The sequence below is a fragment of the Alosa sapidissima genome, chromosome 10 (assembly GCF_018492685.1).
Source record: "Alosa sapidissima isolate fAloSap1 chromosome 10, fAloSap1.pri, whole genome shotgun sequence".
Taxonomy (NCBI): domain Eukaryota; kingdom Metazoa; phylum Chordata; class Actinopteri; order Clupeiformes; family Clupeidae; genus Alosa; species Alosa sapidissima.
Genome location: NC_055966.1, coordinates 19,866,498 through 20,010,676, shown reverse-complemented (window position 1 = coordinate 20,010,676; position 144,179 = coordinate 19,866,498). Strand labels below are relative to the sequence as shown.

At 42.8% G+C, this 144,179-nt stretch overlaps 4 protein-coding genes and 3 long non-coding RNA genes across 17 annotated transcripts in view; 6 read left to right on the top strand and 1 right to left on the bottom strand.

Moving 5' to 3' along the window:
• The first annotated feature begins 31,748 nt into the window (after positions 1-31,748).
• ubxn11 (UBX domain protein 11) lies at positions 31,749-38,950 on the top strand. Of its 2 annotated transcripts, XM_042105774.1 has the most exons (15): positions 31,749-32,235; positions 32,366-32,443; positions 32,530-32,567; positions 32,725-32,838; positions 33,696-33,796; positions 34,376-34,430; positions 34,639-34,706; positions 35,012-35,132; positions 35,619-35,836; positions 36,513-36,590; positions 36,867-37,008; positions 37,113-37,216; positions 37,308-37,381; positions 38,064-38,213; positions 38,436-38,950. In XM_042105774.1, the coding sequence occupies exons 2-15, from the start codon at positions 32,376-32,378 to the stop codon at positions 38,560-38,562; spliced, it is 1,458 nt and encodes a 485-aa protein (XP_041961708.1). In that variant the 5' UTR covers positions 31,749-32,235; positions 32,366-32,375; the 3' UTR covers positions 38,563-38,950. The 2 variants fall into 2 exon arrangements, with proteins under 2 accessions (XP_041961708.1, XP_041961709.1); XM_042105775.1 differs by lacking the exons at positions 31,749-32,235; positions 32,530-32,567 and having other exon boundaries at positions 32,363-32,443.
• Positions 38,722-67,176, bottom strand: cep85 (centrosomal protein 85). 6 transcript variants are annotated; one of them, XM_042105753.1, is made up of 14 exons: positions 67,154-67,176; positions 61,371-61,441; positions 61,050-61,181; positions 54,294-55,003; positions 53,444-53,577; positions 52,410-52,527; positions 49,233-49,418; positions 48,086-48,238; positions 45,099-45,253; positions 44,758-44,875; positions 44,231-44,281; positions 44,006-44,113; positions 42,027-42,282; positions 38,722-41,256 (listed from the first exon to the last, which is right to left on the bottom strand). In XM_042105753.1, exons 2-14 carry the CDS (start codon positions 61,408-61,410, stop codon positions 41,093-41,095), a joined length of 2,325 nt encoding a protein of 774 aa, XP_041961687.1. In that variant the 5' UTR covers positions 61,411-61,441; positions 67,154-67,176; the 3' UTR covers positions 38,722-41,092. The 6 variants fall into 6 exon arrangements, with proteins under 6 accessions (XP_041961687.1, XP_041961686.1, XP_041961685.1 ...); XM_042105752.1 differs by lacking the exon at positions 67,154-67,176 and adding an exon at positions 62,971-63,150; XM_042105751.1 differs by lacking the exon at positions 67,154-67,176 and adding an exon at positions 62,391-62,929.
• Positions 50,755-51,578, top strand: LOC121720000. 3 transcript variants are annotated; one of them, XR_006034427.1, is made up of 3 exons: positions 50,755-50,783; positions 50,969-51,160; positions 51,369-51,421. It is a non-coding gene; the product is annotated as an uncharacterized LOC121720000 (long non-coding RNA). The 3 variants fall into 3 exon arrangements; XR_006034426.1 differs by lacking the exons at positions 50,755-50,783; positions 51,369-51,421 and adding an exon at positions 51,423-51,578 and having other exon boundaries at positions 50,958-50,999; positions 51,053-51,160; XR_006034425.1 differs by lacking the exon at positions 50,755-50,783 and having other exon boundaries at positions 50,958-50,999; positions 51,053-51,160.
• On the top strand, positions 58,837-84,239 carry dhdds (dehydrodolichyl diphosphate synthase). Of its 3 annotated transcripts, XM_042105804.1 has the most exons (10): positions 58,837-58,846; positions 64,107-64,112; positions 75,081-75,149; positions 75,348-75,464; positions 75,561-75,703; positions 77,425-77,541; positions 77,916-78,017; positions 78,201-78,315; positions 82,688-82,795; positions 83,727-84,239. In XM_042105804.1, exons 3-10 carry the CDS (start codon positions 75,087-75,089, stop codon positions 83,967-83,969), a joined length of 1,008 nt encoding a protein of 335 aa, XP_041961738.1. In that variant the 5' UTR covers positions 58,837-58,846; positions 64,107-64,112; positions 75,081-75,086; the 3' UTR covers positions 83,970-84,239. The 3 variants fall into 3 exon arrangements, with proteins under 3 accessions (XP_041961738.1, XP_041961736.1, XP_041961737.1); XM_042105802.1 differs by lacking the exons at positions 58,837-58,846; positions 64,107-64,112 and adding an exon at positions 73,850-74,278 and having other exon boundaries at positions 75,077-75,149; XM_042105803.1 differs by lacking the exons at positions 58,837-58,846; positions 64,107-64,112 and adding an exon at positions 74,667-74,684 and having other exon boundaries at positions 75,077-75,149.
• A 946-nt stretch (positions 84,240-85,185) lies between these two features.
• Positions 85,186-90,888, top strand: LOC121719999. The gene is made up of 6 exons (XR_006034424.1): positions 85,186-85,339; positions 87,166-87,189; positions 87,316-87,345; positions 87,438-87,491; positions 87,934-87,984; positions 90,207-90,888. It is a non-coding gene; the product is annotated as an uncharacterized LOC121719999 (long non-coding RNA).
• Positions 90,889-103,696: 12,808 nt separating this feature from the next.
• Positions 103,697-112,281, top strand: LOC121721258. The gene is made up of 3 exons (XR_006034773.1): positions 103,697-103,823; positions 109,395-109,518; positions 111,054-112,281. It is a non-coding gene; the product is annotated as an uncharacterized LOC121721258 (long non-coding RNA).
• Positions 112,282-139,335: 27,054 nt separating this feature from the next.
• Positions 139,336-144,179, top strand: part of LOC121721032 (uncharacterized protein C1orf232) — a 6,890-nt gene continuing 2,046 nt past the window's right edge. The window contains exons 1-4 of the mRNA XM_042107582.1: positions 139,336-139,416; positions 141,208-141,282; positions 141,967-142,100; positions 142,713-143,115. Coding sequence (XP_041963516.1) covers positions 139,336-139,416; positions 141,208-141,282; positions 141,967-142,100; positions 142,713-143,085 — 663 coding nt within the window. The 3' untranslated portion in view covers positions 143,086-143,115. The remainder of the gene's footprint in view (positions 139,417-141,207; positions 141,283-141,966; positions 142,101-142,712; positions 143,116-144,179) is intronic.

Below are 144,179 nucleotides of genomic sequence, written 5' to 3'. Positions count from 1 at the left end.
ATTTTCTTAAGATACAACTGATGCCAATTTTAAGCATCAGTTGTAAGCCATTTAAGATTGTCGTGGTCCTATATTTTACAATATGTATAATTAAATCAAGATGTTTACCTGAATTTCCAGGCAGTCTACGAAATATCTGACAATGCTGGAACACTTGTCAATCGTCATTGAAGTATGGGTCACTTCTTTCACAGAAGGGTCAAAGGTTATTTCGTCTTTGGTTATAATAGCCACTGTCGCGTTCTAGGAAAAAAATGGTACAGTAGCCTATTGTAAATGGCATGTTCTGGGCTAAGCATGTAGGGGGGAAAACAAGAGAGATCTAGTCTAGTCTCACTAATCAGTATAGGAAATGTAAAATCTTCGACAGTGTATTTGAAGGAAACACCCCCAGAACAATTAGAACCAGTTTCACTCACGTCCACATCCCACTGTGCATCACAGGAGGGATGGCCAACCGCGGCGTGGATAGAATGCGGCAGGGTGAACTTGAGCGCTCCGTCTCGTTGGGGGATTCCTGCAAACTGATAATCCAGGGTGGCTAGGAGATCGGTAAGGAACAATTGCAGCAAGGACGCTGTGCGGAAGTCAGAAAGTCGACACATGTTAGGGCCACTTTGACAGACCTAAGTTATGGTATTTTGACAAAGGTGTCCAACGTTATTCACATTAGCCTTAAATAAAGCCTATTTGCTTCACCCTTTGCCCTAAATGTGGGCAATGTTAATAATGTTGACTAACACAAGAGTTAGGCTACAGTATGCGTTATAGACGCATATCACAGTGGTCTGGGCTAACTCAACCTTGAACAGTTATGTCGTCGGATTCGCGTCTGTCAATTCGGCATCATTATCTATGTTTTCCTAAAAGCTTACCTAATGCAATTGCCTGTTCTCTTCCCATTTCACTGTCCTCCGCGAACAACTGAGTGAGTCCGTCCAGCAGTACGAACCAGCAGTTATAGCCTAAGCAAAGGGCGGGCACTAGTGGGAGGCGTGGCTGTTAGCCTATTACGCGCAAGTCATATAAATCAATGTTTTTCAACCTTTTTTTGTGCCACGGCACACTTTTGACACTTAAAATGTCCCACGGCACACTAACATCCTGTGTGAAGAAAAAATAAACACCGTAGCCTAAGACTTCAAACAATACACAGATATGGCCTTATTATGGCTTCTATGCCAGACCTGCTCAATAAAACAAGCGCCCTCTGTTTCATTTGTAGGTGACTATATCTAATTTAATTGTTGTTATGAACTGGATATGTACGGAGCCCTAGAGGGGTCATCGCAAAATGTTTTGCATGTTGAGAGAATGTGCGCTCGTTTTACTACATTGTGCGCTCGTTTTTACTAAATTGTGCTCTTGTTTAACTAAATTGTGCCCTCGTTTAACTATATTGTGCACTCGTTTTACTAAATCGTACGCTCGTTTTACTAAATTGTGCGCTCGGTTTACTAAATACAATTTACTATATTGTGCTCTCGTTTTACTATAGTGTGAGCTCATTTTACTAAATTGAGGTCTCATTGTAAGCATAGTAAAACGAGGGCACAATTTATTAAACGAGTGCACTATTTACTAAAACGAGCGCACGATTTACTAAAACGAGGGCACGATTTATTAAAACGAGAGCACAATTTGTGAACATGGTTATAGAACATTGTGTGCACGATCTACTTAAACGTGGCCACAATTTGTAAAACGTGCACTCAATATTGTCTTGACACATGTAAACATGAGCACGTTATAGTATATTCGAGATCTCGATCTACTAAAACGCACCCACGAATAATTAAAACGTGGGCTCGAAGAAATTAAATCGTGTGCACAAAAACATAGTGTGGCGTCAAGGGGTATCCCCGGGAATGACGTCGGGAGGTGTGTCGCTTGTAGTGACGTAGAGGGAATCTCATTGATTGCAGTGCACCTGGTTATAGCCCCGTTAGGTAGGCTGTAGGTGGGAGAGCAGATGATTGTGTGTGTTTGTACAGGCCCCTCGCCAACATCGTCCAGCTGAATGTTTGGCGAAGTTTTGAGTGTTTGTTGAGGTCCAAGTGTATGCAGAGCTGTGGTGTTTATCGCGAACGGTGTGAGCTGGGCTACATAGCCTGAGAAGCTGAGCATCGTGAACGACACTGTTTATGTCTCTCGTTTCATAGTCCGTATCAAAGCTTACCTCGTTGTGTGCATCATTGGTGTGCGCGTGGGTTTTATGGTGAGGCCCATCGGGCGCTAGAGGGAACCTTATTGTATTGGGTGGGTATTAGGCGATACTACTAATACGCAGTAGCCTATTTGTACCAACAGTAGGTCTACGTGTTGTAATTGTTTGGGAGCTTGTCGCTGTGATGTGCTTCGATTGACTTCTAGACCTCACAGTTAAGTCAACAATCCAGGAGATAGTGGAAACCGGTCATTAGGCTACAACAGAGCCCGCGAGTAGCCTTTGTAGCCTAGTAGAATCTCCCCATTATGGGTCTCCATAGCTGGCGGTTGACACCACAGTGCCCCTGCTACAAAGAGTAGAAGTCCGCTATAAAACATGACCACCTAAAGTCTTTAATTAGCTGCTTACGGTTATCATCACATTACCAATATGAACTGTTACAGACAGCTGTAGGCCTAGTCCATGTCAAGGTAACATGAAGTTGCCACCACAGCACAGCGAGCAGTGAGAAAATGTCGGGAATTACTAAATGTGAGCACGAAATACATATTTCGAGAGCTCAATTTAGGCTACAACGGGGTCACGTTGTATTAATTCGAGGGCTTATTTAAAGGAAAACGTGCTCACAAATTATCACGACCAGAAAAAATATCACTTAAAGTGAGCTCTCCCGGGCTCCGTAGATATGTGATGTCAATGTCAATGTCAATTTTATTTATATAGCGCATTTACAGACGGCTTAACACCAAAGTGCTTCACAATAAAGTGCAATGAATAAAAACAGGAAGGCACAAAAGCAAAAAGGGCTATAGATAAATAAAATTAAATAAATAAAATAAATTAAGAAATGCAGAAAAAAGAACATTTAAAACTAAACACAGGTGCATAAAGGGAGACACTAGCCAAAGACAAGTGAAAAGAGGTGGGTCATTAAAAGGGACTTAAAAACATTTAGAGACTGAGCTGAACGGATGTGGAGGGGGAGGCAATTCCAGAGTCTAGGGGCTTCCACTGAAAAAGCTCTGTCCCCCCTAGTTTTCAGCCTAGCTCTGGGTTCTTCCAGCCGCAGTTGGTCTGCTGACCGTAGTGCTCTGGAAGGGGAATGGTGGTGGAGAAGGTAGGTGGGGGCCAGACCATGGAGAGATTGGTATACAGTCAAGAGGAGTTTGAAATTGATGCGGTAGCGGATGGGGAGCCAGTGGAGTGAAGCCAGAACTGGGGTGATATGTTCACGTTTTGATTCTGTGAATACTGGATATGGGGCCCCCGTTGTACAATGCCTGCATACCACAAATAGTGCAATCATACAATCAATGAGAGCCTGTGGTTATAAATTATTTGATGCAACAGTTGGTTTTCTGGACCAGTGAGTGACATTTGGGTAATTTTCTGTGGCACACTTGATGATCTCTCACGGCACACTAGTGTGCCCCGGCACAGTGGTTGAAAAACACTGATATAAATTCTACATTTGAACCGAGTTGGAATCATGTATTGTCTAAAATAGGTTAGAATAGGCTATGAGATATCATACCTGTGAGAGTGAGAATCTGCGTCATTTGTTTGCCCACTGTATTCATTTATTGAATAAATACTATTTATGAAGTCATTGAGGACAATTTGTTTCTGTTCTTGACATATTAAGAAAGTGACTAGAAAGCATGGCACACACACTCAGGGTAAGCACATACATCAACAAGAGGATCAACACATGATGAGGCATAACCAAAAGAACATTAGGCTACACGTTAGCAGGTAGGCTAGGCACAACATGGAAAACAGGAATAGCCTACAATTACTACAAAACTTCCATTCACACTCATTCTCCGCGGGACAGGAAAATTCACCCATCAGCAAACACTCAGAGCCTTAGATAGGGCTCTACAGACACTCAATTAACCCAATGGACGTAACAATAGCTTATAACAAAATAGCTAATATCTTAAATTGAACATCTAATAAATACAAACCCAATGTTATCCATATAATGCTTTAGTTATCTGTCAAATGTGTCTTACAGGTAATAAAACTTTCACACAGCACAACCAAACATAGCAGACACTATTTATTTATTATTAACTCGGCCTTTATCTGGGGCCTGTACTACGAAGCGGGGTTTCTGGCTTATCTGGGTAACTTCGAGAGTAACTTGATCACGTGTGGCGTAACTTCCCGATTAACCCGTACTACGAAAGGTGGATAGGTTTTAACCGAGGTATTGTGGTCAAAATTAATCCAAGACAACTGGTGTGAGACTGCAGCTTTATTCACGACGCCGGGAGAATGTTACCCACATGAAATGTCAAAGTAACAAGCCCACACATCTGTGGGTGAAGCCAACTCTTATACCCTTACCCCACACCCATGGAAAATCACAAGTTGTCACCCTCCAGTGATCACTTAACCATCTGGTATTTTAACAGAGATAAGAAATGTTTACGACCCCCCATCCTGAGGGTTACCCACAGTTCGGTGACACAGGGGTTAATTTAACTAAACATTCCAACATTGGAGTTTCAGAAAAACACAAGGGTCAGAGTAAGGAGATGACAATTAGATTTCACTACATGTATGTAAGGTATACTAAACATTCAATGAGAGACATATAAAATTTATCCCACAGTATGCTGCCATGGCAATTTACGCTGCATCTCAAACCTGCTCCGACCAGGTTATGTTCTTGGTTAACCCGAGGTTTCCGTTAACCACACCCTTTATAAGTACCACCCCTCCACTAACAATTTCTCCCGAGACATGTCGGCGTACCTGGATGATCCATACGACATTGGAGCGCAAATCGTGAGGGACTCTCTTCGCAGGGCGAGGGGTTTTAGAGACCGCCAGAAAATATATATAGCCTACCCGGACGATATTCTCTATGAAGATATAGATTGTCAGTGTTTCTGTGTTTTTGTGTTTCATTTTCACCTGCTGCCATGTGCGTTTGGCAATGGTGTTGCATCTGAAATGTTCACAGGATTAGGCACACTAAATCAGTCAATGGGGTCTACTTAAACATTAAATTATCCTATTAGCCTACTGTAATCTATATGCCCACTTCTGAATTGGGTTGCATCTGTAGGCCTTTCTATGAACTCAAATTAGGCTATTTAATTATTTTAACTCATTTCAGACATTCCGCAAGCTACTAATCCTCCGTAACACATATTTGAAGAACATGTGGGAATAAAACTTTACTTTTAGGCATTTAGGCTACCCGATCTGTAATACGTTGCCAACAGCCTTGCTTTGCTCACTGCCGACGTATTTGATTTTTGTCGCAGAGTGGGTTTTAATTCCTCATAACTTGTCATAATAATTGTGCATTCCTCATCCGTAAAATAAGGTGATCGCGTCATCATTGAAAGTGGTGAGTTGCGCTGCAACCCGCCCCTTTTATGTGAATGCGCACAGGTTAACCCCGGCTCAACAAATCAACTTCATAATCAGCGTCGTAGTACCGATTAACACCACTTAAGATAACCAGGTTTTGTCAACCCTGGTTTAACAAAGTAACCCTGGGTTACATCTGGGTAGGTTAAGCTTCCTTCGTAGTACAGGCTCCTGTTGGTCAATGTGGGTGAGTGAGAGAGAGTTTGTCCATATGCCTTATATGGCCAACTCTAACACCTGCGCTGTTAGAGTTGGCCATATAAGGCATATGGACTAACTTCCTCATTCTCCCTGTAGCGACTTGAATCCAAAGCAAAGCAGTCGCTGAGAGGCTAAGGTATGGGTGTAGCTGATTGTATGACGCGCTGTACCAAACGAAATATCAGCCGAGATCCAAATGCGTTTGACGGGTTTATTGAAAAAGGTAGTCCAACTTAATCCGGTAATCATAACGTGCTCAAAATAAAAGAAAATATAGGCTAACAGCGTTCACCAGCAGAGCAACGTAACAGCGGTCAACAAGAAATACGGCCTCCCAGTAACTCACCCTCTCTTTAGCCTACTTACTTCCGCCCGTGCCTGTGCACCTGCCATTAAATTAGTTAAATGCTACCGCCCCCAATTACGGTGATATGAAAATGAAACAAAAACTAACGAAATATAATAACCCGAGTGTAGCAGAATGAAGTGGTGCAGTGCCCACTTTTCATTCAAGCACAGGTGTACGGTGTTCATTTTAGGACATCCTCAGACTCAGGTGTCAGACTCAGAAAAACATCGGTCATCTTCAGACAAAACAGCCTCAGCGTCAGAAAAACCAGACTCAGGTGTCAGACTCAGAAAAACATCGGTCATCTTCAGACAAAACTGCATCAGCGTCAGAAAGACTTCTGTCATCTTCAGACAAAACTGCCTCAGCGTCAGAAAAACCAGACTCAGGTGTCAGACTCAGAAAAACATCTGTCATTTTCAGACAAAACTCCCTCAGCTTCAGAAAAACTTCTGTCATCTTCAGACAAAACTGCCTCAGCGTAAGAAAAACCTCTGTCATCCTTAGATAAAACTGCTTCAAACCAAACTGCCTCAGAAAAAGTGGAGTCAGGTCTCAGAAAAAACGCTGTCAGAAAAAGTGGAGTCAGATCTCAGAAAATCAGGTCTCAGAAAAAACGCTGTCAGAAAAAACAGAGTCAGACGAAAAAGTCTCAAATGAAAAGTTATTGTGGGGACAGAAGAAGACGACGGATACAGAACGGTGAGTTTAATATTATGCTTAATACGTTATTCTGTCACTGGCAGGGTAGGAATTTCACGGCGGCCACGACGGCCGTGGTAGCCCCTTGCGTTGGCCGTGAAGCCCCTTTGAAAATCATAGGTTTACAGGCCATGGTGGCCTTGGTGCCCCCTTCTTTCAATATTCTGCTTTGTGTCCTACTAATAGCGATTTTTATTTAGCCTGCGGCCTGTCAAAATAATCTTAGCATTCACAGTGCAAATTAATTTAGTATTTTACGCCGTGGAGAAAGTGACATCGCAAGAAAGTGCGTCCAAATTCACCCATTCTTCTCAGTTGAACTACTCGCGAAGTAGCCTTTTCATCACACAGACATCACAAGTGATGTCACATGAAAGAGCTTTTTCTCAGCTTTTAAACGATGTTAGCCGATAATTGCTATGTTGAACGGTTCGCGAGAAAAGTAAATAATATAATTCAATTTAATCATACATTCTACTGAAGGTTTTGCGTCCATGATCTCCCTACCCATTCATCTCGGTGGAATACTTTACGAACCCTTCTTTTAACACATGACAAACCACATATCAGAATAAACAGCAGACCTTACCGAACATAAAGGTGTAAAGCAGTCCCCTGTACAGTTAGCCGTTCCAGAGTAATCCAGTTTTGAATTTGCAGTAAATTTCGACATGCATTGATGTCTCCAAATTTGGGCTTTAAGTTTTACAATGTGTTTAAATTGTTCCACACGATTTCATAACGGGCCAAATACAAAATAAATGTTACAAATATCGCCTAGATATTGGTAAATCAGAGGACAGCTGACTAAGAGTTTATGAAAGTAGCCTGATCACAAACTGCTAAGCATGCATCTAGGCTATTTGAGTTTCTTAAAGATGAGCTGTGCTTAAATTTAAATTGTTCAATACATGATTTCATAGCAGGCCAAATATAAAATAAATGTTATATATAGCCTAGATATCTGTTTTTATTAGATGATCAGATGATTTACAGTTATATGTAATATGTCATGTTTCATGTTTTTGTTATGTTTCATACAATGATGCAGGTCTACTGCAGTGAATAGGCTAAATACAACTTTGATCATTTTTATAGCCTACTACTGTATAGTTAACTTTGACCTTGGTGCCCATGTGGCCTTTGTGCCCCCCACCAAATATGCCCAACTGAAGGCCAAGTGGCCTTGCCCCCAGAATGGTGAAATTCCAAGCCTGGCCACTGGCATGTTATATTTGGTGCTTGGTTAGATGTAGAAATTATAAGTAAAGGTAGAAAGTGATCCAATGGTATACACATTGTAAGAAATCCATGGATGTAACTTAGCTAACCTCACTTCGCTAGTAACATTAGCAGCTGCTGTAAGGCACATTCCGGAGTAAGCTACGTACTACATACAGCAAAATAATTTGTTTTTCGTAGGCTTACGGTACATTCAATGAGCTAGGGAAAAGTGGGTTAAACATTTTTCCACCACGAAAGTCCAGAACGACACCTGGACCATTATTTCTTACTTTTGCTAACCGTTTCCCAGTTGTACACTACCTACCAGTAAGAAACCTGCATCATTATCATCACATCATTATTCCCAAACCCCCATAAAGACAAATGTGCTATGTCATGATGTAATACCATATAATACCATTATGATAATACATGAAATAGCAGGTACCAACAACAAGGCACATTTCTCTAAATAAGTTAAGATAACATCTCATATCAAATGAATTCAACAACGCTGCAGTTATTGTCCCCTGGGGATTACATTTCAAGTACCTGTCTATCTTTATGTCTGTCTATTATTGTTGTGCAATGACAATGACAACTGCTAACGTTTTATAATGGTATTATATGGTATTACATCATGGCATAGCACATTTGTCTTTATTTAATACTTAATACTTTTCTGAGACCTGATTTTCTGAGACCTGACTCCACTTTTTCTGACAGCGTTTTTTCTGAGACCTGACTCCTTAGAGATGTTTTTCTGAGGCAGTTTGGTTTGAAGCAGTTTTATCTGAGGATGACAGAGGTTTTTCTTACGCTGAGGCAGTTTTGTCTGAAGATGACAGAAGTTTTTCTGAAGCTGAGGCAGTTTTGTCTGAAAATGACAGATGTTTTTCTGAGTCTGACACCTGAGTCTGGTTTTTCTGACGCTGAGGCAGTTTTGTCTGAAGATGACAGAGGTTTTTCTGACGCTGAGGCAGTTTTGTCTGAAGATGACCGATGTTTTTCTGAGTCTGACACCTGAGTCTGAGGATGTCCTAAAATGAACACCGTACAGGTGGCTGCATCGTGAGTGGCTCTCGGTAGCCAGATATGGGCCAATCAGTACAACAGTGCCTCTATTTAAATTCAAGGACCCTCATTGTGTTATGCCAGACGTCAAAGGCCCGCCCCTTTTTACCGCCCTGACAATTGCCATCGCCGCAGAGTCTCCCCCTCCCTGTGCGGCATTGGCCTCCCGCTGGCTGGATGTGCGTCCAGTGCAGTCCTCGGGTATGTTATATCCATTTGTACGAAGTGAAGTACTCAAGTAGGCTAGTTCCCGTTTTAACACCACTGGTCCCGCGGTTAACGTGGCCTGCAGCTAGCTTGTCGTAGCCTACGCTAGTGGGACTACGCATAGAGGCCTTGGACTAGAAAGCCGCTGGAACTCATTCGGGTGCTATAGCGCTCGTTAGGAAGGAATGGGTGCTTGACGAACGGACCCCATTTTATTGATTGTGTTTCTCTGTTCTGCGTTGCATCCTGTTATTGTCTGTGTTGTTTGTAGCCTACGTTTGTCTGTCTGTTTCTTTGTTTCTTATACACTTGACTGGAGGCCGTTTCCCCTAGTGCTGTTGATCGCCAAAGTGTTGACCTTTGTTTTGTGATTTGTCTTTCTGTTTGCACTAATCTTTGTTAATTTGTTTTGTCCTCACTAAGGGGAGGCTGTGAAGCTGCGGATCCTTAGTGTGACCTGTTTGTTTCATTGGATGTTGTTTGATTTACTTTGTTACACTTTATGTGAGCTGTCTGTAATCCTTGTCCGTCCCCTCTGTTTAGGTGCTGAGAGCCGAAAGTGGGAGCAGTTCCTGGTGGTGATGGGTTCCCATCTTTGTGTGCTGTGACATTTGTCTCTCTCACTGAGTATCATTGCCGCGTGTGTGTGTGTGTGTGTGTGTGTGTGTGTGACCAAGCACGTGTGATTGGGTGCCTCCTTCGGATACTCATTATTATCCACTGCCCTCCCACCGGTAAGCCTCAGCCCTCTTCCTGTTTTATGTGTATGTGAATTTACAGTGTAAAAATAAATAATAGTTTTTATGGAACCATGTCTCTGTCAGTTCTACGAACCTGAGTGCCTTACTGGGTTAAGGATATTAATCTCTGAATTATATCTTTGGGTGAAAGTCCCATCGTGGTGTAGTCAGCTATTGTGTAAAATCTCTACCACTTGCCACAGAAGTAACCCAAATATAAACCATTAAATTATATTACTTTACATAATAATCAGATTGTATATAATAATAATAATAATAATAATAATAATACACACACACACAGACACAAACTGACTACTGTACATGTGTTGTGTGCAGGGCTGTAGTGGAGGCTAAACACAAATAAACAATTTCAATTTAATTTCACTTATAGAGCGCCAAAACATTACACAAGTCTCATGGCGCTTTACAGAGTGTTAAAACATTCAGAGAGAGCCCATGAGTGACAGGGGCGAGGAAAAACTCCCTAGAATTGGAGATACATATAGGAAGAAACCTCGAGCAGATCCACAACTCAAGGGCCTGACCCATCTGCCTAGGGTCAGTTACATGGCAGTAAGGTCTGTATACATGATAAGTGAGAGGTTAGTTAGGTGTAGAGAATAGAACTTGGTGTCTAAAGCCACCTGAGGTATTACAAAGAGGTATATGGTTACATATCCAGTATGATAATGCATAAATTGTATTTAGTGTCAGAAAGTTAAAATAGTCTAGTGTAAGGACTGAATTGTCCATAGGGATTCGGAGTTGTCTTAGGGCAAGTAGTGGGTCACTAGGCTGCGGGGCCAGGAGTCCGGGTAAGGGGACAGCAACAGGCGATGGTAGCTACCATAGGGCAGTCAGGGATGGGACTCCAGGTGCAATGAGGGCCAAACGCAAGGATGGCTGATGATGGTTAGTATTAATAAGCATATCAATGGTACTGTATATAGTGTTAAAGTAAAGAGAGAAAAGGCAAAGGCCGGGAGAGAAGAGGGGTTGTACGACATGACACATGAAAAGTCCATGACAGCGCTATAAATAGCAGCATAACTAAGGCATGGTGATGGGTAGTCAGCACCAGCGCAGCTATGGTCAGTGACCACCATTGCACGCATGACTGGGGTGCCAACCACACGAAGACACAGCAGGATGGTCCATTCCAAAAAAAACCTGAGGTGGTTGAAGTTCCACACTGCAGCATACCTATCTATGGGAAGCACTAAAGAGGTGAGTTGTAAGTCTAGACTTAAAAATAGGGAGGTAATCGAATTGAGGGAGGGAGATTATTCCAGAGGAGAGGTGTGCGGTAGCAGAAAGCAAGAAATCCAGTATCTGCGATCGTAAGTGTCTAGGTGGGTTATAAGGGACCAGGAGATCTTTAATATATTCAGGTGCCCAGCCATTTATGGCTTTGTATGTAAGAAGTAATATTTTGAAGTCAATGCGACTTTTAACAGGTAGCCAGTGTAAAGAAGCTAGGAAGGGGGAAATCATATTTTTTGGTCTTGGTGAGTGTGCGAGCGGCTGCATTTTCTATAAGATGTAAGCTCTTTAGACAGGTATTATTGCAGCCAGCGTATAGAGCATTGCAATAGTCCTTGAGCATTGCAATATCCTTGAAGTGACAAAAGCGTGGATTAATTTTTCAGCGTCTGGTAAGGACAAGGACTTCTTTACCTTTAAAATGTTCCTTAAGTGGAAAAATTAAGTTTTGGTGATCTGTTTTACGTGATTATTTAGTGATAGGTCCTAGTCAATTTTCCTCCTAGAACTCCTAGATTTTTAACACTTGTGGAGGAGGTCCCGCTTGAAACACAGTTTATCCACCTCTGAAATTTCAGAAATAGAGTTTTTCCACCTCTAATTAGAGTTTATCCATCTCTCAAAATAGTTTATGCACCAATTGCAACTTTTAACCATTAAAAATCCCTGTATTATCTACATTCACAATATGTACACTCATCAACATTGTAGGAACCATTTAATACCACAGATATTGTTACAAATGTTGGACAACAACCTCCACCATCATCAAGCATGTTTTGAATCCCTTTTTTTATAATTCGATACCGCATGGCACAGTCCACCATACCGTGATCACAGAATTTCTATTTACCCACCACTTATTTTACCACTTCACCCCTGGTTGTGTGTTTGTATGTGTGTGTGTGTGTGTGTGTGGCAAATCCCTTGATAATGGGACATAAATGGTCATCTGGCACACAGGAACAAATCCCAGTAGGCCACAGCTTTTGCCCCAGGCTAGATTTGCTAGATTTTGCCCCAGGCTAGATTTTGTCCCATGCTAGATTTCTTTCCCAGTAGTCCTACTACACCCCTTGTCCCTGCTCTGCCTCCCATCACCCAGGCAACAAGTGCATGCACATGCACACAGACACACATGAGTGAGTGGATACTTAAAGTAACACCAAAGAGTTTTTTGCACCTTAAAAAAATGTTTCCAAAATTGTTTCCGTGGTTCATCAACTCGTAACAGGGTGAACGGCACTTCTGCATTCGCTTCGCGGCCCTCTATCGGCTATAACCGTTTGCCAGATCGGGTAGCGGATTTGTAGTTCGATGGAATGAGACATAAGAAACTACAAATGTGACTTGCATGATGTCGCAATACCTACATCATAGCCTACTTTCATAAAATCATGCAACAAATTCTACCTTGTGTATGGACATCGTTATTTACAAAGCCGCTGGATAAACAAAGCGTGCGTGCGACAGAGGAAAAGTTCTTTGGTGCTGCTTTAAATTCTTTCTTATTGTAATAATACCATTGACTGTATATAACTGCCGCTAGTGAATAATATGTGTGTGGTACTGTATATCCAATGTCACAATCTACACCAGTGTGCCTTCCTGACCACAGTCCTTATCACCCGCCTTAACACAAGGCATGAGCAAACATTTTTCATTCATTCATTCCATCCATCCCACAGCCCTTTCCTCTCTTTCTTTCTACCTCCTCTATCTCTCTCACTGCAATCCCCCCCCCCTCTCTCTGGAAGCTGGAAGAGTTGGTCATGTCTACAAGGCACTCGATGTGCTGACTCCACTAACTCCCTCTCTCTGAACACTTCCTCTGCAGGGATGACTCACCCCTTCCCCATCTGGGCACGTGTGAGCGGTGCAGAGAGAGAGAGAGTGTGTGTGTGAGAGAGAGAGAAAGCGAGAGAGGGAGCAGTTGGACATTTCAGGGCAATGTTTATGGCTGGGAGACTAACTCAACTTTCCAATACCACTTCCTCTCTCCATCCTGAACAAGCACCCTGGCTTTTGATCTTTTTTTTATTTTGGTCACTCCTTGTCTTGCACTTTGTACACACAATTGTCTTATTTCCCTCTGTCTAAATTTATGAAACTTGAGGATGCAGCCGGACTGGTTTGACTTTAATTTGCCTTCTGCCAACTTGTTGTTTGCTCAGGTGCTCACACTGTAATTTCCCTTTGGGGATGAATAAAGTACCAGGGGTGCAAATAGCCTCACTCATAAAGTATATCTATCTATTCATTATGGGTCACTTACCCTTCAGTCTCTCAACACACTGCTCTCTTTTTCTCACTCACTAAATCTCCTACTCACACACACTCAAAGGATGATAGATACGCATTGTGTGTACAGACTCTCTCTCTCTCTCTATTTCTCTCTCTCTTTCACACACACTCACACACACACACACACACACACACACAGAATGTATGAATATGCCTCAGGCACTTTCCCTCGGCACTGAATAAAATAGTTTTGGGTAATCTGTACATCCGGGGCTAGGTTGGTTGGGTTGGGTTGGTTGGTTGTTGCGGTTGATCCGGGGCCTTTCTGTTTAGGGAATTGGACATGTGACCGAAGGGTGGCCGGTTCAGTCCCTGATTGGTAGGAAAAATATGGGTAGGGGGAATGACTAAAACAGCTCTCCCACATCCACGGATGAGGTGCCCTTGAGCAAGGCACCTTACTCCCAACTGCTCCCCGGGTACCGGATTAAGGGCTGCCCACTTAGCCGGGTGGGTAGGTGTGCTCTAGTGTGTGGGGGCTCCCATCTCACTGCTCCAGATGTGTGAATGAATGGCTGAATCCCAAAGTGAGCCCTAAGGACTAAAGACTCACAGACTTCATTGATCTCAGGTGCTAAGTGAGTGAGGCCACATGGGCTTAGATAGGTATAAATGAGATTGGGACAGCACTTCATGAGATCACATGTTAACTTGGCGACGTTTAATAACAAAAATGTTGCTGACACTTGCACCATGCACGCGTGTCGAGCTGTTGTTTACCTTTGTAATTTACGGATGTGTTTATTCTCTCTCTCTCTCTCTTCAAATGAAATCATTAGAGGATATTTCACAGCTGACAGATTTGACAGCGCTGTAATAACTGCCTTGTTTGGTCATGGAGTCCCCTGTATTCATGGTGTGTGGTTTGTCCACTGTATTTATGCACACTATGCGTTCCTGGAGAGCCAAAGCATGTTAACATGCAGACAAACCTTTTAGCTGTGGGTACGTTCAAACTAAGCGTCTTTTTCTCAGCTGCCGGCGTCCGTTTTACATTTATAACCCTATGGAGTAGACCGTTTTTTCAAAAAAGTCGTCGGCTTCTTTTAAAACGCGACTACGTCATGCTGTCTTTTTTACGGATGACCAATCACAAGCAGGAAATGCAGGCTAGAGTGGGAACAAAAGGGGGCACTTCCAGACCTCTCAGAGTGACCTTGTGATGGTAGCTCATCTCTCTGTCTGCACCATAACCACATGGCTTAGTCACCATACGCTTTTCTTTTCCTACTGGACTGACAAACAGAGGTGCATGGGAAGGGGCATATCCCTCTCCCTCCCTCTCAGTTCTCTCGGAGTCCCAGGAGCCTTTGAGACCATCATAGATGATAGACATAGATACACATTAACTTGCTGCTCTACTGTCTGGACTCACCATGGAGGTTAAATCTGTAGCAGGCCTAACCTGCCGCTTATAAATATAACTACTCCACCGTTCATCAGGAACAGGCAACAAACTCCAAGCCCAAGAAAGCGGAACAGGAGGCAGTCAGAGGTTACAAGCCCATGCCTAGCACTTTGCTCTCTCTTTAACTCGTAGACTCTAATGTGGATCGTTTAGTGGTGCACCCGTTTTTAATGAGGAGACACAGCAGTCAAATAATCTCCCATAGAAATGTATGGGGTTAATTTGTAACACAAACATAGCAGTCGTCTACACATATTCTGCCCCTTCTGCCACCAAAACTTGACATGTGAATACATTGTGCCAATCATCTGGTAGGTTGTGAAAAGTACCCAAAATGCATTGCAATATGGCTGGCAAGTGGAGGGACTTGCCTAATAAGACTTTGGTGGTGGTCTCAAAGGCCCTCGGGGGACTGATGGTCATAGGCCTGTGGGGAGGCAGTAAAGGATATTTCAGAGTTGGTAGTGCTGTAATGACTTCTTTACTTTGTCATTGTGTGTAAGTATGTGTGTGTGTGTGTGCATGTCCTGTATTTACACTTAGGGCCCAAGCAGCGAAGGTTCCGCCATTACGCTTCCGCGATGGTAGTCTATGGCAGGGCTGGTAAAAAGTTGTGAAATTTGGCACACGGATGCGGGACAGTCCCATGATAAATTTCACCATGTTTCATGTCGGCACCTCGAACGCTCTAGTGCTACGAACTGGTCAAAGTTGGATGTGCATTCACCTGTTTGCTCGATTCAAAGTTGAGGTATCGTTGGAATCCTTGGACCAAGGAATTTGATTATGGGAGGCAGATGAGGCCTGCTACAGGAGTAGCAGTTTAATAGGAAGTTTGTTAGAAGTCTCTTATCTGGATGAATGGTTATACACCTCAACTATTTAGCTATGACATCATCTGTTGGCTGCTGGCTTGGGTTGTGGATTTAATCAGCTCCTGCCATGATTTATTTTACATAGACTTGAAAGGATGACCGGATGAGTCAACCCAATCGTACCTGTTCTCGATTCAACTACCAGTGGATATTTGAAGTGGTAACACAAATGAGTAAGGGACCTCGCACATAGGCACTGACATGAGTGCACCGACACTTTTGCCGTGTGCAGTCACTTGCCCACTCACACCAGTGCCGAAATATTGAGCTGTCAAGCATTCAATAAACAATAGATTTTTTTGAGCAGCACCGTCAAAAATACACACTGGCAACATCAAAATCACTCTTTATGTCACTCATTTCCCACACATGCATTCCATTAATACGTTTCCTTTATCTCTCACACTTTACAGCTGTAACTCCTTTCTGCTTACAAAAAGCTTTTGTGGTGCTCTGTGGTATGTGTGTGATGATGACACATGTGTTCAGCTGGCAGATCATGGTTACCACTGTGGTTTTGGGATGGGTGATGTTACACTGTGTGATTTGGCCTGCTGCCATGCTCTCTCTCTCTCTCTCTCTCTCTCTTTGCAAAGATACAGTATGAGGCATGTGTTGTGTTATGAGGTTGTGGAGTTTGGGGCAAATCATCATTTTCATTGCGTATGGGCACTGTGGTAAGGCAGCACTTTTGCCCGACGGTCATGTGTTTTCCTTTGTGTCTTTGTCCGCTGACAGATGTAAATGCAAAATTAATCTGTACACCAAAATGATTTCATCTTGACAATTGGTTGATGGTCTTTAGGGACAGGTCATTTGATTATCGCATGCCAAAGCAATCCGGTAGGAAAAGAGAAAAGAAGGAGAGAAAAAACGCTGCCAGGCAACAACATATGTGGGTGGTTTGGAGAGGGTGGGGGGGGGGGGGGATCGGGGGTTTCCCAGGGTAGGACACAAGCTAGGACTATCATTGCTCATAACCTTTGTCTTCCCCTTGTCTTCGCCTTTTTTCCCCTCAACACCACTCCCTCACCCCCCCTCACTCTCTCTCTTTCCCTTGCCCCTCCAAGGGAGAGAGACTTGCACTAGTTCCGAAAGCAGCATATTTGAGGAATGGTGACTTTTTTGTCGATCCAGTCCTGATAATAGAATCCCTTCATGGGCAAAGAGTGCATGCATGCACACATGCACACAGAGACACATGAGTAAGTGCAGAGCTACATGTTTTCTCAGAACTTATAGGACTAGTTGTTACCTTATTTCACAATGACTCACCAACTTTCCAGACCACAGTCTGGCTGTGGTACAAACTGACTCCTAACATGAGCAGAAAAGCTTTTTTTTCTTCTCTGTAGTTTTAACAGCTGATTAAAGAGAGAGTAAATAAACTCTTCCACTGTTGGTCTCTCAGGCACAGCCTGATTACCCAATCACATTCAGGGGAATTTTCCTTGGGCCTTTCTCAGCCTCTTTTTGTCTTTGTTCTCCCTGATGTCAAAGCTGCTTTATCTAAATGTGTAATATACAGCTGTCATATACAGAAGGACTATTTGCACATTTATCTTTACTTTACTTAGTTTTACTTTTACAGGTCAATAACTCTGGACGTACTTATGCTGTCAGGTAATGTTTACTCCTGATGAATCCTATATCTGGCTCTGTTGTCCCATGGTTACAACACTCAGGCTCTCATTTGTGGGTACTTGCCTAGTGCCCTCCATGACAAATGACAAAAGAGATTATATAGTTTAGTTTTTTAATCCTTTACTTTGTTATTTTGTCTCACTACACCTCCTTCTCTATCTCTTCCTCTTTTTCATTTCTTGCCCAACAGACTGTCATCTAAAATGGAGGCCAAGTGTGTCTGCCCCCATGGTAAAAGGGGAGGACTCAAAAGATTACCTGAAACAACATAGATCACAGGGGTTGATGCCATGAGTAGGCAGAAGCTTACTTCTGCTTAGAGTTTAAAGAGCACCGTATACACAAACACACAAAGCAAGCACCAAATAAATGTTGTAGGCCTATGTAGTTTACACATAGTCCTCACCAAGAGACAGTGTGAGATTAGAAACTCTGAAATCATTTAAAAGTACTCTGGTTGCTGGAATGTTACAGTGGTTTTGAGTGTAATAAGAATGAGTCATACTCTTTCCTGTTGTTTTGTGTAAATTATTCAACAGAGTCAGCAGACTTAAAGACATCTAGGTGGAAGTCTTTAGGCTTGTGCAAGGGTGAGTGGACCTCTTTGTATGTGTGCATGTCTGTTTGAGGGCGAGTGTGAGTGACTGAGGACTTAATTATTGGAATTAATAATTATTGGAATTAATAATTAATTATTGGAATTAATAGCAGATTGGTAAATGAGTGCCCTGATGAGTTTTAGTGCATATGCACGTGACTCAGCGGTTCTCAATGGAAACTGTGACGGGTTCTCAGATGTTGCTCTCTACACTTGCACGGGTTACACGTGAATGCAGAGGGCTCTGCGGGGCTGCATGTGCGCGTGTGTGCGTGCATGCGTGTGTGTGTGTGTGTGTGCGTGTGTGTGTGTGCGTGCGTGCAAGAGACAGAAACAGAGCAGGACCATGTGCGTGAGAATGAGATAGAAAGAGAGAGAGAGAGAACGTTCTTGTGAGAAAGAAAGAGTGGATACGTGTTTGTTCGTGCTTTCTCTATGGCAGTCTGCATTCCAAAACATGAAAGCAACACACACACACACATCTATGTGGTCTACAGTTGTCTTGGTTTGTGTGATTATGAATTATCTTTCTCTCTCTCACTCACACACACACACACACACACAGACACAAAGACACACACAAAACATTTGTCCTCAGAAGTGCCTCTCTTTCCCCATGCCCATCCTCTCACCAGAGACAGAGATCAACACAAAGTAACACAAATTAGTGCTGTCATATGTTACAGTGTGAGAAAGAGAGTTAAAGATGTTAAAGCGTCCATTAATGTCAACCTGCTACACCCATGAGACCTCAGCTGCTCAGCACACATTCCACCCCCCCGTTCAGCAGGTTATCTTGTGATCCCAACTCACCGCTCACTCAAACGTTTCCCCTCGGAGATCCGGTAGGAAGTGGAAGGGTGGGGGGGGGGCAATCTGTGGTGAGGTGAGGCATTCTTCTACTGCTGAGGAAACACACAGACTCAAAGAAAAGTTGTGACCTTCATAATTCAGTTTCTCAACAAAAATCAGTATTAAAACTTCATTATTTATTTGTCCATGAATTTTTAATACTATAATAGTTAATGAAGCTCTCTCTATGCAGTATAGTTATTTGGTTAAGAACCATGTGGTAACAAACTATTTGGAAAAAGGCACCATTGTCTGGGGAGAGCGTATATAGAGGATCTGTGTCTGACTCTCTCAAGCCTAAACACTAAAGAGCTACTTGGTTCAAGCCTAACCACTAAAGAGCTACTTGGTTCAAGTGGTAAAACACAACAAAGCTCATAGGCCTACTCCTGAGGCCTGAATTACTCATCTAACATTAGTCATGTCATGTGTAGTTAATAGTTTGTGGATGTTTTGTCAAGTAGCAGATGATCATTGTCAGCAGATAAAACCACAGCTTATCTGTGGTAGTATACAGCATAAACTTCTAGGAATTCACCTGGACGTATCCACATACATATATGGATTTGATGTTGGGAGGTTTTTCTATAAGCCTCAGATGAGGAGTGAAATTGTTGGGTAAGAATGATTCATTGAGTCAAAGCTTGCTTCATTGTCATCTGAACTCATTCTAACTAAATGACTAAATGAAGCTAAATATTACTGCTTCTCTTTCTCTTCCCATTCATCCTCCCTGAACGCTGGTTTCTCTGTCCTTCTCTCCATCTCTCTCACACTGCATACCAACCTCATGCTCCCTACACTCTCAAGTAAGGAATCAGGCAACCACACCCACACTGCCAGTAAGCTCAATGAACAGAAATGTTTACACACACTCACACACACACACACACACACACAGAGGCGGTCAGAGTACACAGCTTCATTACTTGAGTAAAAGTACAGATACCCTTTGCTAAATTTTACTCAAGTACAAGTAAAAGTACAACAGTCAGATGTCTACTTAAGTAAAAGTACTGAAGTACTTGTTTTTAAAAGTACTTGAGTATCAAGAGTACAAGAGTAGCCTACATTTTCTAAATATTGCATTACTACTGCAACAGTGCTTATATTTATGTACAGAAACGTCCTACATGGAGTTAAAAATGGCAAATGGAAAAAAAAGTGAGCACATGGTCAGTTCACAGTTTCTCCACAGATTTTAATAGCACACCATGCCTCCACAGGACCATGTGGATGGAAAAGCCGAGTCACTGTCATGACCTGACCCCCTCCTTTCAGTAATGACTTGATACTCAACAAATCAAAACACTCTTGCCATTTGTTTATATAGACACTAAAGGACAGATTATGTTAACAGCCAGACAAGTGTTAGATATCTATCCATTGTCTCCGCCTCACATGGAGTGGTTTTGAAAAAGTGCAGTAAGTGGGGAAAAAACAGAACGTTTAAATGGCAATGACATGCCAGAGGAGACAGATGTCAGTTCCTTCATTCCTGCCATTCTCATACAGTAATTGTTTCAGACTAATATCAACATCACAGTTTCAGTGCCAGAAATATTTATTTTACTGTAAGCACCTCCTGCCTCACAATCACAATTCAAACTCATTTGCAACCAAAGGCTTTCCCACATTTACACACACACACTTAACTAAGCCAAAAACTAGCTGCCATGTTAGTACTTCAGGGTAACCAGAGTTTGATTTTTCTACAAAGAAAGGAATGTGTGAGGGATGAAAAAAATCCCTTTACCTCCCATCCTGTCCTACGCCAGGTTCAGGCTACATGATTTTAACCTGATTTTGCCAACACATTTGGAGGACAGATTTTGTGACATTCCCAAGAAAAACGACCAGCAATTTGTTGGCTATGATGCCCCACAACATGCCAGGGAAAAATGTAGAAAGTCAGAATGTTTTGGGAATCTCCTGTGGCATATTCCAAAGTTCACACCGCACAGGGGGAATGTGTGTGTGTGTCTGTGTGTGGGGGGGCGGGGGGGCAGGAATGGGTTACTGAATGGGCCTCACTCAGGCTCACACACAAGAATGTGTCACAGAATGTGACTGTCGCATGATGATTCTCAGTCCTCATTCAATACCAGACACTTTCTCTCTGCCTTCTCCCACACGTGTCATCATCACAAACATACCACAGAGCACCACATAAGCATTTTGTAAGCAGAGAAACCTGATGTCGTGAATGGGATTTGCATTCATGCACAGGAGGAAGAGGGAAGGGGAGGGAGGGAGGGAGGGAGCGAGAGAGAGAGCGCAACCAAGAAGAACAGGAAGAACAATTTCAGTGGCAAATATCTTGCTTTCTCTCTCTCCCACTCTCTCCCCTTCCCTCCCCCTCCTCTAGTGGTGGTTTACACATCATAGAAACCATTTAATACAACTATGTGTAGGACAGCCGTTGCATTTTTAAAATCATCCCCCCAGAGTGTAGCACTGTAGGCTAGCTGCCTGGCTACTCTAGCTGTTGGCTGCAGTAAGTCGAACTAGGAAGCACCCCACCCCCAACGACAGTACTGAGAAACAGAGATCTATGTGAACATTTTCTGGAGTTTTCCTTTAAGCACGCAACTTAAAAATGTGCCAAAAATGTGCAAATCCCATTTTGTTTTGACATCAGGTTTTTTTCTGCTTAGTTACCACACGCTTTTGTGGTGCTATGTGATATGTTTTTGTGATGGCCGGGAGAGAGTGGGCGAGAAAGTATCGAATGAGGACTGAGAATAACCTAAGTGAGTCACACTAAGTGAGTGTTTGTGGGTTCTCTCAGGAAGGAAGCGCTACAATCCACGACAGTCACACATTCAGGTGTCAGCCTAAGCGTAGCTCTCCTCTCCCCACAAGGTGATGACAAGTTCAGAACTTGTATTCCTCTGTTTATATAAATAAAGGAAGAGGTCATAATTAAATAAAGGAAAAGGTCATAATTTGTTGTGTGTGCTTGCTGCTGAGAAGGCCTAACATACAGAAGTTGATAAGGGAAAAGAGGAGGGGGCAGCCGGGGGATTTTCCTCTGGACCATGACTGGAGTAGAGGAGCGGGGATAGCTCCCCAATTAGTAGGCTAAAGTACGTCACACTAAAAAAGCCTCCAAAAAAGCACATTTTATTCATGGAATTGTGTATACAGGGCTATAGTTTCACATAGGCTACATGTTATTTTTCTGGATTGTGTGAAATATAAAAAATGATGGTTGTTATACAGGGTGTTATACAAACTAGGACCGCCACTGCTCATTTCCTTTCTCTTCCCATTGTCTTCGCCTTTTTTCTCAACACAGCCCCCCCCCCCCCCCACGCTCTCTCTTTCCCTTAATCCCATCTCTCTTTCCCTGGCCCCTCCAAGGGAGAGAGAGAGAGACTTGCACTAGTCCCAAAAGAGCTACATGTTGAAAACTTGCCTTTTTGTAGTGCATATAAAAACCTATTCCTATCTACGAGTTCAAATACTAGGCAAGTGCAGGTGCGTATATACTCAACTTGTCACACACACACACGTTTTGTCAAAGCTAGCTTTAGTGGAATCCTGCTGCTGCTTACACAGTCACACATGCAAGCAGATTCCTTCTGCAGAGATGCAGTCACTTTACCCCTAAATACCAACATGCTGGTTGATTTTGTACTCCTTGCACTTAATGGGAATAGCAGATTTTTTTTCATGGATGTTATGCCCATAACACACCCATATAAGAACACACAGACATATAAGAACGACCCTTGCCTTGTATACCATGTGTCTGGCATCTGATCTCTTAATCCGCTGTCAAACTAGCAAAAGTGATCTGGACACGCCCTAAACCACTTCAGATCATGCATTTAATTCGTCATAATAGGGTCCCCTGTGTCCCCCCTGAAGAATTAATTTCCAAAGTAAGATGATAAGATGACAAGTCTCGTGACAAGACTGATTTTATTTGTGCTGAAGGAGAAAGCATAATCAAAAGCAGAGTACAAGTACAAAAACAGAACCAGGCCTAATGCCATGCGGTCAGACCCATAGAAGAATACAGCACTACAATAGAAGAATAAAGCATGAACTTTGCATTAAAATATAACCCAGCATGCTATTTCCTATTTTTATGACTTCATTATATTTTATGTCAAATGTATGATGCAAATTAGGATATAAACTATTTTTTTCATTCAAACAAGTTCCAGTCTTTGTGTTTTTTTAAATCATAATCATGATCCCTTCAGATGTATGACATACAAAGATATAGAAATCTATATAGAACATATAATGATTTGCATATTTAGCTAATCAACATGAATATTCATGTTAATTAATATTCTTTAAAAAAACATATCTTGAACATACACCATACTGCACACACAGTGTATGCCATTTAATTTTCAGTGCTACAATCTAAAATGCTATACGGAAAAAGTTCATTACAGCAAACCAAAATATACTTCAGTTGTCAACACATAAATTTTAGGACATTTATAGTGCATTTGTATAGAGCATTTGTTTCAAATAGAAAGGTTTTACAGCCTATGTAGGAGTACAGAAAAGCAAAGTTGACATTGTTCACATGATTCTTTTAAAAATATATCATACCCAGCCTCCTATTTGGGTTTCGTCACTGCAACTCAACATCACTTCCATTGTCCACCTTTGGAAATGTGTGTGTCTTATTTTAAAGGACACTGTTCATAGAATGCTCTTTGTGTTTTAGAATGTGTACTATGTGTATGAGTTGTGTGAAAGATTTTGTGTGTTAGCAGTAAAAAAAATGTACAAATACTACTATACATCATTATAAACGTATGAGATTATATATATATAATATGAAATATATATATAATATATAATATGAAAATGCACCAATGAATAAAAACATGGTAAATTACATGCAGAAAATGAAAAAGATAAAAATGCTATTTTGTCCAATCAGCTCAATGAAGAACAGAGGTCAGTCTTGCCATCGTAGATGATGATGGTTTCCCCCAGTTCTCCTGTTAGTAGAGTACGAGTTAGAATGAAGAATATCCTGTATCCTATAATATAATATGGTAACACACACAAAGAAAGGGGGAACACAGGAAAGCAACTCATAGAGACAGGAACAATATCTCAATATTACTCTTCCGAACCTACCACATGTTTCATATTTCTGGGAGAAGAGATACTATGGCTTCCATAGCATTATGTGTGGGTGATGGTATTCATGAGGAGGTTGGCTTTTGACATTCACTGCTGCAAGCATTATACTCACTTGATATATATCATCCCTTAATATGGAAGACCAACATATCTCAACATATCTCCCTAGACTGGCCATTTGGAAAGCACCTGACAAAAAACAAGAGAAAACAATTGATGAAATAAAACAATACTATTGATTAAATAAAACAATACTATTGATGATGTTATTAAGATATCATGCAGCCATAAGAGTATAAGTAGACTCCAAGAAACAAATGCTGTATTATATCTGAGCTAGGGACTCATAGATATAATAATACCAATCTAAAGAGATTGGGAACGTCTTTTTGTGACTAGCCTACTTGACTGCGAGATTGGCTCCTTGAATTGAATCTTCAAACCATTGGCTATTTGGGGTCTCCCTTACAATTTACAGTACAGTAACTTACATTACAGTACAGTGAAGGAATACATTTAACCAGTGTGTGTGTGTGTGTGTGTGTGTGTGTATATAGGGGAAAGGCCTGGGGTGATACATAACATACCTGTTATGCATGTAACTGGATTTCCACAGAATGAAGAGCCCAATCACCACAATGACCACAATGACCACAATGCCCGCAATCACAGAAACTATGCACGGCACTACACATGGGTCATGCAAAAGAAAACATGGAAAGTGACCAGGATGAGATGAATAAAAAGACCTAATGTCAGAATCACATTCACTTGCAGTTACATTATGGATGTATTAGTCTCAGCTAATAATGCACGTGCCAGATGACTGGTGTTTCTAACTTTCAGTGTTCAGAGTGTACGGAAGGGTGTACAGAAGAAATTGGCTATTCGGTAGCCTAAAAGGTATGGCTCATGAGTGCAATACCACTGGATGGATTATCAAAGAATGTGTTAAGATAGCAATTAGGCAGTTCAGCTTTACCTAACAATGAAAGCTCAGTGCCAATTACCAATACCAGTGCAGAATTTGTGTATATGTATGAAGTGAGTGACATGGTTAGAAATGCAGATAACTTTGACATGAGTAATACGATTTAAGCGTAGGACAATATTAAAATGGGTCAATATTTACCTTCACATGTTTCACTTCCTTTGTTGTCTCCACTACTGTCTGAGTAATTGTGAGCTAAAAGAGAAACAGATGTGGAAAACTGTAACTAGAGGTAAATTGTTTTTTACTAAAACATCCACTGAAAATATGGAAAATATACAACCAAGTAAAAATGCCTCTGTTTACTAGACTCTGTCAGCAACAGTGCTGTAGAAACAGTGAATACCCAAGGATCTCTATACAGAACCAGTGGCTGTGATGACCATGAAAACATTATTCACAGCCAATTAAAATGAGAGAGAAGGGGAAAGACTTAAAAATGCACTCTGAAATTTCACAGTAAAACTGTGCAGTTTACAACTGAACCTTAATTGGTCATAGTTGTACTACCTTTAGTTTACAGTTTGACCATGAACACGTCATAACTGAACTGTGAACTCTCGTGTTTCTATGAAGATCATGGTCACTTCTTCTGATGTTAAATAATGCTGACTGCAAAATTCACAGTTTAACACAAATATTAGACAATTGTCTTCTTTCTTACTCATGATGTTTACTGAAGTGTACAGTTTAGTTTGTTCACAGACATTTACAGTTGCATCTCACTTTTTATCTCAAAATGCTGTCTTTTTATTTAAAGAATTTGACATCTCAAAATGCTGACTTATATCAAAATGTTCACTTATCTCAAAAAGCTGACTTAGTTTGAAGCTGATTTTCCCCCAAGTGGGCTTACATAAAATAGCTTACCCCAGCCAAAATGCATTGTGAAATATTACAGTAAAATTGCAAGGTATACAGTTGAATCTTAATTATTCACAATGAACTCCCCTGTTCATGGTTACCTCTTCAGGTGTTTCATGACTGTGAAGATTACAGATCAAACATGATATGGATAAACTGTGAAATGTTCACAGTAAGTCAACATTTTACACTGAACTTTCGCAGTGAATTTCACAGTATAATTGTAACATACTTGACAGTTGAACTGTAAAGCATTCAGAGAGTAAGTTGACATTGTACAAACTTTCATTGAATTTTGAAATACTTGAACTTCAAGTATTTTTTGAAAAATTCATAAATTGTCAGTTTTACGATGAACTTCCACAGTGAATTTCACAGTAGAGCCATCAAGCTGGCAAATTTGCATAAAATAATGAAAAGGATGCACTGAGGTGCTGGCAAGGGAAAATAAACTATACAACTATTTTATAGTTTATAAATTAGCATAAACTACCATAAACTTTCATAACTTCATGGTTGAACTGTGAAATGTTCACTGTAAGTTGACATTTTTACTGTGAACTTGAATTTCATTATATATCTGTGAAATATGTTAACTGTGAAGCATTCACAATAGGTTGACATATGTACTGTGAACTTTCACAGAGTTTCACTATAGAACAGTGAAATACTTCATGGATGAACTGTGAAACGTTCACAGAGTTGACAGAGGACAGGCGGCTTTAACTGCATACCGCTGTTTGACGCTGAAGTAGACCCCAGTGCAGGTTGGATCTCATCCACAGAGCAGTTGCCTGTGTAACAAATGAATGATCAAAATAAAAAAATACACAAATCTGTTCCTTGTTTTTGTTTGAACTAACAGAAACATTATTCATCTCATGATGAAAATTCCTTGACATACCTGAGCACTCTACCTTATAGTACTTCTATTTGGATAGAGCAAAGAATCATATATGTTATGTCCATTTGGAATGATTTCACAATGATCATACAAAAAAAACAGGAGACAAATCAAGTGACTACTTACAAGATTATTATCCTTTTCACACTCCACTGAACATTTGACAGTGGTCATGCACTTCTTGAGGGAGATCTTTCCTTGAATAATCACCCTCACCAGATTTTTGTCGTATTTGTTGCTACTACCAAGTTGGCAGTCCTAACAACATATTCAAGTTAGAAATTAGCTTATTTTGGAATTGGATGACAGTGTGTTTAGCAGAGAAATAAGACATGTATATGCTCTATAATTACTTCTCCATTGCTCCAGTAAGGCATACAGTGGGGACCAGGAATAGGAAACAGCTGGAATGTGGGCACACCATTTTCAGAACTGAACTTGCAGACGGTGTCTGTAGAAACTGCTGTCTGCAGCATTAAGAGGCCTGAAAAAAAAAATCAAGAGACACGCACACACACGGGCGCGCGCAAAGTAAAAAGGACAGCTCACTGTTCCAGCGAGAAATATAAATGTTCATGCTCAAAGCCAAGGTTAGTGTGAATTCAAGCACTTTCAAGGTTCATTTTCAAGTTTGTAGGCCTAGGCCTATTTATTATACGAATACATAAATTCCCAGATCGCAAAATCAGATTGGCAGATAGCAGACCGCTGGTGGTAACCTATGGCGCCGATGGCGTACCACTTGTGGTCCGCCGTTGGACCACCATCTCTTTAAATTTAACTTGTCATGAATATTAAGACAAGTTAATAAATTGATACATAGAGTATAACTGAACAAATGAAAAAGATTTTAGACCAATAGTGGCTAAATAGGCTATTGGGCAATTTGTCTGCAACCCGCCAGCGGACCGCCAGAGAACCGATGAGCCAAATGCCAGCGGACCGCAATGGACCGACAGTGGTCTGCCAGCCTCTTGCTATCTGGGATGCCATAAATAATCAAAATTGTGCTTCGTAATTAAGCAAAAAGAACTTAAAAGAAAACAAATAAGCTTCTTCCCACCTTTCAGTTACCGCTAGATCTTTCAGGGGTTAGTGGTTCACTGACAAGTTAACGACTGTATTGACAGGTTGAATAGCAGCAGCCAAATCAACGGTGCTTTAGACTGCATCACATTGGGCTATTATTTCTTAAACACGGAAATAATTCTTGGAATACAGCCTACAACCAAGGCATGATTTATTCCAAAACGCTGGTCGTCGACAGCACTTTTTGACATACAATGTTGGCAACATTAATGGCATAGCCTATCTACAGTGCTGGTTAACTCCTGCGAAAAAGATCAACACGCGCGTTCTGCAGCACATACCGCTATAAGAAAAAAACTGTTTAGTGTAATGTTCATCGGTATTAAGTGTTTACGATGCTATGATTGACGCCTTATCGCCTAGGCCTATGTTAACAACAACTCACCGACTCATTTTAATGACTCCTTTGGTCACGCAATAGGCGGTTTCCGAAAACAGATGCAATTTACCAAAGACATTTGCCGCCTTCATCTTCATTGGTCTGGCTCCGGTTAACTGAGCTAGCAGATGCCGGCGCATTGCTTATAAACCGGGGCGTTTCCAAACTATAGTGTGGGCGGTTTTACCGGTTGGACCGCCGGAGAACCGATGAGCGAAATGCCAGCGGACCGCCAGTGGCCCCCAATGGACCGACAGTGGTCCGCCAGCCTCTTGCTGAGTCTTGGGAAAAATGAAACAAACAAATGAAGAACTCTTTCTTCTTTCATTTTCTGTCTTTCCCTGTCTTAATTTCTTTCACACGCTCTGAGCGTGTCTCTCTCTCGGGTCTAGGCCTACTCACAACTTCACCCCGGCACGTGCACACAAAAGGGGTTTGAGCCCCTGCCCTTTTTCTTAAAGGAGAGAAAGTGACCTTTTTTCTGGAATGCTTTTTTAAAGTGACTATTAGGCTACACATTTTAGGTTCACGTTAAAAACATGAGAGAGACTGTACAATGTTATGGCCATGTTAATAAAGCTCCTTTTGAATTTGAGTGAAAGAGAGAGAGAGAGAGAGAGAGAGCAAAGAGTGACCCCCCCCCCCCCCCCCCCCGCTTCAATTGCCTACCTGAGAGGAGGTGTGGCGCCACCTAGTGGCCACAAAAGGCACAACCAACATCTTTTTCCGACCACTGTCGATTCTTACTGCTCCTTTGGTCACTTTGGGAAAGTCCCCCCGCCATTCTCTCTCTCTCTCTCTCTCTCTCTTCTTTTCCTGCCCTATTTTAAGAGCCATTTTCTCTCCCTCTAACTCTCACAATATAATCTACCTTTCTTTTTCTATCCAGTCTTGCCTAATTCCTTTTGAAATAAGTCAGTTAGACCATTGGTGTTATTTGATATGTCTAAAAGGCTATTTTAGGTTCACGTTAAAAACATGAGAGAGACTGTACAATGTTATGGTCATGTTAATAAAGCTCCTTTTGAATTTGAGTGAGAGAGAGAGAGAGAGAGAGAGAGAGAGAGATGGTGGGCAAAGAGTGAATCCCCCCCCCCCTTCAATTGCGTTGCCTTGGTCAGGGAGCCGCTATCAATATGCGGGAGACTCCCGGAACTTCCGGGAGACTTGGGATGTCTGTGAATGGCTCACTCCTCACATGCCTTTGGGTCAGCTAAACCACAGTAACTCCCTGACTTACTGGATGACTTGCACAATAGGCCTACATGTCAACCACAGGAAAGAGTTTTATTATGTGCCAATGTGGTTTTACTCTCTTTAATGTGGTTTTATGAGGGCCATTGAGAATTCACTTGTGCACTCACATTAGTACAGAAGTTTACGAACTGTAACACGGCCAAAGGTAATGTAACCACTGAAGCCCTGTCAGTCAGTACTTTCCCTACCGTGTGACCTAACCTATTCTACGAGTATTTGCATCTGATGAATGATAAAAGGTCTCTCAATTTGTGTGATCTTCTAGTGAAATCTGATTTGCCTAAGCAACCTACAAATCTTTTATCCCTATTAGCGGAAATGTTCCATATGCAATACGCGATGATAAAGGGAAATATGTTTATGCATCCAAATAATAAAAAAAAAACAATTGAGGGGCAGAATCACATGTAATACAAAGTATGTCGTTTATCTGATAAAATGCCCTTGTAACTTGTATTATGTTGGTAAAACCAAATGAGAGACAAAAACTAGAATATGCGAACATAAATGTTCCATTCGCATTGCAATCATGACAAAAAAAGCATCAGAAGCGAGATACTTTAATAGCCTTTTCCACAACACTAGGACATTACAATACATGGAGTTTGACGTATAAATGCCATGCAGGGGTGGTGAAAGAGGCTCTCATTCCCATTGGTATGAATGGAGAAATCATTTTGAGTTGTACTGAAATGTTTGGAATGCTCATTGTTTTTTCCTGGTGAATATTGTGATTCTTTGAGATGTAGATAATAAATTGCAGCCTATTGTGTGTAATACAGTGTGTTAAAGTGTAAGGGAATCCTCCTGTTGGGTAACACTTGCTGTGTGTGTGGTCAAGAGGTGAACATTTATTATAGTGTGCCTATAATACATGCCTAGTGTCAAAGGTGAAATCGCCATGATCACACTGAAGAAGGGAGTGTAGCCTGAAACGTCCATGGGATGGGGTGATTCAATAAAATAATTGTGAGTGCTATCCTTTATTCATAAAGTATATTCAGAACAAATTTTCTAATTCACAAAAAGTCCAATAATCATCACACATATTTGGGTCAAATTCAGACTCTGACCACATGTCTTCATTTAAGACCTGTTGTGGTGAGTTCACATGCCCAGGCGAACTGCTCGACCTTTATGCATGACACCACTTCCCTGGTTGAGATCATTCAATCACTCCCATAGATTTGCCTATCACTGCTAGATGATACTCAACTACAGCTCTGGAAAAATTAAGAGACCACTGCATATTTTTCTGATGTCATCCTTAGGTTGAGTGACATTCGAATGAGTTATATTCAAATGTGCAGTGGTCTCCTAATTTTGAATATGACCCTCAACTCAACACGACAAAAAATCTGTTCTCTGCTCTGTTAAATGGAGCTTTGGGTGTTTCCAGATAATACAGCTATCCCCCAACAGATTATCATCTAGCTTGGCTCATCTTCACTGACCCCAACTAAACTGACATAGCCTGGCCCTATACTATTAGCTGGGAGATTCCAGACCCTGGTAATCTAGAAAGATTAAGGGTCTGGCCACCAATAATATAATGGCCCAACTCGAGGGGCAGCACCAAGCGTGCATTTGAAAATCTCACTGCACACAACTGGATAACCCAATACAATTAACGTTTACTGACTGATTCCGGACTTTGACGCAATTGGATAACACTACGAATGTTATCTGTTTTGCTCGTCTCTGGCCCGCCTATATCAGATACACCGATGTGATTTGCTCCCTGATACAAGTGGCAAAAGTTACGTGCATCATTGCCAGAGTGTCTCGCAGAGGCCATTCAAATTCCAGGGTACTATACTATGCATCCTGATAAAGTCCCCTTTGGAATTAAAATAGCCCCACATTATTACATACCCTTCACCATACCTAGAGATTGGCATGGTTTTATTCCAGTTAGCCTAGTAGCTGGTTTGATTTGCATTGAGAAATGATATTATGGAAAGTACCCCATGTAAATCTCTGATAAGTTGATAAGAAAAAATGATAAGTTTCCAAAAGATGATTTTTTTTATTTCTATTTTTTTGTCAACTTTAGCATGGGTAAGCAAAGCATTTTGGATTTTGGAGGGAAAATGTAGGAAATCCTTTGAAGAAGGAGCATGTATGTTACTGATGGAGTAGTCAGAGCAGGGGTGGGATGTTGGTTGGTGGGTAGTAGGATCTGAAGATAAAACCAATCAGGCCTTCTGAGGTCAATTCAGTGGGACTTTATTGTATTTACCAATCATCATAATTAGCCTAACTTGCAAAAACAAAATGGTCTTTTGTCGCCATCTAGCGGAGGAAAAGCGTAGACGTTGGCAGATAGTCTTGGTAGCACAAGTTGGTTTTAATAACCTAGGCTATGCGCATTTGTACATTTATATGAGTGCATTTTATATTTTGCACGTAGCCTAAACTAATTTACACACATTTATAATATGTAGCCTAGTATGCCTACGCCACTACAAAACAGAACAGGCCAGGGTGGCTCCGGCCTCACGTACCCACGGTAACCAATTCCAAACAAAGTCACCTGGAACGTCAGCGTTCCATTGCATTTTCTTGAGCTTGATGCTCAGAATGTTGCAAACGATAATCAAGTAGCTTTGGCCAGGTAAGTTGAACTTTTAACTTTCCGCACACAGCAATGGCAGTAAACAATGTTGCAAATTTGCAGGTAAACTGTTTTTAATTTAGGATTCGTCGTGCCCTGATCCACGTTTTTTTTACCGCTTTGCTTTCAGTTTGTTTAAAATGAGCTCACCTTTATCTCTGTTGGGGAAAACCCGTAGAGCACCCTTGCCTGGATCTCTGGATGAAGGGTAAATTAAAGCGAGATTTATGCACAAATATTTTCCAGTTCACTTTTGGTGGCAAATGCAATAGCATAACAATGTATTGTGTACAGGAGAAAAAGAGTGCCCTTGAAGCAAAGTTCATCCATTGGTAAGGTTTTTTTTAGGCCATAGTGCAGTTGATTTTGTTGTCCATTAGCCTATGTGCTGTGATGTAACTATCTGTAGCCTATGTTCTGTATGTGTTTTGGTGTGTTTGGGCTGGGGTAGGAGGGATTTATGTTGTGTTGGTTTGAATTTCTCTTCAGAAAATGAGTTGGGTGTGTTGAAAGACATCCTCTCCAGAAGGTGTCACTCAAACCGTTCAAACGCTGATGGTGCCACTTCCTCAAAGATGTCACAGAGGGGGAGAGCAGCTGACTGTAAGTTCTGTTCACTCCCTCCTTTGCTTAGAAGTGTATCCTGCCATCCTCTGCTGCTGCAGATTGCTGGAGTATACCAGCAAACATGTATCCACATCCTGTCTCCTTGCAGTGCAGCACATGAAGCTTCTCTTTTTTGCTCAGCTTAACATTGCCCTGATGAGGTTCATTACACTCACTTTACTCAAACGTATGGGGATTGGAATAGAGGGGGAGGCTAAACGGATAACCTTGGTCTGACTCCCCCCTCCTCTGCATTGAAGTGCCCTTGACATACTGAACCCACACCTGTTCCTGACTAATAGGCTTGCTGCCCTGTAACTGTTTTTTTGCCATAAGTAGGACATGAGAGGCGCTAACAGTAGAATGCTCTGAGTGCAGCAGGCCATTTAGTTTCACATCAGCTTTCACACAGTTTGAAGGTGATTTGTAGTTTCCAGTTAGGCCACACATTGTGAAACTGTACTACCTACATTATATCTTAACCTATAACTTAGGGCAGCCGTGGCCCACTGGTTAGCACTCTGGACTTGTAACTCCCGACCAGTGGGCCGTGGCTGAAGTCCCCTTGAGCAAGGCACCTAACCCCTCGCTGCTCCCTGAGCGCCGCCGTTGTAGCAGGCAGCTCACTGCGCCGGGATTAGTGTGTGCTTCACCTCACTGTGTGTACACTGTGTGCTGTTTGTGTTTCACTAATTCACCGATTGGGTTAAATGCAGAGACCAAATTTTCCTCACGGGATCATCAGTGTTGAGGGAGGATACACTGACTTACCAGTGTACTTTGCTAAGTTGGTGTACATTGTCAGTCTTGGTTGTAGTTCCTACATAACATGTGCTTACTGTATCTGTCACCAGACCCCCCTCCTACAGATTTTGAGCTGATGTCCACTATGATGCAGAAGCTGGCCCAGCTAGAGATCAAAGTGAAGGCACAAGCTTTGGACATTCAAAGGAAGGCAAGAGGCCACACACACATTAAGAGAGTTAGCCTAACTGTCCATAAGTAGAACAATATCCACACCACTGCAACCACCTCTTCCATGTTCTGTTTTAACATCCAATCAGAAACATGCGTCAGAAACCATATAGGCACAAGCTGCTGTACACAATACACAGAAGGCCTACAGCAGAGGTTCTCAACCTTTTTGTGGCTAAGGCACATCAAAGGTCAAACTAAAATGCTGAGGCACTCCCAATTTAGTTACTTATTATGAAGTATCATACACATTATCAATTTTCTATACAGAGTGTTAATGAGTTGAGACTACAGCGATGGGTACATGCTCACATGTTGACTGAGCTGTGTAACAGATCTGTATATTAGGCTACTTAATAACAACAACTTTAAATGACTACCCAAAACCGTTTTAATTAAGAAGCTGTGTCATTGATGCATTTAAAAATAGCCCTCTAGTCTATTTCGCGAATCTGTATGAAAGCGCATTAGGTTCCTCAAAATTCCACAGCACACCCCACTTAACCTCACGACATACCGGTTGAGAACCACTTTAACTCCCTTCTCTTCTCACCTAAAGGAAAAGACAATAGCTGTTTTGGAAGAGAAGTTGAAGTTTCAGAAGAAGTCTAAAGGTATTTTTTCACACTTTCACACTGTTTATCCAAAGGAGAATCTGATAATTTTCATTGCACAAATAGTGTTGTCATTAACTTCCTCTTTAATGTGAAGGTAAATAACGCCTCTACAGAACTGTCAATTTCCCCCAAACTTCACAGTTTATAAATAGTGGCATCAAATGAGTAGTTATGTCCTGCTATGATATCTGTCTGTGTTGTTCAGAACAAAACTGCGAAGAGGAACTGGTTGAGAAATGTCACAACCTGCAGAAGCAAGTGTGGGAAATGGAGGTGAATCATTTAACAGACAAGTTTACTATTTTCATTTACTATGAATATCAAATTCTAGCAAATAAATGGATTATTTCATTTCACACACACACTTGGATTTCAGTCCCATACCTTTACAAAAAAAAAAAAATTAAAAAAAAAAAAAATATATATATATATATATATATATATATATATATATATAAAAACAACGGCAAAAAACACACCATTCACTTCCCTCTTTTGTTGCAAGGGTTGAAGCAGATGATATGAAAATGTTCATTAGCATATAAAGAAATGACAGACATGAAATGTCTTCCCCACAGCAATTCCTGGCTGATTATGGCATGATCTGGATAGGAAACAATTGTGACAGGCGTGCTGATGAACCCAGCTCCGACATGGATGATGCAGACAAACACACAAAGCAAAGCCTATGGGAGCCAGGTACCAGAGACACTGGTATTACACAGTGCGACAGATGTACTATTGAAGTTGGACTCAAAAGCACACTATCAACAAAACGTCATATAGTTGTGTGTGTTCGATTCATTTCATTGAAACCTTGTCAGTTTTGTGGATTGCACCACTCATTATCGTAGGCTGCTGTCATCATGGATTTGCCCATCACTGCTATGCAGATGATACTCAACTACAGCTCTGGAAAAAATGAAGACTACTGCACATTTTTCTGATGTCATCCTACGGTTGAGTGACATTCGAATGAGTTGAGGGTCATATTCAAAATTAAGAGACCACTGCAAATTTGAATATGACCATCAACTCATTCGAATGTCACTCAGCAAAACTTCATATAGTTGTGTGTGTTCGATTGATTTCATTGAAACCTTGTCAGTTTTGTGGATTTCATGGATTTCATCACTCATTATCGTAGGCCGCTGTCATCAGTCCTGTTGGATCCTGTCTTTGCAGCCACCTCCAGGGCAGGAGAGTTCAGGATGAACTTTGACCTCGTGCTGGCGAACATCCGGGAGCTGAATGTGCTGGCGGGCGAGGGGGAGTCCTACGTGAAGGCCGTGCCTGGTGGCGCCCAGCTGGCCCAGCGGACGCCCATTCCCTTACAGCTGTACAGCAACGGCATTGTGATGTTCAGCGGGCCCTTCCGCTCCTACGACGAGCCCAGCACCCAGGTAGCCCTCAGGAGACCACCTGGACATCAGATCATCTGGTCCATGCCAATGCAGGGCCAGTTAGGGTCAGGGTTAGAGTCAGCTCACAATAGGGAAGCAAGTGTCACAGCCAACAGAAGCTGTCTCGAGAGTGTATCACAACCATTTTTTGCATCCCATTGTGTTGTTTGGGTTTCTTGCCAGATTTAGGGCTTCTGTTTAAAGCAAGGCATCATTTGAACAGAATGTTAGCTGCAGTTGTTTGCCTTCCTTGTGAAGGCAGGAGTCTAAAGTGATGTGATTTATCAGAAGAGGCACATGAGGCCAACTGTGACGAGAGCACTTGGCACTGAAGAGAACCAAAGAATGGAGACAACTGGAGCAGGTTGCACCAACTAGTCTTTGGTTGGCGTCTTTGCTACGCCGGCCATAAGTGCTAAGTTAGTCTTTGTTAAGACTGGTCTTAGGCCCATATCTAACGCCTGTTGCACCAACAGAAATCAGCGTGGTGCAACAGGCGCAACATAATTTTAGACATAGAACGTTGAGTTACGCCAGTCTTAGTTTAAGACTGGTCCTAAGTCCTGTTGGTGCAGCCCGCTCCTGAAGCTTTTTAAGACTAGACGTTCTTCATGGTTCCTGAAGCTTTTTAAGACTAGACGTTCATGGTTCCCTGCCTGTGCTTGTGCCTTCACAGCAGTGCATGCAGGACCTGATGGATGGCTATTTCCCCTCAGAGCTGCAGGAGCGGTTTCCTGATGGGGTTCCCTTCCAGGTGAGCGTGCATGGCGATGTCTACATACATCTGTGTGTCAGCTATACTGTTTGTGAAAAAAATATATAATGTCCGCAACACTGCTTAAACTCCCATATTTAATTAATGTACATTATATGTATATGTACATTATATATTTTTTTTTCACTGGAGTAAGTTTTTTTGTCCTGCACCTGCCAGAAGGTGGGATGTACACTCATTAACTCTTTTTGAATGTCAGCTATACTGTTGCCATATTCTTTCTGCTTCTTTACGGTTTGCGCTGTGCGCTCATAGGTACAGGACAGGCGAGAGGAGGTATACAAAGACCGGCGAGAGCAAAAGGACTTTCCTGGCAAGGGTCAGCTGGTGTGTGAAGCGTCCAGTGAGACCTCAGCTCAAAGCCTGGACACAACTCAGGGCACCAGCTGTGCATCAGGTCTGAGAGTACCGCACCTCCTGTGGAGACCTCACTTGGTTTATGCATTAAGGAGACCCTGTATGTCTTAAACCATGCCATGTGATTATTTGTTGGTTTTCTAGGCAAGGCGGTGTCCACAGAGCAGTTCTTGAGGAAGCTACCAAAGACAGTCATCAAAGCTGGAAAGGTGATCGACATTCGTGACTCGTTAAGAAACCATTTAAAGGTAAGCAGGGATGGGATTTGTAATTATTCTGCAAGGCTTCAAAATAACTTTTTTTTTGTTTGGTGAGTGTCTCTTTCTCTATGTGGTGTAGGGTTCTGCTGTGGAAGAGCAGCACCCTTCTGTGATCATTGTAGACACCCCGGCACTACAGACCTTACATGAGAGGTAATCGGGCTACAACTCACTCCCAATGCAGACGTGTCAAATACTATACTGCACACATGTCAAATACTACAGTATACTGCACACTCCCAATGCACACGTCAAATACTATACTGCACACACCCAATGCACATGTCAAATACTATACTGCACACACCCAATGCACACGTCAAATACTATACTGCACACTCCCAATGCACATGTCATATACTATACTGCACACTCCCAATGCAGACATGTCAAATACTATACTGCACACGTCAAATATTATACTGCACACTCCCAATGCACACGTGTCAAATACTATACCGCACACATGTCAATATTATACTGCACACTCCCAATGCAGATGTGTCAAATACTATACTGCACATTCCCAATGCACACGTCAAATACTATACTGCACACTCCCAATGCAGACGTGTCAAATACTATACTGGACACTCCCAATGCAGATGTGTCAAATACTATCCTGCACACTGCCAGGATAAATAAGCAAGTAAGGCGTTACTATTTAACTGCAATTCATGGAACTGTGGGTGGGGTTTAAGGAATCGTGAGGAAAAGGAGGAGGAAGAACAGCAGTAGTTGTAATTGTTAGTAACATCCGACATCTTTCTCCCACCATGAGGTTTGCTAGCTAGTTTTGGACTCCTTGGTGTTCAGGTGTCTCCCTGTCTGTAAGGTTGGATGAGCCGGACAGGACTACATGTGATCCCGACGGGGACATCAGCACCCTGAGAGTGAAGTCCGAGAATGGGGAGAAGACTTTCGTTCTAAAGATGCACGTCACTCAGACAGTAGGAGACCTGCGGCAGTACCTGGACAAACACAGGTGAGTTTATAGCAGAAACCATAAATAATCTGCCAAAACTGGTTATCTACGAGCCTTATTCTTATAATATAATCATGCTCTCGTTAAGATGTCTTTGAGGTATGCTTTTAAAAGAAGCTATTTTTTCAAATAGTGTTAGCAACTAATAAAATAGTGTGAAGTTTTGAATGATAATTTGCAACAGACCCAACTAACAGATTTGTATTTGGCTTCAATCACTAGATGCTCAGGTTCCTCTCCATACAACATCATCAGTGTGTTTCCACGACGACGCTATGACGATGACACCCAAACACTTGCAGCTTGCGGCCTCACACCCAGTGCTGCTCTGCTGCTTCAACCTTACTGATGGGCACATACAGATACAAGCACACACACAGAAATCTGTGGACACAAGAGCATGGACACAAAAACACTCCTCACAGATATCCTGTTTACATCGATGACACCCAAGTGTTTTGCAGTGCTTAATTTTAATGCAGGTAAAGGAACACAAACAACTGCAAAGTTATTGAAAACAAACTTTATTTGTAAAATACGTGAAATTTAAGACAAAAATAGATATCTTTTAGTGTTGCAAAAACAGCTGGCTTAACTGGTTGCTTTAGCTGGTTTCTTCTTAGTCACTCACACACACGCTCACACACTAACATTCTCTGTGCAGTCTGGTCATGACCACGGACTATGTGCAGTACTTGCCCAACATCATTTCATTAATAAATTATTTCCAGACATTTGAATAGGACTTCTGGCATGTTATTCAAGTCTTCACAGAGGAAACACAAAACAGGTAAAATACTTTGTCACTGTAGTGTCAGTTTTTATAGTATTTAAAAGGCAAGGATGTGGATCAGTCCAAAAAAATTCTCCTCCCTTTAGACTAGAAGTTGGAGATAGGCATCATCTTTTACCACAGAGCACGATACTGTGTGCAGAGTATTCGGCGCAGTAGAGGAGTTCAGCAGTTACGAAACAAATACTTGCATGAAAATGCAGCTGCATGACTAAGTGAAAGACAAGCACACAGAGGTGTGAAAAGACCATCAAATAACAGTCTTTCTCAGCTTCATAACAGAGGTTGCAAGGTTCCAATTCAGCTTAATTCCAAGAAACGATGCCCCCGCCCCGCCGCACACGTTTAACTTCCTCCCATTCTCCCCTGTGCAAAAGTACCCTCTATGCACACAGAAAGGCTTTGTTTAGTGTTAAGAGGAGACATTAATACAAGCAGACTACCAGCTTTCAGGTGTTTGCATGTGTTAACAGCTTAACACCCTTGTCCCTTTTTGGCACTGTAAAACAACTGCTGAGCAGACGGTGGCCCGACACACCACACACTGCGCACGAGAGCCACAACGCTCCAGATCAAGAAGGAATTATTTAGGCCGCCCATCTAAGGTGCAGCAATGGGTCATGTGTCTGTGTCAATGCCGCTCTAAATTGGCGCCCACAGGATATGGTAGTTGACGTTAGGTACATGGATAACACCACAGTGGTTGCTATGGTATTGCAGGCAGAATGAAACTGTGTGGAGAAGACGTCAGACAACCCCTCCGTCTCAACAGGAAGCCAAACACAGGAAGTGCACAAGTCTATGAATACTACTCTAATACAGCAACACAACAGAACACAACACAACACGTCAAATAACACATTCAGTACATCTGTGTAAAGGGAATGTGGAGGTCAGTTAGCTGGCGTGTAATGCCCCACCCCACCCACCCCCCAGACTCAATAGAGAGGCCAGTCTATTCCAACAGGAGCATCTGAAATGCTGTGCAAATAACCTTGGTGCACATGATTGTTTCAGTCATTGCTTTGCTACAGAGGGTTGCGCAACAGTCTGGGCGATCATGTTGAGTACGAGGACACTTTAGTCAGAGGAAGGCACTTTTCTGAGCAAGACCACTGCGTCTGTTGAGATGGCCATGCAACCAACAGGCTGTGCTGGTTAAGCACCAATGGATGAAAGAAGGAAAAGAAAGAACAAGGGAGAGAGAAAGAGAGCAGGGTCCCTGATGGCTCGACAAAACACCACTCCCTTGACAGTCATGGTTCAATAACAATCCAATGAAAGTCCGCTAAACCATCTCACTTTCTTCCGGAATACAAAGCTAAATGATACATTTGAAATAACAGTGACTAAAGCTGATGATACATAGGGCAACTTTTTGAGCAATGCTGCTGGGCAATGGCCCTCATTGTTAGGGTTCTGGCATGTTCCCATTGATATTTGGCAACAATTGATTTTCTGGAGAACTTCAATCATCTGTAGGCAAATCATCAGGTTGCCCAGCATTATTGCTCAAAACGCTGCCCCACGCATCATCAGCTTAAGGGATACTTGCACTGCCATGGTTCAGCAAGAGAGACATTTTCAGTTGATTGTCAACCGCATCTAAAGATATTCTTTTTCCTCAAAGAGGAAGACACATCTTAAATAAATATAGTGTTGATGACACCACAAAAAACAGACTGAACAGGGCAGAAACTAAAAGTAGAGAATCTAAAGTATTCCACACATATACAAAAAGCAGGCTATTAGTGTTCTGGCAATACTGGAAGTGTTCTGATGGCAAAGCACAAGTGAACACACAGTGCCCACGCCCTCCTCAGAAGAGGCCCACTCACACCACAGGTCTGGAAGTCTGCTGAGGTGAGGCAGTGGCTGTCTGGGTCCTGGGGTTGATGCAGAGGTGATTACTCTGCGTGTGTGTGTGTGTGTGTGTGTGTGTGTGTGTGTGTGTGTGTGTGTGTGTGTGTGTGTGTGTAAGTAATACAGTTGTGCGAATGGCATGTAGTGATGATTGTGGCTAGGACTGAACACCACTGGGTGACACGCTTGTATACTGCCCCTATATATGCCCCTGAGCGCCAGCTCACTGGGTGATGCAGTTCTCGCCCATGTCCTGCGCGTAGCGATCAGAGATGGTGGTCCTGAGCTGCTCCACGTCACGGCGGAGCTGCTGGGCCTCGGCCAGCTTCCTCTGCAGCACCTCCGAGCTCAGCCAGTCCTCACAGGGGTCAGCCAGCGGCGGTGGGGCTGATGAGGTGAGAGAACACACATAAAGTTTATATAGACACAAACAGACATAATGCTATGTACACACACATACATATAGTACATACACCATATGCACAGTTACGAGCACCACAAATCTTGCAGGAATGCTTTGAGAGTTCAGATGTAAGCATTCTGACTATATAAATACCAAAGCATTGTGAACCGCATGAGAGAGAGAGACAGAGAGCATGCAAGAGAGGCCGAGAAACAGACGGAGAGCCTAAAAGAGAAGAGAAACACACCGACAGCATGTGAGAGAGAGATGGAACATGAGTGAGTGGGGGTTAATCCCACTGACCAAGCATATGAAAGAGAATGTGTGTTACAGGGAATGCAGAACAAGCCAATGGTCAGACGTCTGATAAAGTCCGGCCGGTTGATGAGCGTCTGTAGCTCCAATCGGTGCGTTGTGCTGTGCAGAGCTAGTGGTTATTTCTTCGCCTGTATCCACACTTGTTGACTGTACGTTTGTCATGATTGTTTTGTTTACTAAGTCTACAGGTTTCCACTGTTTATCTGACATAGCAACAGTTACATAGGAATGCAGGACTTGACCAAAGGTAGACATACGTGAATGAACATGTGACATCTTACAGCCGATGCCGAGTGTGTGTGTGAGTGTGAGTGTGTGAGAGAGAGAGAGAGAGAGAGAGAGAGAGAGAGAGAGAGAGAGAGAGAGAGAGAGAGAGAGAGAGAGAGAGAGAGAGAGAGAGAGAGAGAGAGAGAGAGAGGCAGGATTGGGTTCTTACAGCCGATGCCGAGCAGCATGGACAGATTGGGGTTCTGTCCCTGTGTGCGCTGCGTGAGGACGCTGCAGAGGGAGCGCAGGTCGCACAGGCAGGCCGCCATCTCGCCGTGCAGACGCTGCGTCAGACGTGCGCTCGCCGCCTGTGGGGGCCCCCGGCCGTGGCCCACACCCGAGCCAAACCCGGCCCGGTCCGCCTCCTCCAGGTGCTCCTGCAGGGTCAGGTTCTGATCCAACAGGTCCTGGTTCTGAGAGGAGAGCTGCACCGTGGCAGAAGGACAGTGGTTAGAGACTGGGGAGAATAATGAATGTCATTATGTGCACACACGCTTTTGGTTATTAATGAAGCCTAATGTGCACTGTATCCTTATTGAGTTATGCAAAACCGTCACATAAACAGGAACAGAAAGCCCTCCTTACGTCAGCCTACTGATGACATCCCTTATCAAATGCCGCACAAGCCTTTAGCCTAACTTTTACAACATTGGCTGTAGGCTATAGAAATTTAACGAAGTGTACACATGGCCTGTTGGGGGATCATAAAATAACAGGCTAGGATGAAAGGTGATTAAGTGTCAGCATTATTTTCCTGAACTACTTTTCATTAGATGGTTATGATTATGGGATTTGGCAGACGCCTTTGTCCAAAGTGACATACAAATACAAAACAATATAATACTTAAATTTAACAGGTAACAATTTATAAATGTTGGTCAGACCACATTAAGGAGAATAGTGATAACAAACAACAATGTCAATTTATTATTAGGCTACGACTAGGACATTCTAGCGCTCAAATATTTTTGTGAGGCTACAGCGAGCGCCAAATGAGTCCTCCTCTGTGTTAAAATAAACCATTTCTTTCGTTAATTATAGGATTAGGTAGCCTATCCATCTTTCACTGTAAGGCTTGTATTTCATGCATTTAGTAAAAGGCCCAGACAGCAGCGGAGTGGTAATCGGGATTCGTTATTTGTAAAAGTTTCTTTCTTCGCCATCCTATAGCCTGGACTAGACTGGACTAGTCTGGACTAGACTTACTTTCACTTCCCGCCGCCCTCATGGTCAGCATAGACGGTAGCCTGATAACGTGGGATGCTGCATAGCATACTACTGAAGATTTTAAATGAGTGACCACGTCCACGATAGTAGTCTTAAGTAGCTTTTTTACTAGGCCCAGCGAAGGCTGGCAATGTGTAATATTCCGCTGTTTGGTGCACACGCAAGTGTTCAGATTGTTCGTCTATCCGGGAGGCACACGAGACTCCCCGCATGGCGCATTGATAATTCTCACTAATGCTAATGTACAGTGTTTTTGCTATGTATGACACAAGACACTAGAAAAAACACAAAAAAGCAGCACCAACTGTTGGTGGTTAACCAATATAAATAAAGGGTCTGTGTATATATTTAACCAACCAGAATGATGAACAAGAAAAAGACTTTTATCACATATTAAGAGTTAAAGGAAAGTGGACATGTATCTTAACTGGCATACAAAAAAATATGCCATTTCATATAAAAAAAAAAAAAAACACCACTGAAACAGGGTTATCAGCTATAAAAAGCAACCCAGGACACAGCGTCAACTGTGTTCGACTGTCAGCTGCACAAAAGAAGGAAGTATGTACACCAACTGTGGTTTTAAAATATGTGTTTCCCATGTAAAAAGAGAAGTGTTCATATTTTTTCAAAAACAAACAAAAAAAACAGATGACGTGCAAGTTTGTGCGTGTCTCCATATGTGTGCATTTATGTATGCTTATGCGGTCATGTATGTATGTATGTATGTATGTGTGTGTGTGTGTGAGATATAGATATAGATATATATAAATATATATATATATATACATATATATATATATATACACACACACACACACACACACATATGTATGTGTGTGTGTGTGTGTGTGTGTGTGTGGTGTGTGGTGTGTGGTGTGTGTGTGTGTGTGTGTGTGTGTGTGTCTGTACATAGCTCACCTCCTTCATGGCGGAGCGCAGCTGGAGCAGACCCTGCTCCTTCCCCATCAGCTCCTCCCTCAGAGCCTGGCTGCTGCTCTCCTCCAGAGACACCTGATCCTCCAGCGTCTGCACACACACACGCATGCACACAGGCGTACACACACACGCACACACACAACCCAGGTCAGTTTCTGTCAGGTCTATCGACATGCCTTTAACCATGAGAGTGTTTGAGAAACGCACCCGAATTTGTGTTCCCAGCTGCTCCATCATACGCAACTGCTTCTCAATGACCTGCCAGCACAAGAGAAGGACACAGAATTCAGCCAAGATGGACTCTGAACTGTCACAGTGTAAAGGGCAACACTATAATCATCACAGATCACATGCTCACAAAGCCCTCCTCCAGATGCTGCACAGCCCTGAGGTGCATTCAAATTCTTCAAACAGAAATGTTTGAGGCAAACATCTTTCCTTTGAACTGTTCAATTTGAAAGTATTTGTGTAAACATTTCAAATAGTTAAATTTTAACACAACCCTTCCTACCGCATCCATGTATGGGTGGCAGAGCACTACCTCCTCAGACTACCTCTTTGCATGTGCTGGAAAACACTCACAGCAAACATAAAACATTGTCAACATTCACGCTTTGCAAATTCAAACACGCCTCTGTTTCTACATGTAACTAAGGCAGAAAGGGGGTGACCGCTACACTGGGCAAACTGAGGTTGAGTGGGGGTGGAGGTGTGCAGCAAGCGACGCGTCTGACCTTTTTCAGTCGGTGTTGCTCCTCCCTCAGGGCAGTGTTCTCCGTCCTCAGCTTCTCCAGGTCCAGAGAAGGCAGCCGCGCTCCATCCTCCAGACCCTCCTGCACACGCTCCTGCAGGCTACACACACACACACACACACACACACACACACACACACACACACACACACACACACACACACACACACACACACACACACACACGCACACGCACACGCACACACGCACACTATGGTGTTGGTGATTGAGGCATGACCAGGGTCCTTTCCCTTTTCCTATATGCCTGTTGGTAGAGTATACTATACTGTATGTATGAAAGAGGAAGTGCTTGTGTGCGTTACCTCGTGACGGTGCTCAGCAGCTCGCGCTCCCGGCGTCTCTGCTCTTCCAGCTGGGCGTCTCGGTCCCGGGTGGCCGAGCGCGACTCCCCAAGTCTAGCCTCCAGCTCTTCCACTGTGGCTTGGAGCTGCTCTGCCCTCCGCTCAGCCTCCTCCAGCTGACAATTAAATTCAGATTCATTACTGTTTAAGTTCAATTCAGATTCATTACTGTTTAAGTTCAATTCAGATTCATTACTGTTTAAGTTCAATTCAGATTCATTACTGTTTAAGTTCAATTCAGATTCATTACTGTTTAAGTTCAATTCAGATTCATTACTGTTTAAGTTCAATTCAGTTTCATCCTATTAAGTTCAGGTGTAGTTCTTTTGAACTTCAAAGCGTTTCTATCCTATTGATTTACTGTCATTTACTAATTACTTCTTCGCCATTAGCGACCGCATTCAAGGTAAACTAACCACACCACATACAGAAGAGTCTGACTCAAACACATGGTCCACATGGTTAAATGAAGTCTGTACAGTGTCGCGCAAAACTTTTAGCCATTTTTGCTTAGCAAGATTCTTTCTATCTTCTGCATTGGTAATAAGAAACATCATATTTAGATTTCCAATTATTCTTTTTGTATAATTTTTGCAATTATTTTGTTTGAGGCATGTTCCGCTTACTGCACTCTGTTGCTAATGTTTCTAAGTAATAATTAAACTATTATTAATGCATTTTTGTAATCACCATAATTGATCATTACAGCATTTCCAATATACCCAAAACATCTGCACAGAACTGTACCTATAGCCAAACATAGTTTTACATGACCATACCCAACAGAAATGAAACACAGTGGTATGCTGGACATACAAGTTGCAATTCTGATGTAGCCTTAGCGCAATGGAAAGAAAGAGAAGAAATGAGACAAGCGTTCGGTGTTTCTCACACTGCAACCAATCGGCATTAAAATCTCGCCTTGCTCGGCTGCTACACTGCTGTCACAGGTAGATGGCTGCACAGATTAACATGCCAGGGCGACCACATTTCAGCAGATAAGCAAGAGAATATAATGCAACTATAGACTGATAAGCACTGCAAAGCAAACACAACCTGCTTTCCCTGCTTCAGCTGCCTCGGTGGCAGTAAGTGGAGGATATCTCGGGGCAGGGCTAGGAGCAAACAAATCAGGCCTTGCTACTGGTGCATTCCCCACAATCTCATTCATTACTGAATCTGTTAACAGTCAGACTGTGGCTTCGTCACCAACTCAAGCCTTAGTTTTATCACTTCAGATGTAATAGGAGCCACCAACAAAATCTCAACCCTTGAGCCTTCAAGCATGAGGTCTTATAAGAAACGTGCACTCTTCTAACAAGCTTTGGGACAATGTAGGATAAAGGTATGTTGGTATGGTTTACTTTTCTTCTGTTTACGTATGAACACTTAACAGAGACAAACAACTGCAAAAGATGCAGAGAAAAAAACTTTCCACAGGAAGGGAGTTGTCAAAGTGAGCAGCTTCTTCCACACTCTGGAAACCCGTAGCACACAAAGATCATTTCCGAAAGCTCCCACTACCCACCAGTTCTTCTCTGCAGCATGCCAACGCACATGCTTCACAAGCAAACTTGTGTAACACCACGTTTTCGTTCACACACGTGGGGTGACACATGCGTTACACAGCACACATTTCATAGGAGTCCAACACGAATGCCAAACTGCAAAAGATCTTTGCACCACTGAGCGTGTTGCATCATTTTAAGAAATTTGAAACGATGTGATGTCACTTATAGGCTACCAGAGATTGAGTCACATCACGCTCTGTCTGCCACTCGTCTGTAGTTGATCGAAATGACATGCCTAAAGCTTTGACGTAAGGTTATATATTTAGTCTATTGAATACCTTAATGATATAGAAGACAAACCATTTTGTAGAAAGATGCATATTTGAAAGATGCATTTGCAATAATGTGACTCAAATCTAATTTTGCTGGTACTTGTGACTAAGTGACAATAAAGGGCTACTACTAAAAACAGTTTTTGGTAGCATAAGTAACATGTCGCTCTGTCTGCTACTCGTTGTCTAGCTGTGTGCCGTTCTAAAACGTCCTTAAATTCAGGACCATAGCCTGTCGCTGGTTTCAACTTGGGACCCTTAAGTCAGAATTGTTTGTTTATTCAAAGTCTCAAGTCCAAAGTAGTTTCGGCTATTCAAAATGTCAATTTATTGTACATTATCTTTACATCATTTTGAATAGCTACCGCAATAGGCTACCTGTGTTTGTTGCCGTGTTGTTGCAAAATCCGGAAATCATTTTATGCAAGCAAACTGCATACAGGGAGTCTTTATTGTTGTCAGATATGATGATGTCAGTGCGTGTATTGTTGTCAGACGTGTGTGTGTGTGTGTGTGTGTGTGTGTGTGTGTGCCTCAACCCCAGAGAGTGGGGAGTGTGTGTGTGCCTCAACCCCAGAGAGTGGGGAGTGTGTGTGTCCCCAGAGAGTGGGGAGTGTGTGTGTGTGTGTGTGTGTGTGTGCCTCAACCCCAGAGAGAGGGGAGTGTATGTGTGTGCGTGTGTGTGTGTGTGTGTGTGTGTGCCTCAACCCCAGAGAGTGGGGAGTGTGTGTGTGCGTGTGTGTGTGTGTGTGGGGGGCTCAACCCCAGAGAGTGGGGAGTGTGTGTGTGTGGCTCAACCCCAGAGAGTGGGGAGTGTGTGTGTGTGTGTGTGTGTGTGTGTGTGGCTCAACCCCAGAGAGTGGAGAGTGTGTGTGTGCGTGTGTGTGTGTGTGTGTGTGTGTGGGGCTCAACCCCAGAGAGTGGGGAGTGTGTGTGTGTGGCTCAACCCCAGAGAGTGGGGAGTGCGTGTGTGTGTGTGTGTGTGTGTGTGTGTGTGTGTGTGTGTGTGTGTGTGTGGCTCAACCCCAGGGAGTGGGGAGTGTATGTGTGTGTGTGCGTGTGTGTGCCTCAACCCCAGAGAGTGGGGAGTGTATGTGTACCTCACCTGCTTGCTCTGGGCCTGGTAGTCCTCCATGGTGGGCAGGTCGGCCAGGTAGCGCTCCAGCGTCTCAATGCGCTGCTGCCGCTCTCGGCTCTGCTCCGTCTCCTTCTGGCACTTCTTCTTCAGGTTGTTTATGTGCTTGTCCCGGTTACGGATCTACAACCCAAAACAGAAAAAGTTGGGACGTTGTGTAAAATGTGAATAAAAACAGAATGTAATAATCTGCAAATCTCTTAAACTCATATTTACTTGCAAAAAGGACACAGACAGCATATCAAATGTTGAAAATTACAAATTTGCTGCCGCTAGGTTGCATCTAGATTTCTAGGTTATGACTTTGCTCCAAAATGTATAAAATTCCCTGACTTTCCATGTCTGGAATAGACTAAATTTCATGATATTCCAGAAATTCTATGAACCGTGGGAACTGTTTGTAAGACACGTTATTGAATGTATTTTCAAAAGCCCTATGCCCCTATGCTAGTCTAAAGTTGCCTAGAGGACCGTGATGGGAAAATAATCATCATTACCACCACAGTAACCATGAAGTCCTTCAGCAGAGTGCAAAAGAAAGTGTGAGTGAATGGAGGGAGGTGTGGCAGGGAGAGGGAGGTGTGGCAGGGAGAGGGAGGTGTGGCAGGGAGAGGGAGGTGTGACAGGTGTGACAGGGAGAGGGAGGTGTGTGGCAGGGAGAGGGAGGTGTGTGGCAGGGAGAGGGAGGTGTGGCAGGGAGAGGGAGGTGTGACAGGTGTGACAGGGAGAGGGAGGTGTGTGGCAGGGAGAGGGAGGTGTGGCAGGGAGAGGGAGGTGTGTGACAGGGAGAGGGAGGTGTGGCTGGGAGAGGGAGGTGTGGCTGGGAGAGGGAGGTGTGGCAGGGAGAGGGAGGTGTGGCAGGGAGAGGGAGGTGTGGCAGGTGTGACAGGGAGAGGGAGGTGTGGCTGGGAGAGGGAGGTGTGGCAGGTGTGACAGGGAGAGGGACTGTGTGACAGGGAGAGGGAGGTGTGACAGGGAGAGGGAGGTGTGGCAGGTGTGACAGGGAGAGGGACTGTGTGACAGGGAGAGGGAGGTGTGACAGGGAGAGGGAGGTGTGGCAGGTGTGACAGGGAGAGGGACTGTGTGACAGGGAGAGGGAGGTGTGGCTGTTGCTCACCCTCTCCTCCTGCCTCTTCAGCTCCTCGGCGTGCTTCTCGGCGCCCTCGCGCAGCGACTCGGTCAGGCGTCGCGTCTCTGCCTCCACCGCGCCCAGATGCCGCTCCGCCTCTGCCTTCTCTTTGGCCAGGCCATCGCTGCGCTCGGCAAACTGGGCCCGCAGGAAGGCGTTCTCCCGCTGCGCCTCCTGACACACACAAACCACACACAACACACAAACCACACACAAAGACATTACTCACATGCAGAGGGTCCATGGATACTTTGATATTTCGCCCCTACGCTCTACCTTGCAGCAAGTGAGAAAACCACAACACTGACCACACCAACTCCAGACACAGGGATTTCCACTAGTGTGAGTATTATGAGGACATTACACCTGGGAGCGGGTCTGAGTGTGCAGTCAGGAAAGAGCATGGAGTGTGTAGTGTTACAGTTAGAGTATGAAGTATAAGCATGAGAGCACATATGGTGTTTGGACTGTGTTGTGGGGGAGTGAGTATGTATATTGTATGTATGTATATTGCACAGGTCTGAGAGCAAGTATTGTGTATATTGTGCAGGTGTGAGTAGGTATTGTGTATATTGCACAGGTGTGAGAGCAGGTATTGTGTATATTGTGCAGGTATTGTGTATATTGCACAGGTGTGAGAGCAGGTATTGTGTATATTGTGCAGGTGTGAGCAGGTATTGTGTATATTGCGCAGGTGTGAGCAGGTATTGTGTATATTGCACAGGTGTGAGAGCAGGTATTGTGCAGGTGTGAGGGCAGTATTGTGTATAGTGTGCAGGTGTGAGAGCAGGTATTGTGCAGGTGTGAGGGCAGTATTGTGTATATTGTGCAGGTGTGAGAGCAGGTATTGTGCAGGTGTGAGGGCAGTATTGTGTATAGTGTGCAGGTGTGAGAGCAGGTATTGTGCAGGTGTGAGGGCAGTATTGTGTATATTGTGCAGGTGTGAGAGCAGGTATTGTGCAGGTGTGAGAGCAGGTATTGTGTATAGTGTGCAGGTGTGAGGGCAGTATTGTGCAGGTGTGAGGGCAGTATTGTGTATAGTGTGCAGGTGTGAGCAGGTATTGTGTATATTGCACAGGTGTGAGAGCAGGTATTGTGCAGGTGTGAGGGCAGTATTGTGTATAGTGTGCAGGTGTGAGAGCAGGTATTGTGCAGGTGTGAGGGCAGTATTGTGTATAGTGTGCAGGTGTGAGGGCAGGTATTGTGCAGGTGTGAGGGCAGTATTGTGTATAGTGTGCAGGTGTGAGAGCAGGTATTGTGCAGGTGTGAGGGCAGTATTGTGTATATTGTGCAGGTGTGAGAGCAGGTATTGTGCAGGTGTGAGAGCAGTATTGTGTATAGTGTGCAGGTGTGAGGGCAGTATTGTGCAGGTGTGAGGGCAGTATTGTGTATAGTGTGCAGGTGTGAGCAGGTATTGTGTATATTGCACAGGTGTGAGAGCAGGTATTGTGCAGGTGTGAGGGCAGTATTGTGTATATTGTGCAGGTGTGAGAGCAGGTATTGTGCAGCTGTGAGGGCAGTATTGTGTATAGTGTGCAGGTGTGAGAGCAGGTATTGTGCAGGTGTGAGGGCAGTACTGTGTATATTGTGCAGGTGTGAGAGCAGGTATTGTGCAGGTGTGAGGGCAGTATTGTGTATAGTGTGCAGGTGTGAGAGCAAGTATTGTGCAGGTGTGAGAGCAGGTATTATGTATAGTGTGCAGGTGTGAGGGCAGTATTGTGCAGGTGTGAGGGCAGTATTGTGTATAGTGTGCAGGTGTGAGCAGGTATTGTGTATATTGCACAGGTGTGAGAGCAGGTATTGTGCAGGTGTGAGGGCAGTATTGTGTATAGTGTGCAGGTGTGAGAGCAGGTATTGTGCAGGTGTGAGGGCAGTATTGTGTATAGTGTGCAGGTGTGAGAGCAGGTATTGTGCAGGTGTGAGAGCAGGTATTGTGCAGGTGTGAGCAGGTATTGTGTATATTGCACAGGTGTGAGAGCAGGTATTGTGCAGGTGTGAGGGCAGTATTGTGTATCGTGTGCAGGTGTGAGAGCAGGTATTGTGCAGGTGTGAGAGCAGGTATTGTGCAGGTGTGAGAGCAGGTATTGTGTATAGTGTGCAGGTGTGAGAGCAGGTATTGTGCAGGTGTGAGGGCAGTATTGTGTATAGTGTGCAGGTGTGAGGGCAGGTATTGTGCAGGTGTGAGGGCAGTATTGTGTATAGTGTGCAGGTGTGAGAGCAGGTATTGTGCAGGTGTGAGGGCAGTATTGTGTATAGTGTGCAGGTGTGAGAGCAGGTATTGTGCAGGTGTGAGGGCAGTATTGTGTATAGTGTGCAGGTGTGAGAGCAGGTATTGTGCAGGTGTGAGAGCAGGTATTGTGTATAGTGTGCAGGTGTGAGAGCAGGTATTGTGTATAGTGTGCAGGTGTGAGAGCAGGTATTGTGCAGGTGTGAGGGCAGTATTGTGTATAGTGTGCAGGTGTGAGAGCAGGTATTGTGCAGGTGTGAGGGCAGTATTGTGTATAGTGTGCAGGTGTGAGAGCAGGTATTGTGTATAGTGTGCAGGTGTGAGAGCAGGTATTGTGCAGGTGTGAGAGCAGGTATTGTGTATAGTGTGCAGGTGTGAGGGCAGTATTGTGTATAGTGTGCAGGTGTGAGAGCAGGTATTGTGTATAGTGTGCAGGTGTGAGAGCAATGAAGTGTATATGGTGGAAGTGTAAGAGTAGGTATGAGTATGCAGTAAAAGAATTAAGGGCCGTTCCCACCAGGAACGATAACTATAAAATATAACTATAACTATAAAGCGTCCACACTGACCAACAATAAGGAAAGTCTCTCCTCGTGTTGGTGAATATGACGGCTAAAATTGGGATTGGATGGATTCTGAATCCCAGCTTTATAGCGTCCTCAAAAATCGCTCTGAAAGTGACCTCCAACGACATTGTCCTTCATGATGTTATCATTATACTTTATGTGAGGACAATAGTCATATTCATATTAGCTAGAACGATACTTTTTTTTGCCGCTATCGCTATAGAGTTTGAGCGACCACGTCACATTTCTGTAGCAACAGCCATTTTAGCGGAATAGTTCTTCGTGTTAGCGGCGCTTTAGAGCAGGTGTGTGTGTGTGTGTGTGTGTGTGTGTGTGTGTGTATGTGTGTGTGTGTGTGTAGAGAGTGGAGACCTGCAGGCGGAGCAGACACACGTCGGGGTAGGGGGCTCCTCGTCCCAGCAGCGCACTGTGGACCTGCAGCTCACTGTCCCTCAGCCGCTGCTCCAGCTGAGCCACCTGCTGCCTCTGCCTGTAAGCACAATATAGACCCTTTCAACAATAAAAACAAAAACAATGCTTGAACGTTCTATTTGGTTCCCAATCTACTTCCTCTGCATTAAGATAATATATGGAATGTTAAAACGGAAGCCTTGTGGGGCCAACTATGATGCTGATAATGGAACTCTCTTGAAAGGGCCACGGTTAACGCAAGGGAACACGCGCACACACACACAAGCACGCACACACAAGACACAGACAAGCACGCACACACACACAAGCACGCGCGCACACACACGCACATGCGCGCGCACACACACACGCGCACACACACACACAGACACAAGCACGCGCACACACACAAATGTGTTACAAAAACAAATGCCAAAAGTTCATAACCATTACAGGTAACACAACACACAGCAAGTGTACACACCCTGTGGTTAACACGCCACCCTAACTGTGGTTAACACTTTGCAACACTGCAGTCATCTTCTACTCCTAATATAAACAGGCTGCACCAGTGAAGATGTGCTGCACCACTGTGAGCCATCCCTCACAATATAAATAACCAAACTGTGATCATGACTCCACAGCATATGGCTATGACTCAGCTTCATAGATCCACTCAACCTCAGAGTGGATCTATGTTATGTGAGAAGTTATGTGTACAAAGCCTAGTTCTTACACATAATGCGTTGCATGCACACTGCTGACTGCCTCTTGATTTCCTTGCCACACTCCCTCCTTCACGACTGTAACCCAACACAATCACTCCTAGGCCCGTCTCAAGCAAAACCCTGTTTTTTCCTGTTAAAAGGGGAATCTGTCCAAGCCACTGTCACCCTGTGCATAGAGGAACTTAGAGGAAGGGGGTTCAGAGGCACTTGTCTACATTTAAGGCATTATACACAATAAAATAACATTAAAGTGAATTGATCACAAACCTTTCAATGAGCATCTCCTTCTCCTTCAGCAGGTTTTCGTTGGTCTTGATTAATGTCTCCCACTTATTGCCATCCGAGTGTAACGCAGCAGACTGGTACAGAGGAGGGTACTGACAGCTTCCTGTAGTATACAGCTACACACACACACACACACCAGAAAGGCACAGAGAGAGCATTAACACTCCTTTATCAAACCAATATTTAGGTGTTTAAATACTAAAAAATGCAATCCAATACAGACCATGCAACACACAGACCATAATTCAGCACATTATTCATACCTTAAAAACAACATGCTCATCCTCTCCACAATGTCATTGATCATCTTATAATATGCATATTTGGTTTTAATTCTACCTCCCAACAACATCCCCCTAAAAACCTCCACTTAATTTATTGGACCACACCCCAAGATCTTGCTCTTTCTTGTTTTCCAAATGGCCATTTTTTATTTTGTTTTGCTGAACTGAATAAAAAGAAGAAAGAAAGAGGAAAATAAGAAAGAAAGAGGAGGAGAGGGAAAGAGAGAGAGAGAGATAGAGAGGGAGGGGTAAGGGGTGAATAAGACAGAGTTTGGGAGAGATATACCGCCAGCGAGCACAAAAGGGGGAGCGACAGGCTTGTTGCCAGGCTCCCAAGTTCTAAACCCACTGTTCTCTCTAAAAACAAAACCCCTTGCTGAAGTCACTAATCATAATACCCTTCCATCCCAAATATTTGTTTGAACTACACTTCTGGAACATACTTCACTGTGTGTGTGTGTGTGTGTGTGTTAGAGGCAACAGGCTCTGTTCCCCCACTGGTTGTAGTTTTAACCTCTAAAGAAAAGCTCCATGTAGCAAATCCTCACCTGCATCTGTTCCACCTGAAGACGGAGGTTCTCCAGCTGCTTCCAGTTGTTGAGTTCCGCACAGCGCTCCTGCAACAGCGGCTCGTAGACCTTGGCGCCCATCTGCAGACCCAGCGGGTGCCCGACGCCCAGGCCGCCTCCCCTCATCCCGTACGGGTCCACTGACCCACTAGCCAGTCCAGACTGGGCCTCGGGGAGTACCCTGTAGCTCTGTTCTAGGGATGGCCGGTAAGCGTCTCCGTCCCTGAAGCCGGTCACCGGCGGCCGCAGCACGTCCGCACCCCCCAGGCCCCCCATCAGCATGGACTGGTTGAGCGTGGGCTCCATGTTGGGCATGTCAAAGTGCTGCGGGTCGTCCAGCCGCGTGTGCTCGCCGCCGGGGAAGAGCGAGTGGTCCAGGCCATTCACCAGGCTGCGGTAGCGGCTCAGGCAGTCAGGCTTGGGCCCGCCAGCCCCGGTGTCCAGCCCCGACGCACCCTGAGCGTCCAGGTTGGGGGAAGACACCGACTTGGAGAGCGAGGAGCTGGATGTGGAGCTGGAGTTGCGGGAGGTGGAGGACGAGGACACCTGGGGCTCCTCCTTGGGCAGAGAGCGAGGCTGGGGCTTGGTGGCCGGGGTGCCGGCCGTGGAGGGCATGACATGGGCGGTGGGGATGGGGATCTGACTGCGGATGGGCTGGAAGGACGAGCTGCTGCTGGAACTGCACAGATCTACACGAGTGGGAGATGGGGAGGGGGAGACAGGTTTAACACATGCTTATTCATTCAGTATTCAAATCTTTGCATTACTGGGTCAATTCTGTGCCACAGACAGAATCCAGGAAAATGGTTACCGTGCCATCTTAGATTTTGCTGAAAGGTTGACTACATAATGTTTAGGCCCCAAAACTAGGCTAACATTTTGATTATTTTAGTTATTGCACTCAACAAGGGGTGATTACATTTCTTTTACATTTTTATGGGACGTTAATGTTAGCCAGTCCAAATAACGCTAACGTTACATAGCTATCGATAACGTTAGGGGATTTCTTTGTCTGATTATTATTTCTTGGTTTGAGTGTTTGAGTCGTGTCTACAGGCAAGTTACCATTCAATTGATCATACAACACACAGACTTATAAGACAGAAGCATAATTTACTGTTGGAGCTATGATTGAAAGTGTTTAAATTAGTTTAGGCTAGCGTTACACACTTCTTGTATAACGTTAGGCTAATGCCCAACTGTCAATCATAGGGGAGAAAGCATGATGATCTGGGGCCGTTTTGCTGGATCCAGGGTCAGTGACTTGTACAGTTATAGGCACCCTGAACCAAAACGGCTACCACCGCATTCTGCAGCGCTCTAGTATACGCCTGCTTGGTCAGGGGGTTCATCCCACAGCAAGACAATGACCCAAAACATAAGTCCAAGCTATGCCAGAACTACTTTAGGAAAAAAGAACATGATGGTAAGCTTGAAAACATGGAGTGGCCAGCAGAGATCGAAAAATTGGGGTGTTCTAAAACTTTGACCGGTAAAGTGTGTGTGTGTGTGCGTATACATATACATACACACACAATCAAGACAAATCATTGATGGTCTTATGACGAAAATGGAGGGACAGCGAGAAAACCTGAAGTAAGCCTATTCAGTGGTACAAATACAACCACAGGGCCTGCCTTCGCATCCTTACAGTTTTTCCCCTCTGGCAAATGGGGACAACAGAATTATTACGGAAAAAGGCCAGGTAATTAAAATGACTCCCATTACGATGTAAAAGCCCTCTGCTTCTAGACTTGTCTTCAGTGTTACTCTGCATGAGTAATGTTACTCTTCTTACTCAGAGTTAGGCTAGTCTTCTTACACAGAGTTAGGCTAGTCTTTTTGCAAGTCACAGTTCCTCTTCTTACCTAAATTTTCTGCAACCATTCTTTTAAGTAATATTCTCATTTTTGAGTTTCAGAACTGTTTGCTGTGTTCAAAGATCTCATTTGTCAAAGAGCCTAAACCCCTCTCATAATTGGGGTGAAAATATTTCTACTGGAAGTAGCTTTTGGAAAGAGAAATGCCAAAAATAAATGTTCAACCTTCATGTCCAAGAAATACAGCAGTCAATAAACAAAACTGACAAAAAAATGGAACACAGAAGAACTTCCTTCTCTCTAAAGACAATTTCAATATGTAGCACAATTCAAACAGCCTACTTCAGAAAGACAGATACAAAATAAAGTGGAATGTGTGTGTGACATTTGTGCCAAATAGCTTTGACAGGTCAACCAAGTAATAGGCTTTAGTTTTAGAATACAACCAAACAAAACCAACTAAAAAACACTCAGACAAGTCAAAATAGTCTGTGTCTGACTTGCCTTGTACTTCTGCTTCTGCTTTAAGTAGACAAGTAGGAAAGATCTTGTTTACACTCTTGGTCGGTGTGAGTGAAACCCATCCTCTCTATTTTCAGGTAGAGATGCAAAGTATCTGTGGCTGGTGCTCTGGGCTGTGCTTGCTGCGCCAAGCTTGAAAGAAAATAGCAGCTAGGCTTTAGGGCAGACTGACTGTCTTCCCCCACAGATCTGGATCAGTCTGGATTCAACTCCTCTATGCACACTATTTAAAAATGACACGAAAGCTTCTCTCGGGACAAACTAAATGACTAGCTGTCCTTTTCAGAACCAGCTTACCCCAAAACATGCAGATGTATTCTACCCACTGCACAACACTCAAAGGCAGGCTATTACTAACTACTAACTAATTACTGTGAATATTACAGGGACTTGCCAAAGAAATTACCTTTCATATAGCAAAACCAACCAACGTCCACAAACAGGCACTAAAGCCTCCCATTTTAAGCGTTCAAAAAACGAGGCAGCATGAGCAATCCCACACATCACTCACCTGGCATTCACTGGCACACAGGGCAAAACCCCCCAATGCCGGAGGCATTTTCAGGGGGCAAAATGTGGGCGACGGAGCAAACCAGCAGTTCTTTCGGGTGCATTTCTAGCCAGCCAAGTGAAAGGGGGAGAAAGGAATGGAGGAATGGCAAGGCTCAGGTAGACACAGAGAGGCAACACCCAGTGCCTGAGGGTACATCGTCCTGCGAAGCAAACTACCTACTAACACACAAAAGAAGAGGTTCTGCCTGCCACATTAGTCTGCCAGTCAGCCAGCCAGCCATGTCTGCAGCCACTACATGCAGGAACGAAGACCAACACAACAAAACACTCCCATAAAGTTTCTCTCATATACACTAATACATGAGGAGACGTACACAGAAAGGTTAGGGATATTTATAGCTCCCTTCTCAAATTACCGGGTGATCTGCATCTGCCTCACACACACACTTTGCTGAGAGCCGTCTCTTTAATTAAATGAACTGCACTGAAGTTTATACAACAGCCTGGACAGGACCCAGGTTGAGCTCACAGCAACCACTGAGCTGAAACAGCTAGGCTACTACAGATATCAGAAGTCAACTGGATGTAATGCAGTCTAACAGGAGAAAAAGCTACAGGTATGATTGTTGTGAACTCCAAAGTGGCCAGCAGCAGATAGCTTCACAAGTCATCCAGTGAATGTGATCTGGACAACTTGGAACAATTTGTTCAGTGAACAAATCAACACTGCAAATTACAAACCACTGTCAATTCTTCCACTAGAGTTGCTTTTCAACTAAATGGAATTTGTGCTCAACGAATACATCTTTTACTTATCTTATCTTGGTTAGACTTTTGAGTACAATACCTTTTTTTTTACAAATTATTATTGTTATTGTCATTGTTACTACTCTTGTTTTTTTATTAAAATGATGATTATTATTATTATTACCTAATTATTATACGAACGACGACGAACGACGTCTAGCTCTACCACCGGTACGCTCAAGCCAATCCAAACTTTTCTCATCTGTTGTTCCTCGTTGGTGGAACACACTGCCAGTTCCTACAAGGGCAGGGACATCCTTTTCCACGTTCAAAAAACTCCTGAAGACCCAGCTCTTTAGAGAACATCTACTCTCATAGCAACACTTACAACAAGTCTTACTGATCCTAGCACTCACCAGCCGTTTTAAACTGACAAGTAACTGTTAAAATACAGCACTCACCGACGCACTTATTCTTACTGTACTCTAATGTGTTTTTTTAAACTGTCCTAAAATTGTGAGAATTGTTCTAAAACTTACTGTTTACCATGTTGTTAGTCGCTTTGGTTAAAAAAGCGTCAGCCAAATGTAATGTAATGTAATGTAATGTAATAATAATTGTTTTATTAATTTGTATTTTTTTCTTTTCATCTTCACTGTCTGTCTATGCATCTATCTATCTATCTATCTATCTATCTATCTATTCAGTGAAAGCGGGAAGAACATCGTTAGGCAACCTCCAAATAAAGACTTTAAAAACATAAAACCAACCGATTGATATGGCGGCCCCTCACGAGAGCCCTTGCGGTGCATTTTCACACCAGATGTGCTCCTAAGGAGAGCAAACACACTGCAAGAGCTTGAGGTCAGGCTCAGGCTTGCCTGAGGTGCCACACCCCTGGGGTTGAAGCCTGCACTGGAGTTCAGATCGGTTTGAGCAAAACAGGCTGATAAGTATGTCATCTCCAGCTACTCACTCACCTCCATCATCGACACCTGCTAAAGTTAAACCAATTATTTCAGGGGGGTTTTTTTCCGGCAGATGTGCATTCTGGCAGGGTGCATCATAGTCATCAAATACTGAATTCAATCCCACAAAGCATATACAGATATTTTTGGATGGTTCTATGGACCCCTTTAATGTAAACATCCAGAGCCTAGGTTGGGTGCGCACGCAGCATGGGTTCAGAAAGATGGTGTGGCTAATAGACCGGCATGTTGAGCCCGTCATTGTCACCCCAGGACTGCGAACCGTATCTCAATAAATTAGTCTTAGCGAATGGCGATTGTCTGCCTGATCCTGAGCTGATAACTGAATAGGTAGACAATGTTAGGAAGAGGCCAGAGATTCATTGGCCCGCCATATACGGCCATCTGGTTGACAAGCCCAGTGTGTATACACACGAAAAAGTAGGCATTTTCCTTAACATTTCCTTGAAGCTTTCTGACCAGATATGCACCCGCATTTTCCGAGTGACATGAACCGTGAAGGGGTGAATTTGTGGACCATCCAGATCTGCATTCACAGAATAGGAGGTAAAGCCATATTTTGTGGTGTTCCAGGAGCAGACACTCTGATTACTGTAAACCTTCCTAAAACGTGGAAAATAAGAACTAAGAGATTACAAGTGTGATGTAATTCAATTAAATCATTACGTAGTTCTTCTTCCAGTGGTTTTATTCTATTGAGAGCACAGCCGAAAAGACTGAAAGAGTAATCTGTCAAGCACTAACCACACAAAAAAATAATACTATAGGCCTATAACACTCCCAACACTCACTACATTTTCATGCCGGGAATAAACGGTTTTGAATCAGTTTATTGTCCAAATTCCGTTTAACCTGTTTACAAGTAAGTAGAATGTCACATTTTGAGCATATTCCTGTTTACATAGCAATCTACATTATTCCGAATAAGTCAGCGACGCAGCCTACAAATAGGCTCCCAACGTCATGACTAAAATCTTTGACTGAACAGGTGGAAGATATAAGTTTGTCTCCTCGTCTTTCCAAAAGTGTGCCCATTGTTTCGCCATGATTAGGAAAGTGCGTGAGAGACAATTGGTTCATTTTATCCTAATTCTGTGCGAATGAGCATGCACAGGCTTACAACATTTATCCTTCTGGGAGCATATTCCGTTTAAGGTGTTTTCATGACCCAATATTCCATTTAAAACAGGCCCAATAAACCCATTCCCAATAAACTGATTCGAAACCATTTATTGGCTGCATGAAAAAGTAATGATTGAGAGCCATTAATGGTGTATGTAACACATCACTAGCCTTCAGAGACTCAAGCACAGATATCCACATCTCATTTCCCCGTACTTCAGCCCAATGGTACAGCTAATCTGTCCGCATTATATGTTACACAGGGTGTGGGCATGGGGACAGATCGAGAGGGGGAATGGGTTCTAATTTTCCAGTTGGCTTTCCAATTTTCCTCATCCCAACAAAGCACCTCAGTGGAGATGAAACACAAGTTGGGGACACTGCTGGCCTACGACTCAATCCCCATTAGAGAAAATCTCATAGGAACACAAGGATCACCGCCAGCCAAGTCTATAAATATATGCCAATATGAAACAGACACTGCATACAAGCAGATCACAGTAACACGGTGGATGAGGATCAGAGCTATGGGAAGCAGTGACACTATCGTATCAATGACCTGCCATCCACCGCAATGGTGAGGAGGGTAGGGTGGGGAGGGTGTTATTGAATCACACTGCACACATCTAACCCAGGAAACCAAGGAATAAATTAAAAATAGTTCACTAGAAGAACAAAAAAAAAATGCACCACTGGTCCAGGGTATTCACTAAATCAATCTCCAGAGCTGAATTATACTCCAAAAATGTTCTGTTATCAATCCAGTAACCTGATATTTGCAATTTGAATATTTACTGCGGTCATATTTACTTAGCCAGTTCTATTACTTCCCTAACTGCAGGGATGATATGATAGTGGCCTTCTAAAAGGAGCCAACAGAATCTGATCCTGCAAGGGGACTTCACCAGTGTTTTTTAAAAGTCCCTCAGCTCTACACAGGTTACAGGCCAGTTACGCAACCATCACGTGAACGACAGTGAGAGGGTCTGTGTCGGGAGGTGATGTATGAGAGGGTCTCTCACCTTCAGAGTTGTCCGAGGGGGTGGCACCAAACCCTGTGTCCCCACTGTCCGCTGTACTGGGGCGCCAGCCAAAGCGTCTCTGGAACTTCTCAGACACAGCTGGCGTCTGCCACTCCATATCTTTGTACCCCACTGCAGAGAATGTGTGTGTGAGAGTGTGAGTGTGTGTGTGTGTGTGTGAGTGAGAGAGAACACACAGAACATAGGGAGAGGAGGTGTCAATGTCATAATGACATGGTTCACCGTTCTGAAAAGTCGCTAAACATGTTGGCTACTGCAGAGGTCTTTGTTCTCAAGTAATACACTGGCATGGATGCATACCGGATACTTTGGTGTCTTGGTGCCTCTGTGAGGTTGTCATAGCACAAGTCTTGAGTTTGCAAATGTCCTGACTGAGAAACAATAAAACATCACTGAAAATGTCAGTAGTATACTATTAGGCTACATCACCTTAGCAAATGTTTAAAGAACACTAGAGACTACTTAGAGATATTTTCTCACATATAAAAGATTAATATTAGCTTAAATCAGAATGCACAGGTTTAAAGAAATACAAGCTGAAGTCAACTATACAGGCTACACATGTTTGCGTTATGAATCGTGTTATGAATATAAGGGCTGTACCATGAATAAGTGGCAATGTACGTAGAGAAACAAAACAACCAAACCACCACATTACATAACAACCTACAGGCATGGCAGCAGCAAAGCTTACCTATTAGCAGACCTATTTATCGAATTAATCAGTATCTCTCACTGCTCTGATTACCTTGCAATCCCAACTCTCAGTACCTGAATGTAAACGCGGGTGTACACAAACCTCATGTGACTGGACAGAGATTTTAATGCTCAGAACACGGGATAAGTATTCCTCTCACCGATGCGTCGAAAGCCTTATTGCGGTCTATTTATCTATAACCCAGTTGTCCTCAGACAATTTATCATCATAGCAAGTATATCGATACCTTTATCAGTATATCAGGGTATATGCAGAATATTTCAGTGCAATTGCTAACTTGCCAACACAATTCTTGCAGAGAAATGCCCTAAGCATTATAATGTTATCTTAACTTCATTTCAGCGTAGCTGCTATCAGTTTGCACAGTTATGTTTTAGGACAAGCTAACGTTAACATGTGTATCTCTTACAGTCACCTAAGTTACAAAAACTAACGATGGCTAACGGCTAACTTCTGTTATCACCTGTTATACCAGGACAGACAGTTGACAGTAGTAGCTGTCTAACTTCGTTGCAAGTGTTAAGCCATCAACATCAACAAACTAATGACTAGCCTATATATATCTAGTCATTGCAACAACGTTTGTAATGAGCAAACATTACCGTAATTTTAACTTGGATAGCATGGAACAGTTCAAGTTAGTAAACTTCGCTAACTACCTAATCATGAAAACATTACAAAACATTCCACTGTTAGTAGCCTAATAGTTCTATTCCAAAAGAGACGGTGAACTAAAGTAGCTTTAGTTAACTTTAAGTAACGTTATAACCTAGCTAAAACACACGCTAGAAAGTCATAAGTCAGCCAACTTATGCTAGAGGGATAGCTAGAAGCTAGTGTTACCAAATTGATACATGGTAGAACCACGGTTGCTAGCGTTAGCTTATGTTGGTTACAATAAACAGGCAAGTTATGATAACGTTATTCCAGAGTGGATTTCGCCACTTTAGCTAACGTTATATGTTTACCGATAAAGACAATATGCTTCATTAATAACTTTCTTTAAGGTTCAATCTGAGGATTTCACTCACTATCCACAGTAGCATTGTGTTAGCTTTGTTATCTTGGTTAACGTCAAAATAACTTTCTGTTATCCGACTTAATAGGTGGCTTGCTACAAAAGAATAACTTAAACGTTAGTCCACATGGTTAAATTAACGTTACTGATCGTAACATACATACCTTAACCTTGCGCAAGGGACGTGATTAAAGTAAATTAAAACAAATGCATCGCTAGGCACAGAACTTAGTGTTAAGGTTGCTATAAAGGAACTCGTAAACACTGAAGCCGTTGAGCCAGCTGACGAATGGACGCAATCTCCGCCCCACTACAGTAGCGAAGTAGGCTACTTCAGCTGCGTTGAATTGGCGCGTTTATAGAATAGCTTTATTGTCATTGTAAATGTAGCCTACAACGAAATGTATAAGTGCATCGTCTATAACTGTGCAAAGGGGAGTTTAATAAAAGAAAAATATATAATACATTTTTAAATAAATAAATAAATAGGCTTTATAATAAGTTAATTAAAAGTCTAAAAGAAAACATGCAGCCACATACACAATGCATGCTGGCATTCTCATTTCATAGCCTATGTAAAATCAGGTTTTAGCAGCTGGGTAGAAACTGTTTTTTAGTCTATTTGTCTGTGTTTTTGTTGCTCAGTAATGTCTGCCAGAGGGCCGTCACAGTGGGATGGCTCCTTGAGGATGCAACGGGCTTTTTTTCACACACACACACACACAAAGTCATAATTGCACAAAACAAACAATGAGACGTGACACTGCTCTTTGTCTACAGGCCTAGCTGTAAGGACGTGTTATGCATTTGTGGAAATTGTACAATATATTTGGTGGAACACAACAAAATTCACATGCTAGAAAGTTTTCTTCTTTCTTTCTTTCTTTCTTTCTTTCTTTCTTTCTTTCTAATGAAAAAGAGTAATGGGCCTACCTGTTATTGAGAAAATTAATTGACTCAGTCTGCAGGGAATTGTTGAATTGAATTGACCATCTGTTGCAAAAGACAGCTCCATGTTAAACCCCTGCTTGCACTTTAACCTATTAGCCTACACTGGTCAGCCTTCAGCTGGCATGCTGGCATTTTCAAGACTGAAAACTATACAACTCCCTACTGCAGTGTTTTTCAACCACTGTGCCGGGGAAATGAAACAGAGGGCGCTTGTTTTATTTAGCAGGTCTTGCATAGAAGCCATAATTAGGCCATATCTGTGTATTATTTGAAATTTTAGGCTATAGTATGTTTATTTTTTCTTCACACAGGATGTTAGTGTGCCGTGGGACATTTTAAGTGTCAAAAGTGTGCTGTGGCACAAAAAAGGTTGAAAAACACTGCCCTACTGAGACAGGGTTCCCACATTCATGGAAAACCTGGAAAAGTCATGGAATTGTAAAATCCCATTTCCAGACCTGGATAAATCATGGAATTCTGTAATTGAATGTTTTGGAAAAGTCATAAAAAAAACAAGGACGTATATATAGGAGCATAAATCATGTCACAGAATTTGATTGCCTGCTAGAACTAGATAGCAGACTCAATTCTATTCAGAATTTGAGTCTGGTATGCCTGGACCATTGGGACATCACGTATGGGGCGTGTTTCAGGTTCAAATGCCTCTGCACACATTTAGATAGACCTAACCAATCAAAGCATCGGAATATGTGAATCCTTTAGGTAGAACAGCCAAAACATCCTTTTTCTCAACAAATTATATGCCTTAATCGTTTTTGCGTAATCAGTATCTTGCGATAGCCTCTATGCTAGGCCTATATGCAATAGCAAAATGTAAATATCTAGCGACAGATATTTTTCTGTAAACAAAATCAACCATGAGGTCCTTCAGGTGACATAAATAACTCATAGGCACCATTTCTCATCTGTCCATCATTGTATTAAGCCGGCCCAGACCATTTGATTGGAGAAAACACATTTTATCCATCTTGGCACTTTTCATAAATAGTACAGTAGCCTAAGTAATTTTGTACTAGGCTGTGAAAGGTCATGGAGATTTAATTCAAGATAAATGCCATGGAAAGGTTTTGAAATGTTGTCAGTGAAAATGGGTGGAAACCCTGAGAAGAGGAGGAGTGAGTGAGACGTTGATGGTCACAGGGGTGTAGACAGAGCAGAGATAAGTTTAGGCCTGTATCATGCATATAGCATGTGTATATATTAAATAGGCCTATATCATGCATGTGTGTATTATATAGGCCTAAATCATGCATGTGTATATTATATAGGCCTATATCAGGCATGTGTATCCCTAGAATGATTAATGAAAGTCAACCTGGTCATTCAGTTTGTTTATATTACTTGTGCCGATATTCAATATGCCAATATTTTTAAGCTCATTTTGATACAATGCATATCTTTTTTTAATTCCCTTTAAGGATCTTTCCTGCAATTAACCATTTGCTCCATTTGTTGCACATTGAAACGGTGCGGCTGTCCGGAAGAAGTCGGGAGCTGAGATCTCAAGCTACAGTATGTCCTCGCATTATGTACTGTAGGCTCAGCAGGAAGTGTTCACCGCTCTGTTAAGAATAGCTACAACCGTCTTTGCACTATTTCTGCTTTTGTTGCTTACAGATAACGGTCGTGATGAAACCACTGTTCTGTGCCTTTATCATCCTGCTGGTATGCTGCATTGTCATGAATGCTGAGGTAAATATATAATATAATATAATATAATATAATATAATATAATATATATATATATATATATATATATATATATATATACACACACATAGTATACTTTATAAAAGAATACTGTTACTCACTGCTAATAACTGTTTAAAAACGTTTTAGCATTTATTTTTTATTTTTTTTACATTAACTGAATTAGAGTTTATCCATATATTAAGTGTTGACATCCTGAGGAATGTTGAGAAATAATGATAATTAATGTTTTATTTTAGGGTGCAGACACTGTATCCCCTACAACTAAATCCCCTACGACTACAAAGGTATTTATGCTTTTTTTTTTAATGTTAATCTAATCTAACAAAAAACATTGGGTCATTAAAAAATAAATAAAAATAAGACAACGTTTTGCATTAAGCTTTTTGGGTTGTGTTGATCCAATACAATTCTTTATAGGCCCAGAGAGAAAATTAACAAATTTGTAAAAATGTATGAATAAAGTAACAGGAACGAGACTGGTCCATAATGATCGTATCCACTGTGACAAGGCAAACTGGATCAGTATAGACCGAACAAAAGGACCGCAAACGTTGGCTTTGCGAGTTCTGAAGATTAAAAAATGTTATGCCAAAATGTAATCATATTGCCCCCATATTTTGACCACAAAATGTGCCTGGGTGTGTCCATAGCTGCAGTGCATTATGTCTTGATTTCCAGAGTTTCATGAACAGCTCGGGCCACACTGGCCATGTGTCTATTGAATGTGAATGATTTAACCTGTTAGGCTTGTCATATTCATAAGATTAATATGATTATGATATTTCTCTCGTTGAACTCAAACAACTTGATAGATCTATGAATTGCAGCTTGTACATTTTAGGACTATCACACCCGACAATTTGTATAAAGCACATTAATGGATATGTGAATTTTGAAACAGAAACCAGCATCTGGTGCCAGCTCGGATGGACTATCTGTAATACAGTTGCTGATGGCCTTGATTCCTGCTCTTCTCTGCCAAGCGTTTTAGCACCCAACACAAATCATTCAAGAAAGTATTCCTGGTGTGAAGTATTCAGAGGAATATAGCCTACATCTTTGGATCATGAAGAATGTGAAGAGTCTGAGACAGAACCAAGAGATTGGCATGTGTTGTAAAAAAATGGTCACAGCTAGTTAAAATTGGATCCATCAAATGACCTGAAATTGTAAAATCACAACAAATTAATAAAACAATGTTTTAATGACACAAATGACTTCATGTGTGTGTATTTCACTAAAAATTATAGACCTATCATTTTGTCAGGTTATTGGGGGATTTTGCTGTAGGCTACCCCCACCCTGTGGATTTCTGCTTCTATTCAGAGGATATTGAAAGACCTGCAACTTTAGGCCTACGACAAACCTAGGTGGAGTAAGTGGTTTTAACCTAATAGAAAACCCCAATCGTTTTATTCTCTAAGCAAAACAAACGTCCTTCAGGCCTATGTTATTAAAGGTACAGTCAGTGATTGTGCGACGTTGCGTTTGGTTAGCCTATGTTTATATTTCAATTTCTCAGACGCTTTTGTTCAAAACCAAACAAAACACATCAGATAGGTAGCCTAGGCTACTTTGTTAGTTTTTTTTTTTTAGTTTCCGGAGCATGGGCTGCCTACAGGGAACAAATTTCTTTTACAATTGTAGAGGTAGCCTACTCACGGGTTGGGTTGCTCACGGATCGTCTCTGAAGGTGACAAAAAATGTATGGGCTTGAAATTGCGTATGATCGCTGACTAGTCTTTAAAGGTCTCATTCACTGAGAAACCGTTTAATACTTGTTACTTTCGAAATACTATAGCTCACTCCAAGTTGCATATGCATGCTACACGTGAAAATGATCTTCTACCCCCATTAGCCAATGAAAGAAAATACACGGAAAAACAAGCGAATCAGAAAGAGTGGCCTCGCCCACCTTGGCTTGTGACCGCCTACAGGAAGACTGGAAGATTTTGCGGCTAGGGGATTGTCTCTCTGCAGCTAGTAGGAGTTAACAGCAAGTTGCTAACATGGCGGAAAAAAATCGTGCCTGTGTTATTTGTGGCAATAACACATCAATGTTGCATGTCTTGCCTTAGAAACATGAGTTGAGGAAGAAATGGTTCGGATTTATCGTTGGAACACCACCACCGAAGTAGTGCAACATTAGTTCTGTGTTCCAATCATTTCGACCACAGTCACTGCCTACAGTTAGAAAGTGGTTTTGCATCGATGTTCTGAAAACCTGGTTCTGTACCGTCATGATGATCGTCCACCAGCTCAGGCTGTAACTACATGACGTTGATGGTCACAGGGGTGTAGACAGAGCAGAGATAAGTTTAGGCCTGTATCATGCATATAGCATGTGTATATATTAAATAGGCCTATATCATGCATGTGTGTATTATATAGGCCTAAATCATGCATGTGTATATTATATAGGCCTATATCATGTATGTGTATATATTATATAGGCCTATATCATGCATGTGTGTATTATATAGGCCTATATCATGCATGTGTATATATTATATAGGCCTATATCATGCATGTGTATATTACAGACATGTGGACTCGAGTCACATGACTTGGACTCGAGTCATGATTTTAATGACTTCAGACTCGACTTGATAAAATTCGGCATGACTTGCGACTCGACTTGGACTTGAATACTATTCACTCGAGACTTGACTCGGACTTTGCCTCTTTAACTTGTAATGACTTGACAGGTCTCGAGTCAAAAAATGAATTTCCTGATCGTGGACCAGTCACCCCAGAGATGCTTTCACCTCGCAACGAAAAAAACAAAATACACATAGTGGACACAAACAGGCAGAGCACAGTGATCAGTGCTGCTGTTACCACCACGCATCACGCACTGTGTGTAGGGCACCAAGAGACAGAGGAAGGACCAATAATAAATAAATATTAGCTTTACTGCAAACTGATTTGCATTTTTGTTAGAGAACGTTTACAATGTCAAAATGTATCAACAGCATGTTACATAACGATGATCCAACTTGAACGTATGCTAGCGGCCTACTCCATTTAATTGAGAACGCGTCTCAGCGCGCACAAAAGGGATAGAAACGTGGGCCTATGAAGGGAAATCATGAAGGAAACAAAGACTAGATTAGAGGAAATTGCGGATTTATCTGGTACTCACTACTGTTATAAACTGTGAGAGCCAGGGCACTTTGACAGGCTGCAAATGGACAAGAATATGAAGAGTTGTCTTTGCTTTTGTGTAATGGAACTGGGTGAGTCTTGAAGTCTTCAATAATTCGTTTACATGAAGCACATGATATTATGCCGATTGAAACACATTCCACGTAGCTAGGTGGCTACTGGCTATACCAGGCTCATAATTCACTTTTAATTGCAAACAGAAAATGTCTAGCAAGCATCATGTCATTACATGCTTTTATTTCCAAAGGAATGAAAGCTGTTTGTGCCAACTTAATATCATGCGTATCGTTGTTAATATTGTGCTATACATGTGGCACAAACAATGTTTGAGTTTGTGGACTAGCCATAGCTATATTTGAATGGAGCTGGTAAAAAAACATCATTAGGAGAACGTGTGGACAGTGGCACACAATGGGCTTAAAGTGACAGTGCACCTTTTACAAATGAGTTAAACAGCATCACATGTATAGTATGTAAGAAATGAATACTTTAAAACAAAATTACTTTGTCATTATTATCCTTTAAATAAATAGAAGTGTTTTACTTTTACCTTTGTGGTTACTCAGTAATATTGTGATTTATGCTCTATTTAATATGCCATATAAGAAGCTTTAGTCTTTAGTGAGAAAATGTACTTTTTAATCGCAATTAATATAGATTAATTCATTTCAAAATATGAGATTAATTAGTTCTTTTTTTAATCGTTTGACAGCCCTAATAAAAACGTAAAATATTTAACCGCAGCAATTTACTAATGTAGCCTATGTGACGATTCTTCTCGTCACCATTTATTGTAATCATTAACCATGACCTTGGCTTCCCTTATGAGTCGCCACTGGCAGACAGCCTAATAAATTGATTGCAGGCAAATCTGTGGCCTAGCACAGTGAAATGCAATCAGTCAAATTATTACTCATCCTTACAGTGGACACCGCAATTTGGAAAAACAATATATATTTGCTGTTATGAGTGTCTTGTAGCTATCCGTTTCGTACAGATTACTCAGGTATGCTCATGCGTATATTACACAGGTATGCGCATGCATATATCGTAAAAGATTTCAAGACAAAACCATTGAACATATTTTAATCTGTATTTATAAAACATTTTTACTGTAGATTAGATTGATGTGTTAAAATTATGATCGATAGTCTAATAATGGCATTATTAAGTGAAGAGCACCTGATGACTTGTTCAGGACTTGAAAAAGATTGGGACTTGGACTTAGACTCGACTTGGCTTTGAGGTGACTTGGACTTGGACTCGACTTGCCCTTCTCTGTATTTACTTGGGACTTGACTTGGACTTGACTGCTTAGACTTGAGACTTACTTGTGACTTGCCAAACAGTGACTTGGTCCATATTATATACAAGGATACAAGGAAGTTTATTGTCACATGCATATAGTTACTGGAAGTAAGAAATGCAGTGAAATTATGTCTGGTGTCAGCCTATTTGTGCATTAATGGGGGGGGGAGGTAAAAAGTGCAGTAGAAGAGGGGTTTAGTAGATTAAGTGGCAAGGGCTGCATAAAAAAGGTGGGGGAGGATTGGGATTGGGTGGGGGGCACCAACAAGGAGCACCCAAGAGCAACAGGGGCAAGGAAAAACTCCCTTACCAAGGAAGAAACCTTGGGCAGATCCACGGCTCAAGGGGCTAACCCAACTGCCAGGGGTCTTGGTGTGTGTGTTGGGGGGATGACAGGGGAGATGGGATAGTGTGCTGTGTATGTGGGGAGAGGGCAGTGTGCAATATGTGTGTTGGAGAAGCTTCCTCATGAGACAATGTGCTGTGTATGGGGGGGGGCAGTGTACTGCAAGTATGGTGAAGGGACTTACTATTGCAAGCAGAGTACTGTATGTATGATGTATGTGGGTGATGACAGTGAAGATGTGTGTGTGGGCGGGAGGGGAGTGGAGCAGTGACTGTGTAGTGTGTGTGTGGGTAGGTGGGGGCAGTGTGCTGTAAGTATGTAGAGGATGTGTGTTGGAGAAGATCCTGAAGACAATGTGCTGTGTATGTGGGGGGGGGGGGGCAGTGTGCAGCAAGTATGTAGAGGAGGCTTACTGTAGCAAGCAGTGTGCTGTATGTATGTGAAGTGATGACAGTGATGATGTAAGTGTGTGTGTTGGGGTGGGGGGGGGGGTGGGAGAAAGGCTAGGCAATCAAGGACATGGGTAGATGGAGGAGAAATCAAAAATAATAAATAAAAAGTGTGCAAAATTTGGAGAAAGTCAGATATGTGTGTGTGTGTGTGTGTGTGTGTGTGTTTTGACGTGTGATGAAATAAGAAAATAAATAAAAGGTCTGTAGCATAGGGAGAGGGATGTAAAAGTGCTAAAAGTCTTGTAGGTGTGTGTGGGTGTGTGTGGGTGTGGGGGGGGGGGGGGGGGTCATGAGTGCTGAGGAGTGAATGAGTGCAAAGTCAGTATAGTGTGAGTTCAGAGTTGGGAAATGTTTGAGAGTGCTGAGGAGTGAATGTGTGCAAAGTCAGTATAGTGTGAGTTCAGAGTTCGGATGGCCTGGGGATAAAAACTTCTCCTGAGTCTCTCAGTTCTGGCTTTGTGACTACATAGGCGTCTTCTTGATTTCAGCGGTAGGAATAATCCATTGTTAGGATGAGAAGAGTCCTTCAGAATCTTTTGGGCTCTTAGGAGTACTCTTCTGGAATAGATATCTTGTAGAGCAGGGAGTTGAGTTCTTATAGTACGTTCAGCTGAGTGCACTACTCTCTGCAGAGTACTACAATCTCTAACTGTGGAGTTCCCATACCAGGTGATGATGCTACCAGTTAGAACACTCTCAACCGCTGAAGTGTAGAAGGCCTTCATGATGGATGTAGAAACTTAGAATTTCCTTAGCTGACGAAGGAAGTAGAGTCGTTGTCTGGACTTCTTCAGAACATATTGAGTGTTAACAGTCCATGTTAAGTCTTCAGTAATGTGGACACCAAGGTATTTAAAACTTGTGACTCTCTCTACAGGTTGCCCGCTGATCATTAGTGGGGTGTAACTGTAGTTCTGCTGCTGCCTTCTGTAATCCACTACCATTTCCTTGGTTTTATTGATATTCAGTGTCAAGCTGTTAGATTGACACCACTGTGCCACCTCATCAACCTGATCCAAGTAGAACTGTTCATTGTTGTTACTAATCAGGCCCAAGATCACTGTGTCATCTGCAAACTTGATGATGGAGGTACTGTTGGCTTTGCAGTCATGTGTGTAGACCTATATCATGCATGTGTGTATATTATATAGGCCTATATCAGGCATGTGTATCCCTAGAATGATTAATGAAAGTCAACCTGGTCATTCAGTTTGTTTATATTACTTGTGCCGATATTCAATATGCCAATATTTTTAAGCTCATTTTGATACAATGCATATCTTTTTTTAATTCCCTTTAAGGATCTTTCCTGCAATTAACCATTTGCTCCTTTTGTTGCACATTGAAACGGTGCGGCTGCCCGGAGGAAGTCGGGAGCTGAGATCTCAAGCTACAGTATGTCCTCGCATTATGTACTGTAGGCTCAGTAGGAAGTGTTCACCGCTCTGTTAAGAATAGCTACAACCGTCTTTGCACTATTTCTGCTTTTGTTGCTTACAGATAACGGTCGTGATGAAACCACTGTTCTGTGCCTTTATCATCCTGCTGGTATGCTGCATTGTCATGAATGCTGAGGTAAATATATAATATAATATAATATAATATAATATAATATAATATATACACACACATAGTATACTTTATAAAAGAATACTGTTACTCACTGCTAATAACTGTTTAAAAACGTTTTAGCATTTATTTTTTATTTTTTTTACATTAACTGAATTAGAGTTTATCCATATATTAAGTGTTGACATCCTGAGGAATGTTGAGAAATAATGATAATTAATGTTTTATTTTAGGGTGCAGACACTGTATCCTCTACAACTAAAGGCAAGACTACAGAGGTATTTATGCTTTTTTTTTAATGTTAATCTAATCTAACAAAAAACATTGGGTCATTAAAAAATAAATAAAAATAAGGCAACGTTTTGCATTAAGCTTTTTGGGTTGTGTTGATCCAATACAATTCTTTATAGGCCCAGAGAGAAAATTAACAAATTTGTAAAAATTTATGAATAAAGTAACAGGAACGAGACTGGTCCATAATGATCGTATCCACTGTGACAAGGCAAACTGGATCAGTATAGACCGAACAAAAGGACCGCAAACGTTGGCTTTGCGAGTTCTGAAGATTAAAAAATGTTATGCCAAAATGTAATCATATTGCCCCCATATTTTGACCACAAAATGTGCCTGGGTGTGTCCATAGCTGCAGTGCATTATGTCTTGATTTCCAGAGTTTCATGAACAGCTCGGGCCACACTGGCCATGTGTCTCTTGAATGTGAATGATTTAACCTGTTAGGCTTGTCATATTCATAAGATTAATATGATTATGATATTTCTCTCGTTGAACTCAAACAACTTGATAGCTCTATGAATTGCAGCTTGTACGTTTTAGGACTATCACACCCGACAATTTGTATAAAGCACATTAATGTATATGTGAATTTTGAAACAGAAACCAGCATCTGGTGCCAGCTCGGATGGACTATCTGTAATACAGTTGCTGATGGCCTTGATTCCTGCTCTTCTCTGCCAAGCGTTTTAGCACCCAACACAAATCATTCAAGAAAGTATTCCTGGTGTGAAGTATTCAGAGGAATATAGCCTACATCTTTGGATCATGAAGAATGTGAAGAGTCTGAGACAGAACCAAGAGATTGGCATGTGTTGTAAAAAAATGGTCACAGCTAGTTAAAATTGGATCCATCAAATGACCTGAAATTGTAAAATCACAACAAATTAATAAAACAATGTTTTAATGACACAAATGACTTCATGTGTGTGTATTTCACTAAAAATTATAGACCTATCATTTTGTCAGGTTATTGGGGGATTTTGCTGTAGGCTACCCCCACCCTGTGGATTTCTGCTTCTATTCAGAGGATATTGAAAGACCTGCAACTTTAGGCCTACGACAAACCTAGGTGGAGTAAGTGGTTTTAACCTAATAGAAAACCCCAATCGTTTTATTCTCTAAGCAAAACGTCCTTCAGGCCTATGTTATTAAAGGTACAGTCAGTGATTGTCCGACGTTGCGTTTGGTTAGCCTATGTTTATATTTCAATTTCTCAGACGCTTTTGTTCAAAACCAAACAAAACACATCAGATAGGTAGCCTAGGCTACTTTGTTAGTTTTTTTTTTTTAGTTTCCGGAGCATGGGCTGCCTACAGGGAACACATTTCTTTTACAATTGTAGAGGTAGCCTACTCACGGGATGGGTTGCTCACGGATCGTCTCTGAAGGTGACAAAAAATGTATGGGCTTGAAATTGCGTATGATCGCTGACTAGTCTTTAAACAATACTTAAAATCAAAATCCTACCTGTTGCAAATTTTGTTTGTGGCGCCACCTGCTGTTCGTTTTGAAGAACTGTTTGCCATTGCTGTAGCCTACTCCAACCAGTTGGCGGCGCGCATAATGTTTGCCGGGCAACAATCTCAGCACCCACGAAGAACAACACTACTACCCAGGAGGAAGTGGACGTCATTCTTAGTGACTAGTCTTGTGAGTTGTGTGTTCTTCTTTCTTGTAATTGCGAGTCTTAGAAACAAATCTAAATTAAATTAATGGAAATATGAAATGTTGTTGTTTATCTATATGCATTGTTGCCCATTGTCAGCTAACATGTCGTACATTGTATAAGTCTGAATGCTTAACGTTAACAAACCCTAGCTGGCTAGGTAGCATAAGATGAATTATAGCTTTCCATTCATTCCTAGTATAAACAGTTCGTATCGGCTATAATGCACACTAATCGGTGGATCTTTAAACGCTGCTGTGTAGGTCGTTCCATATTTTATTACGCTCTTATAGCTGCTAGATTGGTATTATAGATTGGTCTTATAGGCATCGATACCTCACACACTCAGGCCCCCCACATTGCCCCAACGCGTTTTTTCTCCATAGTTAGGTAAGGCGAACTTGGTGAACTTAACGTTAACTAACGGTGATGTTGCTTTATAGACTGGGTGGACCCAGACGAACCACAAACAATACAAATGCACATTTGCTTACAGGTTCGTCTGGATTCACCCAGGCTAGATGTTTTAATATTAGCCTAACTATTTTGCTCACGTATTATTTGTAATACTATGGTCAGAAAAGTATCTTTGCTACATACCGTAGTATAGTGTTGGTAGCCGACACATGTTTGGTGTACTGGCTTTTTGTCAGCGGAACACACAGGTGATTGCGTTTTGGTTTGTGAGAGGCACAATCATGCAGCCAGCAGGAGAAAAGCTCCAAGGTGTCTCAGTTTTGAGTTCATAATGACGTTGCATCGATCGTTTTTTGTTTACACAGAAAGCCTCAGATGTCGTGGATAAGAGAAGGAGATTTAAACCTCATTGAGAGGATCTCTGCTAACATATTGAAGGTAGCCCTTTTCACCTGTTCCTTTTCTTAACTCTCCGACACAGGCTATCATTAGCAGGTCCTTCTGATCAGTTGCTAACAATATGATAGTACGTTTAAATTATTGAAAATGTTTTGCACTTGTAAGATATGTAATAGTACTTACATATTATTGTTGTTATTAGCAGAATGGTCTTGTCAAATATTCACACTTTTACAGGCAGGACCGATTCCTAAACATGTTGCCTTCATCATGGATGGAAACAGACGTTATGCTCGCAAACGGCAAGTTGAGCGACAAGAGGGGCATAGTCAAGGTTTTGAGAAACTAGCAGAGGTGAGCCTTTTAGAGGGAAATAGTGCCACTTACTGTTCAGTCAAAGACACAAAGTGTATAATCCAGATAATAACGGAACCACTGTTTTCGCTTTAGACTCTGCGCTGGTGTTTGCGACTTGACATCCGTGAGGTGACTGTGTACGCCTTCAGCATTGAGAACTTCAAGCGCTCCAAGGATGAAGTGGATGGTCTGATGGAGTTGGCAAAGCAGAAGTTTACCCGCCTTCTGGAAGAGCAGTACGTTTAAATCTTCCTCTGTGGGAAAATGGGTCCGAAAGAGAGAAATCATTTTGTGTGCTAACTAAGGTGCTTATAAAGGCAGCACTTGTTATGTAGGCCTTGCATGATGAAAAAAGAAAAACTACCTTGTAGCCGTTTTAATGGTGACAGCTTGTTATATATGCACAGATTACCTGATTCAAGTGCATCAAAGCTAAAACAAGGTGGGATCTTTTCTCAAACATATTTGAGAAAAATATGTGTAGTAATCAAATTTTAAATTCTCTAGGAAAACGACATGAAGATATTATTGATAAATGTTATCATATTAAAGCAGCATTGAAGAAGATTTGCTCTCGGGGTCCCCCTAGAGTTGAGAAGCGCAATAATAAATGACCTAAATGTGCGTCTTTGCAACAAACTATAAAAATAACTCTGATACAGTAAAGAGGGAATGCACTGACAGCAGTCTGTAGAAAGAGAGCTTCGAGTTCCAAGAAGCAGTTCTTTTCCATTTCGATTCTGGAGGGGGATGGGAGCAGTGTTCCTACCCAAACAGCAACTTCCTATGACTATTTTACAAGGGATAAGACCTGCTTAGAGTGCGGAAAAAGTGCTGTTCGCCATATTAAGAGTTTATGTATCATCAAAATTATTTTGGAAACATTATTTTAAAGTAAAAAAAAAATAAAAAAAACTCTTGAGAAGGGGCTTATAAAGAGTAAGTCAACAATTGTAATCCGATTCACTTTCTGCTCTGTGTGGTCCTCTGGCTGTCTCTTCTGTGTGGACACTCAAAAGACCTACACAGTTCTGGTTCTGTAAATGAGAACCCGCACCGAGTTCTGACTGAGGTAAATGGGGAATGTAGGAGAACATCGACAGACCGAGCAATTATACTTATGCTGTCAATCAGCATACTACTTCAGGAGCACAGAAGGAAGGAGTGCAATTTGAATGGCTGCTGAGCTCAAATATCAACAACTTTTTACCAGAATCATGGGCTCTGCCTTCAAAGCTGGAAATATTGCTTCCATTATGAAGGGTTCTATATTTCCGGAATTGTGCTTTGAAAACAAATATTTAATTTTGGAAAACTATCCTGTTGGACGGGTTTTCTTAAGAGTGACTTAAGAGCAACTTTTCAGATCAGAGATCAGATCTGAGGTTCCATCATTTTGGTTTCTAGTATATCATCATGTGTAGCCTACATATCAAAGACATATTTTGAAAGAAATCTTCATGGAACCTTACTGCAGATTTGGGTTTTTGGTCCACATGTCTTGGTTGAACGGGCTGCACAATCTAAACCAAGGAAACACTACTGCATTACTACTGCATCAAGGATCCACCGAAATAAGCACCCATTATACTCCGTCACATGATGCCCCGAAACATGGAACAGAGCTGTAGATCTCAGATCAAAAGGGTTTGAAATGTTATGCTGCCATGTGTGTAAAACTTTAGGGATGGGCTGCTCGGCAGGTGAGGGGAAGATGAATATTCTTATTCAACCACTATTTATATCTCTGGTGGTGGTGGTGTTGGTGGTGGGGGGGGGGGGGTCCTGATTCAGAGATGTTTCAGAGTCTGCCAGGTCGCCTTTATTGTTAAAAAATTGCTCTTAAACTCGGGCAATGAGTTAAATATAATGCCAAGGTGTGGATTCTGGATATAGGAGTAGTGACATGTTCCAACTTAAAGTTAACCATGCCGTGATTTGCCTCCTGTGATTTCAGAGAGAATCTGGAGAAGCATGGTGTGTGTATACGGGTGCTGGGGGACCTGACCCTCTTGCCATTGGACCTGCAAGAAGTCATTGCCAAGGCAGTGTTGGCCACTAAGACTCATAACAAGTAGGCTGCTGAATCTCTCTCTCTTCTAATATTTTAAGCAACAGGACAAACTTTCACAGTAACTTTCTTTTCTTTTCTTTATATACTTTTTTGATCAGTGAGGGGTTAGGTGCCTTGCTCAAGGGCACTTCAGCTATGGCCCACTGGTCGGGGCTCGAACCGGCAACCCTCCGGTTACAAGTCCAGAGTGCTAACCAGTGGGCCACGGCTGCCCAAACTGATGTCTATAATCCTTTCCATAGCCTCTGAAGTTTTGCCAGTAGCTCAAGGTTATTTCCTATATTGTATTTGTAATTTTTGTAATGTAGTCTGGTAAATAGTAATTGGTAATGGTAACTGTTTCAAGCCTTGAACTAATTTTCCGATTTGCACAGATGCTTCCTGAATGTGTGCTTCGCCTACACTTCAAGACATGAGATCGCCAGTGCAGTCCGAGAAATGGCGTGGGGTGTGGAACAGGGGCTTATCAGACCCAGGTCAGTTGAGCACCAATGTAAATGTAACCGCAAAAGAATACCCACACACCTAAGATTTTATTTTTGATGACACTTTTGTGGACCCTGACACCAGTGATTTATGAAGGACATTCTTATGTATCATCATACTAACCACTTCCTGTGTGTGTGTGTGTGTGTGTGTGCGCGCGTCTGTATGAGAAGTGATGTGTCAGAGGCCCTGCTGAGTCAGTGTCTGTACACCAGTAACTCCCCAAACCCTGACATGCTCATACGTACCTCTGGAGAGGTGCGCCTCAGCGATTTCCTGCTCTGGCAGGTAAGACACAGGCTCACTTCCTATGTGAAACAACATGTTTACAGTTACTGACCACATGGAATCTGTGTTCCAATAGGTGGTTGCTTTTAATTAGGGAGGGGTAGGACACTACTGGAGGCATGAATTGACATAATTTGAATGAAGCCTGTATGCATACTTATGAAATAAACATATATTTGTTGACTAACCAAACTTAAGTAAGGCAATTAAACTGTTAACTTTGCATGCAAGATTAGTCTGCTGTGTACTTTATAACCATGAGCCATGACGGAACGGTTCTATTTGTTATTTGCCCACAATGGTTTAACTCTTCCTAATATCTGTATTATATGCCATGCTTTTTGTTCTTCAAGTAGAGGGAAGTTAGGGAATTAATCTCAACTGCTTAATGGTTTGCAGGTCAAAAAAAACAAAACTGATCTGCTCTGATCCACATATAAATATCCCTTCTTTTCACCGAATTGGCAGTATTGGTTTCTCTGTCAATTTGTCCCACTCTGCCAACAGTTAGTATTTCCCCTTGGGTACTAGCTTGACCTCTGTTGCTCCTTGAAAGCTACACACACTGATTAGTGATGTAAGCTCAACCCAATAATTCAAGGCATTGGCAATCCACTTATCCTGCAGAAGAAGCTACGGTTAGCTTTGGAACTTCTTAATTTTTGGAACTGCTTCAGTTTCCACTTTCTCAAAACTAATTACAGAGATATCATTATTAAATGGGCTATGGGAGTTTCTATGGCATGAAAGAAGACAAACATGCAGGGATTTTAATTTTCTGAAAAAAGTGATGATCACAAAGATTAATCAACTGCACAAGTGTCAGTAATCACCACTCATCTCACAGTTATAGCTCATTTTTCACTCCTTTCTTCCTCAGTGAAGGCATTTGTCAACATATTCTGAAACCAGCCAACCCACTGGCAACATCTCACCCCCCACCAGTGGGTTTGATCCTATCTATCTGATCCTATTAACTAAGCTCATTCATGAATCCTCACATATTATTTATCCGTCCTCCATATGCTTCTTATTAAAGTTATCATAGAACTGACTCTTCCACCCTGTCATGTACATCAGAACAGCTACATTGAAATACAGTTTACAAATCTTGTAAATCTTGTAACCCCATATTTAGTTGCCAAAAAGAACATAGACAACATATCATATAGCGAAACTGACAAATTTGAGTATTTCATGGAAAATATGAGGTCATTTTGAATTTGATGCCAGCAACACGTCTTGAAAAAGTTGAGATGGGGGCAACAAAAGGCTGGAAAATTGGTGAAATGCTAAAATAAAACACAAGGAGGAACATTTCACAACTAATTAGGTTAACTGGCACCATGATCAGGTTTAAAAAGAGCATCCCAGAGAATCAGAGTGCCCGAGATTTGTGGCGATCCAGATAAATGTTAACAGGGCTGAAAAATCAATATTGGATGGCCGTGATCTTTGGGGCGCCGGATGGCACTGCGTTAAAAACAGACTTGTTTCTATAAAGTATTAGCTCAGGGAAACGGGTGCATCACAGGCGTGCATTAGTGCCCATGGCATGGACAGTTTGCACATCTGGAAAGGCACAATTAATACTGAATGGTATAGGTTTTGAGCAACATATGCTGCCATTCAGATAACATTTTTTTCAGCTAAGACCTTGAATATTTCAGGAAAACAATGGCAACCTGCATTCTGAACATATTACAGTATGGCTCCATAGTACAATAGTTCAGGTGCTAAAATGGCCTGTCTGCGATTCAGACCTGTCACATTAGGTGCATCATGGAACCGAAAACATGATGAAGAGGACCCCAGACTGTTGAGCAACTGAAATCCTATATCAAGAATGAGACGACATTTCATTCTCAAAACCCCAGGAAGTGTTCACCTCCAGTTTTCTACATTTACAGACCGTTGTTAAAATGTAACTCCAGCGAAAATTGACCCAGGGTCTTTTTCTGCATTAAAACACATCAAACTAGATGAAAATATGACCGCCGCCCAGTCCAGCACATTTTTTCCACAAAAATAAATCACGCTGAAAGGCCTATATGATTCTAACTGTCTCACTAAATTGCATTATCCACACTCAATTCTCACTGGTATCTGCTAGACAACAAGTACCAAAACATGATTAGTTCATAGATTTCACATGTAAAATTCATTTTATACAACCCCACCTCCATCTTGCCTGTTCATAATTCTGAGAAATTCTTGAATTGTGTGCATGTACATGTTTGTTATGTGTGTGTGTGCGTGTGCGTGTGCGTGTGCGTGTGCGTGCGTGTGTGTGTGTGTGTGTGCTTGTGTGTGTGTGCGTGCGTGCTTGTGTGTGTGCCTGCGTATGTGCCTGTGTGTGTGCCTGCGTATGTGCCTGTGCATGCCAGCGTACATATGTCTACTGTGTGAGTATGTGTCATACGTATGATTACTGTGAATGTATGTGTGTATCTGTTTGTGCACATGTGTGCACATGAAATGGGTTAACATGACCCCTGGAGGCAAACATACGGAAAAAAATGGTCATCCTAGTCCCTACAATTCTCAAGATATTCACAGAGAACTGTGTCTGCCCTACCCTCCTTTCGGGGGGTCCAGTCCAGCGGGGGGGCTACAGATCAAAACGAAAAACGACGGTTCCATGCTATCCATGTGTGGGGTTACATGCCCACCAAGTTTCGTGTACCCCGGTATTTCAGTGTCCCGGGAATCCTTGACGGAAATTTGGGCATGCGAAAAAAAAAGAAAAAAAAAATCTGACTAAACCTATATGACCTATGCTTCGCTGCGCGGCGGTCATAATAAGCCATGGAGACCATATTTTTCATTTATCAACCACTACAGAGCTTGCTCCGGTATACGCAATAGCCCCAAATCGCAAACAGTGGATTAGCTTAAGTGCCATGAGAGAAACACTAAAAAATTAGGAGATCACTACACATTTTTCTGATTTTGAATGAGTTGACGGTCATATTTAAATTTGCGGTCTTTTAATTTTGAATATGACCGTCAACTCATTCGATTGATATGTTGCCCTTGCACTATTCTCAATTACATGTCAAGTCAAGTCAAACTTATTTATATAGCGTCATTTTATATGCACAGAGTGCAACCAACCCAAAGCGCTCATAAAACACACATGACATGACACAGTAATGATAACAATATGATTGAACAATATGATGGTAACGTTATGGCAGACAGAGACATAACAAACATATTAACAATTAAAATAATTACATATTAAAACAAATAAAAACAAGATGCTTGACAGAGTGCACCAAAAGTGCTCCACACATATAAAACAAAAGATGCTAGACGGAGCGGCATAATAGCCAATGTACCTGTGTCACCAAGACATACAAGACAGAGAACAAACAAATTAACAAATAATAAAAAGTAAAATATTTATATATAGGGTTTGCATGATTTGCATGTTATTTACATTGTACACAGCATCCCACTTTTTTTTGGGTTTTACATTACCGGTAGTTTAATGCATCACTGTTATTAGGTAACAAATGCTAGCTCAATCCCTCTGCCCACATGCAGGGCAGTCCTGTATGGAACCTGAACAATTGTTACATCATGGGCAATTTGCACGAACAGATTTTATTCAGTCACCCAGCTTCAGAGCCATATAGAGAAATAGCTATAGGACTCTGTCCGGTTTTAAATGTGTTTGATTCTTTTCAAGTGTGTCTGTTTTACTGTTAAGGAATGAAAGGTGAATGTTCTCTCTGCTGAAGTAAACCATCAAACTTAAAATTAGTTGATGTTACCTTGCAGGCTGTGATGAATTTGTCACTTAATTATCACTAATCATGGCAGCTGTCTCAGTCTTGTTACCATAGATATTAGAAAGCTAGATACGGCATCGGGCTCCCGAACGTACGTAAATAGGATCGCCATCTTGGTGGGGGCAATCAATAACTGGAGGTCAATGAAGAAGCATGTGACTCTGACTGGAAATCAAACAGGTGTATCTGATTACCGGCAGGTGTTGCCCATATACAGTAAAGGTGTTGCCCCCAGCAATATGGCGACCGTGTTTACGTATGCCTACTAATAGAACTCGAGCCCAATGCGGTATCTAGCTTTCTAATATCTGTGCTTGTTCCCATCACAAATAAGGTTATGTTTTTCACCTGTGTCTGTTGGTTGGTTGGTTAGCAGGATCATGCAAAAACTACTGGCCCTATTTCAATAAAACCTGGTATCTTAGGCCAGGCCATTTTATAAAATGCCATAGGTTCTTCCTTGGCAGAGGATCTGTTACAGATCCAGTGAGCTTGACGAAGGTGTGCATTCTACTGAGTCCCGTATTAATACACACTATGAATGTATGTACACTTTGCTTCCTCCCCTGTAGACTTCGTACTCGTGCTTGGTGTTCCAGTCTGTACTGTGGCCAGAGTACTCCTTCTGGAACCTGTGTGAGGCCATCCTTCAGTACCAGCTCAGCCATCGCTCTCTTCAGGTAAAGTACATGCCCGGTAAAACCTCTCTGACGGAAGTCCAGGAGCCTGATGAAGTCCTGGGAACATACCCTTGCTATGTTCCCAACAGTCTGTTTTAAGGCACTAGCACTTCTATTTTATTTATGTATGTTATTATTTTAGTTATTTATTAAACTATAGGGACCCAGACTTTTTGTATATGTTTTTATTACCTCTTGTATTTTAGCCATTGGGTCTTGTCTGAGTTGTGTATGTTGTACTGTCTGTATTTTCTGACTGAATGTTCTGTCTTCAGTCCCACTAAACCAAATTTCATGAGATGTTTCACTGTATTGTCCATAAAGCCTTGACTTGACTTGACTGAGCTATACGTGTTATTTTTAAGTCAGTGCTTTTAAATAAGATTCCTTATGCAAAAAAAGCTATGTCATGAGTGTTCCTCTAGCCTGGCCATGTGCCATCCCCTTGGTACGCTTCGCTTCTACAAGGGTCTGGGATCTAGACACCTTCGTGATACCTCCCTGAAATTACTTTTTGCAGGTTGGGATGTCTGAAGATTAAGGTTCTGGCCACAAACAATGTAATGGCCCAACTCGAGGGGCGGCAACAAGCATGCATTTAAAAATCTCACTGCACGCAATTGGATAACACTATAGACCATGTTTACTCTGAATGATTTCGGACTTCGACGCAATCGGATAACACTACGACCAATGTGTACTGTCCTCCAACGTTGCAGAGCTGTCTTCATCAGTTTAGCTGGTTCCCCGGAATGCAAGGGGTAAAAGTAACGTGCATCATTGCTCATTGCCAGAGTGTCTCGCAGAGACAATTCCATTGTGCTCTCGCGAGAACCTGAATTTCCAGGGTACTATCCTATCTGATTAAAGGCATAAAAGGGAAAAAAAAAAAAATATACTTTAAAAACCTCTGTTGTGAATGGTCTTACAGAAAGCACGCGAGCAGCACAGAGAGAGCCAAGCTCTCCAGCAGCTGGAGGCGGACCGCTCCTGTGTGGCTGAGTTGCTACAGCACCGCAGCAACGGGACGCCTGTGGATGCCCAGAGCCGACAGGAAGCCCTGCATAGCTACACAGCTAGCCGGGAGGAGAGGGTCCGCCACTTCCTGGGTGCGTTGCAGCACAAGAGGGACACGTTCTTCTCTGACTTGTGTAGCCCGGCAGTAGTGGCTTAACTCTTGACTTCATGTTGCACAGATGTTGTTTGTAATGGAGCAGAAAATTGATTTCCATGTGTTACTTTTTTTTTTATTCACCAATCTTGCATATGTGAATAAAAAAGTTGTTATGCCCCCGTTTTATGGGGCTCTGAAATCTATTTATGTAAATCTGGTTGTCAGTCTACGCCTAGAAATGCTGCCCTGCTAAGTGCAAATTGTTGTGTAAGTGTGGAGTTAAAGGGCCTTTAAAATGCTGTAACAAATCATTAAATACTTCCCATAGAAGTCTGTTATCTTATTGATAAGCGGCGTTATGGGTGCAAGATATGGGTTTTAGACCAGGCCTGTACACAACTATCAATCATGCAGATCTCAAGTAAATCAAATAGCTGTGGTATAAAGCAGTGTTTCTCAAAGTGTGGTCCGCAAGCTATCCCAAGTGGCCCGCGGGCAGACGTGGTAAAATATAAATTAGCCTAGTTGTTTGGAATATTGAACCAACTTGTAGCCTATGTAAATCCAAACAGTTCTGCAACACTGTATGTAACCTATGCCAGTTTAAATCATATGAATCCTCTGACACAATAAGCAAGGTGCCAAGACACTAAGGTTGTTCAGTGAGTATGCCTATTGTGTAATATACTGTTGAAGTAGGTCTACTGTTTTCTTTTTAGCTATATCTATTACAGTAGGTGGTCCGTGAGGTTTCTATTTATTGGTTAAGTGGTCCTTGGTCTGAAAAAGTTTGAGAAACACTGGTATAAAGTATTACCAACTTGATTCCTTACTTTAACTAGAAACACATCTTTGATGTTATAACAATACACATTCATTAAACCTGATCTAAAGCAGACTGAAGTTAACTATGGCTGTCTTTAAACATCTTCAAGATTAATTGTCACACCACTTCATGTGTAATAATTCATTACTATTTATTAATTAATTAATTAATTAATCAATCAATCAATTAATCGTGGTCTGTACTACACATTTTGTTTCCCTACTCCTAACATGGCAACAGTCCCAGGACCCTTGACTAGGACACTGCATGGATATCTTTTAGCCAAGGAAAACAATACCCCATCCGGAGATGATGTGCCATTGCAAGCTGTTTTTCCGACAATCACTGCAGCTTTAAGAGTATACCACGCCCAAGAACATATGATTAGATGAACAACCAATCAGTGAAGGAAGAATAAAAATCTGGTTAAAACCGGTTTCTATCTTAGCCTACATTTCAATATAAATAGGTAATAAACATATTGCTATTCATTTATTTTCGTTAAGGCGCGAGTCAGTACATAGCGTCTGTGCCTTTTCCGTATTACTTATCTGAATAAGCAGACGCTTTTGTCCAAAAAAGTGACAAGATGCCCAAGAGAAAGGTAAGGAATTCGCGCCTGTTTTTTTTTATATTATTATTAACGTTTAAAATCGTTTGTTATTTTCGGCGGTCAAAAGAACTACATGCATTTAATAGCTGTGCAAGTGTTTACCTTATCGTCTGTTTCAGTGAGTAAATGGCACGTACTTAACTTGAAGCTGATTTGTTTCTTCAGACATTCAAGTTTACGTTAGCGTTCTCACATCACAGCCAGCTGATATTTGTGTGGGATTTACTGTTAACGTTACTTACTTGGGAAATGGCGGCAACGTTAGCTGGATTGTCTAAATGTAATAAGAGATCAACGGCAAACACCTTTTGTGCAAATGCATTTATCCAACTGGCCTATGATTATTTGGGCTCTATTGCGCTATATAAATAAAAGTGATATGGGGATAACGTTGCTAGATTTGCCGCCTCGACGGTTAACGTTAACGTTTTGACTTGCTTGGGCATTCAAACGCGTTCATTGACGTATCTCAAGAAGTCGATCTTGCGCCACAAGCGCACAGCCAAACTATTGTTGAACCCGACGTTTAATGGTGCTCAAGTAGATTCTAAACTATGTTAAAAATGGTAATTGACCTTGTTTGGCCTCTTGATGGTTGCTAGCTTGGTCAGATAATTCGCATTGTTTATCTTCTTTCGACTAACGTTAACCCCTGCAGCTGACTAGTTGACTCGAATATTTAACACACAACCCTGTAACGTTGCGGTCGACTTTACAGTTGGTATGAAACACGTAGCTTATATTATGGCTAACGTTAGGTTGCTGATGATGCTTTTTGCTTGCTGCCAGTAGTCTGCTAACGTCAGACTGTCGACCATCTTCCTTGAACATCAGTGTGGTGAATGCAGTGAATGTCAACTTAACAATTTGTTAACATTAGCAGAACATATTGTGTTTATATTTAGCTAAATGTAATAGGGCTTACATTTGCCACAGTCATGGTACAAGAAAACCAACGGCTGTCTACTGTCAGTCATAGTAAAACTACTAGCCAACGTTAGCTTAACTAGGTCTACTCCGTGATATTGACACACTTCGATGGCGTGCTAACAGTTAGCCCGCCCATATGACGTTAGCTTCTCTGCTGTTATTAAGTGACCTTTATGGCGGGCTAACCTTAAAGTATTTTTCATGTATTGCAGTGATCATTCGACGTTACTAATGTTATTATTCGTTACAATAGAGATTAACGTCGTTCTGGCGCTTGGTGGTCATCGAAAAGACAACATTTGTCTTCCTCTTATGATAGGATTTTGAACCATGATGACAGGCGCGCATTGGTAGAAAGGAAGCAGAACAAAAGGAGCATCAATGCACCGCGGCTGCAAACAGATTTGAATTTGAGCGGGAATGGGCTATCGTTCATATAGTCAAATGAAAACATCTGTCACACTCATCTCGGAAATCGCCCTCATTTGGAAACACGACAAAGATTCGCGCCAATCGTTGTGTGTAGCATTCTCAGTGGAGATTCGACGTTTTGTGCAATGTTATGGAACTCTTTGCCTTTAATTGCTGCTTTCATAGATTATGATATTTGCCAGACACTTTTTGTCCAAAGCGGTTTTCGGTATACACTACATTAGTTAAAGAAAAATAGTTTCAAATAAAATTCAACAAAAGTGTCTAGCAAATAACATAAAGATAAACAGTGATGTCACTACCTCTTAAACAAATCAGAGGAGAGAATAGTCAACTATGGAAATTACATTCGGCCCTATGTTTAAGCTTAATATTATATTTAATTTAAGCATAGGGGAATGTGTATTGTTACAATAATGACGTTATGTCTGTTCTCTTTTTTTGTTCCATGCTAGGCTGACAAAAAAGGCAGTGAAGAGGTTTGTGTATAGTTTAAACATAATTCAGCATGTATTGTCAAATTTTTTTTTTTTTTTTTTACACATTTGTACATGCATGTACTTAACTTTACTAAACATGTGTATATTTTTATTAAATTTTCACAGCCAGCACGGCGGTCTGCAAGGTTGTCGGCTGTAAGTAGTATTTCCAATTCAGTTATGATATCCCGTAGAGGTTATACCCTCAAAAGTGGTAATCAATTGTATTGTATTTTTCATCTTATCAGAAACCAGCACCTCCAAAGCCAGCCCCCAAACCCAAAAAGGCAGCACCACCGAAGGTATGATTACGTTAATTGGAGACAGAAGTTGATTGCAGGCCCAAATTAACATAAATAAATTAAATTAAAAAAGTGAATGGACCACTACTCATTCTCTCTCATTGCAGTTATATGAAATTGAACATTGAGTATATTTGGTACCATGTACTTATGAATTAATCTTTTTATTTATGTACTGACTTGTTTACAGTTGATATTCTGAATATTGCTGTAGAAATGTCCTTCAGTCAAAGTAGTTTGTGTGGCAGCTTTGTCACAGTTCCTTGAATAATTTGGATATGATTTTTTAAAATGTTTGTTTTTATATACAATCATGCAGCATATGATGTCCTGGTGGAATGATGCCCTTAGGAATGTTTGTTTGTCAATGTAATGCTCAAACATGTCACAGAGTAACTTCACACATGACTAGCTATTCAAATCTTTCACATCTGTTTTGCAGAAAGCAGCCAAGGGAAAGAAGCCTGCTGAAAATGGCGAGGCCAAGGCAGAGGTGTGTATGGTTTCAAAATGTTAACAAATTGCATACTGTTAAAAGCATGCAATGAGATAATTGGGGGGAGGGGGCAAAAACTTACTTAAATGTCTAAACTTTAACCTCACACTTGCAGTAAAGATGTGATTACAAGTACTCCATTCAGTTACATGGACATGACTTTCGATGTAAATTACCAAGTTGTATGGTTTCATGCACACAACAGTAGAGCCAATTTCATTTGAGGTGGTTGTATAATAAAGGTTTCCATGAAATTATGGCAAGAATGTGATTTGTCCTCAAAACTCTACAATGAATCCCAGCACATACAATGAAGTGGGTAGCTTTACATTCTGTAGCATATAAGACAGGCACTTCTGATAAATAAGCCCGGTGAGAAATGTGGGCTAAATTCCATAAATGGGCAAAATGATATTAGTAACTCTTAACTATGTCTGGGAGTTTTAAATTAATCTTGCGTCTCATGACAATTGTCAAGGCACAAATAGTGATTTAAATGGTGAAGTGTGTTGCTCTTGTCAAAGCTGGAGAGTTTGTATGATGTAAGCAAGGACGGCACTCTCAGTTCTCTTTCAAACTTTTAATCGCCAACAATGGACGTATTGGGCTATGCGCCCTTCAGCGTATAATGGCGATTATGCACTGAAGGAGAGCGCTCATCCCGAAACGTTCGTCGTTGGCGATTTAAAAGTTTGAAAGAGAACTGAGAGGGCTGTCCTTGCTAACATCATACATTATCACTGAGGGATTAAGCAAGTCAGTAAGTGTGAGCGTGTTGCTGCTTTAGAGAGTTGCCTCTGCCTCTGGCAGCTTTCACCAATAGACCCTTTCAACAATAAAAACAAAAGCAATGCTTGAACGTTCTATTTGGGCCCCAATCTACTTCCTCTGCATTAAGATAACATATGGAATGTTAAAAAGGAAGTCTTGTGGGGCCAACTATGATGCTGATAATGGAACTCTCTTGAAAGGGTCCATACCACATTGGGTTCCAGAACGTACGTAAATAGTGCTGCCATTTTGGTGGGGGCAACAATCACTGGAGGCCAATGGAGAAACAGGTGTCTGTGATTGGAAATCAGACAGGTGTCTCTGATTGCCGGCAAGTGTTGCCCATGGACAGTAAGGTGTTTGCCCCCAGCAATATGGCGGCCGCGTTCATGTATGCCACCTAATAGAACTCGACAATGCAGTATCTAGCGTTCTAATATCTATGGCTTTCACCACCGCCCTCCAACACTTTCACCCCCAGATTTAAAATCTGTCATACAAATGATGTTAATAGACCTCTGAAGTTCGCCTACAAAAAAAGCTGCCATCTTTGAGATCCGTTTTCTGTGTTTTTTTTTGTTTGTTTTTTTCCTATGGGAAATTTGAATTATTGCACCTGTTAAACTTACACAGGGACGACAAAGTCTGAAATGCAGACGTTTTCCTCAACACACTTTTGTCCTCTGCCTTCAAGTGGGTACTGTGATCTCCAGTATGTTAAGATGGCAAGCTCAGATTTTTGCTACCACATGGCTAACTTACTACTGCAAGTTGCATTGCAGGTTAGCTCTGGGATAGCAAAAATCAAAGAGTGCTGCCTTCATGTACCAGAGATTACAGTATCCACTTGAAGGCAGAGGACAAAAGTATGTAGAGCAAAACGTTTGCATTTCTGATTTCTTCGTCAAAACAAACAACTCAAAACATACACTTACAATTACTTTCTCATCACAAATATGAAGGGATGGGCTACAAGGGTAGAGGAAGATCTTACTCCCTTAGGGAAAGTGCACAGAGACATAAGGCAAGGGAATACAGCACATGGCTGGCCAACAGAAATGTAAACAGTCCAAAAAAGATGCCAGCAGCACCTGAGAAAGAGGTGTTTTCTGATCACAGCTGCAGTCTGGGTGTCAAGGATTTTGACATGACCTGTTAGCCCACTCGTGAGCTGTGCATATAGTTTGCATACAAAAATCATTAGTGGATGGATGCTACTTGACATTTTTGGGCTGTGTGCATGAATTCCAGAGGGAGTAGATTCTCTGTTTACCTACATATGCATTTCTATTTATCTACACTATAGAGGAACCTGGAAACTTGTATTGAAACTTTACATTGAAGCAAAACCGAGTGTTGATGTAAAATAAATGGTGTTAGTCTCTGCCAACCTATGTGTTTGAGTATTGATCTAATTCTTCTTTTTTATTTTTATTTTTTTATTGTAGGCACAGAAAGTCGAAGCTGCGGGAGATGCCAAATGAATGGCTTTCTTTTGGGTTATTCTGTGTACTTGGTGACTGTACAGTTTGAAATAACTATTTTTTACCAAGTTTTATATAAAAATATCATTTATAGTTTCATTGTTGGCTTATATTTGATGTACTGAAACGGTTTTAAAGTACTCTTGCAGTCATATCCATTTTTATGCCATTGTTTAACAAGCACCGTCCTTACCCAGGCAAAATGATGTTTTAGGCTCCTTTTAGGTTTTAAAACTGCTGAATGTTACAAAAAATGATTATTTTTTTTGTTTTGGTTTTTAAAAGTCTAATTTTTAAAATACCAAACATTATCATAAGGCAGCTAAAAGTGTATTTGTAGAAATGTTTGGAAGAAAAAAGCTTTTAAAACTTGTCATTTTTTTAAATATCTGTAATCAATGAGTACTTGCAAAAATTGTTAAGACCTTTCATTTTGAGACACAGCAGTTGAAATAGTCACTAAATTTTTGTTAATTTATGATAGGCTATCAACCCTGATCAGATGTATAATGTGAATTTAGCGATTTGTTGAAACTGATGAAAGTGTAATTTTGTTAAATATACAAAATTGTTTGAAAACAACTTTTTGTGACTCATAAACACAATGTGTTGTATGTGCTTTTGAATAAAAACATGAAAATGTAAACGTTTTGATATTCATGCACATGCACTCTGAATCAGTAGTAGTTACTGAGTATTAATAGAACTGGCTTTTTGATTGAATTTGGTTGATCACTCATCAAATCCTGTTAAAATCTATTAGTGGTCAGGAGACCTCCAAATAGACTCATTTTATGGAACACATTGGAACAAGGAGTGTAGGAGTCTTTATAGGCAAGTCCATCTTGGTAACGGACTTTGGGCAGTTATCGTCAGCTATTTAGCTATTCAAGTGAATGGGGTGGGATATACAGGTGCTGGTCATATAATTAGAATATCATCAAAAAGTTGATTTTATGTAAGTAATTCCATTCAAAAAGCGAAACTTTTATATTAATTACACAGACTGATATATTTCAAATTCAAATGTTTATTTCTTTTAATGTTGATTATAACTGACAACTCATGATAACCCTAAATTCAGTATCTCAGAAAATTAGAATATTACTTAAAACCAATACATTTTTTTTTTTAGAAATGTTGGCCAATTGAAAAGTATGAACATGTACAGCACTCAATACTTAGTTGGGGCTCCTTTTGCCTGAATTACTGCAGCAATGCGGCGTAGCATGGAGTCGATCAGTCTGTGGCACTGCTCAGGTGTTATGAGAGCCCAGGTTGCTCTGACAGTGGCCTTCAGCTCTTCTGCATTGTTGGGTCTGTCGTATCGCATCTTCCTCTTCACAATACCCCATAGCAGGCATGAAAACTGCTCACCTTTCGGCGAAATTCGCCGTTTTGGCATAGATTTTCTATGGGGTTAAGGTCAGGCGAGTGCTGGCCAATTAAGAACAGGGATACCATGGTCCTAAACCAGATACTGGTAGCTTTGGTGTGCAGGTGCCAAGTCCGAAAAGGAAATCTGCTTCTTCATGAAGTTGGTCAGCAGCGGGAAGCATGAAGTGCTCTAAAACGTCCTGGTAGATGGCTGCGTTGACCCTGGACATCAGAAAACACAGTGGACCAACACCAGCAGATTACATTACATTTGGCTGACGCATTTTAACCAAAGCGACATGGTAACAGTTAAGTTTTAAAGCAATTCTCTCAACAATTTGACAATTTAAAAACGGTAGAGTACAGTAAGAATCAGTACATAATGAGTGCTGTTTTTAAACAGTTGAGTGTCAGTTCAAGACGGCTGGTAAGTGCTCTAGCATCAGCACGACTTGTTGTAAGTTGTGCTATGAGAGAAGATGTTCTTTAAAGAGCTGGGTCTTCAGGAGTTTTTTGAAAATGGAGAGGGATGTCCCTGCCCTTGTAGGAGCAGGCAGTGTGTTCCACCAACGAGGAACAACAGATGAGAAAAGTTTGGATTGGCCTGAGCGTACCGGTGGTAGAGCTAGACGTCGTTCTTCTGAGGAGCGCAGCGGTCTGGAGGTAGCGTATGTCTATGAGGGCCTCCCAGTAAACAAAATAAAGTCCCGGCGACGTCCTTTAAATGTACCCTGGCGAACGTCACCTCCTCGAGACTTTGAGGGGACGTCCTGTAATGGTCACCGCAACGTTATGCGTGCAACGTTTATATTTCCAAGATGGTAAAAAAAAAAAAAATGAAATATGATTTCACGGTATTACACCCTGTAGGCTTCATAGGCTGCTAGGAGAGAGGTTGTCATAACATCAGACCTCATTTATGACTTGCCTGACAAATACATAATCTGTTACTCTTACCTCATGTTTTCACGTCGATCAGTCATGCATGGTATCACGTCCTCCTTATACATTACACTAATGATGAGTAGACAGGGACCTTTGTACCGGGCTAGGATATGCTACTTTCACATCTACGGTGTCTTTTTCTTAATAAACTAATAAAATTTGTAATGGGCATATCCCGTAGCATATTGTTCAAAACATCATCAGAGTAGGCCTAGGCTAGCCTAAGCTAAATTATTCAAACCATATTGTTTCAAAATTCAAAACAAACTAATAATAGCCTTAAATGCGCAATGCATGCTGGGAAGCAAAACTCAACATGAAATAAAGTAGGCTACATGAAATATAACTAGAATGCATTGACGTTATAGACATTCTCTGGTTATATCCACTCTAAGGCGTTTTCTTGGACCTGTGATCAAACAGGGACAGCCTAAAAATAGCCTATGTAAGCATATCTTCCTGGAACATTGCAGATAAAGAAAAATGTATCGTTTTCTCTAGGCTATGAAAGCTCTTTGTAGCCAACTTTAAGCTGAAAGAAATAGATTCCAGATGTTTAGATTTCATATCATTTTTTATTCATAAACAGTAAGGCTCTGGTAAGGCCAGAGATCTTCTGCTCCTTGTCAAAAATCTCATCGGATATGTGCACTCTTCTTTGCCGTTTCCACAAGGAGCTGCTGTGACATCGGGGAAAGCTATGTGTAGCAGATTAGTTTACACCTCCACAATCATTTCTGTGCCATTTCCTCTGTGCGCGATTGGTGGACATCTAATTGCAGGGCGGACTCTTATTTGGGTATTTAGCCAGAGACTTTCTAATGAGGAGACACATCACTCAAAAAATCCTCCATAGAAATGCATGTGGTTAGTTTGTAACGCCAATATGGCCGTTGTCTACACATATCCCACCCCTTCCTCGGCAAAACGTCGAAATGTGAATACATTGAGCCAATCATATGTTGTGTTGTGAAGACATCTTCCCAATCATGTGTTGTGAACTCGCCACTGGAGCAAGATTGGTGTCGTGAAGCCTTGCGCACGCGCATTTCTGCTGAATAGGATGCCCGATGAGTGCCCAAAAAGTGTTGCTATATGGCCGCCGAGTGGAGGGACTTGCCTAAAAGGACTTTGATTTAGTTTAGCGGATATCACCGGGAGGTACTTTTCTCCCTTCTTTGTTTTGCTTCCGGGGTGCCCGTCGTCACTCGGTGGCGTGTGGTGGCAAGTTGACTTGTTTAGCCACTTCAACGACAAGTGTGTTTAGCTTGAGTGGTTCATATTCACTGGCAAGGCTGTTGTAGCGAGCTCCGACGCTGGGTGCTCGATGGGAATCAGCTGGAGCCGTAGCCAAGCCTCTCATAGCTCACTTCATGACCTGCGGTCCCAGAGAGAGGATTCATCGCCACTTGTCGCGTGTGAAGTGAATTACAGCCAAGTGCCTCCACACCATGGAAAGGCTGCTGTTCTGTTGTGCTGTGGATTTGTGGATGACGTTTCCATACGGTCGGGATTGAACGGCGTGCCTAGTTTTGTTGGGGACTATTTGTAGCTTAACGCATGGGGCTACGCAGTGGTGTACTGCCCTCTCTATCGCTCTACCCGCATGCCTACGTCTGGTTGTTGTTTTCTTTGATTTGGCGGCTATACGGTGTGTTGTCCTGTCTTTTGCTTGAATTGCATGTTTATGCTGTTTGTTGTTTTCTTTGATTTGGCGCCTATCACCCGCTATACCGTGGTGTGTTGTCCTGTCTTTTGTTTGACCTGCATGTTTATTTTGTTTGTTGTTTTCTTTGATTTGGTGCATGCGGTTATGCAGTGCTGTACTGTTTCTCCCTATGCTTGACTCGCATGCTTTTCTATTTGTTGGCTTATTGGTGTCTTTGAGGTTTGTGTGTGTGTGATGGTGTGTTTGTGTATGCGTACTGTAACCTAAATTACTGTGACCAGGGCAGCTTCAATGTCAGGATCAACCTCTGGGCCCTGGTGGACACCCTGACTGCCTCCCCCCCTGCCTGAGATAAGTAGCCTTGTTAGCCTAGCTTGATAAAAAGGCTATTGGTGAATGAATGATTGCCATATAATTACTGTCAAGCCTTTTACCAACTCCTGTGCCTCTGTTCCCTCTCTCTCTCTTGCTCTCTCTCTTCCGGACAGGTGTGGTGAGTTTGCCACAGGCGGCAGGCCAACCTTCAGGTGGTGAAGTTCCCCCCTCACTTTTCTCTGCTGTGTACAACGGGTGCTTTATTCTGGATTGCAGTGTACTGTCATTTTCCTTCACGTGTGGTGCGTGTCTTCTGGGTCCCTCCTTTTCCCCCTTTTGGAAAGTCCTGCTTGCTGTGGTAAGCCCCCCGGCCCTGCTCCCCTCCCTTTGATTACGGGTCACAGGTTAAGCTACGGCGTAACAGTGTGGTTACCATCATTAACCATCCAGTAGATTGTGTATTGGGACGATGGTAGATAGATTGATTTGGAATAGAATAGATTAGATTGTGTCGATTGTGGTAGAATAGTGATTGTGATTGTGTTAGATTGTGGTAGAATAGATTGTGTATTGGGTATGTGGGACGACCCAGAGTGATTGCATCTGACCCATGTGTCGTACATGATGCATTGTTTTTATTGTTGAATCTGTGTTGTATGTATCAATAAATTATGTTGACTTAACTCTTGTCTCTGGCCTAAGAGTATACGAATCTGTGTTGCCTTGTGGGTACTATAGGGAATATAGTGTAACTGGTCCTAACCCCCTCGGTGGCGTAGTCGACTCCAAATTTCCTTGCCCCGTCACATATGCTTGACACTTTTAACGAGCATGCGTCAAATAAATTACAATGCCATTTAAACAAGTCATGAAGAAGCAGTATCCTTAATTCTTCTGCAATGTAGATAGTTTTACTTTACAAATTAAGCAGTCACTTCTGTTGCTACTAGGCAACCCTAAACAAGCTACGTGGTCTGTTTTTAACATTTCTCTAGTTTTAATGCATCGTATTCAGCTCCAAAAGTCCTCGGTTCGGCCGTGTGTTTGGTTCTGAAAATAAAACGGATAAGTACATGACTAGATAAACCACTGCCTATTTAGAGCATGTTACATGCATCACGTAATGACAGTTATCTGAAGAAATGCGCATTGTAAGCTACACCAGCTAACATGAATTTGATACAATTAATTTCTTGAATTTGATACAATTCATTCCATGAATTTGATACAATTCATTCCATGAATTTGATACAATTCATAAACTCAAAACGTATGTGCTACATAATTCACATATCAGCAGTGAACCTACTTTGTTCATAGACGCACAACTTCATAAACTGTATGTTGCCATATAGACTACGGTAAGCTAATGAGCAGCTAACCTGCTAGCTAGAGATAACGTTAGATAGATAGATACTTTATTCACCCCCAGAGGAAAAGTAAGCGGGCGCCATTACTGAGCTGTTGCTCGGTAGCATTGCGCCAGTGACTCCTATTGGATTCGTTGCGTCCACTGGGATAACAGCCCGCGATTTACGGCTGTCTCACTACTTCTTTTATAAAGTCGTGTGGGAAAACATGTTCCGTTTTCAATTGTTCCAATAGCAGCAATAAAATGACCAGTTGGAACAAAAAAAAAAATGTGAGATACACAAAATACCCCGGGTCGACTGCCCCTGTCTGGTAGCCTAACGTTACCATACGGTTTGCACAGATAGCAGTTAGCTGTACCTTACCCTTTCCTTTTGAAATGTGAAAACTAGATAAACAATGGTCACAAATGAAAAACATGAATTCGTTTATTTGATATCCATTAATTTATTTATTGTTGCCAAATGGACAGATATTTTTATAGTTTCCTCGTTAGCTAGCCTAGCTAGCAGTTATTGCTGACGTTAGAGCTACAGTAGTTAAGTAGATATAATATTAACCTAGTCCCAATTATGTCTTTATTTCCTCATTCTCTACTCTAAGCTATTTTCATGAATAATCTGTAAGATCGCTTGTACCGTCATCTGTGACCGGGCCACAACATCATCAACCCAACAAGCCATACTGCCTGGCTGTAGCTGTCATTGAGGGTGTGTGATCACGGAGGTTTGTTTACATACCAGTAACAGCTCAGTAATGGCGTCGCCACAAGATGGCAGCCTCCACAGAACGCTCGTCGGATTCGTGTACGTTAACATTTGACAACTTTTCATTCCGTTTCATTCAGTTATTGAAAACTTTATCAGCTACATACACAGCCAAAGATGTTACTTACTTTCATCGGTGGCCACCAATGGTGTATTTCTTCCGAATGCTGTGTAAGCTGACCTCAATGTTGCTACGTAATGACGTTTAACGTGAGGTCGCGCATGGATGTTGATGTCCGTCCTGCAGGCTGTAGCAGAGCTCTCTCAACTCCGCTGCCATGTGTGTACTTAATAAACAAATGTCCCCTTGATGTCCCTGGTATAACGTTATTGTCGGGCCCACACAAGGACGTCCTTAGGATGTCTTTGAAATGACCAAATGTGAATGTCATCCGAGGGACCTGACGGTGACGTCCCCAGAAAGTCCTGCACCGGACGTCGCGCAATAACCAAAGGATAACTTGCTCCGGAACGTCCGCTAGAGAACATGACGTTGGGGACCAATCGGGGATGTCGTGAATGTCCGCATAAGGTCCGGGGGACGTCCCATGTTTGTCGGGATTCAAGTAGGTGGGAGCAGAACCGGAGACTACTTTGTAGGCAAGCGTTAGAGCCTTGAATTTGATGCGGGCCGCCTAGGTAGCTAGTGTAGCTGGATGAGCAGCGGGGTAACATGTGCCCTTTTGGGTTGGTTATAGACCAGGCGCGCCGCCGCGTTCTGGATCATCTGAAGGGGTTTCACTGCGCAGGCTGGGAGATCTGTCAGGAGGGCGTTGCAGTAGTCAAGTTGTGAGATCACTATTGCCTGAACCAGAAGTTGATTAGCATGAATCAAGTAAGTCCTGATTTTCCGTATGTTGTAGAGTGCGAAACGGCATGACCGGGCGACTGAGGCAACATGATCTGAGAAGGTTAGTTGGTTGTCGAGAACAACTCCTAGATTTCTTGCAGTCCTGGTAGGTGAAACAGACAGGGAGTCAAATTTGATGTTGATGTCGTGGTGTATGGTAGGTTTAGCTGGGAGGACCAGCAGTTCAGTCTTTGAGAGGTTCAGCTGGAGGTGGTGTGCCTTCATCCATGTAGCTATGTCTGAGAGGCAATCCGAGATCCGTGCTGAAACCAAGGGGTCATCAGGTGGAAAGGACAGATAGAGCTGTGTGTCGTCTGCATAGCAATGGTATGAGAAGCCATGCGAACGGATAATTGGTCCCAAGGAGGTGGTGTAGATAGCAAAGAGAAGGGGGCCCAGCACTGAGCCCTGGGGGACCCCTGATGTGAGATAGTGAGGTGCAGATAGCTGACCAAGCCATGATGCATTAAACGAGCGTCCTGTGAGGTAGGATTCAAACCAGGAGAGAGCAGAACCAGAGATTCCCATGTTAGAGAGTATAGAGAGAAGGATGCGGTGATTAACCATGTCAAAGGCAGCTGATAATTCAAGCAGAATGAGTACTGATGACCGAGCGGTCGTCCCTGGCTTCTTTTAAGGCTTCTGTTACAGACAGCAGGCTCTGAGTTTGGTGCGCTGCGATCAGAGGGTATCATTTAGCCATGGATGAGAGTTTGGATCGAGCTGGCCTTGTGGTAAGAGGGCACAGCTCGTCTAGACACGAGCTCAGTGTGGAGCAGAGCGAGTCTGTGGCCTCATTAACCTCCAGAGAGGAGAAGGTGTTGAGTGGAGGTAGACCGGAGGCAACCACCAAGGAAAAGTGGGTTGGAGACAGGTTCCGGATGTCAGAAAGATGGCGAGGCGTCACCATGAGGGTGTCTGTACTGCAGTTCCGAGTGAGGATCAAGTCAAGCTCTTTGCCAGCTTTGTGAGTAGGTGGGCTTTGAACCAGTTGAGGTCAAAAGAGTGGATCAGGGCCAAAAAGTCTGCTGAGCTTGGGGCGTCTAACTGGATGTTCATATCGCCGAGGACGAGAAGCGGACAGTCATGCTCAGGGATGGAGTGTCAAGTTCGGCCATAAAGTCGTCTAGTTGGCCTGGAGGGCGGTAGATGATCAGTACGTAGAGTTTTGCTGGGGCGATCACTGTGATGGCATGGAATTCGAATGAGACATATTTGTTTGAAGGCAGTAGCGGGGTGAATTTCCATTTGTTGGAGATTAGCAGGCCTGTCCCACCTCCTCGTCCAGATGGGCGAGGGGTGTGGGAGAGGGTAAAGTTAGTGGAGAGTGCAGCCGGGGTGGCAGTGTTCTCTGGTTTGGTCCAAGTCTGTCAGAGCAAGGAGTTCCAACGAAAAGTGGTTGGCATAGCCAGCTGTCCATTTTGTTGACTGCGGATTGGCAGTTCCACAAGCCCATGGAGAAGGAGGTTTCTGTAGGTGAGGACCGTTTAAGTTGCTGGAGGTTAAGCAGATTTCTGCCCCTTTTGGCATGATGCCGTTTTCTGTGATGGCCGGTGATAACAGATATGATGGAATGGCACATTTTTGCCTTTGTCGGCGCCTGTGCTAGGTGAACTTGCACAGGTAAACTTGCTCGTCTTGACCACGTCCGTCTTTAAGCGAGGACGGCTGAAACGAGGACTGACACTTCTGCTGACGCTTCAGCAACAGCCTCTATTGTTATGCTGACAGGAATTGCATGCAGCTGGCCTCGCGTCTCACTAATGATGAATCAGCGTAGACCGCCCTCTGACGTTAGCACAGCTTAGATTGTTCAAAAGGGTGTTAATTACTCTCAACTGAAAGTCCGCTCGCTCACACCGACCGAAACTCGCAGTTTCAAGTAGCCTCCTCCCTCAGCTGTTCCCAAACGCCCAGAGTCCAATTCTAATGAATTGGAGAGGATTGGCCAATAGTAGCCTATGTGTTCTTCCTTTCTCTCTCCCAACGCACTGCAGTTGTTGTCTGATTAACTGAGAGGTGCTCCGATATTATAAGGTGACATGGCACCCCAAACCATCACCGACTGTGGAAACTTTACTTCAAGCAACGTGGATTCTATGCCTCTCCTCTCTTCCTCCAGACTCTGGGACCTTGATTTCCAAAGGAAATGCAAAATTTACTTTCATCAGAGAACATAACTTTGGACCCACTCAGCAGCAGTCCAGTCCTTTTTGTCTTTAGCCCAGGCGAGACACTTCTGACGCTGTCTCTTGTTCAAAAGTGGCTTGACACAAGGAATGCGACAGCTGAAACCCATGTCTTGCATATGTCTGTGCGTGGTGGTTCTTGAAGCACTGACTCTAGCTGCAGTCCACTCTTTGTGAATCTCCCCCACCTTTTTGAATGGGTTTTGTTTCACAATCCTCTCCAGGGTGCGGTTATCCCTATTGCTTGTACACTTTTTTTCTACCACATCTTTTCCTTCCCTTCACCTCTCTATTAATATGCTTGGACACAGAGCTCTGTGAACAGCCAGCCTCTTTAGCAATGACCTTTTGTGTCTTGCCCTCCTTGTGCAAGGTGTCAATGGTCATCTTTTGGACAACTGTCAAGTCAGCAGTCTTCCCCATGATTGTGTAGCCTACAGAACTAGACTGAGAGACCATTTAAAGGCCTTTGCAGGTGTTTTGAGTTAATAAGCTGATTAGAATGTGGCACCAGGTGTCTTCAATATTGAACCTTTTCACAATATTCTAATTTTCTGAGATACTGAATTTGGGATTTTCATTAGTTGTCAGTTATAATCATTAAAATTAAAAGAAATAAACACTTGAAATATATCAGTCTGAGTGTATACATTATACAAGTTTCACTTTTTGAATGGAATTACTGACATAAATACATTTTTTGATGATATTCTAATGACCTGTATGTAGACTGCCATATTGGTTTTACATACTAACCCCATGCAGTTCTATGGAGGATTCTTTGAGTGCTGTGTCCTTAGAAAGTCGAGTGTAAGTCAGCACATTAGGATGACTTAAAGGTGATCTAAGTGATGTTACATGGTTTCTAACCTAAAACATTTTTTGTCATGTATAGCAAACATCACTTCACCGCTAGCTGCCTGTGCCCTGAATACACTAAAAAATGCAGTCTCTGGACAGCCCAGGCTCCAAAAACGGCAACAAAAACAACTTGGTCCAGCCTGGACCATAAAAACATAACAAACTGATACAGCCAATCACCGACGAGATTAGTGATAGGAGAGTTTCAATTGCACAGGAGGGAGTAGCGGCTTATAGAGCACCTTTAAAATTGGTTCATTAACAATTATTCCAAGGTAAAATATGATCAAATTATTCTTCGGGCCTGTTTTCTATTATGGACACTGACATGCATTGTGGCCTCATGGGGAAGCTGATGCAGTATGTTGATGTGATTTCTATCCTAGTTTCATTAACTGTCCTATTTTTTCTTTTGATCTGATTCTGATTCACTGGGCTATTGGGCACTGTGGTTAATACATATGTGGTCAATACAAGGTGTCCTTTTTAATTTGCATAAAACACCAGCATGCGGCTTATACATGATGTGGCTACAGAGGAAATTACTGTAGTTAACAATATTGATTGCCAATGCATGTAACATACAATTTAGGTTTGGTATGGAATGATAGTATGATTCTTGAACATCCATGCTGTTTTCAAAAGGGATAGGTAGACCACACACACACACACACTTAAAGAAACAGGTCAATGCAGTATATCTCCAAATCAGATCTGAGTTTATCTGTCGGAAAAGACTCCAGCATTTTCCTCTGGGTTGGTGAGTATTGTGGCTTGATGTGATATGTCTAATATTTTTGTTTATGGATGAAAACAGTCATTTGATTTCAAATGTAAACTACTCTGACCTATCATTATTTGGTCCCCAAACTTTAAGAAATGCAAATGTAACACACTATATTGTCAACAGAGGGCAGTATCGGATACAAAACCACAGAGCCATATACACGGAAGGAGCAATCTTTACAGGCGTCAGTCTTTTCTGCATCATTCAGAGGAGGGTTTATACTCGCACAGTTCACCCACACACAAAAAAACAACATGTTTTTATGATGCTTGCTGTTTCTAATAACCATTTATCTTATTGTCACAAAGGAAACAAGAATCCTTCATATTGACGTGTCCTGATGTTTCTAACATCTGTATGTGGCCAAAGAAAAACTTGAATAGGCCAAAGGTTAAATTTCCAATCCAGTCAGGTTTAAATGGCTCAAAGTGAGTCGCTCTTTTGATCAGTTGCCAGAAAGTAGATTAAATAGTATCACTACCTGTTAATCAGCTTTGTGACAACTTGGATAATCTGGCTAGATGCAGACTGAAGCTGCCGTAAGACTGTGAGATGAGACATGGACTGCTCAACCAAAGTTTCAGAATACACACCAAGCACCACACATGCACAATGCGCTGCAGGCAACCCTATATCTCAGTGACAAAGGGGCGGCAGCACAACTGACCCCGCGCAAACTGACCCCTAAAGAACAGGGGTGTCCTGAGAAAACACAAGGTGTGTGCTTCAACACCCCACCACCACCACAGTCAGAGCCACCATCCAATTACAGACTCCCAGAATAACTGTTTACCATACCGCTCACACACTTTAAAATCTATGTCCTGCCAGAAGTGTGCAGAGTCCAGATCACGTAGGGTAAAGACACGTGATGACTTGCACGTATAGGAAGAAGGGAAACAGATAGGGGGTGCACATGTGCTGAAGAGCACGGGTGTTTGAGTGTGCATATGTGTTAACTCTTTGCATTGCTGGATTGTTAGCGGAGGGCAAATGTAAAGACTGGCATGTGGAACACATTGAATCTGGCTTTGTGAATTGCAGCTGGGGCTTTTAATCATGATTTGCATGGCTCAAATAAGAAATCTACAGCAGTGTTCTTCTACCAGTACAGTCTGTTAGAGACCTTATTTCAATTTCTAATAATGTATTCAAATAGTTAGGCCATTCAGCTCATACTGTATTTCTAGAACAAAAGGTAACACTGACACTAAACATGTTTGCATGTTTTGCCAGCTGTTGTATAGACCCTTTCAAGAGAGTTCCATTATCAGCATCATAGTTGGCCCCACAAGACTTCCTTTTTAACATTCCATATGTTATCTTAATGCAGAGGAAGTAGATTGGGGCCCAAATAGAATGTTCAAGCATTGTTTTTGTTTACCTTGTTGAAAGGGTCTTTCAAATGAAGTCCAGACCAGAGTTGTTGGACCCATATCAACCTATACTTTTGGTAACTCATACCAAGTCAGTCGACATGGGCTATTCACTGTGGAGGACCAGGGTCAAAAGAAAGGATAGAAAAATAATTAGCAATACAATAAAGCAATAGCAAGGTGAGGAGGTAAGGAGCACTGAAAGTGTTCCTTATTGGACCCACTGCAAAGCAGGATCAGACAACCCAGGTTAACCCTTTCGGGGGGGACCCCGAAGCCTTGGCAGGAAAGGGGTTTGTTTTGGCTTCTGGACACAGAAAACGGGGTGGCTTGCTTTAAAAAATAATTTGTGCTGCTAAAAGAGACAGCTGCAAAGACAAAGGACTTGGTTGAGATGTTGAGAATAAGGCTAGGACAGAAACACATGGGATTAGGATAAAGTGGAAACTGGCTGAAACAGGAAAGTGGGGGAGGCACTACCTTGCTTTGCATTCTATTGATAAGGTAATGGCTGAGGCAAAGGGATGGAATTCAAACAGTTCCAAGTGGTCATTGTGGCGTTTTCACAACAATCATCCATTAAACACGTTGCCTAGAAAATGTAAGAAAGCCTTCTACAGTGAATGGTTGCCAACATCATGTAGGTCAGTGAGAATACATTTTTTTTAACCCCATGCCTTTTGGATATAAGACATATTTTTTAATTTCGTAATGTATTAGGCTATTTGGGCCCTACACACGTTGACTGCGGGGTGCACCAAAACTATTCCATCAATTCACAGCCTGATATGTCCAAGCACATCAAAACTTAAAATCATAGAATTGGCAACAGAAACGACAACGGATAAACATGAACCGTGTCTGGCGATTCCATTTACGCCAATGGGGGGGGGTAACTGTGTTTGTATGAGCGCTCTGTGACTTGCGCGCTCCTTGACTGCCTCTGTCCCCACCCCTGCCATACATCTATAGGTTAGTCAAGCTTCCTATATATCCACCAACGTGAACATCGTGTGCTCTTACCCCACACTCACAGGAGCACGCTGAAATACCCTAGACCCAACTAAGTTGCAGGTAAGCTTTTACAATATTGTTAAAAACACTTATCATGTGATAATGGCGCTCCAAAAATGTGCTTCATGCGCTCCAAAATTGCCATGATAACGCAGCTTACTTAATTATCCACTCATTACCATAAGACTTCGTGGCTTTACGAAGTAATTTGAGATGAATGATGGCTGCAATTATTTAGAGAATGTAGGTAAAGTAATTTGCGTCATTGGATTAATTATATTCAACTTTTGATTGTGTTTCACTTGGGCACAAAATGTTCCAGGCGAGGCTCTGAACTGCATGTAGTTTTGTTACGTTTACATAAAGAGGCAGAGGTTGCCCTGATCTCGTACATCATCGCCTTGTAAGCTCCTAGGCTGTTTTTTGTTTATCAGAATTTGAACATAGGCCTACCAAAATATACCAATGTTTTTAAGACTTTGAAGAAGTTTAGACAGATATTATTATTATTATTTGTGTAATCTTGAAGACCGTATGGTATTAAACCCGTTGGTGACACTCCCCCCACTTATTTAAACGACTTTAAACAAGCACAATCACAATTGTAGGCTATTTTGCATGGAACGAGAATGACTTCCACAGACAATATGTCTATTGGCGTGCACATATGCTTTATACATTTTATCCAGCGGCATAGGGTGTTGCAACAAATGTTTCTTTATACTTCCATGGTTTGCTTTGTAGGGGGCAGGCAGGGGCGCAGACGGATCGAGGCTCATTCAAAGTTGGCTAGATTGCGGCGTTAATTGGGGGAGTTGCAGTGACATGGGACCAACAATTCATTGATTAAAACGACACTGTTTAGGATTGAGCAAACCATGTAGTGTGCTATAAGGCTGGTTGACTCAGATTTCTCTGTGTGGCTATCTTTAGAAGTTAAATTCTTGTGAAAGAATTGATAATAGATATCCTTGGGGATATCCTTGGGGTCAACGTAATGGTTAAGACCAAGATAGAACTCGGATTCCGTGGTTTGAGGAGGTCTCCAAGTGTAGCCCATTTGGAGATTTTAACATTAACACCCAATTGCAGCAATTCAGCTCTGATTAGTACACGGTGTTCCCGAGTTGCGCCACCCTCAGACTGTCCACTGCTAATGCATTTAAATGTAACTGAATTGATGGCAGGCTATATCTGCAATAGCCTATGCCTACAGGGTTTAACGTTTGTGTGAGCTAGTTTTTGACAGTATTGAATGGTATGGTATGATTTATGGCATTAGGGCCATTTATGGCGGTCTGAAAAACATTGCATAAAGTGCCCTCCCACTTGTCAGTCAAATTAACTATTTTCATCCATTTTGACTTCTTTAGGTTTATTTTCTGTTTTTGAGTTGATTTGAATGTAACACCTGTTGCAGTGTGTGTGTGAAGTTAGAGTTCTGATTTCCTTATAAAGCCTTAAGTGTAACAATGGCTGACTGGATGAAGTGTTGCAGAGAACCACAAATTGGTGTAGTCTTGTAATTTGAAACAGAGGCAAATGTTTGAGTGGACCTAGCAATAAAATGGGGGTTATCCCTATGCTCCCCGGGTCCTATGTTCCCCGCTTGGGATTAGGGTTAGGTTTTTTTTTTTTTTTTTTTTTTTTTTTTTTTTTTTTCTTTTTTAAAGGGTCCCATGTTCCCCGTTCCCTGGGTTCTGGGAACATAGGACCTGGGGAGGTAGGCCTACGCTCCCCAATAAAGGTGAGTAGCGTAGCCTAGCCTAGGTCATTACGGTGTTAATTGTGTAGGTGCACAATTGCTTAGGGATAAAATGTCCCAACACACTTCTATATATTTGCTCAACTGCCCAATTGTATGTGACCAACAGCCACTATGCAGGCTTGCAGTAGGGTCACCTAGTTAGAACTGTGAAAGGAGGACCCACACAAGCTGAGGCAATTTAAGAGTTGTCTGCAGTCTGGGCAGCCATGTTGTAGAGCTCCAGAGTAGTGTGCTGACCGTATGGTGGCTTGCGCTTGGGTTTCATATTGTTTCACGTGGTAAACTCTCACAATCTGATTGGAGATGCCTGTTGTGTTTATGGCGGGGGTTTACTAATCCCGCTTTCTGACCTCCACTTTAGAACCCCCCCCCCCCCCTTTTTGTCATGTAGCCATGTCAACCATGTCAATGATGGCTGCTTAAGCTTTCCATCTGCATCATGTAACCATGGAAACCACTACATGCTACAGGCCGACATGCAGGCCGACACGCACGCCCCTGCTCGTGTGTGTGTCCGAGAGAGTGTGTGAGTGTGGGGGTTTCCGGCCCCTCTCCTGCCTGCTGGAGGCAGTGGGATTGACTCGCTAGATTATGCAACCGATGGGATGATGTAATAATCCAGTGCAGCGCTATTAGATCAGTGGCGCGGCAGCGGGATTAGGAGCTGGAGCAGCAGTGATGCAGAATGTGCAGTTGTTGCATTTCCCAGTCCCCATTGTTGAGAGCGCAGCAGGCAGGCAGACGGGAGCCCCCCCGACACAACACCCGTGTGCGCACACTCTCTTTCGCTCTCTCTCTCTCGCTCGCACGCTCTCTCTTGCGCGCTCTCTCTTTCTCTCTCTCTCGCACGCTCCCTCTTGCGCGCTCTCTCTTTCTCTCTCTCTCTCGCTCGCACGCTCCCTCTTGCTCTCTCGCTCTTGCTCGCTCGCACGCTCTCTTGCGCGCGCTCTCTCTCTCTCTCCCTCTCCCTCTCCCTCTCCCTCTCCCTCTCCCTCACCCCCACCCCCCCTCTCCCTCACCCCCACCCCCCTTCACTCACTAGGAGGGATGGCTGTGTGTGTGTATGGCGGGGTTACTCGGTGAGGGAGGGAGGCAGGGAGGGGAGTTTGAGTAGTGACTAGGTGAAGCTTTTACAGAAGGAACGTGATTGGTTTGTACCTTGCGTAGACTCACGTGACTGACACAACATCCATTACGCTCCAAAAAAAACAAATAGTCCAGGAGTCTCTCCCATCTCCTCTGTGCACCTGAGATAGGGGTGTGAGCTCTATAGAAATGTTTACCTTTTTGTCTACCCATGCTTCACCCCCACGTGCTGAGAGTCGGGGAGGTCCCCCATCCTCACTTGTGGGAAGACAAGACAGCTCTTGAAGATGCAACGCTCAATGCTATATGCATCGTTTTTGTTTTTCAAAGGATGTATTTTTTTTTTTTTTTTTTTTTTTTACATTAAGTCCGTCCCCTGTTTTTTACGACACATTTGGAGTGGTTCCTGATCTCGCATTACCGGATTTTAAAGAGTACTTGAGCAGTACAGTCTAAAGATTCCTGTTCACTACTTGTGTCTGCACGAGTTGCACCCATCTGCCGCAAGGTTCTTTGGCGTATATGCCAGCCAGTGGACCGTCATGCGAGCACCCACATGCTGTGTGGGTGTGGTTGAGTTTTCCAGCTAACTTACCTAAACCCTTAAAGAAAGCTGACGTATGCTGACACACTTTACCTCAGCACATGTACCTAAAGCCAGGTGTGGAGATATTAGCCCTAGGCTAGTGTGGTGACCATGAAGTGATGGACAGGGCTTTACCAGGAAGGATTCCTTTTGGTGATTAATTGGACTTGCCTGCCATGTTTGATCTTCATGAGAGAATGAAGAGCAGCCCACATCCCATTCCAAATGACTACAGCTGAAATAGACTTTGCATGCTTGAACTGGCATGTGGGTACCCCACCTATCAAAGCACTGATCAACATACTCGTAGAAGTTTAAAAATAAATCTTGGCATTTTTGGAGACTTTGAAATTGAATATTTTCATGATTTAACGTCAGAAATGTCCCTTGTTGATAGTCTTGACCTTCCATCTGACGACTTAGGGGTCAAACTTGTCCCCTCTGAGGACGCTACTTTTTCATTACGTCATTGTTGTGGCAGAGCTGCAGGTCTGGCAGCTACTTCTATCAGTCCACTGAAATGGAAAGCCTTACATAACACCACAACAAATGGCCCCGAAGCCTTACTGTTGGAGTTGCACGCTTGTAAACATGAGACCAACAATGTAATTGGTCCTCTGTTTCCCATGTAGCTGAAAGGACAAGAAAGGCCAGTAGGACAGTGGCAAATATGCCTAAGGTCCTTGTCCATACCACTGTATATGATAAAGGATTATGTGGCCAGGTCAATGGGGTTGGAAGCATTATTGCATAATCTATGCATTTGACATGCTTCTTCAGAGCATGCTCATCAAACACAAGCACCCCCCCCCCCCCTCTTTTTTCCCTTGCTAGCCGTTCCCATGTGTGAACTGGATGAGCAAATCGCATCTGACAAGTTCAGAGGGTTTGCGTTTTTTCTCTTCCCCTGCACTGTTGTGGCTGGGTAGGGAAGTGGGTGTGTGCATGAGCACGACCAACAGAGTGTGATCCTTGGCGACAGCTGTGTTATGTGTGCGAGAGAGGGAGTGAACCGACGAACAGGCTCACCAATCTGGTTGTGCGAGAGGAGGTTCTATAAAAGGGTGGAGCGCAGGAGGGCGCTCCCTTCATTTCAAGAGCACTCCATCGCTCAGCAGGGCTCCCAGGGTTGCAAGCTTTGGTTGGCTGTCTTCTGGAGCCTGGACTAGCTGCTAGGAGTTGCTTTTTCATTGGCTCCATCTCCCGCTGGAAGCTTGTTAAAGGTGAGAACCTGGCGGATAACTTATCGCACCGCTCGTGTTTCGGATTACTTGGATTTGCCCTAGAGCAGCTACAGAACCTCCTCCTGGACTTCATCCTCCGAGTCACTTTCCCGGAGTGATCTTTACCCCCCCATACCTGAACTGAGGAGCACAGCTGTAGTCAGGCTGGCAGATGTAGCCTTAATCTCCTTGCTTCCCCCTCCTCACACTGTACTCTTCCACTCTGATATACTGTACATGTCTTTGGATGCGTATTCGATCATGCCTCTGTGGTTGAGGAGCTTTGAATACCATTTGTATCAGTTTAAGTAAAGAGCACCTTTTTTTAAAAAAAATAAATAAAATTGAGAACAGTTATTAGTTACTAAAGTTATGCGTTAGAAATCATCCAGAGTGTCCTACACCAACTTTGATGTGATCGGGTTGACGGTGATGGCGTACTTTCAAGAATAGTCATAGCTCGTTATGATCGATTAGCTTTTCCATCTTGTCTTCGTCAACTTTTGGGGTTTCGATAACATCTGATCCAGTTCAAACATGTTGATATTATAATGGAATGCATTCTTTCAATGTGGTTCTGGAGTGTGCTGCCAGGGACCAGTCCAAACCAAGAACAGATGGTAGAGGTCTGATAATAACGTTTTTGCTTGGCTAAGATGGGGTCTGACGCCATAGCCAAGGGCTAAAGTGGTCTTCCTCTTGCCTCCGCTGCTTTGAGTTTATTACAAAGAAAAACCCCAGGTCTTGAATATCCTTTTATAGACCATCTCTCTGCATGAAGCCTTTCATAGAGCATGATACTTGGTGGCGTCCATTTCCTTGTTGAAAGTCATTGCTTGTATGTTGGTATTGGATCGATCCATGTGTATATTTGCCTCACCGTACCAGGATATTCCAGTATATGAGCATGTCTGTTTTTTAAATGGTAGTAATTTATACATTAATTCCTGTTTCTTTCCCCGCAATAGGTCTCTTAGCTGCATTGGCAGACGCCCCCCCCACCTTCCCAGAAGAGAACATCTCGGCTGCATTTGCACAAACATGATCATCAGACTGGGCAGACTAACCCCTGGATACTTCCGTCTCCTCCAGGTATGTGGATATGCAGGTGTTCCGTCAGAACTGGTCCGTTCCAACACTAATAAAATGCAAGCCGTACATGTTGGGAGTTGGGCTTTTAGTTTAATTTTTACGAGTCGTTAAACTGATTATATTCAAATAGCCAGTGGCCCCTGGATTAGACCTGTCTCAGTCTGAACCATCCCCATTTAGTTTTAAGCAACAGGTGTTCCACGGTAGGAAAATGTGAGGATAAATCATACCTTCTGTTCTCAACCTCTCTTCATTATCAACAAACAAGGAATTGTAAGCATATTTTTAGGTATCGTGCATCATTGTGACTGTGTATTGACATGAATTTGACATTAAACAAGAATCCTACTGAAGCCACCCCTGTCCCTTTGCTACCACCCAGGCTGAGTCAGTGTATAGTAGTGGGGTTAGTTCTGAGCCACTGCACCCTGGTCTGCTGTGCCGCTCGACGCCCCAACAATGGGCATGGTGGCCCACAGCTAAGTCTTTGTTGGTGTAGGAAATGCCAGCGCCGTTGTATGGGTTGTGATTCACATGGGCAGGAATGTATGGAGTTGCTCCAAAAAACCACAGGGCAGGTAGGCTGCACCTAAATCTAATGAGGAATGCGAATGGCTTCGATATGTCTTGTTGAGTGACAGTAATTTGGTAACTGGTTTATAAAAGCAGAGGGTGCATTTCCTGTATATTCAGTTGCCTCATTGGCATGTGTTACTCATGTGTGTTGTGAGAACTACATTAAGCACCAATTATGTGAAAACGGAGTCTCTCCTCCATAAATCCCTGTTCTTATTTTACACTGTTTAATGTAGCTTAAGAGGGCCTTGTGAAAGACGTGTCCGTGTCAATGTCTTCTCAATCTACATTGACTGCGGGTCAAAGTTAAGCTTTAGTAAAGATGTGTTTCCACATAATTTCTGGTATGCAGCAGGGCCCCTTCTTAAAATGGAGGATCCTCCCACCCCACCCTGTCGGCAATCCCCCACCCCAATCTGGAGGCATTGGCGGCAGATGCATGCTAGTGATATTATTATGACTGACACTAAGTCTATTGATATTAGGTTTGCCATTGTCTGTGGAGCTGCTGTTCTCAGTGGGGGCCATCATTAAATGGAGTTCTTTAGGTTGTTCTATTAGCACCAGGAAACCATGAACCCAAAGGGAGGGTAAAATGTTTTGTGTTCCATATTTATTTGTTCATCCATCTGTTGTCCACTGGATTGTACCTGGATGTCCTGTGCTAAAATGTGTCCTTCCTCATCTTGCTAAATATTTAATCAGCTCTGCCTAACCACAGGCCAGAACACGTGGCAAAGTGAGTTTTTTTAGAAGGAAGTGAACTGGTCTATTTATTTTGGTACACAGTTAACTGCGAGGTAAATTTAGTTTACCAAATTCAAAAATTCCAGACACCTTAATGTGAAGTGAATGTCACTTATCTCAGCTAGGTATGTAGATTGTTTGGCAGGCAGACATTTTATTGCTCAGACTCCAGCCATTAAGCTAACCCTTGTGTGTGTGTTTCCCCTCCACAGAGACAGGTGGCCGGAGAGGTACAGATGCAGCCTCAGGACCGGACGGTCAATCAGATTGCCATGATGCTGGCCATCCTGGGCCTCAGCCTGTCCTACTACAGTGCTCGCCAGATGACTGAGAAGGTCCAGCGTGAGCCGACCCCCTGAACATGCGCCGCCGGGATCCGGCTGGAGTGGCCGGAGTGATGAAAGCCAATGAATGAGAGGGGAGTAGAGGAAAGGAAGAGGAGGGGGAGAAGAGGTGGGGATGAAGAGGCGACGGCGTCCAGCACTTTTTAAAATCACTCTCTCACACTGCTGACAGTCACGTTAAGACACTGGATTTTGTTTAGTTTTTGTTTCTTTTTTACATCGGGAGAACGCACCGTGTGACAAGAGTTCAGAGTTCAGGACGGCTCTTCGCAGGCTTCTCGGTTTTAATTTTTAGGACTTTTTGTTTTGTCTCAAGTCTGTCCTCAGGAGGAAGAGTGCGATGAAGTAATGGCCTTGGGGTCCTCTGGTCTTGTGAACTGGTTAGGAGAACGAGAGCGACCCATCCAAAACGCCCATGTGCTTGTGCGGCCTGAGTTTCACTGCTTGCTGCGATGCCTGCATGCGAGAATCCTGCAGTGCTGCTCCTGGGTCTAGGGGGGGGGGGGATGATGCATGTCCTGCCAGTGTGTCATGCCCAGCTAGTGGGGGTAATTCATTCATTTTTAAACGGAGCAGCAATTGGCCAAGGTTCTCGACATTTAAATATGTCAAGCAACAGTTGAAAGCAGGCCCATGAGAAAGATGGGGTCAAACTGTGAACCCTCTAAATGCTTATGTGTTATGATTCTGTGTTTTTTGTTTGTTTTTTGAGAAGCCTTAGAGTTGTCAGAACTTGCGTTGGAGATGTCACCTTACTAGACCGTTTTAACAAATGGGAATCTTTCCACATCACAGGCATCACGACAGTCACATTGTAGAGCAAGGCATTTCTAGCAACTAAAGTGGAACTTTGAAAAGGGGCCGTTTCATCACTACTGTTTTTTTCTGTTTTGCTGTTCGGTATACTGCATTACTAGGTAACTCGTTTAAAATCTGTGGCTTCTTAGGGAATCTATATCCTCGGCAATATATTTTTGTCTACCTTCAAATATTGCATGGAGAGCCTTTTTTAACTTCTAAAACCATAATGATGACTATGAATGTATGTTATTTTCAAAAGTTTTGATTCAAAAATAAAGCTGTGAATTTGTTTGGACAAGATGAAGTATATCTGCAGTCATCTGCAAGCAGGAGGCTAAATGAAGGTACAGTACTAAAATGAAGTTGCTGTGGTCTCTGCCTCCTTGTTCTCTTGTGATGGCGGGCCGCTCTGTGGCTCGTCATGGTTCTGTGCTTGGGGGACTCAAGTCTGTGGCGTCGGCGGATGTTTTCAAGCGCGGCTCGGCCACTTCCCCTCCTGCATGGCGTGTGGCGCCCACAGGAGTGTGCCAACTGTACGGAACAGGAAGTGGCTGTGGCCTTTGCTAGACACTATCTGTCTTGTTGAGGGTGTTTTGGGGATTTTTGGCTATCCAAAGTAGAGCACTTTTGCATGCCTACATGCCCCACATTCTGCGTAGGCCAGAAAATTCATAAACCCCTTTACATTCACCTCCTGTAGATAAATAATGCCATCAGTTAGTATGCAGCCTGCCAGTTCAAACCGGCACAAGCTAATGCATACAGTGAATCCAGCATTGGGTTCAAGTGGGGCACTTTAAAGTCTCGGGCTTATAAGTAAACAGCTGTAGATGAGTGTGTCAGGTACATGTTCTCTATATCTGCTATACATTAACCAGTATGTTGTTTTAAGGCTTAAGACCCCTCCTTTTGTGCAGCGTTATCTCCCAACATGGCGGCCTTTATCAGACACAGGATAGCAGCAGGCTGGTGTCACATGGTGGTTGTCCTCGAAGGACTGGGGAGAACATGTAGGCTGTTGGAACATCTGAGGAAAGCCGCAAGGGAGGGGCTGGGGTTGGAGAACATCTATATGGCCTCTTTATATATTGTTTGTTTTTAAGGGCACAGAGTTACTTGAAGGATTGACCCAGTAGTCAATGAGCGCCCCCAGGTGAAGGAAGCTCGAGTAACTTTTAGAGGACATGTCACGGATGTCTAACGGGTGTCTTGAGTGAGGAGGTAGTGCTGTGTGACGAATGTGAATGTGAGGGAGCTGTCAAGGTTTAGGGATCATTGTTTTCTTGCTTGCTTGCACTGTGCACTGGCTCGCTAGGTAAGCAACGTGTTAGGACTGGATGGAAAAAGTATGTGTGAAAGTTTGTCTTGAAGGTCATGAGCTGTCTCAGTGTCTTGTGTTCACTGGGCCACCATTGTTGTGGCATTTTAATGTGGCCTATTATTATTATTTAATTTAAAATTCCCCTCTATCCCAGGTGATCAGATGGAAGTAATATCTAGACTACTCATTCTTTTTTTCTGGAATCTCCTCCCAATTAGCCAGTTGGCCATATGTTTTTGAAATGAAGTCAATTTTACCAGGACACAGTAGATGCAGATCAAAGTCACTGATTCACTGATTCTCCTCACTGTAAACAAGTCTAGGAGAAGCAGTGGTAGTTTTATTTTTGGGAGGAACTGTGAGGGCGGGGGAGATGGAGTGCGAAAGGGGGGGCCGGGGCGCTGCTCCTGCCTTGGCAGATGTGATGCTCTGTGACGGGCTGCCGCTGTGCGACACATTTTGAAACGGTCCATGCCCCGTACCCACCCCCCCCACTGCCCTTCCCTCGTATGGCAACCTCTGTCTCCCTGTTTCGCTTAGGTCTCGTACATCCCAAGGCACGTTCTCAGAGGCGTTCCATCACGTGGTGTTCCATCACGTGGCACGTTCTTTCTGAGACACTCGTTTCCAGTGTTCCAGCCACGGCGGCTCAGGACATGAACCCGAGCGTTGGCTTCCCATTGGCTGTGCGTTGATGCGTCATGACGTTGCCCCAATTTGGAGCCACAGAGACAAAGAACTGATGGCCCAGGCACACTGCAGAGAAGCAGGGGGCGTTTTAATAAAGTACACAAAAGACCTGTCGTTATCAATATTCATTTCATTATGTTTGGGGTTAGGGTGAGATTCATAAGGCCTTAAGAGCCTTTCGGCTTTGTGAATACTTGAACTTTAAAAAGTTTATAAATGGCCTTTGTAAATAAGAGAATGTCCTGTCAAACATTTCACCATAAGCATTTGATTTGACTTCAGTCACCTTAGCAACACCTGTGGGGTTATGTGAATAGTGGTGTTGTATTATAATTAAATAAATAACAATTTCAGAGCAATATCTACCCTGTATATAAATCTACCAGAGAAGGAACTATAGATAGGGTGTCCAAACTGGACAGGAGACCTTGGCTGTATGACTGTAATGGATCCTATTGTCTTTACTGTATTTGTGTGTGTGTCCATTGGAGAGAAATGAGTATTAATTTGATCTTGTATGTTCTTGTATGTGGTCGATTGAGTGCTTGCTTTTAAACCAAATGTCAGTACTTTTTGTTAGTTTGTAAAAGGTTTGTACCGCTATCACTGTGAAGAACCCACTGGGCCACCTGTCCTGGTCCTTATTGTGGGTTTGTATAGCCCATATACAATCATATCATCGCTCTCGTAGCCTGGCCTGTGTGTGTTTATTGTCAGAGCCAGTATTGTACTGCCCCGTCCCAGTCATGGCTCTCTGGGAGGAACAGCATGTGTGTCCTGTGTGAAAGCTCCTGTCCCAGTCTGCAGTCTGAATCAGATGTAGTCTGGGCTGTATGATTTCTGAGGAGGGACATATTTGTTTGAACCTTTCCTGTATTTTACCATGAATTCTGGTCCCAATCTACGCCACATCTGGACCGGGGATTCTCATCTGGGTACTCTGTAAATATACCTGATTTTCTTGTTTGATGCTACATTTGCAAAAAAATAAAGATTTTTTTGAAATGCACTTTTTTGCCCTGGACATGGTCTTTTCTCAGCACGACAACCGCAGTATGACAGTGGTGTTCACAAGCTAACATGAATTAGTATTACTATACACTTTATTATCCTGGAGATCAATTAAGTATGTGTACAGAAACACCTGGAAGTCTAACTCAAACACATAGATTTGAATCTTAACCGTAGCTCCTTGGGTGAAGCAAGATCCTAAGAACGTAGGGTACAGTATGATAACACCTAGGAAACCTACAGTGAATGTAATAAACACCACACAAGTCAAGTCAAGTCAAGTTTATTTATATAGTGCATTTCATACACAGAGGTTATTCAATGTGCTTTTTTACACAGTACACCACAAAGTGATGTGGTGTATGTTCACCATAAAGTTGCTTTAGAAAAATGTCAGTCAGAGTACGTTTTTTTTTTTTTTTTTCCGTAGGGTCCCTGGTTCATACCAGGTTTCTCATTAAACATTAAATCTTTGTACTCCCCCTGATGTGTTTTGCAGGACCCAGTTTTGCTTTGTTTGGATGCTCCGTGTTCCCTAACCATCTTCTGGTCAGTGGGATAGAAAGTGGCTGACAGTAATGGTTTGAGGAGAGCTCTGTGCCCACGTGCCAGTCTGCTACATGTGCGGAGCTGTCCATGGCATCAGCAGCCAGAGGCACCCGTGTTTTGACTGGAGTCTGGGTCTCCGTCTGAAACGTGCTGAAGCGCTCTGAGCTGAGCTGAGTGCAGTGGTACTCCTCTTCCCCCGGGGTGACTCACCACCCCATCTGCCCGTTGTGTCCCCCTGTCTGCTCAAGCGGCCGTTGCCCCGTCTGCCTGGCAAAGTAGGGCGGCATGTTCCCGTCCTTAATCTTCCATCAGATGCTTTTTTAAACTGCCCATCTCTATCTCTCTGTTCCTCCCTCCCTTTCACTCTCTCTCTCCCCTCTCACCTCTTTCTCTCTTTTCTTTCAATCAGGGTTTTCTGAAAGCTGCTTACTCTGTTTACTCTGTACTCTGTTTTGGTCCATAAAGCTCGTCTCAGGCTGGGTGTGACTGTAGTTCTAACCACTCTTTTAAAACCTGTCATTAAAGTAGCAAAGAGATGTGAATCTAAGCAAGGCAGAAAAAAAAAACATGAAACATAAACAAAGCTGAATCAAACTTCTGTGATTTTGTAATGACATATAAAAACAATTGGTTTCAATTGTAGAATTCTGACATCACTTAAAATGTCTAAACCTAAGAGATGCCTTCTACACATAGTTATTGCAGATAAGTGGAATAATATCCTCTATTTTTATTTTAGTGTTTGAATTGTCATCCTCGACAACTGATGAATGAATCCTATTCTGCCTGCTTTGGCAAAGAATGAGGGGCAGCTCCACTGTGACTGCTTGAGCCTGCAGCCTCAGCTCTGTAAAACATATAGGCACAATTTGTTACTGGATGCACCTACATTTTGGGTTATGGTTATAATATGATGACAGTTACATACCTTATGTAAAAAGACTATAAATTAGAACGAGACATTATACTTTATGACTGTTCATCGATTGGAAAATATCAGTCTGTGTCCTGCAACATATAGTAGGCCTATCACAATAATATCAAATTAAAATGGATCTGAGCTTGCATATGGTTAAATCGCATAAGTAAAATTTGTCCTGATGTCATCTCTTTCAGAGATTTAGCTTTCTATTTTTTTCTATTGGTAGTTGATCTCATTTGCTGTGTCTTAACTGATTATCAGTCCACCACATAAACCAGCATTAGTGTGCCAGCCACCCCCTGTGTCATGTGTAAATATGTCCAGCGGGAAAGGACAGGGAGAATATAGGTCAGCCTAGAGATTTTGACGGCGGATCTTTTTTTTGGGGAACGCCTCATCAGCAGCCCAGGGCAAAAGCTTCCCAAGCAACAGTTGCTCGGCACCCGGCCAAAGCATTTTGGGGAATGCTGGGGAGCTTATGTCGTCTCTCAGTAGCCCGCAGCAGTGGCTAACACTGGGAATGTGCGGCCTAACTGACAACCCACAAGCAGAAAATGGCTCTCATCTGATCATTGTGGTTTCCAAGCATAGTCATTCAACTCATTTGAGTTGGGACATAGATTGTTAGGCTGTCTCTCAGCTGCTTGTGAACTCTGTAGAGTCATATTTCTGTGTCTGTATGTGTGATGAGGATTATATAGTGGCAATATGCTTAAGCCCAGAGTATTCTCTAAGGAGAGTTTAAAGCTTTTTTGAGCTTCGCAGACCGTGGAAGTTGACAGTTGACAGATTTCTTTGAGAAATAAGTAAACTTAAGTAAACAAATGATCAAAATGACCTGGAACTCATATAACATTGTCAACCTACATGACAATGTTCTTTAAGGTTCTATTTTTAACTTTATACAAATTCTTTGTTCCCTATAGTCTAGTAGTCTTTAGTTTGCCCTACAAAAATGCCATCCTATGCATTCTCATAACTTGCTCAGTCAAGCATCCACGCTTTGCTTTGTGCTGCAGGGACTCTTTCAACTGAGAGATATAACGGCAGAACCAAAGCTGCAACACGTTGTCATTGTCAGTGCCTGACACTCCCATAAGCTGAAGACACCAGAGGCCACTGGAGACGAGGGGGAAACAGGAGCTTCACTTCATGTGTCCACACTTGTCTTGCCCCAAGCTGTCGTGACCTACTCATATGTAGTACGTATGAACATGAGCCTGGCCTGGACCTACAGGGGAGCTGGGAGCTCTGGGGTTCACGCTCCTAATCGAAACACATGCCACTGACAAGCTGCTGCCGCAGCACTGAAAGGATCAGGGTCTCTGCTGCACCTAGTCTTCATGAAGCCAGTGGGCAGGGTGTTACTGTTCAAAGAAGAAACCAGAACGGAATTGAATTTAAAAGTATTAGTGGTCATTCACCTGTACATTAAACAACAGACTGCTGCTTTTCAAATATAGTAGGGTCTCTCTGCAGAATATTAAAAGTTTGTATACTTTCAGGAGTGCATTGCATTGTTTGGCAGATTTTGTGTTTGGTTTTACTGTTTTATTGACAGGTTTCAAAGATTGTTTGATGTGAAGATTTTGTGTGAAAGCACTACTGTAAGAATGGCTGAAAAATAATGCTTTATCAATATAATGTCTGCATTTGGTAAGTATGTGGAATCCTAGCGGACGCCCTGGAATCCTAGCGGACGTCCATCACAGCTTTCGTAACTCCAGAGCTTAGTGCTTCCTTGTGTAAGTTCAGTCACATGTTGTGCTCTCTTCCCCTTCTCTCCCCACAGGCACAACGCAGCACAACACGGAATAACATGCCGCCACACCCTCTGCTGCCAACACTGTCCTTCCTCCCTCTGTCACATAACAGCCCTCTGTCCAGACACACTGTGTATCCCCATGTTCCCGTCACCGTGCGTCTCTCATTATCCGCAACCAAGATATCAAGTTCCTGATCAGTGCACAGCGCTGTCTGTTATTAGCTCTACTTTATATTGTCAGTCATTCATTTGAATGACAGAAAAATCTTTCTTAGAAAAAGTCAATAGTGGGGTGTGTTGTGTTACATTTGAATGTTGTCTTGCAACAGATTGCCTGCAGGCCTTATCTCCATTTCTGCTGATGTGGGGGGAAAACGGCTGCTGCTGCCAACTCTTTGTGGATCCTCAAATACAGTGTGTTATTTCAAAGGCTTGGTTTGGCACACAGAGCCCCTGAGAGAGGTCCCACCAGCTGCCTAACCCAACGTGTTCTTCCATACTAGTGTGGGGGAGATGATATCAATGGCAAACATCTCAAGTTAGTCCAGGTTCCCTTTTCATAATGCCCTAAATGATGATGTTGTAATGGTCAGCTTTGATGTGACCCTTCCTGCTATTGTGTCCTAGCGTGGAAGCCAGCCCGAAAACCCCGCTCACGAAATTTGGCCTGGACTTGTTCCATTGAGAAGCAACTATGCCCAAACCAGAGCAGTTCGCACCAATCAAATTGTATAGGCGGGCTTTATTCGATGATGGACAGATGAGCATCAGAGCCTAGTCTATCACATCACCTGAGCGCCCTTTGGTTCATTTTGTTTACACAAAAAAGTTGTTGTCGCTAGAGAAGCTACATTTAGATTACACTATTGTGTCTGTTGTAGGCTACAAGATAGCCTATTGACAGTGCATTAACTTAAAAAAAATGTTCAAAAGCGAAACAAAACTAAAACAGCGAGAAGAAGGGTGTTTTGGTTCAGGATTCACGGTAGGCTATTTCGTTGCTATAATTGATTAGGTCTATCCAATTGAGTGCAGAGGCATTTTTCCCCCTGTTTCAGTTGAAACACACCCCATAATCACGTCCCAGTAGAGCAGTGCCAGACTCAAATTCTGACTACTGTAGAATTGAGTATGACTACGTCAGGCTAATTGTGTCCGGCATGTATCCCCTGCTGGTCAAAGCATTTCATCATTTTAGTACATGCTGCCTCATGATGAGCCATATAGCAAAGGTACACAGGGTTTGGCTGTGCCTTGTTTTTAGTCCTTAGGTTCTTCTGGTGCGACAGTCAAGGTAAAAGTTTCATAACGAAAAAAAAAGAAGTTCAAGACTCGCACACAGAGAGTCAAAAAGCTAGACGAGTCTGGATTCAAAACAGTCATCAAAATCTGAGGACTGAGGAAAGTCATGGACTGAAAGATTGGACTGAAAAGACAGCAAAACATGTCTGCAAAAGTATTCTAAATTGCCACATGTACATTATGCTGTGTACAGTGAAGTAATCATGGTTATAAAACGAAATAATAAAACAAAATTATGTTATAAACAAAAATAACAAAACAAAACAAACACGTAAGGGTATGCACAAACAAACAAACAAGATCACAGAGGACTTGCACTTGAGATTTTTGTCATCTGACCAAGAAACATGTGCCTCCCTCTCTTCAGGTGCAACCTTACGCAGTGACATGCGGCGTGTCACGCGTCAGCACTGTCACCCAAGTGGCCCAGGGGCTGGTTAAGAGCGCTGGGGCGCTGAAAGACGCCTGGGCTACACCTAGTCCCAAAACAGCCCACGGCCAGGAAGCTGATTTATATCAGCTGCAGGCTTATTTTGGGGTACGCATGTCATGTCAGGGGGGACAGGTGGGAAAGGACATCAGATAAGAGAAGATGTGTGTGTGTGTGTGTGTGTGTGTGTGTGTGTGTGTGTGTATAGGTGTGTGTGTGTGTGTGTGTGTGTGTGTGTGTGTGTGTGTGTGTGTATAGGTGTGTGTGTGTGTGTGTGTGTGTGTGTGTGTGTGTGTGTGAGAGTGTGCATGTGCATGTGTATAGGTGTGTGTGTGTCAGTGTGTGTGTCTTTGTGTGTGTGTGTGTGTGTGTGTGTGTCTCTCTCTCTCTCTCTCTCTCTCTCTCTCTCTGAGTTTGTGTGTAAGTAAGCAACAGTAAACCATGTAGGTATTCACAGAGAGATAGATAGATTAGTTGATAAATACTTGAAAGAGATAGATGTAGAGAGAGAGGCATAGAGAGAGATAGGAGGAAAAGAGGTGGATGAAGAGAGAGAGAGAGAGAGAGAAAGAGAGAGAACGTGAAGGGAAGAGCAGATTGAGGGGCACTGGCCAGATCTGAAAGCGAGCTGCAGAGGGCAGCGGCACAGCTCCAGGGCCAGAGGGTATTTACAGTCATCCAAAAAATGTGACCGACTCATTTACGGATTCTCAACATTCTTATTGGTCCACCGGGCTATCCGTCAAAGATGAAACTGACAGCCAATTGGCTGGGAATCTAGGGGAAGGGGGGTTTGTATGTGCTCCGTCATGCTATCAACATAGTTGTGTGCGTGTGTAAATTGTGTCCTATAGGCTGAGAGGCGTCACATGGTCGCTTTGTGTACCCACAATGCATTTGTTTGGTTTGTACACAGTCAGTGTTCCTATCATCATGTCTTTTTGAAAATCTCTCCCTGGTCTTGTTTATCTATACCTTTTCCATTTCCCTATGACATGCCCCATGAGGGCTGGGTTGGATTAGCAAGAAGCTGAAGAGGCTGTATCTGTCTTCCTCTCCCTCTCTCCATCGCTCTTGCTCTTTGGACTGTCCAGAACACATGCTTCTTTCAGTGCAACTGTGCAACAGAGAATAGGCTCCATATACGACCAGCTCCATACATCTCAAGTGACTCCCCACCACCCCCACCTTTCTCTCTCTCTCTCTCTCTCTCTCTCTCTCTTTCTCTCTCTCTCTCTCTCTCTCTCTGTCTATTTTCTGTCCACCTCACTTCTCTCTATGAGTCCTTAAAACTTTGGCTTAATTCATTGTGTCTATTCCTGTATGGGATTGGTTCCAGTAAAGGCCATGATAGCCATGTCATGGCTTTTTGCATAGGGTTTGAAGAGCAGTTCCCAAACAGGCTGATAAGGTTTGAGTGAGTTGTTGGTGTGCAGCCAGACACGTAGCCTATATGCATTCTATAGAAGGGGAACTTTGCCAAGCGCCACTGTAAACAAGGTCAAGGACAAACCCATAGAACACAGTGCTCTGAGTGGGGTTCATGGTGTGTGCATGTACTTACCACCTTGAGTCAGACACGTTTGCTTACTTTTAACTAATGTGAGTGTGTGTGTATGTGCGTGTGTGTGTATGTGTGTGTTTGTGTGTGTGTGTGTTTGTATGTATGTATGTGTGTTCATGCGTGTGTGCTTGTAGATCCACGTGTGTGTTTATGGGTCCCTGTTAGTCCATGTGTGCTTGTCTCCCTCTCTCTCTGTGCGTGTGTAAGAGTGTGTATATGTATGAGTTTGCACTTGTTTTTATATGGTACATATGTGTGTTTGTGTGTGATTCAGAGAAGTGTCAACATTGCTCTATGTGTGTGTGTGTGTGTCAGTGCTGTTGCATGTCAGTGTGTGTAAAATGTGTGTGTGATTGTGAGCAGATTCCTCTTCCATGCCTCCTCATGTGTTCTCCTCAGTGTTGCTGACTGGTTCTAACTGGCTTTGGTTACAAGGCAGGTCTGTCTGCATGTTTGGCTTCATTTCCTCTCCTGAAGAGGCCTCTGGCTACCAGTGAGGCAACAAGCAGTAGGGCAATTCCACGGAAAATTGACTTTTTGTCACATCCATAACGCCAGTGAAATACCTTGGCATTTGTATGATGTGAATGATAACATTCATTTTTTGTGCATTTTTTCTCATTTACATTCTTCAGCCAAAAATAGCAAATGCTCAAATTTCATGTAATCATTCACATCATACCATACCATCACATTGGAACTGCCCAGTACTCAACTCTCCCTTGACTCACAAACATGCACACAGACTTAGCATACATCCAACACATCCAAACACACACACACACACACACACACACACACACACACACACACACACACACACACACACAAATGTGCATAACATGTACAATATGTGTAATATGACGACAAACAGACAGACAGACAGACTGACAGACAGACATAAAGACATGCATACACAAACCCACAAACCCACCCCAGGAACCCCACAGAGTGCATTTAGTCCATCTCTGTAATAAAACGCAGCTTTATTCAGCCCCCTGGCTGCTAATTCCTCAGCTCTACATCAACATCAGCAGACCCCCGCAGATCAGATCAACACGGTGGCCAAGTGACTCTCGTCTCTCCTAGCAACTCACATTAGTTCCTATCTCACCCCCTCAATTGACATCATTGTGGAATCCAAAACACACATACAGACCCTATTATCAATGGGTAGTGTATCAATTGTATGCAAGCTAAGCAGGAAATGCCTACATGAACTACAGCTCAAGGGAGACGAAAGAATAGCCTCTTGTGGATGTGGTCAATGAGTTCAGGAAGGCCAGAAGCTATCCTGGCCTTCAAAGTGGTGTTTTTTTGCCAACATGGTGGCGAGACATTTCAGCCAAGCGTTCTATAAGTTGTGCTGCTTTATGGGGAGGATGTCACATGCCTCAGCGCCATGGCGACCAATCAGTCCCGAGACCCCTCGCTCCCTGGGGTTATGTTTGGATGACAAACTACACGTTGAGAGGAGGCTGTTAACCCAACTGGGTGCTGCAAAGGCTCATGGGAAGAACATGTGTGTTCACTATGTGCTCTGTGTGCTTCACTAATTCATGGATGGGATGAATGCAGAGACCAAATTCCTTATATACACAAGTATACTTGGCCTTTAAACCTGATTTACATTTACATGCTCCGATGTTTCTGGGCTGATGCCGTGTTGACGCCAACAGGTTCCACGCTCCTCGAAAGATCCCTCTGCTGCTGCCTCGCCAGGTGAGATAAAGGAGTCCCATTCATTTCAGCCATCCTGGCTCCGGTTCAGTCTGGCCTCTGCATCGAATTCCCTTCTGTTTGCCCACTTTGAGTAACCTTTTCCTTCACTCTATTTAGGGGCCTTTTTTATTGGTGTGGCAGGCTTTGTATTACGTAAGACACAATGGGTTTTTTGTAATGTGAGCTTGTAAAATGTTAGCCAAGTTACTGGGTATAAGCCAACTATATGCTGCTAAAGAGAGAATACTGGGTAAGTCAAAAGAGTCAGAGTGAAGAAGACCTCTCCCGTTTCCAATGAAATGTCAAATCTAAATTCAGTGTTTTACTTCTGTGTTTTTGAATATGTTGTGTATGTGTGTATGTGTAAGATGAAATGCTTTCATGGTGTGAGTAGCCTATGTGTGTGTGTGTATGTGTTTGCATGTGCATGTTTGTTTGTGTTGGCATCAGTGTGTGTATTTGTGTATTTGTGGTTGCATTTTTGTGACATTGGTATGACGGTGTGTGTGTGCCCTTCTAAAGTTACACACTTGTCATGTGTGTACTGCACACCGGTGCCATATTTGCACAGTGCCATGCATGCACACACCAGTGCGCACCTTCTAGTGAAGCACGTTTATGCGTTTGGCCGTCATGTGAAATCCTGGCCAATATCACCTTTCCAGAGACAGCTTGTGCAACACGGATAGTATGAAAGATGAAATGCACTATACCTCTATCTCTCTCTCTCTCTCTCTCTCTCTCTCGTCACCACATACAGACCTCCATTGTTTCCTTTTTCCCCTCTCACACATTAGGGTTTCAGTTCTGAGTTATATAATCTGATTTCATGATGACAAACCGGTCCATTTCTATCATTTGTAGGGTCCGATGTTGACGTCTCTCTGTTAAGTAACTTCTGGTCCTTTCTGATTACTCAAGGAAACACTGTCGGCTCACCCTCTCTTCTCCAGCCAAGGACAGAAACCCAAACTATGTTGTAAACAGCAATGCTTCCTATGCCATATATCAGATTCATCCACCCTCTGTTGGTAATACTTGGCAGGAGCAGTTTTGGAGGTGTCCCTGTTAAGAGTACACATCTTTCCACTCTGTTCGTGCTGTTACGCAAACGCAGAGGCCATTCCGTGGTGGGGCTGCTCTGCTGTTCTGCCCAGTAACCGATGGTCTTAATTGCTTCTGCCTCCGCAAAGCTGAATGACATAAGCAATGCTCTGTTTTTGCCAAGATCTCTGGCTTGGCTAACTGTTGTTTGTGTTTGACAGCAGAGAGCAGGAAGGCCCCGATTGAAATGGTGTCAATTGGACAAAAGAAAACACATTTATTTGCATGATGTCAATCTGTGTGCATGTCCATGCCTGTTAATGTTTCAAACCCAGAGAAAAAAGAGAAGTGTGGAAAGCACGTTCATCAGATTCTTCACATGACAAAATCCGCACAATGCGTGAAACATGACCAGGTACATGTTGCCTTCAGTGTGACACAGGTGAGTGGTGATCAAGTGATCTGCCTGGGCTTGGGGCTCAAAACAGGGATACACAGATGGCCTCTGGGTATTCAGCAGATGCCTTTAGTATGTTGTCTGAACACAGTGCATCATACCTAAGCAGTCATATTCAAATCATGATCATGTTTTAAACCTGCAAACCACCACTGCATTATTGGAATGGGTAATCCTATGGGATACAAGGGGATACATGCGATAACCTGTTCCCAACCTAAACACCTGCTCCTGCATTCATACATTACATTACATGACATTACATTACATTACATTTGGCAGACGCATTTTTAGCCAAAGTGACTAACAACATGGTAAACAGTTTAAGTTTTAGAGCAATTCTCAACAATTTTAGGACAATTTAAAAAACATTAGAGTACAGTAAGAATAAGTGCATCAGTGAGTGCTGTTTTTAACAGTTACGTGTCAGTTTAAGGCGGCTGGTGAGTGCTAGGATCAGCAAGACTTGTAAGTGTTGCTATGAAAGGAGATGTTCTCTAAAGAGCTGGGTCTTCAGGAGTTTTTTGAAAATGGAGAGGGATGTCCCTGTCCTTGTAGGAACTGGCAGTGTGTTCCACCAACGAGGAACAACAGATGAGAAAAGTTTGGATTGGCCTGAGCGTACCGGTGGTAGAGCTAGACGTCGTTCGTCTGAGGAGCGCAGCGGTCTGGAGGTAGCGTAACATGTGCCCTTTTGGGTTGGTTGTAGACCAGGCGCGCCGCCGCGTTCTGGATCATCTGAAGTGGTTTCACTGCGCAGGCTGAGGGCGTTGCAGTAGTCGAGTCGTGAGATGACTATTGCCTGAACCAGAAGTTGGGTAGCATCTTGAGTCAAGTAAGTCCTGATTTTCTGTATGTTGTAGAGTGCGAAACGGCATGACCGGGCGACTGAGGCAACATGATCTGAGAAGTTTAGTTGGTTGTCGAGAACAACTCCTAGATTTCTTGCAGTCCTGGTAGGTGAAACAGACAGGGAGTCAAATTTGATTTTGATGTCGTGGTGTATGGTAGGTTTAGCTGGGAGGACCAGCAGTTCAGTCTTTGAGAGGTTCAGCTGGAGGTGGTGTGCCTTCATCCATGTAGCTATGTCTGAGAGGCAATCCGAGATCTGTGCTGAAACCAAGGGGTCATCAGGTGGAAAGGACAGATAGAGCTGTGTGTCGTCTGCATAGCAGTGGTATGAGAAGCCATGCGAACGGATAATCTGTCCCAAGGAGGTGGTGTAGATAGCAAAAAGAAGGGGGCCCAGCACTGAGCCCTGGGGGACCCCTGTGGTGAGATGGTGAGGTGCAGATAGCTGACCAAGCCATGATACGTTAAACGAGCGTCCTGTGAGGTAGGATTCAAACCAGGAGAGAGCAGAACCGGAGATTCCCATGTTAGCGAGTATAGAGAGAAGGATGCGGTGATTAACCGTGTCAAAGGCAGCCGATAAATCAAGCAGAATGAGTACTGATGACCGAGCGGTCGCCCTGGCTTCTTTTAAGGCTTCTGTTACAGACAGCAGAGCCGTTTCGGTAGAGTGGCCGCTTTTGAACCCAGACTGATTTGGATCCAGAAGGTTGTTCTGTGAAAGGAAGTCAGAGACCTGTTTGGAGACTGCTCGTTCAATGCCTTTGGATAGGAAAGGCAGGAGTGAGACAGGGCGGTAGTTCTCGACTTGAGCAGGGTTGAGAGAAGGTGTTAAGGAACGGTGTTACCCGGGCCATTTTGAACGCTGTTGGAAATGTGCCGGAGGTTAGCGAGGCATTGATCACATGTGTGATAGTTGGTGCGATGGTTGGGCTGATGGACTGAAGTAGGCTTGTAGGTATAGGGTCCAGCGAGCATGTGGTAGGACGGCTGCATGTCAGGAGTCTAGATACTTCATTCTCGGAGAGAGGCGTGAATGCTGAAAAAGATGTTCCAGCAGTCCCTAGAGGTTGTAGGAGTGCGGTATCTGAGTCAGATGCGTTGAGTGGGCATGTAGAGAATTGACTGCTGATTGCCGCCACTTTGTTTGTAAAAAATGAGGCGAGGGTATCTACAGTAAGGCTGGATGGAGGAGGAGGCAGCTGAGGGTTGAGTAGCGATTTGAAGGTTAAGAAAAGTTTTTTCGAGTGTCTGTAGCGCTGTTGATTTTGTCATTGTAGAAAGCCGTCTTAGCAGCAGTGATGCTGGCTGAGAAGGAGGTCAGGAGTGTCTGGTAGTTTTTGAGGTCATCAGTTAGTTTGGATTTGTGCCATTTCCTCTCCGCGGCTCTGAGTTTGGTGCGATCAAATAATATAATTTTATTAATGCAAACTTTTTCCAATTCAATGCAGTTCATCACACTGCTAGTTACAGCACTAAACAAAGATGCATTGTTCTTACAGCTGCCTATCAGTTCCTTGTATAGCAGTCTCTATGCTATTTGTCCAGTGATTAATATCTGATCACAGCTTACACACTCATTGGTTACTGTATGCCACTCTCATCACTTTTTATGTCTCAGTTCATTTGGATGATGTACATAAAATGAACAGTAACGGCAAAAAATGTCTTTGCTTCACCCAACAACAAACGATCATTCTGCACTATTTGTTAATGGGTAACAACTGCTGATGTCACAAACATACACTGGTGGTCCTGCTTTCTTATTCACTTAATTGGTAGCATTTCATTTATACAAAGTTAGAGGTGCGCTATTTAAAGATTACCCTGCTCCACCAACCTCAGGTTTCCAGTGGTGAGACGAGGTCAACCTAGCCCCCCCCCCCCCCACTCCAACCTCAGATTTCCAGTGGTGAGACGAGGTCGTCCTATAACCCCCCCTCCCCCTCCATCTTGTACTTCTGGGGGACCTTCCCAGGAAGCGGTCTACCCATTTCAAAATATAGGTTTTAGAACAAGGTTAATTGACGCGCATGATATCACAGATGGGACATACTGTAAGAGTGAAAGAGAAGCAAACACACAAATGTCCCCAGTACGCCCACCGCCCCCTGTGTCCCCCTCAGGGGCGGACCTGCCATTAGGCATGGTCAGGCAATTGCCTGGGGCCTCGGCCACCAGGGGGCCTCGTCATCCCCGTATCGTATTTCGTTTTTTTTTTTTTTTTAAATAAATAAATGTTCACCGCATCCAAACAATATATTCTAATCCATAATAAGGATTTAAAAAAAAAATTGCCTCATGATTGCTCATAAACTCACCATAAAATCAAATGACTGCAGGTCCGCTTCCTGTCACCATAGCAGCAACTAGCTAGTCTGAACGAGGTCTTGGTGAGGTGTGGAGTTGAGCGATTGACAGCAGCCATGAAACGTTTCCAGAGTGGAAGTGATAAAAGAAAAAGGGAGGAGGAAGAATTTAGAAAGAAATTGCATAAATTAACCAACTTCTTCCAGTCAAAGAATTCTACCACGGAAGAAAGTAATTTGGATAGTGATGCTGCAACAACATCTGCTGAGCTAATGCTAGCTGCAGCAGCAGCGATGCACCACCACCGGCAACTCAAACTTGCACTACATATTCTTCTACTGATGATGATGATGATAATGATGTTGATCTAAGTGAAACAGTCGTGAGGGACAAAATCATTGCTGGTCAGTGCTGGTGGTGCTGCTACGGACACCATTTCAGTAGCAGAAGCTTTGGGTGCAAACAAAACCAGTAACGTGAGCCCTAACACGATACCTAGCACTACAGTTATCAGTGACTACCCTGCGTTATGGCCAGACACCGTAAGAGATGCAGAGCGAGTTGAAATGGTTAAAGAAAGGCCCTGTGCTCGGATGGGCCTCGGGATCCTTTGCCTTGGGCCTCAAAGTGTCCAGGTCCGCCCCTGGTCCCCCTGCCTATGGTGGCCATACCTACAGAAGATTTGTCACTACCAGGGTCACAGCCATTATGCAAGGTGCTATTTCGGTGGGAACATTCCGTCCTGGTTGGCAGCGGGCCGTCATATAGATATACATACACACATGCGCCGCTGAGGTAAACATTCTGCCAGATGGGGGTGAGGGTGGGGGGTCAGCGAGATGAAGAATGCCTCCCCATAGCGACTCGTCTTCAGCTACAGCGACCAGGACCATGCTGTGGGTGTCAGTGAGTCGGTCTATCCCATACCACAGAGAGGTAGGGAAGAGAACAGAATGCAGAAGAAGAGAGAAGAGGACGCAGAAAAAGTTAAGAAAGAAAGAAAGAAAGAAAGAAAGAAAGAAAGGAATAGTGCCAGTAGACGATTAACGACATAAACTAGATTAGAAGAACATAATGATGCCGTGGGGGAAAATAAGACAAGGATGATGGGACAGGGAAAGAGGAGGTCAAGATGGGGTTAAATACAGTATGCTGGGAGAATTTAATGGAAAACAGTTCAATAGTAAATCTAGGAAATATATAGATAGCAAAGATGGTGTTACACAATGACTTGTTAAATGGGCATATACAAGAGAGGTGAAGGCGAGGAGCAGTAACATAACAGTCAACACATCTTATTTTGCTCATCTGAGATGGATAATCATCTGAATGCCCTTGAGTGTTAATGGTTTGGACCTCTATTTTTGCTAGCTGTCCTTAAACAGCACCAGGGTGATCATGTTCAAATGGGTGGGTGAGCGAGAAAGGGTGGGCGGCTGTGGGAGGATGGGCGAGGGTTTGAGGTGAAGGCTTATGGGGGTGACTTGAGGTAGGGTTGGCCTGCAGCAAACATCATGGATCTAAATTAGCCACAACATGCTTCATGTAACACAATCGCAGCTGAATGTACATAAAGAACAAGGTGATGATGGTGAGATGGTTGAGCTGCTCATGTGGTCTTTACGATAGCGCATCCCAGGTCAATCCAGACTGTTAAAACAGAACACAACAGGACTGCCATGAATGACACCTGGTTACACACACAGGCCGCATTCTACTTAGAAATGTCCCCACAAAAGAACACATTGGCTCATTGGCTTATTACTGTCTCCAGTCAATGTCAGTCTCAGTCTACTATTACTTCTTGTTAAATCTTGTCGAAAACGCATTCCAGTTGAACGTCTAAAATCTTATTATATTTTTTTCTTGTTATATCATTGTGGCACTGAAATAAAAAAAATTGAAATCCCTCCCTGCCTTTGTCCTAACAGAGACAACTAGTCTAGTTGGGGCGACAGCGGTGCTTCAACGCAAAGTCAAACAAAGCATTCCAGGCCAGACAGGGAGGTGGGGGAGGGGTCCGCAGCACACCCTGCTAACCTACATGATATGGCTAGTGCTGTGTCGGACATGTGCTGTGCCTGGGTTGCAGATCAGGGCTGCATCTCTTCCACAGTCAGCTGTTTGCTGGGCGCTGGGGCGCACATCCCGGTGTGTGTGTGTGTGTGTGTGTGCCACAGGGTGGACCTCTGATGCCCACTCCACAGGAGCTGTGTAGTCTGACAGAGACAGCATGAACTCCGTCACCTCTTGGCCTCTTGACCTCCTGAGTCAGTCAATTCTCGCGGTGTGCTCTGTGCTGAGATCTCCCTCTGCCTGGTGTCAATCACAGACATCCTGGCCTGTCAGTGAGAAAGGCCCTTTAATTTGGCACACGCTTTGGTCTGGGTGGGGAGTGGTGGACACTGCTGGTTGTGGTTGGAGAGCTGAAGCAAAGTCCTTTTAGGCAAGTCTCCCCAATCGGTGGCCATCTTGCAACACACTATGGGCAGTTATCGGCCAGATATTTTCCTATTCAAGTGAATGAGGAGGCATACAGTAAAGGGCGGGAATATATAACGACATATTGGTGTTACATATTAACCCCATGCACTTCTATGGAGGATTCTTTGAAGTGTCGTGTCTCCTCATTAGAAAGTGTCTGGCTGAAGCCTCTGCTCTTTGAAGTTTTCTTCCAATGCTATAGGCTCTACTTGCTGCTAATGGTACATTAATTGTTGAGTTATGGGATTGAGTTTCTTTAGCGAGCCTTAAAGTGTCATAATCGATCCATCCATGGATCCCACTGACACTAGCTGTCAAGAACAAACAGACTAAGAGATTAACACAAATCTCATAACCGCCTTACAACACACACCAGACACAACAAATAACCAAGCCGATTTCACAGACAATCTTCACTGATTGATTTGTGTTGAAAATGGCATAAGCTCCTTCACCTCCCAGGCAGAGGTTGGACACTGACAGGGGAAACAAAGGAGATGCAGGAATGTCCACAAGGCACCATCCTCAATCAATGACACTGAAAACAAACACACAAACACACGCACGCACGCACGCACGCACACACACACACACACACACACACACACACACACACACACACACACACACCGGGATGTGCACCCCAGCACCAACAAACAGCAGTATCATCACACACCCTCACATGGTTGTCCTGCGGCACATGAGGATCCTAAGGAGAGGAGAGGAGGGAGCCAAAGAAACAGTGGCAGTGGAACACTCTGTTCTGTACATTTTGTTCTACATCTCAGGCTGATCGGGAGCTGGAGTTTGGGGTTAGATCGCCCCCTGGTGCCCACAGGAACAATTGAAAATCTCTCTGAGATTACAGTTTTTTTCAAATGCTTACACACTAAATTTTTTGCTTGTCACACAATTTTCTAAACATGTCTTCCAAACATCATAACCCCACACCAAATCTGCAAAACCATACACTAATTCTCAGTGTTTGACTCAGTTTTCAATTGACTAAAACACATTTTGCAAAACACCACACACAATTTTCTACTTAACACACAAAAATCGAACAGGAAGTAACTTGATTTCATTTTTCAAACACAACCCATCAAAATGCCACACTAAATCACCAGTGCTTCACTCTCTCTCTTCACATGTGTAAACACTCATTACTTTACTAAACACCATCCAATCATTGCCGTATAGGCCTATTCATAGATATACTCTATAGATATGGACCCTTTCAATCTGGCCATAGAGGATTTGCAGTTGAAATGTTCAGAACCAACGCAGATACTTTGAGAGGAAAATTACAGTAATCTGACTTTAGCTTACAGTAATGTTCTTTGGAAGAAGCAAAGTAATTTGATAGTCAGTCATTTCCGTCTTAGGCAAAATCAGCTTTTTTAAAACTCCATGTAAATCTGGTGATTTTATTTTGCTTTGTTTTGTTCTTGCTGGCTGTAAAATACTGTATTCGCAACAGCAAATTATTTGGGAAAAATAACTATTTTGGGGTTTCAATATTGCTTGCATTTTTACTGTATATTTCAACTTCTCTCTGTAGGTACCATAACTTTCACTCTTCTATGGAAATACATAAAGTCTATGAAAGACAGAAGAGCTTTAGGTTTTGAGCAACAGTGTGTACACGATGTATCCAAAATGTCATATTATGACAAAAGTGTTTGTAATGTGAGGCAAATGTTTGCTTTACTGTAAACATGTGTTTATGACATTTTGAACGTTTTGTGTCATTTTGCTGGAGATTGGAGGCATTTTGCATTTTGTGTGAGCAATTGTGGGTTTTGTGTGTGGAGTTTTGAAAAATAGACACAGAGTTTTGAAAACGTGTGTAAACAGTTGTAAAAAACTGTAAACTATATTTTTGTGTCTACCCAAGTTAGCATTAGCTCCCACCTATGAATACATACCCACCCCCCCCCCCCCCCCCAAACACACACACACATAAACACAGACATAAACACACTTTTCTTTGGAAAAAGCAAAGTAATTTGATAGTAGTCAGTCATTTCCGTCTGAGGCAAAATCAGCTTTTTCAGAACTCCATGTACATCTGGTGGTCATTGTATTTTGCTTTGCTTTGTTCTTGTTGGCTGTAAAATACTGTATTTGCAACAGCAAATTATTTGCGAAAAATCACTGTTTTTGGTTTCAATACAGTAATATGTGTATTTCAACTTCTCTCTGTACCGTAACTTTCACTCTTGTATGGAAATACATAAGCTTATGAAAGACAGAAGAGCGTTAGGTTTTGAGCAACAGTGTGTACATGATGTATCCAAAATGTCATATTATGACAAAAGTGTTTGTAATGTGAGGCGGATGTTTGCTTTAAAGATGTGTTTTTGACATTTTGAATGTTGTGTGTCATTTTGCTGGAGATTTGAGGCATTTTGCATTTTGTGTGAGCATATTGTAGGTTTTGTGTGTGGAGTTTTGAAAAATAGACACAGAGTTTTGAAAACGTGTGTAAACAATTGTAAAAAAACTGTAACGTTGAGACAAACCTCTTATGTAGTGTTATCCCAGCCAACATTTGTATGTGGGGCCAATGTGGGTATCATATGTGTTGTCAATATGGGTCCAATATGGGATTGTCCACGGGTTTCAAAGTGGCCCCATGTAATTTGCCCACATGGGCTCCATGCAGGATTACACTGGGTTTTATTTGAGTCCCAACTGGGCAACATACGCTGGACCCATCTTGACCCCAGCCTTAAATTCTACCTGGGTTCTACACGGGTACCACAAGGGTTGAAACATAGGTTTTTGGTGGGATGTTAGGAAATAGGGGAACTAAAATAACTTTACAGTTTTTTTCAACTGCTTACACACTAAATTTTTGCTTGTCACACAATTTTCTAAACATGTCCTCCAAACATCATAACCCGACACCAAATCTGCAAAACCATACACTAATTCTCAGTGTTTGACTCAGTTTTCAATTGACTAAAACACATTTTGCAAAACATCACACACAATTTTCTACCTAACACACAAAAATCTAACAGGAAGTAACTTGATTTCGTTCTTCAAACACAACCCATCAAAATGCCACACTAAATCACCAGTGCTTCACTCTTTCTCTCATTGCTTGCATTTTTACTGTGTATTTCAACTTCTCTTTGTTGATACCGTAACTTTCACTCTTGTATGGAAATACATATAGAAAGCCTAAGACAGAAGAGCTTTAGGTTTGGAGCAACAGTGTGTACATGATGTATCCAAAATGTCATATTATGACAAACGTGTTTGTAATGTGAGGCGAATGTTTGCTTTAAAGATGTGTTTTTGACATTTTGAATGTTGTGTGAAGTTTTGCTGGAGATTTGAGGCATTTTGCATTTTGTGTGAGCAATTGTGGGTTTTGTGTGTGGAGTTTTGAAAACTAGACACAGAGTTTTGAAAACGTGTGTAAACAATTGTAAAAAACTGTAAAAGACCACTGTACAGTTTCCTGGTGGCATCCTACAGTTGCTGAGTGACATTCGAATGAGTTTAAGGTCATATTCCAAATTAAGAGACCACTGCAAATTTGAATATGACCGTCAACTCATTTGAATGTCACTCAGCAACCGTAGGATGACATCAGAAAGATGTGCAGTGGTCTTTTAAAAAATTTTCCAGAGCTGTATATGTAATCTATAATTCAGGGCACTGATTCCTGCATTTCTATTGCACTTTCTTTCACATTGCGAGATAGGGGAAAGGATCTGCTGTTGGTTACTAGTGTGTTAGATAAAGGATATCTCAGTGGAGGGAAAGCTGTTTCTCACCAGGGCAGTAGTGGAGGCAAATTTATCCACCTCTGAAATTTCAGAAATAGAGTTTATCCACCTCTTATTAGAGTTAATCCACCTTTCAAAAGAGTTTATTCACCATTCATTGCAACTTTTAATATTTAAAAATCACTGTTGTCCACATTCACAATATGTACACTCATCAACACTGGAACCATTTAATATCACAGGTATTGTTATAAACATTGGAAAATAACCTCTACCATCATCAAACATCAAAGTCAAAGTCAAAGTCAGCTTTATTGTCAATTTCTTCACATGTTCCAGACATACAAAGAGATCGAAATTACGTTTCTCACTATCCCACGGTGAAGACAAGACATATTTTACCAATTTAAGTCCACAGACAAACATAACATTCAAGTAAACAAAAAAGTAAGTAAATAAGAGGGCACATATAATAATGAAAAAAATAAGAGCAGCAAAATTTGGTTGAAATTGTGCATAGACAGTCAATAAAATACTAGTGCAAAGTCAGGCCAATAAAAGGCTTGTGTAGTTCTGTTTGACCTAAGTAAGAAAGAAAGTGACATAGTGGTGCAAGTTATGTAAGAGCAGCAGATGTGTTGTGTTTTCAGGACAACAACAAGTTGTAAAGTGTACAAGTGTGCAAGTGTGCAAGTGGAGTAGTGCACGCGGCCATTGTGGGTCCAATGTCCAGGATGTTATGTAGCTGAGGGTGGAGGGGGGAGAGGAGGGAGAGAGTTCAGCATCCTTACAGCTTGGTGTATGAAGCTGTTGGTGAGTCTGGTAGTGCGGGAGCGCAGGCTTCTGTACCTCTTCCCAGAGGGCAGTAGATCGAACAGATTGTGAGCGGGGTGACTTGCATCACTCACAATTTTGGTCGCCTTGCGGGTGAGGTGGGTGGTGTAAATGTCCTTCAGGGAGGGGAGTGAAGCACCAATAATCCTTCCAGCTGTGTTCACTATGCGCTGCAGGGCTTTCCTGTTGTATTCAGTGCAGCTTCCGCCCCACACAGCGATACAGCTGGAGAGGATGCTCTCAATGGTGCCTCGGTAGAATGTGGTCATGATGGCTGGTGGAGCACTTGCTCGCCTGAGTTTCCGCAGGAAGTACAGGCGGCGCTGAGCTCTCTTCGCCAGTGATGCAGTGTTGGTGGTCCAGGAGAGGTCTTCGCTGATGTGCACCCCCAGGAATTTGGTGCTGCTCGCTCTCTCCACCACAGCACCGTCGATGGTCAGTGGCAGGTGTTGGGTGTGACCTCTCCGGAAGTCAACAACAATCTCTTTGGTCTTGCTGACGTTCAGCAGGAGGTTGTTGTCCCTGCACCACGTGGTCAGATGGTCGACCTCCAACCTGTATTGGGTCTCGTCGCCCTTGGTGATGAGACCCACCAGAGTTGTGTCGTCAGCAAATTTCACTATGTGATTGTTGCTGTAGGTTGCAGTGCAGTCATGCGTCAGCAGGGTGAAGAGCAGCGGACTGAGCACGCAGCCTTGGGGGGCCCCTGTGCTCAGTGTGATGCTGCTTGAGGTATTGTTGCCAACACGTACTACTTGAGGCCTCTGACAGAGGAAGTCCAGTAGCCAGTTGCAGAGGTAGGTGCTGAGTCCCAGTTTGTCAAGTTTGCTGATGAGTTGTTGTGGTATTATGGTGTTGAATGCAGAACTGAAGTCTATAAACAGCAATCTCACATATGAGTCTCTTTTTTCCAGGTGGGTGAGGGCTGGGTGGAGGGCAGAGCAGATTGCATCCTCTGTAGACCGCTTGGCTCGGTATGCAAACTGGAAGGGGTCCAGGGTGGGGGGGAGAATGGATTTGATATGTGACATGACAAGCCGCTCAAAGCACTTCATGATGATGGGTGTCAGTGCCACAGGGCGGTAGTCATTGAAGCAGGATGGAGCAGTTTTCTTCGGCACAGGTATGATGGTGGCAGCTTTGAAACATGATGGGACGATGGCTTGCTTCATGTTCGGAATGCCTTTTTAAAAAATATGATACCTCATGGCGCAGTCCACTTTACCGTGATTAGATAATTCATAGTTTACCCAACACTTATTTTACCACTACACCCCTGTTTCTCACCATAAACTATCAGTATTCTCTGTCACTTACCAACCATGATAAACCAATAAACTTCTCTGTTCTTTCCTGAGATGCTTTTGTGGGTCCTTACAATACTTCAGAGCCAGCAATTAATTTGGTTACATTTTAATACTGCTTAATTTTCTCACAATTCTTTTGCATAACATAAAACCATTGGGAGCAAATTAAAAAGTATTATGAGGCAAGGCAAATTCTGGGGGAATGCAATGTGCACATTGCAAACGTTCTTTGCACAGAAATGTTAAAATTGCTCAAAAAAAAAAAATCACTTTTTGGGATCTCCTTAGAAACCATTATTGAAATTGATCATCATGGCATCTCTTGACAAAACTCAGAGGGGTGTACTACAAAGCAAGGTTACTGGCTTATTCAGGCAACTTCGACACTCAATCCAGTGTTCTTTTGAGATCAGTGATTACTCCAGAGGTTACAACAATAACCTCACTTCATAGTGCAGCCCTCAGCCCAAATCATGTTTGTTTACAGTTGTGCTCCAACACGCATCTTTTGGATCCATCTGCTGGTGAAATGTGGTGGTGAAGCCTCCAATAGGGAAGCCATCTTGAAATTTTAATACTGACTGCAAATTGGATCCAACCTCGGGCCTGCATGTTTTCAAAGAGACTATTGATTCAGCTTTACCCATGCCCTTATACATATTCATCACATGGTTACTCTAGTCAATTCTGTCAATCTGTTATCCCATCTTCATATGCACAGGCCAAGGAACATGGAAGAATGAAGAGTTAATTTGTTGAAACAGATATGGCTATCGGATGGTATAAATCCAGGTGGATTAAGATAAAATCAGATTATATTTCTAGACTAGACCATCTGATTGGTCTGATTAATCTCACTTCCACCTCATATGATCAAGTGTCTTTGAGTGTCTTGAAAAGTGCTAACAAATTAAAATGTATTATTTATTATATGGGATGAGCATTAGCAATCTAGCAATAGCCATGTGATGTAAAATGCTACAAAGATCTGCGCAAATGCAATGACCCACAACCACACTAAAAATGCTATTCCCCATCCATCAATTAGGCTCAGGGTGCCATGCAGTAACACTACCCATGTCATATCCTGATAAGCTGTTAGTTATATATTTACTTTGTGTGGCAAGTACTTGACTTGGTGTGATATGGAGGCTTTTATTTACATAGAGAGTGCCAGAGAGATTGGCTGGGCTGCTGTGTGTGTTAATGTGGTTCTCTGAGGTGAATATGGAAGGTGCGTGCAGTGGCTGACTGGTAAAGAGCTTTGCCACCACATCAGGGTGTGACTGGCAGAGCTGAACTCCTGATGAATTATGCACACTGGTCATTGGAGTAGCCTGCCACTGGATGCCTCCGGAGTCGAAACCTTCGGACCGGGACTAACCTCGAGCTAACCTGCACCTTACAGGCATCTCTGTTCTTCTCAAAGCATGAAAGTCCTTACACAAGACACATTCAAATTAGTTTTCTATAAGAACATCAGCTGGGCCCCCCCAAAAAGATTAAACCCCCCATGCACAAGCCATCTTCAGGAACCAGGTGCTGGCGATGTTTAGGGGCATCAAGATTTAAGTAAATATCATCATCGCACACTGGTCTATCAAGAATTGTTTTATTAGCGAATGATGCGTTTCACCTTCCTCTCTGAGAGCGAACCTGAGGAAGCCAAACGGCGAAACGTGTCGTTCGCTAATCAAACAAATTCTTTCCTGACCAGTGTGCGGTGATGATGTCTACTGGGCCCCACATTACCGGGCCCCACAAGTGTTCAGCAGTCTGCTTAGTGCTGAATGAAATCTCATTCAACTTCCATGATGTCTGTCCTCCTTCATATTCTACTTAATATAACGGCTCTACTTACTTAGAGACCAGACACTGGTGACGGGGGTCCAAGGTGGGCCACATGCAACTGCACACTCTCTCTTGATTGGTCCATATCAATGACAGAAAACATAAGTGGGTGTGTGAGGAGACTACACAGGAGGGACTAACAAGAATTGGTCTGAGTGGATATCAGAACTATTACCACTGGTGTGAATGGTCATGGGCCTTTTGCCATGGATGGCATGACATGACACATGGCTGGAGTTGATGTGTCTTTCATTACCATAAATGGAAATGCTGGTTTTTGTTTTCAGGATTTTTTGTTTTGAACAACATTTAGATATACATGTATTCATTTGGCAGATGTGTTTATCCAAAGAGACAGCAAAATAAACAACAGCATCATGTTTATCTTCATGAGAAGAATGTTACCAACACCTAGAACAACTATGAAGTGTATCAGATAGTGCTGAACGATATGCCAACAAAATAGCAAGCTGTTGGTATACCACTGTGTCCCACATTTCCATGTTGTCTCAAATTACTCCTGGTGGGAGTGTGTTTTGAAGGAATAACTGAGCATGTGTGTGTGTGTGTGTGTGTGTGTGTGTGTGTGTGTGTGTGTGTGTGTGTGTGTGTGTGTGTGTGTGCATTAGCTGTTTTGACTCAGGTTACAGGGCTTAGTTCTGATGGCTATGCCAACAATGGAAGCTTGACTCTCCACAGGGTGAAATATTCATGAGGTAATTCATACCTGTTTCCAGGTAACCAATGCTTGAAGCCTAAAACAAGACAGTGTGTGTGTGAATTAAATGTGTGTGTGCGTGCGCGCGTATGTTTGAGTACATGCATATGTGTGTGTGTCAGTGTGTGCGTGCATGTGTGTGAGGCAGTGGAACACCTCAGCTTCTTCCCTTCCTGGTTGCCCTGTGAGGACATTGTCAGCTCTCGGTAGTCATAATTAGGCCATAATCACACTAAGCATGCCCCAGCATCTCACTCCAGAGCTGTGAAGTGGATCGGCGGTTTCCTCATCACCTGCAGGGTCGAAACTTACGGAAGAGGGGCCCTGGTGGTGAAATTGGCAGGACTGGAGAGGGACGGTAGCTCACTGCGGCGACTGGACTCGGTTGATGGTGGCTCCTGAAGGCTGAGAGGAATCACTCTCTGGTAAACATTCTCATCAGTGGAAGAAGCCATAGGAAGAGATCCAGCATGAATCCCCTCTGGAAGGTTTATAAGAGCAAGGTGATGAAGACATTGAATCCAGAGATGGAGGAGGATGTGGCAGAAGAGGTGAGATGGCGAGTTTAGATGACAAAACATGTGATGTGATCGGACGAACAAATTATACCTCGCAGATAGGCCCACTCAAGATTAATTCAACTGGTTGGAAGCTAAAAAAACAAATAGAGTGAAGTGCAATACTACAACATTTCACTTGACTGGCATAGCCACCATGCACTTTGTGAGATGAAAGATAATGAGTGTTGTCACAGCCTGGAATATATTATTCATATGATATCCTGCTGTGTAAATCATTGTATGGACATTCAATGTTCATATCATGGCAGGACATATTACAGGATGCTGGGAACATGGCATACAAGGCCTCTAAGACACTAACAGGCAGGGTTGGAGTTAAATTGTGAGTGGTTACCCTCTCAGTTTGTAGAAGTGTAAATGTTGCCTTTGCCTGGGTGTAGTGTAGCTTTATTTCACTTTTTACTCATATAATAAAACAGGAATGCCAGCGTGACCAGGTCCGAGTGACCTACTTCTCAGTGGTGTGCAGTAATGGGAGACACAATAAGAGCAGCAGGCTTCAGTCCGATGGCACGCCAGTGAATGACACTGACAAGACGGATGGGCGGGATGCGGCCATTTACAGATGGCTGCCTGGTTTGCATTTCTCCCCTCAGAATGGCCACAGCTCCCATGAATATCCACAGGCATAGTTTCCATATGAGCTGAGGACAGGTGTCATTGTTAGCAGATGTTTCTGAAGGGTGGGATGCTAGCTTCTGACACTACTAAAGTTTTAAATTAAGTGCTGCTTCTTCATTATTAGGGGATGTTTATACTCAATCATGTCTTCTGCTTTTCAGCTTGCTATCGGCTTCCCTATCCATCCAGTCAATGACAACATGGGCAATGCAATGCACAGCACAACACATCAAATCAAAACAGCTCATTTGAAAATAATTAGCAAAGAGAATGTTCTTTGGATGAACCATGATGAGATTAGTGCTTTTAAGGAAGCACTTAAAAGGGAGAGTTTTGATATATTGAACCAGATATTGTCCCATGACTTCATAAAACATACTGCAGTTATTTCATGTCATCTCTGTTTTCTGTGCAGTCAAGCAGAAATGTATTTTTAGTAATGAAGTGGTCTTTCACCCACCCATATTAATGTTCAAAGAATATTTTAACGTAATACATACATATGTTACGGCACATTCATGACTAATGTAAAGCTATTACGTCACTACTTTATACATGTTATTTTAAACTAGGCTGATTGCTGCAGTAATTTTAATGTGTCACTAGAGGGCGACATTGGATACACATGCAAGCAAGCAGCACACACACACACACACACACACACACACACACACACACACACATACACATTCAACTATGGAGAAAATTCATGGTTTGTTGTGCATACACGTTTGTGCTGGACTTTATTGACTTGAATGTTTTTCAATTTAATATTTCTAATGCAAACTTTTTTTTTGTTTAAGGCGACTTACATATGTCAATTATATGACAAGGGCTATTGTCCCCGGAGCTTTGCCTTGTGCCTAAGTGCCTTGCTCAAGGGCACAATGGTAGAAGCCGGCCATTGAACCCACACCTTTTGGGTTCAATTGGGTCCTTTACCACCATGCTACCAATGCCCCTACTATATTACTGCAATACCAGATGTGAATAGGGATGCTCTCTTGCTGTGTCAAAGGCTAGATCCACTAGATTACTTAATTTCAGTACAGTCGCTGAGATCTGACAGTATGCTCTATGTGTAGAGAGACCAAATAAAAGACAATGACAATACTTTGTCTGTGTGTAATTTGCGTTCAGGTCCAGCCGGAAGTTGACATGTCTCCGATACAGGATGATGAGGGGCCCAATGCCGTCTCGCAGTTGGCCAAAAAAGTGAGTATAAGCCTATACCTTACCTTCCTACCCGCAAAGATTCTACCTGCATGAGACTAAAAGGAGGACCAGACAGACACTATTGAGGTGGGGTGTATTGAAGTCATGTCAGGTCAAGTCATGTCAAAGAAGACTTTACCACAATGTCAAATAACGCAAACGACAAAAGCATGTTTAAACACACCTCCTTAACACCTTGAGGGTGTGGGGGTCTGGGTTTTGTGTGGTAGAGAGATACGCGGCTAAAGGCCATCTTTAATAGATGTGATGCCATATATGTTTTCCGGACACCAAGCAAACCAGGACTGCCAACCCTGTAGTCTAGTGCAATGACCCTCAGGCTGAGAGAATCTGGACAGCTTGTACTAAAGCCACAGAAAAGCGATGCAGTAATCTATTGGTGTTCAGTATTGGTGCAGTTTGAGTATTGAGTATGTGAAAGGTTGTGCTCCCTTTCCCTGGGCAGGAGTGTAAAAGTCACACAGTAAACTGTTTTCTTCAGTGCTGAAAACGAGGTGTTTTGGGATTGAAAGGCTTCGAGTAGCTTCCTGACTGCGCTGCCTTAAACTCTATACTTGAAACCACACATGATGAATCAGTCAGCGCTGAAGCCGTGCTGCACAGCAGCATGACTGAGTTTAATGAGGCGAAGGCTGAGGAACATGTCGGCTGTGCTTTGATCAGATGCAGGGAGCGAGTGTGAAGGGCTGGAAAAGTGTCACCGCGCTCTTCAACAAAGAGGACGAGCACCAGCTGCTGGAGTCAGAGACCGAGACGGAGCCGGAGAGCCAGCCGGAACCAGAGCCCATACCGGACCAGTGAGTATACGCCACCACCATCACCATCATCATCATCGTCATCATCATCATCATCATCATCATCATCATCATCATCACCCTCATCATCATCACTATCATTACCTTTGTCACCATCCTCAGCATTACACTACCACTACCATCCCATCACCACCACCTAACTACCCATTCAAGCATTCATGGTTTACATGCTGATTTATATGACCTGTTTCATGCTTTCATCTGTGACCTGTTAGTTTCTTGCATTCTACCTCATTTCTGAGTCTCTAAGTAAGATAATAGATAGATAGATAGATAGATAGATACACAGTATATCTTGCATTCTACCTCATCTTGCATTCTACCTCATCTTGCATTCTACCTATCTTGCATTCTACCTCATCTTGCATTCTACCTCATTTCTGAGTCTCTAAGTAAGATAATAGATAGATAGATAGATAGATAGATAGATAAATAGATAGATAGATAGATAGATAGATAGATAGATAGATAGATAGATAGATCTAGATAGATAGATAGATAGAAAGATATGTTAATGGACCCATGGGGAAATTTGATTTGGACTACAGAAAGCTTGATGCTTCTTTGAGCCGTGTCTCTGTGGTTCCCTTTCAGCCCATTGGCGGTGAGGCCAGAGGAGCCTCGACCCAACAAGCGCATGACGGGCTTCTGGGACAGTTTCGCCACAAAGTTGCAGCAGGCGAAGCAGGCCCAGGCAGCCGCAGCCGCCGCCATGGCAACAGAGGCAGGGTCAGAAGGCGACATGGAGGCGGGGATTGACAACCAGGGGAGGAGCCCAGAGATGGAGAACCAGGAAGAAGGAGGGGGCGAAGTGGGAGCCCCTGGGGAGGAGGAGGGCCACAGCAACAGCTTCTCCAAGTACACGTCTCTGGGAGGGGGCGGCAACGGGGAGACGGCACTCAAATGGAACTTTGTCACCAGCAAGCTGGCCGAGCTCAAGACCAAAAGCATGGCCAAGACCAACTAGCCGACCACAACATGCAGAGTTTGGAAACAGGTGGGTGGGTGGCTGAGGTGTGTGTGTGTGTATGGGGGGGGGGGGGGGGGGTCAAGGGGAGGATTGTGATGGGTAAAAATACCAAAGGAAAGGAAGGTCACAGTGTCTGCTGATTTTGGATTGAATCATTCATGGTCATTTGATTCATAAGGAGCTCTAGGACTTCTCAGAGCTTATAGAAATATCTCTAAAAACAGTAGACTGACCTTTTTGAAGCATTTAATTTCATTTGTGTAAGAAACCTCTTGTTTCTTTCACCAGCACTTCAGGGAATAGCACCAAAAACATTAAGTTCAAATAGAAAACTCTTCATTCTCATTTTTTCCTTTGTCCAAAGACACATGAGTAATTTTAAAATGGTTGTGATGGACACGGCTGAAACCATATGTGCGATCTAGGAAAACCCTTCACATGGTGCACGCAAAAATCCTGTGAAATTTCACTAATTTAAGATTCTGATACCATCCTAGCAACATTCTGTACACTGTCTCTCCTAGCAAAATCCAGGATACCATCCTCCCAAAATCTTGGATGTTGCTAAGATATAAGTTAGTAAAATTGCACCATATGAAGGGTTTTCTCAGACCGCATCACATATGTGAGTTTAGACATAATCTTACTCTGAGATGAGCCAGATTAGGGCCAGATTAGGGCCGTATCAATACTGGAGTCAGTCAGTCAGGTGACCCAGTGGGCATCACTGTGCCGTGTCAGAAGAATGTGGTCACATTTTTTATTTTTACAACGAGAGATATCATAGCATGCTGAAACTTGTTTTGAATCACAGAATGAGAAACTGAGCTATAATGAATCACACAAAAACTATTGTGTGTCCACTGTGGTCATACAGTTTAGAGGCGAGGACTGTCCCATGGCCTCATTTATAAAAGTGTTGCGTATAAACCATCCTTCATTTGATCTTAGATCATTTCTGAAATGATCGTACGTGTGATTCACAGAACACGAACGTACGCACAAAAAAAAAACGTGCGTATGCCACCCTCCCAGATGTGCCCATTATCAATCACAAATGAACGTCAACTTGTGCGCAGCCGGATGGTTTT

Bases quoted from the DNA above. Each gene is read 5' to 3' on its own strand.
- ubxn11 (XM_042105774.1), top strand. From the start codon at position 32,376: ATGAGCTCACCTTTATCTCTGTTGGGGAAAACCCGTAGAGCACCCTTG. The intron at 36,591-36,866 runs GTGAGCGTGCAT...GTGCGCTCATAG, and splicing joins CTGATGGGGTTCCCTTCCAG to GTACAGGACAGGCGAGAGGA. The intron at 38,214-38,435 runs GTGAGTTTATAG...TTCAATCACTAG, and splicing joins CAGTACCTGGACAAACACAG to ATGCTCAGGTTCCTCTCCAT.
- cep85 (XM_042105751.1), bottom strand. From the start codon at position 62,413: ATGCTATCCAAGTTAAAATTACG. The intron at 61,182-61,370 runs GTATGCATCCAT...CATTCTCTGCAG, and splicing joins CCAAGACACCAAAGTATCCG to TGGGGTACAAAGATATGGAG. The intron at 44,876-45,098 runs GTAACGCACACA...GTGTGTGTGTAG, and splicing joins CTGCTGAGCACCGTCACGAG to CCTGCAGGAGCGTGTGCAGG.
- dhdds (XM_042105804.1), top strand. From the start codon at position 75,087: ATGTCGTGGATAAGAGAAGGAGATTTAAACCTCATTGAGAGGATCTCT. The intron at 77,542-77,915 runs GTAGGCTGCTGA...CGATTTGCACAG, and splicing joins GCCACTAAGACTCATAACAA to ATGCTTCCTGAATGTGTGCT. The intron at 78,018-78,200 runs GTCAGTTGAGCA...CTGTATGAGAAG, and splicing joins CAGGGGCTTATCAGACCCAG to TGATGTGTCAGAGGCCCTGC.